Here is a 144,179-nt window from a genome sequence, read left to right on the forward strand (position 1 = left end):
GAAATATTAGAGCCAACTCTTCACTACAGAAAAGCATTAAGTAAAATGTGGTAGCTGCACAGTAGGAAATACTACACAATTCTTAGAATAACCTCCTAGAAGCACATTCAGCAGAAGTCATGTGTCAATCATAGAGTTCCTGGGATATAAAAAAACGAAGATGCCTTTTTCAAAGTCTAAGCCTTTACTAATAAGTCTCATGTGATACAAATTACCCAGATGCTTCTACTTAGGAAATAGACCACTATCACATCTGTTATTATACCAAGTCTTTATTGAGAAGTAAAGTGCTCAATATTACACATTAATGAAGTTCTCAACTGTCGAGAGACTTGCGTATGTAACATCTTAATAACACAAATACAGAGGGGAGGTTGATAGGAGAGGGATGAGAAGGGAATGCTCCATGACTAAAGAGAAAAAAATATGTAACTTACAGGTAAAAGGGATTTTGTAAAATCTTACAGGTGAAATGAGGAACAGTATAATAAGAAGTACATAAGAAGACTTTCTAGTGACCATAACTGACTTATGGCACATGGTCAATGCACATGGATACCACATAATGGCTGCACTTCAAACTGAAGTTTGTTTACATGTGACAACACGGTACACAGACATAAACACGTGCACTCAGTATCCCTGGAATGCAAACTTTAGTACCTAGTAATAAAGAAAGAACTTTGTGTAGCATATTCGAAAGAAAGCCAGGAGAAATCCTGTTAAAGAAACCCAATGTATATCACTTCTCTGGAAGCTAGCTTTAAAAGATTTGACTGACATATTCTACCCATTACATGAACAATGTGAGAATTCAAAACAAGGCACTAAAACGTGGGCCTCTCTTCTCCTGTTCTCCGAGTCGGAGTTAACTCACCAATGTTGCATTCTCTCTTGCTTGTCCCATTAGCTCACAGTCACCTCATTCAACACTTTTGAAAAATAAGATCTTTATTTTTTATTGAGAAATAGATTTCTTCTCCATTAATTTGGTGAGAGATCCTCTCTTAATGGGGGAAAAAAAACCTGCTGCAAACTCGAACTTTGGCTGATACGTTTTGTTAATGAAATTTTCAATACCAGAAAATTGATTAAACTGAGCTCCATTTAGATGAAAAATTCTAGTTCTGAGATGCAGGATCAAGAGTATTTGAGTTCTAAGGGTGCCTGGGTGGCTCAGTTGGTTAAATGTCCAACTCTCGATTTTGGCTCAGGTCATGATCTCAGGGTCAAGAGACTGAACCTTGTGTTGGGCTCTCTGCTGAGCTTGGAGCCTGCTTAAGGTTCTCTCTCTCCCTGTTGCTCTGTCCCTCCCTCTCTCTCATAAAAAAAAAAGAGCATTTGAGTTTTATATTTTCAAAACATCATAAAACTCAAACTTTAGTTTTATAATATGTATGTATGCATTTCAAAACTCCTTTAAATTTTTGTGTAAAATGAACATATCTGCTGAGCTAAAACCTTCGGTACATACTTAAAACATTTAGTAAGTTGGCCATCCCAGATTAGTTACAACATTAAAATCAGTTGCAAATAAGCTGGGCCACCTAGGAAGAGAATATATGGACAAACCTTCATATAAAACTAATTATTAGACTAAGTAAAACTCAGTTATTGGGCTCTTTCCAATTTTCCCATGTTATGGTTAGAGATGACATATTAACCCACAATCAGTCACTTTTGGCTTCCTGCAGTTCAGAGCAAAAATATTGTGAATAAGTCAAACAGTTATTCCCACAGACATCAGATACAGTAACAAAAAAAAAAATAGCACATTATTCAACATTTATCTTAACCATTCATACAAATTCTAGCATAATGACTACATATCCATTCTCTGGTTTGGAGTTCTTTTCCAGCTCATCTTTTAGAAAAGTTTACCCCAGGAAGGTAGTTGAAATAACAGGCTCCTTTCTTAAAAGAAAGTGTTATATTACGTCCATGAGCTAAGCCTGAGTGGGAAAGAATGCCCCTACTTTCCCTCCACACACTGGGCAAAAATGCCAATACTGATTTCTGTGATTGGAAGTAAAACTCCGATAGGAGTTCCAACAGGTCTCCCCTCGCTTTAAAGGCTACTTCATTGTCAACTGAGAAGACTCACTCACGGGAGCAAGTAGGCATACCACTCCAAATACTTTACAAAGACTTTTTTTCTAGACTCAATATTTACACCCAGATTTCTTACATGAAGAAAAAAAATCTTCATTGATCCATGGGCAAGGTTTATCTAAAATAAATTAAAGTGCAAAAGCATTAACAGCTGGTCACAAAGACCAGCATTGCATGGTGGGCGGGGCATATAAATAGTGTACTTGTTCTGCCAACGCAACACAGCCCCTTTCTCACCAATTAGGAACACATCCTAACACACGTCCTAGACGTGGATACTGGAATTCCCATTTGCACCTGCACCTTCTAATCCTTCTGCAGACTGGGAGGAAGAAGGGCGGGAGCTTCTGGGGCGAGGTGGACCATTCGGTCCCAGGGGTGTGCCTAAACCATGACTTATCTGGGAAGCCGCATCATCCGATTCCCAGCGTTCCAGCTCTTCCCGCACCAGCCGCTCCATCTGCTCCCTGTGGACCTCACTGTCACGACCCAGTCTTTCATCCTAATAAAGGAAAAAGAGACCACCATGTTGGGTGTAGGTCGACACATACTTTTGTGCTTAGAGGTTGCCCTAGGAAAGTAAGGAGCCAAATTATCTCTCATTAAGTGACACCAGCAATTTAGAGCATACATAGCAATTCCCTGAGCTACTGGAGTAACTTTTTTGCTTCATTCTACCATTCAGGGAAGGCAGAAGCCTTAGTGCTTGCGGTATTACGTTAACAGCTCCAGATTATCATCTGATTGCCCTGATCTGCAGTTACACAGACATCTCAAAAAACGTCTCAGATTAAAGGTTACAAGATAGGATACCCTGATATTTTACTGAATCAGTGTTTCTGTGTCACATGACCACTTACCTCTGCTACCCCATCCAGCAGCCTTCCCAACACTTCCCTTCTCTTCAGTTTGGCCCGCTCCATGATCTCCAGCTTCACGATCACGGCGTCTATCTTGGACACGATGCTGCCGATGGAGTGCTCCATGCGGTCCACTCGTCTCACCAGGCTGTGGGAAACCGCAGGGGAGCGGGTCAAAGCCACCCAGTTGGCTTTTCAGATGGACGTGCTGAGGTTTCTTTTCTTAAACAACATGATAATCTGAAACACATTCTAAGCAGTCTCAGACTTTAGTGATAAACTCACATATTGCTGATGGGAATGCTAACTGGCACAACTTTTCTGCAAGTCAACACTGTATTAGAAGTTTTAAAAATATATGCTTAACTTTTATTCCAATGTTCCATTTTTGGGAAAATTTCCGAAGGAACTATGTATATGTGTGATTTTTTTTTGGGCTATCAGCATACTCATTAGAGTTCTGCTTATTAATAGTAGTTCACTGAAAATAGTTACATTAGGGGCACCTGGGTGCCTCTTGGTTAAGTGTCTGCTTTGGAATCAGGTCATGATCTTGGGGTCCTGGGATTGAGCCCCGCATCAGGCTCTTTGTTCACTGGGGAGTTTGCTTCTCTCTCTCCCTCTGCCCCTCCCCTCTGCTTGTGTTCTCTCTCTTGCTCTCTCAAATAAATAAATAAATAAATAAAATCTTTAAAAAAAAAATGATCATAATTAACAGAGAATCATTCAAATATGTTCTTGTTCATCCATAAAATGGAATTCCAAGGAGACACCAGAAATTATATGGTGATGGAATATTTAATGAAATAATAATGTTCACAATATATTAAGTAAATAAAGTAGCTAGAAAACACTGCTCACTAATGATTTGAATAAAAAGTTATGTAAATGCTTTAAAAACACAGAAATAGGAGACAACTTCTGGAATGATGCCATGAGGGCTCTATAGGTACTCTCCCCAGAGAAACAACCATAGCTATTGAAAATTCTTTAAATTCTTTTTTCAAAATTCTGTAAATCTTCTTAAGAGTATACAGCAAATGAAGAAGCATTTATCTAAGAAAATCCACTGGATTTTAGTAAGAGGAGTGAGAGTCTATGACATGTGAACTACAGTCTGCTCCCTCTCTGTCTTCCCCAGTTCACTGTGACAGAAGTGTCACTCCAGTTTGGTTTGGCAATGGACACAGGGCCCCCACTCCCTTCAACTCCCAGTGGGGGGCTATGGGATCCCCCAGGGAGGGGCAGGCTGTTGCATTTCTCCTCTCCAAATCCAGGTTGCAGAGGATCTAATCTAAGGCAAGAGTGGCTGAGAGGAATGAGGTTCTCTTTTTCTACCCAACTGACAACTGTAGGGTGGAGTTTCCATGCCAGGACAGGAAAGCTGAGAAGACTGAAGGCTGCCATCCTAGCCCAGTGGCTTATTCATGAAACAGGGGTATCACTTTGGGAAGCAGTCCCTGCCCCTAGCTCTGAGGCTGTGGTACAGAGGTTTTGCCTGGGAGGAGAGTCAGGTCACAGAACACAGGGCTCCAAAGCTTCCTCCAAGAGAAATGCTTTATGTGGAACAAAGTGCTAAGCCTAAGAGTGTTCCTCCAAATGGAGATTGTTAAGACGAGGCTGGTCACCCCATGAGATAAAAAGGTAAATTGTTTACCAGCTAGTTTACCAGAAAGAACCAGGGAAAGAGACAGCTAAGAAGACTGCTAAAGACTGGCTTCAGTAACTACCCCTGCAAAGGGGCCTGGATTGAACTGGGTCAGAGTGTGGAACAGCTTATATCCTGAGGCATTACTGAAAACAGACCAACCAGCCAACAGTTAGTGGAAGCTAAGAGTTGGAAGTAATATCAACAGAGGTGGAAAGCTTCACAGAGAGATCGGGAACGACAATGAGAGGAGCCCTGCTAAAAGCACTGTCTTTTCAAGACGTGTCTGGTCACGTGGTCACGACTGTGCCCTCTGAGAAGCAACATCAGAAGTTTCACAGTGTGGGGTGGGGGGTACAGACTTCATTAAAAAACAAGCATGCAAACAGCAAATACAATAAGCCTGGGGGTAGGGGAGGAAAGAAAATTAGTATTCTAAACTGCTATAATATATATTTAATATCTCCAGTTTTCAATTAAAAAAAAAGGCATGCCAAAAAACAACAACAGAAAAAATGTGACCCATACATATACATAAGAAAAATGAGGCAATAGAAACTGCCTATAAGGGGGCCCAGATAGATTTAGTAGACAAAGAGCTCAAAGTAGCTATTATAAATATATTCAAAGAACTAAAGGAAATCAGGCTTAAAAACATAGACAGTATGATGTCATTGTCTCATCAAATAGAGAATATCAACAAAGAGATGCAGATTATTTCAAGGAAACTAAGAGAAATTCTCGAGTTGAAAAGTACAATAAATGAAAAAGTCACTAAAGGTTGGGTTTCAACGGCAGATTTGAGCTGGCAGAAGAAAGAATCAGCACTTCAAGACAGATGGACAGAAACTATGTAATCTGAAGAGCAGAGAGAAAAAAGAGTGAAGAAAGACGTGGGACAGCAGTACATACATAGGATAGAACTCCCAGAAGGAAAGGAGAGAAAGCAGCAAAAAAATATTTGAGGACTCGGGATGCCCAGGTGGCTCTGTTGGTTAATCGGCTGCCTTTGGCTCAGGTCATGATCCCAGCATCCTGGGATCGAGTCCCACATCGGGTTCCTTGCTCGGTGGGGAGCCTGCTTCTCCCTCTGCCTCTGCTGCCACCCTGCCTGTCTGTGCTCACTCTCTCTGGCAAATAAATAAATAAAATCTTAAAAAAAAAAATTGAGGACATAATAGTTGAAAACTTCCTAAATTTGATAAAAATATTATATATTCCAGCAGCTTAATGAACTTTAATCAGGATAACTGCAAAGAAATCCACATCCAGACAGATCATGGTGAAAATACTGAAAGACAAAGACAGACAAAATCTTAAAAGCAGCAAGGAAAAGTGACCCATCACATACAAGGGAACCTCAGTAAAATTAAGTTTTAGTCTCATCAGAAATAGTGGAGACAAGAAGAAAAGGAAGGGGAAATAAAATTATCCCTAGATAAAGAAAAACTGAGAGAATTCAAGCTGGTGGGCCTGCTTTGTTTTTTATTTTTAAAGATTTTAAAGAGAGCGAGAGAGCACAGAAGCTGTGGGGAGGGGCAGAAGGGAAGGGAGAAGCAGACTCCCTTCTGAGCTAGGAGCCCAACACAGGGCTTGATCTGAGAACACTGAGATCATGATCTGAGCCAAAGGCAGAAGCCTAACGGACTAAGTCGCCCAGGTGCCCCAGCAGGCCTGCTTTAGAAGAGATACTAAAGGAAGTTCTTCAGGCTGAAAGCAAGTGATCCAGATAATAATTAGAATCCCCATGAAAACACAAAGAACACGGGAACATGTTACTGTGTAACTGTAGAAGACAATATAGATGCATACTCCTTTTCCTTTTATTTCTCATTCACTGATTTCAAAAGGACTATGCAAGACAATATGTACACAATTGTATTGTTGGGCCTATAACACATAGAAATGTAATAAAATATTTGACAATACCAGAATGAAGGAGGTGGGTAAGATCAAAGTTGTACTGTAATACAAAATGACACCAGATGGTAACTTGAATCCACAGAAACAAATGAGGAGAACCAGAAATGTAAGTACGAAAAAGAATATGCTGAACTCTATAAATATATACTTTCTCTTCTTGTCTCAGCTCTTTTAAGGGACATAAATTTATATGAAGTGGTAATTCTAAAAATGTGATACTGGATTTCTAACATATATAGATGAATATGTATAATAATGGCATATAAAGGGGAGGAGTTAACAGAGTTAAATAGGAATTATATTTCTATATCTCCTCAGATTACGTTAATATAAATCTGAGGTAGATTCTGATAAATTGATTTGTGTAGGTTAAGTCCTAGAGCAACCACTAAAAACATAACTGAAAAATGTAATGAAAAAAAAACTATTAAAGGAATTAAAATGTTACATTAGAAAATATCCACTTTATGAAAAGAAAGCAATAAAGGAGAAAAAGAGAAACAAAAAAGACATAAGGCCTATAGGAAATGAAAAATAAAATGGTAGATGTAAGTCCAGCCATATCAATGATAACATTAAATGTAAATGAAGTAAACATTCTAATCAAAAGGCAAAGACTATCAGACTGGATAAAAAGACCAGATCCAACTAAATGCTGTCTACAGGTGACACACTTGAGATTCAAAGATACAAACAGGTTGGAAATGAAAGAATGGAAAAAAATACATCATGCAAAAAGCAACAATAAGAAAGCTGGAGTTGCTATAATAATATCAGACAAGAATGACTTTAAAACAACAAAAATATCTTACTAGAGATAAAGTAGGACATTTTATAATGAAAAGAGGGTCAATCTATTAGGAAGAGGTACCAATTGTAAACATATATACACCTAGCAGCAGAGTTCCAAAAAACACAGAGCTAAAGCTTACAGAAAAGAAAGAAGAGGCAAGTTAATAATGATAGTTGGAGATTTTTCTTTTTAAAGATTTTATTTATTCATTTGACAGAGAGAGCACAAGCAAGGGGAGCTGCATGCAGAGGGAGAGGGAGAAGTAGGTTCCCTGCTGAGCAAGGAGCCTGACGCAGGTCTCCATCCCAGGACCCTGGGATCATGATCTGAGCCAAAGGCAGACACTTTAATGATTAAGCCACTCAGGAGCCCCAATATAGTTGGAGACATTAATAACCCACTTCCAAAAGTAGATAGAACAAACGGGTGGAACAAAAGGAAATAGGAGATTTGAGTAACACTATAAACCACTAGACCTAAAATACACCTATAGAACACTCCACTTAACAAGAGCAGAACACACATTCTTCTCAAAAGCACATGGAACATCCTTTAGGATATATCATGGGCCACGGCAATAAAAACATATTAAAAAAAAAAACCCACATGTAAATAGAGATACAGACATCAAAATGTTAACTGGCATTTTGGTTTAGTGGGATTAGGAGAGATTTTAATGTTTTCTTTATTTGCTGATTTTCCTATAAGGAATTTCTTTAGTATGGAAAGGATCAAACTGAGAGATAAGAGAAGCTGCTTGGTCTCCTTTGAACTTGTCAGCCCCAATTCTGCCAATTCCTTAATACTTACACTTGAAACTCTTCATAAGAAACCCCACTGGAAATGCTTCCCCTCCTTCTGGAGCTATGCCCACTGTCTTCATCATCATCCTCCTCAGAGTCATCCAGGCTTCGTGGGAAACTTCGGCTGCTCATGGGACGTGGTAAAGAGCTATGATCCAGATCCAGGTCCTCCTGAAGAACAAGGGGTCACTGAGTGAGGAGCGAGAACAGCGAGTCCCACAGAGCTTCACTGTGGGCTCAAGCAAATGGCAAATGGGCATGTACCATTTAGCACCAGACTGTGATTGCCAGTCTTCTAAATTTCATGGACTGGCCAATTTTCAAAACAGATTTTTAATGACCAGCATGGAACTACTAACTTGTTTGGACAAGAAAGAATATTAAAAAATAAAACAACAACAAAAGTAAATGAAGAAATGTATTATCCCCTTTTCATAAAAGAGAGAACACATTTAATAGCTACAAAGTAGGGAGGATATAATCTTAAATAAAAATTTTAACTAAAAACAGCCTAGTGAAAGATGATTGTATTCACTGTCCTGTTCACATTTCACTATACCTGGTAAAGTTTCCCACCTACTGACACTGTTCTGTGGAGCAGTTTGGAAACTGCTGTTCAATACTATCTCCTTATAGAAAAGGGACTTTTGCATAGAATATTATTCACCTATATTCTCTGTACCTCAATTGCCATGGATGTTTTTGGTTTGTTTAGCCATTTTTTTTTTTTTTAGGATATTATTTATTTGACAGAGAAAGATCACAGGTAGGCAGAGAGGGAGGCAGAGAGAGGGGGAAGCAGGCTCCCCGCTGAGCAGAGAGCCTGATGCGGGGCTTGATCCCAGGACCCTGAGATCATGACCAGAGCTGAAGGCAGAGGCTTAACCCACCAAGCCACCCAGGTGCCCCTGTTTAGTCACTTATTTTTAAAGTTAATGTGAAAAGCTTTTAATTATCCTTTCTGATTATGAAAGATCATTTCATGATAAGCACTCAGATGGAAGGCAGCTGCTAGTTTTATTTTATTGTAAGTGTTAATTTATAGAGCAACTAACTTTATATCTCCTGAGCAATCTTGTTTTCCTCACTCTCATGGACACTGTGAAGTATGTAACTCCTAGGTTTCCCTTTTCAAGCTGATGACCAGAAGGCTTATTGGGGCCGAATTTGTAGCTCAGTCTTTAACAAGCATATATGTATTTAAATTTTTAGCTTCATAGTCTAGTTTTAATTTCAGTTTGTTTCACCTCATTTTTTTCATTTTGATTTTTTGCATTTATGTCAATCTAATCTAGTTTTACATATTATTACGTTATATATCCTTTTCGGAATATGCCGGGTACTACTACATAAACTGAGACAGAGAGACAGAGAAAGAGGCAGAGAGACAGAGAGACTCTCGGTAACCCGCCACGTAGCATGGTGTCTGGAACACGGTGGGGGCTGAATCAAACCCGGCTCTAAATGAGACCCACCCTCTCTCTTTCCAAGTCGTCTCTCATCTGCTGATGTTCGTGTTCGGTCAGTTCTTGATCTCCATCTTGGTCATACTTTGTGAATATTGCCTCGATCTCTGCATCAGTATGGCCCTTCCTGAAATTATTGAGAGGTTACAGATGAAATCATTCATGTACATGGTCCAATGCAAGCACAGAGACATGATGCAGAACAAAAGGGAAACTGCTGAATCAGGGCCAGCCCTCCTCTGAGGATACGTTCCAGAAAGACACCTCCTTTGAAAAAAAGAGCAATTCTCTGAGTACTCGGACCAGATAAATCTGTGTCACCAAGAACTTATGTTTATATAGGAATTTCCCAGGGCCTCAAAATGTGTGATTCTCACCCTTTGAGATCTTGTCGAAGTTCATCAAAGTTTAACTTGCCTCCCCCTTGCCTCAGACTCTCAGAAATGTCATCCACAGTATTTTTTTTCAGTTTGAGTTTGACCAAGGCTTTATGGCAGCCCTGTTGAAAAGAAACGACTGGGTTTAGTTTATTCTCTTTTTTTGCATGTGCTTTCCCACTCATTTACACTAGTAACTACTAGTGTAGATCTTGCTTTGCACGGACATGCAGGACTGTCAAAATGATCACACAAGGCGAAACTGCAAGTGATGTTAATAATCAACAGGAAAACTTGTGACTGCTCTGTGACCTTTGAAACATCTTACCGGGGCACCTGGCTGGCTCAGTCAGGAGAGCATGCGACTCTTGATCTCGAGGTCATGAGTCTAAGCCCCACGTTGGGCGTAGAGATTACTTAAATAAATAAACTTTAAAAAAAAACAAAACCTTTTATTCAAAGCGTTAAAAACTCCCTTGGCATTCGTTATAAATTTATGGGGAGATTAAAAAAAACATAAAATGAATATTTATTTAGTACACTGAAATTTAAAACACTAGAAACATTAAAAAATAAAATGTCTTATTTCTTTGTAACAATTTTACCCAGAGTAGTTTGAATAGTGCTTCCCTTCTTCCTGTGTCACAGGATATGCAGGAAGCCTCTTTTCTGTCTTGAGGAGCTCTGATAATCCCTTCTTAATATGGATCAGCTCCCAACATTTTATCCTTTGCCCTTTTAATGTTGTAAAATATCTCCAGAGTTCCTTGTATGTGACGCTGTTTGCCAGCGTCACTTCCTAGGAGACGCTTCGTCGGAACTTTCCAACACAACCACTACCCTCATTCACATTGATAAATTTGCCTTTACTAGGTTATTAGACTCCATATCATTTTTTCTACAGATATTCAAGATTTTGAAGGGTAGCAGTGTCAGCATTCCCACAGCTCCCTATTCTAGAACTCTCTTACATTTGTTTTGAACTTCACTTTCCGTGTTACCAGTCTTGGTTTCTTTGCTCTGCTTTCCTCTTTGCTGGCCCATTCTCCCTTTGAGATGTTTTTGTAAAACATCACATGGGGGTGCTCACAGGGAGAGAGAGAGAAAGAAGCAACACAAGTACATGTTTTATGCCTGCACTGAAAGGCAGGTGCTCCTTGACCTAGCCTAGACTTTGTAAGAAGGGATGTTATCGCTCACTGATTATGATACACATCTGTTATTTATGTAACGATTTGTAGACTGAAGAGCTAGCCGTGAAGTTTATGTTATGCCAGTACAGTTAATATACTGTGATAACTGAAATGTTCTGTGAAAATTGGAAGTTTGCACTTTATAGTATTATTCACAGTCAAGATACTGTGACAACTGAAATGGGGAACTGTGTAGAGAGGCTGGCCATATTTAACATGAAATAATTGAAACCTGTGCATCTCAGAACCGAAGTGCAAAGTAAGGACTGCTTGTATACACCTTGGACATTTGCTAAGATGTCATAAAATGTTTTTGAAAAAATCCGGATAACTCAAATTTTAGGTCCCATCCAAGTGTTGTTTTTTTTTTTTTTTTTTTTTTTTTGTGATCTGAAAAGATTTTCATAGTATTTATTTATTTGTTTAGTGTGTGTTATTTCTTTTTAAATTGAATTTTGTTTTTTCCAGTGTTCCAAAATTTACTGTTGAAACAAGGGGTTTTGTTTAAGAACTGGAAGTTCTCTGTTTCAACATGATTCACAGACAGCACAGTCTTAGGATCTAAACCAACAGAAAAAGATCACACAGTCCAGGAGCCACTGGTCTCTTAGCAAAATGATGTTAGGGAACAAGCTGTGTGCTTTAGATGTAGTTATTTGTTGTTGCTTAAGTTTTATACTTTAAACCAAATAAAGAAATCACATTGAGAAGAACAAAGCTACCCAACTTTCCTGTCCTGCCCTTCCATTTACTTAACAACTTCCTGAGAAGGTGCGTAAGTGAAAGTTCTCAGGCCCTTACTCTGTGGCCTTTTTCCTTTGATTATTTTAAAACTTCCCTGGAAGGTCAAGGATAAAGGGTGAATGACAAAATATTCTCTTCTAAAACTTTTTTTTCTTCTTTTTGAAAACTGTATGTGAGAAAGAGAAAGTAGAAATGTCTTTAGGTTCTTCCCTTCCAGTTGATTCTGAACTCTGGATCTGCACATGATAGCCTACCAGAGGTGTCCTCAAAACAATAAAGGTAAAACCAGCAGCTCAGCTCTCAAGAGTCAAAGGAGATTGTTGAGATTTTTAATTCTAGGGCAAGAGACTGTTGAGAATTTAATTCTAGGTCAATAAAAGATTCCCAGAATTTAAGTCCAAGCTAGCAGCATACCCATCTCTAGCTCCAAGACAGAGAACATTTAAATTATTGATGACATGTAGCAATCTACTCTTCACTTGAAACCCTTACAATGGATCAACTTTGATGTGGAAATCTGGCTGAAACAATGCTCATTTTATGTAGAAAATAAAGCAGTTGTGAGAATTAGGGCTTGTCATACCTTTCTGATAAGATCTGAAAGTTCCATTTCAGCTTTCTGCTGGGCCAAATCAGATTTAACTTCAGAGTAAGTATCATTGATGATAGCCAAAAACATATTCTGTTTGTAAATCAAAGGAAAGTTGAGATTAAAGAAGAAACTAAATATACTTTCTAAACATCAATCTGAAATTTGACATATGCATTTTTGTTTTTTAACAATCTGATTTCTTAAGAAGACATAAATTAATAGTTTTGCTACTATATACTTTGGGAAAATTATTTTTTTCACTAAGTCATGCCAAAGGAAAATGCAATGTATATTCTTATTTACAAACCATATATTGTGATATATTTTACAAAAAGAGACAAGAATGAAATACAACAAAATACTGATGTATTTACCTATGGATGATGGTATTATTTTATTATTTTTGCTTGTCTATGTTATCTACACTTTTTTCACCTGACAGAAATTAATAGAAATGGAGAACTCTACATAGCTCTTCAAATTTCAACAGTCAATACAGACAAGGGGAATTCTATGCTTCTTCCAAATACTGTTATATTTTATTATTTGAGATTTACAGAGTGCATTTTGAAGAGTTAAAAAGATCTCTGCAAATGGGAATACAGTAGGCTTCATAGAAGAAAGATAGTCAAGAGAAGCTTAGTGAAAAATACAGACTTTGGAGTCAAACACGCTTGGGTTTCAGTATTAGCCCTGCCAAGACTATATTGTTTAAATGTTCCAATCTTTAAAACTCATTTGTTCTTACATTAATAAAATGGGAGAAACAATAGTTCCTCCACTACAGATCTGTTTTAAGAATTAATGAAATAATCTATGTCAAGTGCTTAGGACAAGGCCTCACACGTGATAAGTGCTACATAATTTATAGTTGTTATTATTCAATAATGGTTAGTTCATTTTTCCTAAGTTTCCCCTCCCCAAGATAATGGTTTATATTTCCAACACCTGTTTCCCACAGTTTTTTTTTTTTTTTTTTTGAAACACCACACCCAACCGATCAGTTCCTTCTTTAATACATTCTTTCTTTACTCCTCTTTCTGGCATACTGATATGGTTTGTGACTATAGTTATTTATTTATTTTTTTAAAGATTTTTATTTATTTGAGAGACAGACAGAGAGAGAAAGCATGAGTGAGGAGGAGAGGGATGAGCAGAACCTGCCTGACACAAGGCTCCATCCTAGGACCCTGGGATCAGGACCTAAGCCAAAGGCAGACACTTAACTGATTGAGCCACCCAGGTGCCCCCAGAGTTATGTATTTGACTAGGTCTGTTGTCTCCACAAGTTTGTGGAATCTCCCTGAGGGCAGGGCTGGTCTCTTACTTTCCTTACCACCGCACCCCCAGTACCTAGCACCCTCCCTGGAATACAGTGGAGTGGCTCAGTAAATACTTATTAAATGGGGAATGAATGAAAGAGAGCTCTATTATTTTAGTGTGCTACTAAATTGCTACAAACAAAGGAGGAATACTATTTAAGATCCTGTAGCAAAAATGAGAATAAAATATAAAATGCACGTAAGTTCCTGGCTTAATGCTCAATTCCAAAGGCAGTCAGAGTAACATCTCCCACATTTTTCCTCCCAACCCAGGCAATTAGTGTTCTCTTTTTAAGTTTCCAAATGGCTGGTAGCTAACACCTGTAAATATCTTAGTTATAGGATTAAAGTGTGGGTTCTCTGAAGAGATTTAAAAAAATTAAACGTGGCTGAGAAAGGCTATTGAGGATGTGGGTAGAGAAGTTCCCCCTCCTTCTTTCCATTCTGTCTCAGAAGGTTTGCTTGATATGTAATCAGAAGGCCTTCCCTCCCTAGTGATGACGGACTTTTGCTTCCATTGGACCAGCTCACATCACAGTGGCTTCTTTCAAAGCCAGGGCAGGGCCACCTGGGTAGCTCAGTCAATTAAGCATCTGAGACTCTTAATTTTGGCTCAGGTCATGATCTTAAGAGTGATTGGGCTCTGTGTGGAGCCTGCTTGGAATTCTCTCTCCCTCTGCCCCTCCTCCAACTCATTTGCATTCTTTCTCTCTCTATCTCTCTCTATATATAAATAAATAAAATCATGAAATAAATAAGTAAATAAATAAATAAAACAATAAAAAAATAGAGTCTGGGCAATAAACTAACACCTTGCAGTCATCTCAGACAAATGGCCAACTCTGCACTTGGCTTGTCATTTCTTTAAAGAAAAATGTGAATTGACAGTAGCATCTTCCTCTCTCTCTGTGGGGTGCAGGGAGACCATTTCCTTTTTTGCAATAGCACGAAAAATTACTTTAGTATAAAGACAGAAGCTAAAAGCTTCTTTTCATGTTCTATTGATGGATTTGATGAAATGACCAGTTTTAGGGCAAAAAACCACCTTCAGACAAGTCCACATCTGACCATTTTGAATTGCTACAGGTCCGTCTCTCATGCAGCAGACAGACACACAAAGAAAACTTAGGCGACCTGCAGTTAACTAGAGGGTCTATGGTGGAGCTCTCAGTTCCTGGTTTTTGTTTTCTTAGTAGAGATTCAGGGATTCAGGAGTTCCAGAATCGAAAGTGCTACCAGTGTTAGAACTGAAAAAGGCTAACTGTTCCCTCTATGTTTCCCTTAACATATGACTGGAAAAAGAAACTAGAGAGGTTTCACTTTAAAACTAATGATATGGGGGCACCTGGGTAGCTCAGTCAGTTGAGCATCTGACTCTGGGTTTCAGCTCAGGTCATGATCTCAGGGTCATGAGACGGAGCCCTGCGTCGGACTCTGCGATCGGCAAGGAGTCTGCTTGAGAGTCTCTCTCTCGCCCTCTGCCTCTCCCCTTGCTCATGTTCTCTCCCCCTCTAAAATAAATAAATAAATCCTTTAAAAAAACTCAATAAAACTAATGATACATACATATAAGATACAAATGGACTTATTTGATATTCCTGACTCTTTCCATCCTACTAAAGTAGTTCTGATACTCAGTCTATAAATAGTGCTTAACCATATACAAAACCACTAAATTCTTGGAACAACTTTGGGGATAGTACACTGAATTACTGAACTTTACACAAAGCATCTTATAAAATCTATTGAAAATGGAGACAATTTCGTTGTTTTCTTACAATGATGACTGATGTAAGGAAAGACTTAAGTATTTTTTTAAAAGATTTTATTTATTTATTTAACAGAGATCACAAGTAGGCAGAGAGGCAGGCAGAGAGAGAGAGGGAAGCAGGCTCCCCGCAGAGCAGAGAGCCCCATGTGGGGCTCCATCCCAGGACTCTGGGATCATGACTGGAGCCGAAGGCAGAGGTTTTAATCCACTGAGCTACCCAGGCGCCCCAGGAAAGTCTTAAGTATTAGTGTTTAGATGAAAAATACCCACTGCCTAGATTAAGCTAACTTACTTGAATAATTTCTTGGTAATTTTTTGGTAGACAAATGAATGTGTAAATGTTAAGATGAAGAACAAAATGCCTCCTAAAAACTCTTAATTAACTTAGGGTCAAAGTGTTAAAAATGTTAATTTGTACAAAATCAAGAGAATGAAAAATTATTTTTGAAAGTAACTTTTAAAGCAATTTCTACTCATTGTTAGATTTAGTTTTATTTTGTATTTTCTAATTTTTAAAGATTTTTATTTATTTATTTAGAGAAAGAGCAAGAGCTGGGGGTGGGTGGGAGAGAGAGAATCTCAAGTATGTACTGAGTGTGGAGCCTGACACAGGGCTCAATCTTACAATCCTGAGATCATGACCTGAGCTAAAATCAAAGAGTCAGTTGTTTAACCAACTGAACCACCGAAGTGTCCCTACATTTAGCTTTAAATTTAAAATCTGAATGTTCTTTGCAGGCAGTCTCTAGATGTGTTAATATTATTTTAAGATTTTATTTATTTATTTGACAGGCAGAGAGGCAGGCAGAGAGAGAGGAAGGGAAGTAAGCTCCCTGCTGAGCAGAGAGCCTGATGCAGGGCTCAATCCCAGGACCTGAGATCATGACCTGAGCCGAAGGCAGAGGCTTTAACCCACTGAGTCACCCAGGCACCCTATTTTTTTTAAAAAAGATTTTATTTATTTACCTGACAGAGAGATCACAAGTAGGCAGAACAGCAATCAGAGAGAGAGGGGGAAGAGGCTCCCTGCTGAGCAGAGAGCCCAATGCAGTGCTCCATTCCAGGACCCTGAGATCATGACCTGAGCCAAAGGCAGAGGCTTAACCCACTTAGGCACCCAGGGGCCCCAGGATGTGCTAAATATTATTAAGTTAAAACAAAAATATCTTAACCTTTACAAACAATAATTCACTCGAATATTACTCTTGACATCCTGGATCTAGCTTGCTTTGTCAGTTCCTTTTTTCTTTTTAGAAAAGAGGAAAAAGATGAATGAAAGTCATGCTAGCAAGTGATCACGAAAGTGCTGACATCTGTGTTTTAAAAAAGCAGGGGCCCCTGGGTGGCTTAGCCAGTTAAAGCCTCTGCCTTCAGCTCGGGTCATGACCCCAGGGTCCTGGGATTGAGCCCCACATCAGGCTTTCTGCTCATCGGGGAACCTGTTTCCCCCTCTCCCTCTGCCTGCCTCTATGCACTTGTCATCTGTCAAATAAATAGAAATCTTAAAAAAAAAAAAAAAGCACATACACGTGTAAGCATTCTACTTTTTCGGCAAAGCACTATTTTAAGTGACTTTATAAATTTGCATGTAATCTTATTTTTTTTTACACTAAACAGACACTTATATGTAGATGAATGAAAGACCATGGAAAAGGTATTTGGTGACGACTTAAACCTGAATCAATGGGAAGTAAAATAAAAAAATGTCTTCTACAGTTATTCCTGGGTCTTTTAAAAAAAATGGTAAGGACCCTAGAGAGTGACAGAAAAAGGAAGATGGTGATTTTACGATGGTGATTTATGAAGTTAAAATCACCTCATTATAAACAAAAGTGTACATACCAAAAGAATGAAGAACATAAAGAACACAAATGTAGTGAAATAAATTGGTCCCAAAACTCGATTAGCTTCCTCAATCTCTGCGAAGTTGATATCACCCAAAATGATACGGAATTGAGTGAAACTATAAAAACAAAACAAAACAAAACAGCACAATACAAAAACAAAGAATGGCCAGCATTGACGTAACTTTCCTTAAAGATGATCTCACACTTTTGGACCTTTTATATATAGATAGATATATATGTATAGATATATATGTATAGATAGCTGCCAAATAATAGAAAATTGTCAATCCCTTTGGAAAACTCCTGCTACTTATATGACCAATTGAAGCCTCTGGAATAAAAATAATATGCTTTCATGCTAAATATGTTATTTCCATTTAATTAAAAGGAAAATAATATTATTATTAGGTGACACAAAGCAATCAGCTATAAGAACTTAACACATAATCTGGCTAAAACATGGTAACTCTAAACTTCACAACAGTTACCCTGGTTCTGAATTTAATACCTCTTTAAAAGAAGACTTGAAGGACAACCAAAATTGTGTGCATTCAAAGATCCAATATCCCCACATGTACTCAAAGTGGTACTGAGTGGCCATGGGTTGCCAATTCTGGGTCTTAATCAGCAAAATCATTTCCGTTCCTGACATCCATTAAACTGTGACATTAATTAGCTGTCCTCCAGTACAAAGCCCTATTAACTTCTATTACCATAATCCTCTTCTTTCCTAACTAACTCCTTTCTAAATGGTATGTAAATCTAATAATGTTATTTATTTATTTAGTCTTCATATCATATTTGAGAACTCTGGATGACTGAAAATTCCTGTACCGATTTGAATTGCTCTTAGAATATAGAAATACTATTTTTTTCTTTAGAAAAAAATCTCCAAATTTAAAACATATGGCAACCACATTGAGTAAGAATGAAAATATAGGCAAATGTCTCTTAAAAGCTGCCATCTGCACTCGGTGCTGAGAAGCCCTCCGTCTTTGTAACAGTACTGGTTCACCATTGCTGTTCTACTATGTCTTATTACTTTAGAGCTGCTCTCTGAAGCTTTTTGGCATTATGCACTGCCATCTCTGCATGGGTGGGCCATTGCTTCCGGGAAAGATAATAAATTCTTATTTTTAAATAACTATTTTAAAATACTTGTTGATTAAATAGCACCCATGAAGATTTCTTTAAACTTCAGAACACAGTAACATCTCTGATTAAATTTTTCTTTTTAATTTCATATATACTTACATACACTCTTGGAAAGTACTGAAGTCATCAACCTGAGTTCCAAAGACGAGGTAGGCCAACTGAGCATATGCTAAGAAAATAATGAAGAACATAATTGCAAAGCCAAAGAGGTCTTTGGCACACCGAGACATGGTTGTGGAGAGCTGACTCATTGTCCTGTTAAAGTTGATGAATTTGAAGAGCTGTAACAGAGAGAAGGTATCAATAGATGAATAGGTAAACAAAATGTGGTAGATATGCACAATGGAATGTTATCCACCCCTACCAAGGAATGAAATTTTGATATAGGCCACAACATGAATGAACCCTGAAAACACTATGCTAAGTGAAATAAGCCAGACACACACAAAAAACCCAACTATTGTATGACTACACTAACACAGAGTAGCTAGAATACGGAAATTCGTAGAGACAGACGAGGTGACCAGGGCCTGGGGTGAGGGGGGAGTTTGGAATTAGTGTTCACTGGATACAGAGTTCAGTTGGGATGATGAATAAGTTCTGGAAATGTATATGGTGATGGTTGGACAACACTGTGAATGTAATTAATGCCACTGACGTGATCAGTTTTATGTTATGTTATTTTACAACAATATTTTTGGATGAGAGAGCGCTTTTTTGACTTGCTTCCCCCGCCCCCCCCAAACCCAGCAGTTTCTATTTATTCGTTCAAAAAGTATTTGTTGAGTGCCTACCATGTGCCAGGCACTGTTCTTAGAGCTGGGAACAGCAGAGGACAGAACAAAGGCCTGCCCTGATGTTGCTAACATTTGACATGATGGTGGCAAGTAGAAACAGGTTCAAATAATAATTAAGAGGACTGGGGAACCCTCCCCTAAGAAAGATTAAAATTAAAGACGAAAAAAATCCTCAAAAAGAAAGTTAGTAAAGAAAAACAAAAACCTCCTCCAGGAAATACTTACTGCATGTTATTAACTATCATTCATTGTTTAGTGACTACGTGCCAGACATTATGGGAAGGGCTATGTATACTGACTCAAATCTTTGCAATGACATTGAAATACTGGTATCCTGTCTCTAGGAGGCAGCAAGGACTCAGAGCTAGCAGTAGAACCCAGCTCTGTTTGATGCCAAAGCCACAGTGAACATTTCTTTCTTTCTTTTTTTTTTTTTTTTTAAAGATTTTATTTATTTATTTGACAGAGAGAGATCACAAGTAGGCAGAGAGGCAGGAAGAAGCAGGCTCCCTGCTGAGCAGAGAGCCTGATGCGGGGCTTGATCCCACTACCCTGGGATCATGACCCGGGCTGAAGGCAGAGGCTTTGTCACTGAGCCACTGAGCCACCCAGGCACCCCCACAGTGAACATTTCTGTTCACTAAGGATGGCTGTTCAGGTTGCTGAGAGATAGAGGATGAGGCCTGCACCCTCTGATAAACCGCAGGCCTTCCAGGTGTGAATACCAATTCAGCGGGAAAAGTAACTGTTGGTGAGTAGCTTCTAAAACAGTGCTGTTTAATAAAACTTTCTGTCACGATGGAAATGTTCTTTATTTCCACCGTCCAGTATAGTAGCCATCAGCGACATACAGACGCTGAGATCTTAAAATGTGGCTAGAGTGCCACAGGAACTGAATGTTTAATGGTATGTGATTTTTACTAATTAAAATTTCAATTCAATTGTGGCTCGTAGCCGCTGCCTAGATAGCAGAATCCTAGATCTTCACAGGTGACATGCTGGCAGATGCCTCGTTATTACTAAAATTTCCTGCATATCCAGCACTGAGGCTCATTTGCATATGAGATGCCCTAACCTTTCACATACATGGAAATGCACATTACGTTTCAAGAAAGAAGGAAACGAGTAATTAAGGTACTACTTGGAAGAGTATGTATCTGTCCCAACCTCAATTCTAGGTAAAACTTCCGTATGGCCTCCACCCGGGAAAGAGGGTGACCCCTCTTTTACCCCACTGTAGACCATTTCCATTGCATCTTCCCCTCCCTTCCCATCTGCATTCCTCATTCTTAGTTTCTTTTCCTTCCCTTGGTCACACCACATCAGGTGAAACTCAGACCAGTCCCTGTGTTAGTGTAGCCTAGGGCCCCAGGCCAAGATGACCTTGAGAAGGGCTCTTAACCACATCTGTTAAACAAACCTGCAGGGACAGGTCTTGCAAGATAGCAGGCCAGGTCATTCACAATGAGAGGAAGGATGACATGGATTCTGCTAGTTTACTTGTAAGATATGAAGCGGCTACAGCTGGCTGTCCGAATTTGGCCACAAAAGCAAATTCAGGTCCTCCAGCATTTTGTGTTAACTCTTGTTAGTAAAAAGAAGAGAAAAACATTATCAAAAATCCAGGACATGAAATTTGTAAATTACCTTAATCCAGACAAAAAACACGATGACAGCAGCTATATTGTTGAACTGTATTTGCCAGTATGCCGGATGCTCAAAGTTGGGGAAAGTATTTTGATCTTCTAGAAACTGTAGCAGCACCTCCACATTTGATGCTCTATGTATCTTAATTCCTATAGCTACCATTGACAGCTGGAAAACAGAAGATTTATGTATCATTACAGTGTTTTAGAAACATGTAACTTACCTTCAAACAACTATTTTTCCTCACCCATGTATTAGTCCTAGGGTTCACCCATCTACTTATCCAAATCACTCATACAAGTGACAGGTGTTGACCACGGCCCAAAACAGGTATAACAATAAACCACTTACATTCCCTTAGCTAGGAAGAGAAATCCAGTGAGTGCACGTGTACGTGTGTGCACCTATGCGCGTGTGCACACACACACACACGATATGTTGCTCTATTACAAAATCAAACAGGAATGCCTTGTTTTTTTTTCTGCCACCCTCATCCAAATCACTTTCCACCCTTCTGCTTTCTCAGCCTCATCTTGCTTTGTTTTTGTTTGTTTTCAACCACCAGCCATACATTCTTTCCACTATTCAACAAATATGAGTACCTACGTACACAGTACAGTGCCAAGGCTAAGATATAAGTAAGAAAGAAGTAAGATGCACAAGCTGTTCTCAAGAAACTCATGCTCTGGTTCAAGACGAGGCACACATGCAAAAATAAGTAACACAAAGACCTAGGAAGGAACCGACATCACACTACATAAGGTGAAGGGTGAAATAAGACATATCGAAAGAGGCCCTTAAGAGGAAAGATCCTTGGTCTTGAAAGATGGTGGGGATGATGGGTGTGAGAGAACTCAAGATTTACTGTGGGAATATATGTGAGCCAAGGGTTTCCCTCCTGCTCACTTCTCTCCCTTAATTTATGACCATGCAACTTTTCACATTGGCTTTAGTTCTGGGTTCTAAAACCACATCTCAGGAGAACATTGGGCCCTACTCCCATCCATTGCCACTGGATTAATGTGTAGATGTGGAAACTGTTAGAGGTTCACCATCGCAACCTGGGCCTCCTGTGGGGCCTGAAGCCACAGCAGGTGGGCTGTCACAGGTGCTGAGACCTTTGCTGTTCATTCCCTTTCTCTCCTCATGCATGATGGTCAAAGGTCACTTCACTAGTCCTTCTGGAGATGGCTGTCCAAATCATGGCTCCGGGTGGTTATCATAGCAAAGACCTGCCTGGCTACCAACCACAGCTGAAAAAAGCCAACCTCACCACCTTTTCTTTTTCTGTGAAGGATCCCCAGAGCAAATCTTGGATTTCTGTGCTGGTGGTGGGAATATTTGGGGTTCTCTGGAATACACCGAAAATATTTTGTTATGTTAACTTAGTTGAGAGGGGAAGGGTTGACTGACTTAAACAACAATAACCCTTTATCCAACTCTCACGAGGGACAACTGCCTTGTACCCAAGATGTAGTCATTTAAACAACATTAATATCTTATCAACACACTGAATTTCCTACAAAATTCATCATCAAAATAGAGAATGAGAGAAAAGAGATGAGGGAAAGAGATTCTGTAAGCACTTGAGTTATGTCCTCCTGAGTTTTCTTTGGGATTCTCCATCCCCATCTACCAAAGAACTTCCCTTCCTTAATGTAAGCTTCCTAAGGGCAGAGGTTTGGGTTGTTTTGTTCAGTCCTATATCCCTAATGCCTAGAACAATGCCAGGCACATAGTACACACTCAGAAAATATTTGTTGAATAAATGAATTAATCATTTTCACCCCTGAGCCTACCAATCAACAAAACAATTTGAGTTTAGACCTTTTTTTTTTTTTTTTAAAGATTTTTATTTATTTGAGACCAAGACAGAGCAAGAGACAAAAAGCACAAGTTGAGATGGAGAGAGAGAGCAGGAACTTTGCTGAGCAGATAGCAGATCTATACAGGCCTGGATTCCTGAACTCTGAGATCATAACCTGAGCCAAAGGCAGACACTCAACCAACTGAGCCACAAGGGGCCCTGATTTTTAGACTCCTTAATAGTCTTCTTTTTATCAGTAACTCTGATAGAAAGACTGTTTAGGTCAAATAGGTTGACTAAAGTAAGTCCAGAGATTTCAGAGCCTTTGTTAAAGAAACAAAAGGATGAGGGTTGTGGGGGGAGTAGGGAGAGGGTGAAGGGGTTGTAGACATTGGGGAGGGTATGTGCTATGGTGAGTGCTGTGAAGTGTGTAAACCTGGAGATTCACAGACCTGTACCCCTGGGGTACAGGGGTAATAATTTAATAATACATTAAATGTTTATATAAAATTTTTAAAAATTATTTAAAAAAAAAAGAAACAAAAGGGTAACAGGGAAAATGATTTCAAAGTGATTCCAAGATGTTATATTTATATTTAGGGTAGAATTAATTTTCAAGTTTCAGGTGTGCCTTAGCCTGATAAAAATGCCTTTGCTTTTTTCATGGGATTGGAGGTCCTGTGCATAGGGCTTATTTTGGAGGGTGAGCAGAAGGCGTGCCCTTATTTCTGCTGGGTCTGAAGGTTTCAAAGGAGAAGGAGGATTCCAGTAGCCTTTCCTTATTCTTTATAAAAGCACACTGTCTGAATTGTTGTCTTGGCAGTACAGAGAGTTAAAAAAAAAAAAAAAAGAAAGAAAGAAAAAAGAACAATAGAACAATAAAGCAAGTTTTCAAAGAAATACTTGCAAAACTGAGCCAAAAAACTACCCTCAAATTCCATGATATCAACAGCTATTTTCTCTGAAGTGGGTACAAGGCTATTCCCTAGGGTGTGAAAAGAAAATATGAAAACTTCTATCCAAGTAGAAAGAAAGTGTTAAGAGTTCTATTTGTATTTTTTGAATCCAATCTTTCAAATTCTATGTTGTGTGTGTTTTCACAAATGTACCTATTATACCACACACACACGCACACACACACAAACACAGTTTATGAATAAATGGAATACATTAGGGTGTGTTATTAAAGTTTTCACTGATAGGTACATAATCGAAAAGGCGGATGGCCACCGACTGACTATTCTTTTGCTGATATTGAAGGTATTTGGCTAAAACCCAAACAAACCTGCCATTAATTAGCATAATATCACACTCACACTCACCTTTTCACCGTTATTCTCAATGACTTAACTATAAATACATCCATATAAACTAAAAAGGCAGTTAGAGTTCCGAACGTTATTTGTCTTCCAGAATAATTTTCATGTGTATGGACCCACACTCTTCCATCATGCAGTACAGAAATATTCTGAAAAATTACTTCCAGTATCCTTGCCTTCTTTGCCTCCCTAAATGGTGAAATTGCTTTGTTACAGTTATTAATATACTGAGAATTTGGGGATGAAGAGTTTACCTCCAGGAACGGCGTGATGTTACACAGCCATCATGAGAGAAGGGACGCCCTTCGGAATGCATCCGGGCCAAATGGGTTCTACCCGATATTCTATAGGAACTTTTACTTTAAGTAAAAGCTCTTTCTGAATTACATAGGCATGTAGCTTGAAAGGCAATGGCAGAGTGGCTAAGGTAACTCTGAGAACTCAGTGTACATCTGGATATGAAAAGCACTTGGAACTGTGTCTGACACACACCATTTCTAAAGCATTAGCAATTACTATTAAATTATTGCTCCAGTTAATGTTATCGTCACGCAGTACAGATCTGTATAGTTCTCTTCAATGTCTTGAGCATTCTTTTACTCACATGTAAGTAACATTTTCCTATATTTAAAACATCTCAATAATATATTTCAGAACACATTTTCTATATTTTGCCAGCTAATTCTAGTGATGATTTGATAATGGCTTGATGTAAACGCTTCACAAAGCCCAGATGAATTTTTGGTTGTTAGGGGCAGAAGAGTAATGGCCAAGAAGTAGGGTGACAGAAGACAGAAACCTGATAGGGTAATGCACCCCTTATTGAGACTTCGGGGGGCATCTCTGTCAGCGGACAGTGGGGAGGATGGACTTTGAGGCATGTGACAATTAAGCATGTCCTTATGTGCTTCAGTGTGTAAGAGGACTCAGCAAAAGATTATGCGTTCTTGGTCAAGGGAGAAAGATTGGCAAAAATGCATGTCTGCAGTGGGGACCCTGGAAGAAAGTGACGAGGATGATGCGGAAGGCAAACCATGTTGAACAAGTGTAAGATGTTATAATAAAGTCAAGGGCAGATAGCAGATCTACAAGGTGTCCTAGTCTCGGCTCTCTCCTCATTGCCTTCTGATTTCTTGTACCTGATACAGAAAACCCTGATGGTCCCTCACTGGTATTTTGTACACTGGACTATTTGCGGGAAATTTCAAACTGCAGGGAGGCGTTCTCTGCCACCCCAAATATCTTCAAGATGTTTCTTCTTACTATAACTTTACACATGTGCAGAAACATACAAAATGATTTTTGCTAGTAGTTGGAAAAAAATATCATTAACAATAACAAAAAAAGAATAAACAAAACATTCTTTTCTCCCTGTCTCCCATGGCATGCCAAAGACAAATATGAATTTCTAAGTTCTTCTTCTTTCTTTTAATGTCTTAGAACTCCTGCTGTATCAGCACATATGGATCTCTCATTTTTTAAAAAAAATAATTAGTTCATTAATTTTTAAGTAATCTCTGCATCCAACATGGAACTCAAACTCATGACCCTGAGGTCAAGAGTCACATGCACTTCCAACTGAGCCAGCCAGGTCCCCCACTAAGTTATTCTTGTTATTAGTGTGGCTAACTGACAACTTAACGTAAACAATTCTCTGCTTCTATATTCAGAAGGGTTACTCTTGTGCAAAACGCAAAAATAATTAGTAACACTGAAATTGAAACAGCAGAGCAAAACGTTCAGATTCTCCTTCAGGAATATCAGGATCCACAGTACTGAGGAGATACATCAAGGACTCTAATTAACATGTTTTTATAACAGAGGAGGGAATTCGGTGGTGTTCTCAAACCTACCACAACGATCACAACATCCAGACAATTCCAGAAACTCCTGAAATAGTGTAGCTTGTGAATGCGAATTTCCAAGATCTCTTCCACCACATAGTAAAGGATAAAAAAACAAAAGATAATCTCACAGGCTGCCAGGAAGAAATCAAAAGTTGTGACATATCGGGTCAGCTTTACAGGCTGAAATTGCCAAGATGGAATCACACCGCCTGTTGCTGGGAATTCAACCAATAACCTGCGTTGCAATAAGAACAATTAAAACAGTAACAACAACAACATGGACGCAGCCAGGAAGGGACAGCTGTCTAGTCTGTCCCTGCACTCATACGGGATTCAAACTGTAACTACAAGTCACCCCAGGCTGGTGGCAGAATATTTTTTATCACAGCTAGTAACTACACACTTGTACAATTCTGTGCCCCCAAAGGGAACAAGGCTTCCCAAATCCTCCTAAAGAGAGATTATTCCTTCTCACTCTCGCCTTTACTTTTCTGGTATTTATACTGCTCAAAATGCTCTATAGGTTTTTTTTTTCCTTAATGTAGAAGCTAATCAACAAACAAGCCTTTCTAGGACTTCTGTTAAATGCAAGTAATTCAACTAGGCAATGAAGAACATAAGAAATCTAACTCATGCATTCAAATGTGTATGGCCTATTGAGAAGCAGGATATGTGTTTGTGTGTGGATGTGTACATGTGTGTGTGGATGTACATGTATGTATGTGTATGTGTATGTGTTTCTATTACATTCATTTGGTATCACCTAACTAGCACTGAATGATTTGTCCTAGGGGATATTCTTCTTACCCTTCCCAGAGCCTTATAGTTAATAGGTGTTCAGCAAACGTCTGACAGTCTGAAACAGTAACATATTTTACATTCATTCTGATGGCACTGATGTTTAGTGTTTTAGTATAGTTGAAGTGAGGATGTTTCTTGACAAATTCCCATTTTGGAGGTGTCACAGTGAGAAAGTTAAATGATTCATTTAATGGTACAGCTTCCCTATCAAACTAGAAATAGACTACCTAGCTCCTTCACTTTAAGACTTTCAAAAGACCTTCTCTCTCTCTGCAGGACTGGTAGCCACACCTGGAGCCCGAGTGTCTAGGACCCAAGCATGAGCAATAATCAGGTCCAGGCAGAGACAAGGGCAAATTAGAATTGGTCAAGGAAGGGCAGAAAGTAGCCTCTGTGCGCCAAGTCCTCTCTCTGTCCTGCTCTGGCCCTGTGTCTGTCAGCCCCTCCAGAAACATAGCAGCATCGAGAAATGAAATAATCGCCTTGACGATATTCACTTGTAAAGTATGGGGAGGACATGGAAGACATACTCAGGGCCTTCTACAGAAATTCCCTGAAATGTCAATCACAGTTGAGTGCCTGTTTTTATCCTCTTTCTATTCAGACTGAAATCACGAAGAAAAGTTCAATAATAATTGCAATCGGTTTTCATTCACTTCTAGTAATAACTCTTATTTGACTTATGATGATACTATTTCCTTCAAAAGTTGTTAAATACATGGTCTGGAAAAATCCAACTGGCCATGTAAAGCTGACTTGCGTTTAGCCTCAAAAATAATCACAAAATAAGGGAAGTATGAGAATTTATACTTCTTTTTGGTTGGTAAATATATGTGCAAGAAATTCATGCCAGCTACGTCTGGGTGTTGCTGACACGTTCACCAGGAGGAGTCAAGGGGGATGAACTCTGGATCCCTCTGGACCTGTTCTACTTTTTTCCTTTTTTATATTACCTTATTACATATACCTTCTAATATACCACTTTATTAATTCGTTTCTTTTGCTTATTGTCTAGTATCCATCTCCTCCTGGTTGAGCACAAGCTCTGGAAGACAAGGGATCTTTACTTTGTTCACTGCGGTGTCCCCAGAGCTGAGAACTGTGCCTCGCACATACTAAGGGTCCAATAAATGTTTGCCAAATAAGTAAATAAATGAACACAAGGCTCCAGACAAGTCCGCAGGATTTTTGTCAGTTTTCTCATTGCTAACCAGAGTGATCAGGATGGCAATGTCACAGGATCTGAGAAGGAACTTTATGTGCCTTTGGTGAATCTTGTGTGTAAGCAGATACCTGGGTAATCTCCTGAACCCAGGCATAGCCCCTGACGGCTGTGCTTGTGTTCTTAAACAGTATCATCTGAGAGTGGGAAACTTGGAAAGGAGTGGAGGTTTGATGGCCAGAGCACCCATCATCTTACAAGTAAGAATAGATACAAAACATGGTGCTTTTTCTGGGAAGGTTTCAGCTTTGGGATGAACTTGGACCAGACTTACGTTTCTTCCCAACTCATAATATTCTAGGATCCTAACTCACTTGCACCAAATATATTTATCCCAGTAAGCCTTTGGTTTCCCCCTTCACTTGCTATTGGCTCTGACCCTCGGCATTCTCTTTTAGCCAAAAGCAGCAATGGTTTCCTGGTCTCTCTCAGGACTGGGATGTACCTACAAGTACACAGACATGGGAGGGATCAGTGCCCTTGGTACACACCTGATGACACAGAACAGGTTAATGTTGGCGTTGTATACCGAAAAATCAATAAAAGTGGCCCTGGTTCCTCGGTCCAGCCAGCCGTTTTTCTTGAGGCTGGCAATCTGAGCCGCTGTCTCCTCTCTTGTTCTTGACAAATCCAGGTAATAGCCAGCTCCGCTATAGGTTGCAATCATTCCCCAGTGGCTACTCCCATTCAAGTCTTTTTCACTTGTGTAGATCCAACTAATTAAAAGACAAAAGGGAAACAAAACAATCAGTGGAACACTTAACGGCAATTACAAAGACAGCTGGTTTCCCGCATAACTGAGTATGTAATAAATCAAGTTAAGTCTTATCAAGTTGGGTAACATGCTCGGTGGGGGGCTTTGTGTTTTTTATTTAACTCTCATACACTTATTATCTCCATTTTAGGAATGAGGGCTCTGAAGCTTAGTGAGGTCCACTCAATCTCACAGCTTCTGAGGTTATTGTCAGGATCCCACACCAAGACAGAGTCTCTAGAATCTGTGCTATTAGCACTCAGTCTATGTGGGTAACTATACTTAGGAGCTAGATGACTCTAGGCTCTCAGAGAAAATTGCAGACAAGTTCATCAAGTACCACTAATGGCAACTGAACCAAACAAGACTCCCCAGGGCATTTGGGAATTAATTAATTAACTAAATAACTTGAGAGGGGGAGAGAGAGTGGTGGGGAGCGGAAGGAGTGGGGGGAGACAGAGAGAAATTCTTTTTTTTTTTTTTTTTTTTTAAAGATTTTATTTATTTATTTGACAGACAGAGATTACAAGTAGGCAGAGAGGCAGGCAGAGAGAGAGAGAGAGAGAGGAGGAAGCAGGCTCTCTGCTGAGCAGAGAGCCCGATGCGGGACTCGATCCCAGGACCCTGAGATCATGACCTGAGCCGAAGGCAGCGGCTTAACCCACTGAGCCACCCAGGTGCCCCGACAGAGAGAAATTCTTAACCAGGCTCTAGGACCAGTGCAGATTCCAACATGCAGCTCGATCTCAGGACCTTGAGATCATGACTGGAGCTGAAATCAGGAGTTTGACACTAACCAACTGAGCCACCCAAGCTTTCCAGGGCATTTGGGAATTTAATCCACAAGTATTGGCAGAGGCTCTCTTGGGAACCAGATGCCTCTCTGGCATTAATGAGGATATAAAGATGAACCAAGTTCCATTCCAGCTCATTTATAGGAAGCGGGGAGAGAAAAGACATGAAAAAATTCAAATACAAGGTAGATGGATGATGTCCAAGAGAAGAAAGGGAAATTTCTCAGGCAAATCAGAGGAAAGCTGTTCTTGTCCAGGCATCCAGTGACAGGGAAGGTGCATCAGAGAAAGCTTTTGGAAGAAGCTGCAGTGGACCTGGGCTGTGAAAGGTAAACAGAATTCAGGCAGGCACCAGTGGATGGGAAGGGTGTTTTCAAGCCTGAGGCAGGGAGTAGGGGATTGGGAGAGGTGGAGGGAGGGGGGGAGTACAAGGCACCCGGCTAGTAGCTGAGGTCGGCTCACATACATGCAGGAAGAAGGCTGAAAGGTAGACAGTGATCAGACTGTGGGGGAAGGGGTTACGGAGGGAAGGTTTCTGAGAGGCACAGAACAGAGTTCCTCTGGTGGCAGCAGGAAAGACTGGAGTGGTGAGAACAGGAGGCTCACATGTCGAAAAAAAGTGGCCACAGCAGGTCTAAGACCGCTTTTCCTTAGGAAGGCCCGCTGGCAAGGCTGCACCTTGGCTGGCATCTGCAACTTGATAAAAGGCTCCCTACGCGGATACGAAACTTATCTGACCAACTTGTCTGGCCGGCTGCTTCTCCCTCTCCTCTGCCCCATCCCCCCACCCCACCCCAACCGGCTCACAGGTGTGTGCTCTCAAATAACTAAAATCTTAAAACAAACAAACAAACAAAAACAAAAACATTAAGTGACTAGGAAGAGTGATTGTGCCTAGACCATCAGCACAAACACAGTGGCTTATGCCCAACGACTGCCTGCCTTCTGGGAGTCTGGCATTCTGCCAGGCAGTGGCCGCCTATGTGACCAGCAGCCGGAGACTACCTCGGGCACCAAGTCTCTAATGAGCCTCTCTGACACACAACAGTTCATACATGTTGTCACAGCTTGTTCCTGGAGGAATTCAGCGTGTCCTATGTGACTCCGCTGGGAGAGGGCTTCTGGAAGCCTGCGTGTTGTTTCCTCCAAACCTTCCCCCATGTGCCTGGACCCTCTGCTGCTTTTGCTTTTATCCTTTCATTGCGTTGAAGCTAGCCATGAACATGACTGGATGACGAACACTGCGAATCCTTCCGGTGCTCCCCTGAGCCTGGGAGTGGTCCTGCACACTGACACAGCTCAGTTAGCAGTGGCTGCAACTACTCAGAGGAGCCGATGAGGCCTGAGCCAGCGCAATGAGAGGAGGACAGGATGACGGACAGGAAGGATGGACAGACTGTCAGCAGAACGTGGCCTCTGACTTGGAAGCTGGAGCGAGGGAGAAGGGACATCTGAAAAAATGGAGATTCTCTTTTTGGATAACGCAAAGGAGCTGGTAGGACAAAGGTAGGATATAGATTTGGCTTTTGTTTCCTGTCACTAGAACATAAGCTCTGTAAAGACGGGGAATTTGTTTCTGTTTTGTTTCCTGCTGCTTTGTTACCCCAGCCAGCACCAAGGGTGTTTCTAGAAGAGGGAGACTTCACTGAGAAAATGCTGGCACATGTTAACACTCTGTATACTTGTTGAAGAAACAATAAATTATCAAACGGGCATGAGAGAGGAAGTCACTGGAATGCCAAGGGCAAGAATGTGAAGAAAGCAAATCTAGAGATCTGAATACAGAACCCGGGAATAAGAGAGAAGTGGGAGAGTTAAGAGGGGCATTACAGAATGAAGGGAACCCCAAGTTTAGTGTCACACTCAGAAGTCAAAAAAACGAGCAATCAACATGGCCGAGTTCTGCAGAGGTTGGACGGGGTGAAGATCAAGAACTGGTCACTGGGGGGCGCCGGGGTGGCTCAGTCATTAAGCATCTGCCTTTGGCTCAGGTCATGATCCCAGGGTCCCATCCGGCTCCCTGCTCAGGGGAAAGCCTGCTTTCCCTCCCCCACTTCCACTGCTTGTGTTCCTGCTCTTGCTGTGTCTCTAATAAATAAAATAAATAATCTCTAAAAAAAGAAAAGAATTGGTCAGTGGGTTGGCAAATTCAACAAATCCACTGGTGGCTTCCAAGAGAGATGTCAGAAGCACAAATTTTAAGCTTTAAGGAGTGAATCAGTGGTAAGGGAATGGAAGTGGCAAGTAAAGGCTACTCTTTCCAGACGCTTGTGGAGTTGAACGGAAGGAGAAATGGGAGTAACTTGAGAATAGGGCAGAATCAAGGGGTGGTCTGGATCCACGGCGGTCCATCCTGTAGTGGAAATCACGCACCCATCTATGCCCCGGTGGGTATTTACGGAGCAGTGTTAGACACCAGCCAGCGGTCAAGGCTGTAAGAATACAGCAGCGAATGGAATATAGTCCCCGTGGTCCCGAAGCCCGAATACTGACGAGGAGCTGAGGGAGACCAAGAGACACCTCAACAGTGTAATTGCTATGGAAGGAGCAATGTGGTTTAGTGGAAGAATCACGGGTTTTGGAGTCAGGCTGGTTAAATCCCAGCATGGTTCCGTTTGTGAGCTGTGACGTTTTGGGTAAGTTAGCCTCAGTTTTTTCACCAACAACATAGAGATGACACGTATTTCAGGTTGTTTTGTGAAAGCAGATGAGACAATGCATGAAATCCCTTCTTAAATAGCATCTGGTAAGTGGCTGCATCTACTTCTCTTATTAATGATATGAAATAAGTAAAATATTAAACCTGGACAAAACATATTTTGGGATGATTTGATCCCTTTATGCTGAATCTTCTGACCTTTACTTAGTGTGTTCCTTAGGGACTCTGGTCCTGAATAAGATATCCACTGGATGACAGACAAAGAAATCTGATCACAGGAAGGCTGGCTGCCCCACTGTCTATGAACAAATCTGGGGTCTGGCTGTCTCAGTTCAAGAGAGGGATCTAGATGAACTGACAGAATTAATTAGTAAAGTGTAGAAGATAATTCTAACCATAGTGATTCCCCCAGGGGCAATGACCCTAAGAGGTCCACCTTGGGACAGCTTGAGCATTCTTCTTATTTCTTTATAATAACTGCAGTAATTCTAAAAATAATGACTATCCTCCCTTAATACACAAGATGTTATAGGTGTGGTTACGAAAGAACATCCAAAATCCGTGCCAATATGCACAGGAACAATACCTACTCAAAATCAGAATCCACACATTTGAGGGGACAGGCTTTCAACCAGACACAAAACTGCCTCACAAGCTTATTATACACTTTAAATACCTGTAACTTTGAACCAAAATGTATTTGCAAATGCTAGTAACATGAGAATTTCCACACCAGACCAGTTCTCAGTAACAACCCAGTGAATGTCATCCCCGGATCTAGAAAAAAAGGATTCAGGCATCTTCAAAGAAACCTCCAAAGGCCCAGGTAGCTGCCTTCTTGGGGGCCATATGGTCAACAATTTAGCCTTTTGAAAAATACGTATGCAGGAGCCAAAGGGGGTAAAAAGTAGAAAAAACCTGAGAAACCAAAGGCCAATTTGGCCATGGTCTTAAGTCTAAGCACTGAAGACTCACTTAAAGCACATTCTCCTCAGTTAAGGGGTTAGAGGATGAATGAATGAACAAAGGAGTGAATGAGAAGCCAGGGCACTGATACTTACGCAGTTCCATTTCTTGGACCGAAAGGAGCCCTGTCTTCACTACTGACAGAGTAGACATCATAGCACTCTTTAATCTCATCTCTCAAGTCCTGGGGGATAGAACAGGACCCATTTCTGACTTTGAGTTGCCGGATACGTGGCACCCCTAGCAGGAGGTTCTCGTAGTAGATGAAGCTTCGGTTGTCAGCTTCCGTTCTGTTGCTGGGCTGAGTCTTCCAGTAAAGCCCATCCAGTAAGGCACCTTCTGTGAACTGAAAGTGAAGGAAACATTGTGGAAAAGTTTTTTGAAGAGCCCCAAGCTTAATGGCTGTTTTGCTCTTTCCTGGAATGTTTGCATGACCAACAGTCTGGGAACTCTGTAAACACGGCAGAGTGACAAGTGACAGTTCTGTCACTTGCCAGCTGTGAGGCCTTGAGCAGGATCCAACTTTGAGCCAAGGTTCCTGCATCTATAATATCCATCCTCTGCATGGCTGCTAGCCTGGTCACCAGTAGGTGCTTAACAAAGGGCAACTCAGATTTTTATGCTAGGACTAAAGGTGTGTGTGTGGGGGGATTCACATAAGTCCACAAGTATGAACAATTTTACTTTCCCTTATTAAAACAGCATCCTGGGGGCACCTGGGTGGCTCAGTTGATTAAGCGTCTGCCTTCAGCTGGGGTCATTATCCCAAGGTCCTGGGATGGAACCCCGTACCGGGCTCCCAGCTCGGTGTGGAGCTTGCTTCTCCCTCTCCCTCTGCTTACCACTCTGCCTGCTTCTGATCCCTGTCTCTCTCTCTTGGATAAATACATAAAATCTTTAAAACAAAAAAAAAACAAAACACCCCACAGCGTCCTACATAATCCCGGTTCCAAACTTGTCTGGAGAGGATAACACTAGCTTTGGTTACCAGTCTGCCATCTGGTGGATCATTTAAGTGTCTGGATTATTTTTTTATTTTTATTTTTTTTTATTAACATATATTATTTGCTCCAGGGGTACAGGTTTGTGAGTCATCAGGCTTACACATCTCACAGCACTCACCATAGCACATACCCTCCCCAGTGTCCATCACCCAGCCACCCTCTCCATAACCCCCCACCCCCCAGCCCTACCCCTCAAATTCCTTGATTCAGAGAGATCATATGGTAATTGTCTTTCTCTGATTGACTTATTTCACTCAGCATACTATCCTCTAGTTACATCCATGTCATTGCAAATGACAAGATTTTGTTTCTTTTGATGGCTACATAGTATTCTAAAACACACACACACACACACACACACACACACACACACTTTTTTTTTAAATTTTTAAAGATTTTTATTTATTTATTTGACAGAGACACAGCGGGAAAGGAAACACAAGCAAGAGGAGAGGGAGAGGGAGAAGGAGATTTCCTGTGGAGCAGGGCGCCCAATGCAGGGCTTGATCCTAGGACCCTGGGATCATGACCTGAGCCGAGGACTCTTAACCACTGAGCCACTCAGGTGCTCCTACCACATCTTCTTTATCCATTCATCTGTTGATGGACATCTAGGTTCCTTCCAAGTGACTGGATTATTGTGGCCTATAGTGAACTCTGTAAGTGCCCCCCACCCCTGCCACTGCCCCTGCTTTTCGAGCTTGGCATTCATTACCATGGAACTGTACATATTGGAGAAGTCTCTCATTAGTTTGCCTTAGGGGAGAAGAAGCTGTTTCTCAGTGTCTTATCCTTATTAGATAATCAGTAGAGAAAAACTGATTTGCTTTGCTGAGGCTGGGAGAGGCGGGGTTTGGATGCCAAGTATTTTTAGGTGTCAGCATTAATGGGTTCATATGGTCCAGTTTCCTCTATCTTTACAACCACCAGCTCTGACCCCAGGGTTCAGTAAGAGCTTTAGAAAGCATCTCTGCTGGAAGAAACAAGTCTTTCCTCTCTAGTTTCCCTTTTGATTTTCTTAGGTTCTGAGCACTATACCTCCCAGATCAGTCTAACATTTCTCCTACAGTATCACTCAAAATTTACCCTTGGTTACCATGTTGGATTTTCTGACAATCTGAGAAGGGCCTGGGTTGAACTTCACATTAACGATCTCTAAAAGAACGTGCCTGCCTTGTATCAGGCGCTGTTCTAGGCTACATGCCAACATTAACAAAGAGACAAAAGACAAAACAAAAAAAAAAACACCAAAAAAACAAAAACCCAAAGCAAGACAAAACAACCAAATCTTGCCCTTAAAGGCCATACAGCCTAGGAAATACTCAACAGACACTTACTGAATCATGAATGACTGAGTGAATTACATACTAGGGAGAGGAAGTGCCTGTCAGGCTGGAAACAAGGCCATTTTTCTCCCTCGCTGATCATGTGTAAGCAAGCTGAATGACTCCTCGTCCCTCACCTACCACCAGTGTGTAATGTGAGCCCTTGCCTCGTATGGTTGCTTGGGATTAAAGGCAGGAAGGTACGAAACACACAACAGGGTGCAAGACACATACATGGTTCTCAGCCTAACACCTCGCCATAGCCTTCACCTCATACAGCATCACAAAGTAGGTCCTACAGATGGATACTGCTGACTTAAATTTATGAAACTCAATGAACAATTTTCAACAGTAAAGAGGTACGGTGAAAGCCATCTGCTAATACCTTCCAGAAGTCTTCCATCGAAGAAAGTGTTTTAAAATTTGTTTTCTCTGTTTTGGACACTGGGGTATCCAGGAAGAGCTGTGACATTGTCCGGGTATAGTAGTACGCACTGGAGCTCATCATCCCATAGGTCACTGGAACACAGAAAAAGCCATGTGAACCCTGTGGGGAAACCCGCACACTCACTTGCACACTCCCAGTGGGCAGGTGGGTAGCCACAAACATTCTGCTGTGTCCCCTGCCTTCCGTCCTTTTACCATTCTTCTAGGATCTCTCCCTAGCTCTTCTTTCTTTGTTTATAAAAAAAATAAATTCACATTGGCTTATGGGAAACAAAACTGGCTCACTACAGGGAATGAAGTTAAGATCAAGCGCCTCTACTTGACATCTGGGATGGGCCTATTTAACCTCACCCCCCACCCCCCTCTAGCCCCTCCACGCAGTGAGGCTGCTCCTGGATCAGCCCCTCCACACGGTGAGGCTGCTCCTGGATCAGCCCCTCCACATGGTGAGGCTGCTCTGCACAGGCGCCTACAGAGGCCATGCTGCACTCCTTGTCCTGCGGCTGGGCACACACTGTTACGCTCTCTACAATCGCGGGCGGCTGCTCTCTGTTCCGCATCACTTCTCCATTCTTCTCTGCTCTGCACCTTGAGGCTGACCACTACAGACTGTACCACATGAGCTCCCTTGCCCTTGGATTGCCCATGTATTTGGCCCAGAGGAGGCTGAGCGGGAAATCCGGGGACCTGAGAAGAACGAGGCTGGGTTTGCTTCCTCTACCTGTACTCTATTCTCCACCACCTGGATGCAGTTTGGCAGGGCACCCTCTAAGCTTGGCCATAGCTGCTGGAGGAAATCTCCCCTCCCGCAGCCACACTGGGTTCATGCCATGCCATTTGCTCCCTTGTCCCCTCAGGTCTGGTGGTGGTAACTGTTTCGAGGGCCTCACTCCCCTTGCAGGTTCCCAGAACCCTCCCACTAGGGGAAACAGTCCCTTCAGGAAATGTTCTTTAATTGCCACTTTGAGCTTTCCATCTCTTTCCTTCCAGAATGCTAACACAGACACATCTGCCTCCCATCTACCTATCATATCTTCTACAGAACCCTCTAAAGCCAAGCTACACCCCTGCCATGAAATTTGCTGATTACATCAGCCCATTCTGGTCCCAGAGGGAGATGGGAAGATAATTTATAGGCGTAGTAGGTTACAGGAGATCAGAGGTTGAATCTTGGCCGTGTCTGCTACTTACTATGTGGCCTGTGCAAGTTGTTTAAACTTTCTTTTCTTTTCGTTGCTTTTTATTAAGTAGGGGCTTGAACTCAACAACCCTGAGATCAAGACCTGATCTGAAATCAAGAGTAAGATGCTTAACTGACTGAGCCACCTGGGTGCTCCAAGCTGCTTAAACTTTCTGAGCTTTGGTTTCCTTTTCTGTAGGATGGGGATAACTAGCTATCCCATGGGAGTTTTGGGTGCGTACATAAGAACAGTAACTAGTAGGCGTGCCTGGGTGGCTCAGTGGGTTAAGCCTCCACCTTCAGCCTGGGTCATGATCTCAGGATCCTGAGATCAAGCCCTGCATCGGGGGCTCTCTGCCAGGCAGGGAGTCTGCTTCCCTCCCGCCCCCCGCCGCCTCTCTGCCTACTTGTGATCTCTCTCTCTCTCAGATAAATAAATAAAATTAAAACAACAACAACAACAACAAACTAGTAACTAGTAACTAAAAATTGCCCAATATAGTGGTTGAAATTTACGAGTCCAATAATGATGGCTCTTTCTCCTTAATCAGTTGCTCTAACATATCTATTAAAAATTTCAGTGCTTTTATCAGGGCTGTCTTACACTGGACGCTAACGATTGCATGTACAATATGCTATGATCCCTCTCACTGACAAAAAGCTTCAAGGGAAAATACTTCTCTCTTATACTTCTGTCGACCACAGAGGTTTTACTCTTCTTTTAACCATTGTTCTCAACATCCAGTGGGTGATTAGTACTTAGCTGACTCTGTAATAATCTTCAAGCATCATAAAATGCATTTTAAAACCTTGTATTATATGATTTGGAGATAAAGTGCTACTGGGTGAAATCTCGTCCCCACCTATGCAGCAGAGAAAATCATTTAAAAAGAGGAGTAGACAGTAGTGATTCAAACCCAAGTGTGTTTTAGAGTCTACCTTGAGCAGTCAATGGATCAAACACACAGTCATGAGGCTTCTGTGCTCTATCAGGAGGGGAAGGAATGTTTTCCTGTCCCCTTAGTTAGGCTCTCTCTCCTCCCTGTCCCTAGGACACACAAATTAGGATAAGAACATTCCTCTTCAAGTGTTACATGACCTGCTACCTCTCAAAACTAAACTGGGCCAGAGTTAGGGGCTTAGACTTGATAAAGTACTTAAGAAGATAAGCAAGGTGTGATCTCCATCAGTAAGAAGAAAAGCCAATAAGCTTCCCTGGGAACAGCACTGCTCGCTCAGCTCCCACAGAGGGATGGGCAAGGTACAATGAACTCTAGGAAAGCTTTCTGTGGATCCAGAGACAACTGAGGGAACAAAGCTGATATAATGCAAAAGAGGACAAGGGAAGGATCCCCAAAACCTAATAAATAATTACTAAGCTGATTTTTTTCAATTAACTTGAAATTAAAATTTGCTTTGGATTGATTGATTCCGAATGCTTTACCTGTGTGGTTTTTTTTATTTGTTTAAAAAAAATTATGACAAATGATTTAAAGATTTTGCTTTATAAATTATGCTAGTTCTATCTATACACAAATATAAGTATTTGAGCCACTGATTAAAAATTGTAACTCTTTTGTTTTCCTATATTTTTAGTATTGATTGCTTTTGAAATTCTCAGGACCTGTATGAAATTTCAAGCCTTCACTAAAAGGGAAGTGATGCACTCCCTTGGCTATTTAGCACCATCTGTTGGGCATCCAGAGAAACAATGTCATCTAGCTTTGAAGGGATGATTATTCTAACACATTCAATCAGTCCCTCAATATTAACTCAATCAATATTAACTCAGTCCCTCCCTTGTGCTAAGTCCTGGGTTGGTCCATGGGATATCTCTGAGTGCCAGTGCCACACATTCCAGGCATCATCTGCACCATGAGTCCAAGTAGGTTGTAGCTAAAGCACCCCCAGGATTTGGAAGCAGAATGATCTGGGTTTGAGTTTCAGCTTTGCTTTATCAAGAATGTCTGCCTCTGTGGTTGTGATAGTAGGCCTTGGTGTTTTGGGATCTCAAATACTTCTCTGAGCTTGAGTTTCACCTACAAGGAAGCGGGTATAATAATATATAGGGCAGGATGCCTGCGTGGCTCAGTCAGTTAAATGGCTGCCTTCAGCTAAGGTCATGATCCCAGGTCCTGGGATGGAGACTTGCATCCCATGGGACTCCTTACTCATCAGGGAGCCTGCTTCTGCCTCTGCCTCTGCCCTCCCCCCTGCTTATGCATGCACTCTCTCTGGCAAATAAATATCTTAAAAAAAAAAATAATGTCTAGGGCTTCTGCATAGTTTAATGGGAGAAATGTATGTGAAGACATTTTGCAGTAATACAAATACTGTTAAATTATTTTCTCTTCAGTCCCAGATGGAGAAAGCCCACTTAGAAAATAGCATTCACTCTTTAAATGATATGAATCATGAAGAAAAAAAATACAGGATGAAATAGATAACCTTAAATGAGGAATAGAAAGGAGGAAAATGTTAAAAAATATAAGCTAAAGGAGAAATATATGTCCAATGTGTATATATTTCTTCTACTATATAACCCTTGTCTTAACTTCCAAGTTCCCTTTGCCATAAAATAAGGCGAATAAAAAATATTATTACAGCATCATCAACTAATCAGTATGCACTATAAATAAAGCTGTTTTAAAAACGTGCCTCAGATCAGAGAGGCAAGATGATGGAGGAGAAGCAGACTGAAATGACATCAGATCCCAGGAGTTCAGGTAGATAGTTATCAAACCATTCTGAACACCTACAAACCCAACAAGAGATCTAAGAGAAGAAGAGCAGCAATTCTAAGAACAGAAAATTGACCACTTTCTGAAAGGTAGGATGTGCGGAGAAATGAATCCGAAGCAGCGGGAAGATAGACCATGGGGGGAGGGGGTGGCTCCTGGCAAGCGGCGGAGCAATGGAGCACTAAATCAGAACTTTTAGAAGTCTGCTCCACTGAGGGACATCGCTCCAGAGGCTAAGCAGAGCCCTCGCAGGGACAGTGTGGTCTCCGGTCCCATGGGGTCACAGAAATGTCGGGGGTGCCCAAGTGTGGTATCAGAGCAGGGAAGCTGGCTCCAGAGATGGAGCTGAGGAGTGAGCTCTCAGCTTGCAGTCACCTTAAACCGTGATCCAAGGCACAGTTGGGCCACTCACTGCTTTTTGAGCACAGACCCCACAAGTGGCAAGTTCAGGGAAACACCTTTCTGCTCTAGGAGGAGCTGTGCAGCAGGGATCTGCTGGATTTGGAGACTCCAAACAAGGCTGTGTGCCAGAGATAGAAATGCTCAGTACCAGGCCAGGTGAGCTTGGAGTGCAGACAGAGACCAGGGAGACAGGAGTGACTGACTACTTATCTCTGAGGGTGCACTGAGGAGTGGGGCCCTGAGCTCTTGGCTCCTCCAGGCCAGGGACTGGGAGACTGCCATTTTCATCCCATCCTCTAAAGCGATACAGAAAGCATTCAAGGAACAAAAGCTACCAAGAGTGAACCCAAGCAGATTACTTAGCCGGTCCCTGGTGAGGCGGTGCAATTCTGCCTTGGCCGAAAACATCTGAGAATCACTGCAACAGGCCCCTCCCTCAGAAGATCAGCAAGAACATCCTGCCAAGACCAAGTTCACCTATCAAGGAGAACAGCAGAACTCCAGAGCTAGGGGAAAGCAACGCATAGAATTCATGGCTTTTTCCCCCGTGATTCTTTAGTCTTGCAAAGTTAAATTTCTTTAAATTTTGCTTTTTTCCTTATTTTTTAACTTCTCCTCTTTTCTCTTTTAACATTTTTAAGTAGTTTATCTAAATAAGACCTTTCTAAAAAAAAAATTTTTTTTTTAAACCTTCATTGTCATACTCATATTTTATCCCTTCACTGTACTTAATCTTATTTTTTATATACATATAGGTTTTTTTTCCTAAAAAGTTTTGGGATACAATTTCTTCTAATAGATCAAAATATACCCTAATCTACCACATGGCTTTGTTCTAGTCCCCAGCCTGAGCACATTCCCTCCTCTTTTTTTTTTTTCCTCTTTTTCCAACCAACTTATCTTATCAATTTCTTTTTTAGAATTTTTAAAAAATTTTCACCTTTACAGTCATATTCCACCCCTTCATCGGGTTTACCCTTATTTTTTTTTTATTTTTTATTTATTTTTTTTTAAAGATTTTATTTATTTATTTCACAGAGATCACGAGTAGGCAGAGAGGCAGGCAGAGAGAGAGAGGAGGAAGCAGGCTCCTGCTGAGCAGACAGCCTGATGCGGGACTCGATCCCAGGACCCCGAGATCATGACCTGAGCCGAAGGCAGCGGCTTAACCCACTGAGCCACCCAGGCGCCCGTTATTTTTGTATATATGTAAGTTTTCCTTTCTTTAAAACTTTGGGAGGTAGTGTCTTCTAAGAGACCAAAATACACCCAAAATAAAGTGGATGGCTTTGTTCTATTCACCAGTCATATATATATATATATATAATTTTTAATTTTTTAAAAAGATTTTATTTATTTACTTGACAGACAGAGATCACAAGTAGGCAGAAAGGCAGGCAGAGAGAAAGGAAGGGAGGCAGGTTCCCTGCTGAGCAGAGAGCCTGATGCGGGGCTCAATCCCAGGACCCTGGGATCATGACCTGAGCCGAAGGCGGAGGATTTAACCCACTGAGCCACCCAGGCGCCCCTATAACTTTTAATTTTTTAATTTTTATTTCTTTTTCCTCCGTTCTTCTCCCCCAAGTTTTGGTTCTCTTCTGATTTGGTTAGCATACATTTTTCTGGGGTCTTTGCCACCCTTCCAGTATTTTATTCTCTGTCCATATATTCTTATCTGGATAAAATGACAAGGTGGAAAAACTCACCACAAAAAAAAGAACAAGAGGCAGTACCAATGGCTAAGGACCTAATCAATTCGTACATTGGTTATATGTCAGAACTAGAGTTTAGAATGACGATTCTCAAGGTGCTAGCTGGGCTCAAAAAAGGCATGAAAGGTATTAGAGAAACTCTTCTGGAGAAATAAAAGAACTAAAATCCAACCAAGTTGAAATAAAAAAAGCTATTAATGAGGTGCAATAAAAAAATGGAGGCTCTTACTGCTAGGATAAATGAGACAAAAGAGAGAATTAGTGATATAGAAGACCAAATGACAGAGAATAAAGAAACTGAGCCAAAGAAAGACAAACAATTACTGGACTGCAAGGGGAGAATTCGAGAGGTAAGTGATACCATAAGATGAAACAATATTAGAATAATTGGGATTCCAGAAGAAGAAAGAGAGAGAGAGAGACAGAAGGTATATTGGAGCAAATTATAGTAGAGAATTTCCCTAATATGGCAAAGGGAACAAGCATCAAAATCCAGGAGGCACAAAGAACCCTCTTCAAAAATCCATAAAAATAGGTCCACACCCCATCATTTAATAGTAAAACTTACAAGTCTTAGTGACAAAGAGAAAATCCTGAAAGCAGCTCAGGAGAAGAAATTTGTAACATACAATGGCAGAAATATTAGACTGGCAACAGACTTATCCACAGAGACCTGGAGGCCAGAAACAACTGGCAGGATATATTCAGAGCATAAAATGAGAAAAATATGCAGCCAAGAATACTATATCCAGCTAAGCTATCACTGAAAATAGAAGGAGAGGTAAGAAGCTTCCAGGACAAATAATAATTAAAGGAATTTGCAAACACCAAACCAGCCCTACAGGAAATATTGAAAGGGGTCTTCTAAGCAAATAGAGAGCCTAAAAGTAGTAGGCTAGAAAGGAACAGAGACAATATACAGTAACAGTCACCTTACAGGGAATATAATGGCACTAAATAACGCTGAATGTAAAAGGGCTAAATGCCCCAATCAAAAGACAGAGGGTAAGAGAATGAATAAAAAAAAAACCCAAACCCATCAATATGGTGTATTCAAGAAACTCATTTTAGACCCAAAGACACCTCCAGATTTAAAGTGAAGGGGTGGAAAACAATTTACCATACTAATGGACATTAAAAAGAAAGCTGGGTGGCAATCCTTACATCAGATAAATTAGATTTTAAGCCAAACACTATAATAAGAGAAGAGAAGGACACTAAATCATACTTAAAGGGTCTGCCCACAAGAAGATCTAACAATTTTAAATATCTATGCCCCTAACATGGGAGCAGCCAACTATATAAACCAATAAATAACAAAATCAAAGAAAGACATTGACAATAATACAATAATAGCATGAGACTTTTAACACCCCCCCTCACTGAAATGGTAACCCAAGTAAAAGATCAACAAGGAAATAAAGGCCTTAAGATGGACATCACAGATATATTCAGAACATTCCATCGCAAAGCAACAAAATATACATTCTTCTCGAGTGCACATGGAACATGCTCCAGAATAGATCCTGTCCTGGGTCACAAATCAGTTCTCAACCAGTACCAAAAGATTGGGAGCATTACCTGCATATTTTCAGACCACAATGCTCTGAAGCTAGAACTCAATCACAAAAGGAAAGTTGGAAAGAACTCAAATACATGAAGGCTAAAGAGCATCCTACTAAAGAATGAATAGGTTGGGGCACCTGGGTGGCTCAGTGGGTTAAAGCCTCTGCCTTTGGCTCAGGTCATGATCCCAGAATCCTGTGATCGAGCCCTGCATCAGGCTCTCTGCTCAGCAGGGAGCCTGCTCCCTCCACCCCCAACCTGCCTCTCTGCTTACTTGTGATCTCTGTCAAATAAATAAATAAAATATTAAAAAAAAAAAGAATGGGTCAACCAGGAAATTAAAAAAGAGTTGAAAAAATTCATGGAAACAAATGAAAATGAAAACACAACTGTTCAAAATCTGTGGGACACAGCAAAGGCAGTCCTGAGAGGAAAGTTTATAGCCATACAAGCCTTTCTCAAGAAACAAGGAAGGTTTCAAGTACACAACGTAACCCTACACCTAAAGGTGCCAGAGAAAGAACAGCAAAGAAAGTCTAAACCCAGCAGGAGAAGAGAAATAATAAAGATCAGAGCAGAAATCAATGAAATAGAAACCAAAAGAACAGTAGAACAGATCAATGAAACTAGGCGCTGGTTCTTTGAAAGAATTAATAAGACTGATAAACCCCTGGCCAGACTTATCAAAAAGAAAAGAGAAAAGACCCAAATAAATAAAATCACGAATGAAAGAGGAGAGATCACAACCAGCACCAAAGAAATACAAACAATTATAAGAACATACAATGAGCAACTATACGCCAGCAAATTTGACAATCTGGAAGAAATGCATGCATTCCTAGAGACATATAAACTACCACAACTGAACCAGGAAGAGATAGAAAACCTGAACAGACCCATAATCAGTAAGGGGATTGAAGCAGTCATCAAAAATCTCCCAGCAAACAAGAGCCCAGGGCCAGACAGCTTCCCAGGGGAATTCTACCAAGCATTTAAGGAAGAATATATACATATTCTCCTGAAACTGTTCCAAAAAATAGAAATCGAAGGAAAACTTCCAAACTCATTTTATGAAGCCATCATTACCTTGATCCCAAAACTAGACAAAGACCCCACCAAAAAGGAGAATTACAGACCAATATCCCTGATGAACAGAGATGCAAAAATTCTCACCAAAATACTAGCCAACTGGATCCAACAGCATTAAAAGGATTATTTACCTCGACTAAGTGGGATTATTCCTGGGCTGCAAGGTTGCAAATCAATTAATGTGATAGACTACAAACATAAAAGAAAGGACAAGAACAATATGATTCTCTCAATAGATGCAGAAAAAGCATTTGACAAAGTACAGCATCCTTTCTTGATTAACTCTTCACTGTGTAGGCGTATTGGGTACATACCTCAATATCATCAAAGCCATCTATGAAAAACCCACAGCGAATATCATTCTCAATAGGGAAAAACTGAGAGCTTTTCCCCCAAGATCAGGAACAGAGCAGGGATGTCCATTATCACCATTGCTATTCAACATGGTATTAAAAGTCCTAGCCTCAACAATCAGACAACAAAATGAAATAAAAGACATCCGAATCAGCAAAGAAGTAGTCAAACTTTCACTCTTTGCAGGTGATACAATATGATATGTGGAAAACCCAAAAGACTCCACTCCAAAACTGTTAGAACTCATATAGGAATTCAGTCAAGTGTCAGGATATAAAATCAATGCATAGAAATCGGTTGTATTTCTATACAACAAGAGCAAGACAGAAGAAAGAAATTAAGGAGTCAATCCCATTTACAACTATACCCCAAACCATAAGATACCTAGGAATAAACTTAATCAAAGAGGCAAAGAATCTGTACTCAGAAAACTATAAAGTACTCTTGAAAGAAACTGAGGAAGACACAAAGAAATGGAAAAACGTTCCATGCTCATGGATTGGAAGAACAAATATTGTGAAAATGTCTATGCTACATAAAGCAATCTATAGTTTAATGCAGTCCCTATCAAAATACCATCAATTTTTTTTAAAAAAATGGAACAAATAATCCTAAAATTTATATAGAACCAGAAAAGACCCCAAATAGCCAGAAGAATGTTGAAAAAGAAAGCCACAGTGGGTGGCATCACAAGTTCAGACTTCAAGCTCTACTACAAAGCTGTCATCATCAAGACAGCATGGTATTGGCACAAAAACAGACACACAGATCAATGGAACAGAATAGAGAGCCCAGAAATGAACCCTCAACTGTATGGTCAACTAATCTTCGACAAAGCAGGAAAGAATGTCCAATGGAAAAAAGACAGTCTCTTCAACAAATGGGTTGGGTAAATTGGACAGCCACATGCAGAAGAATAAAACTGGACCATTTCCTTACACCACAAAAAATAAAAAAAAAAAAAAGACTCAAAATGGATGAAAGATTTCAATGTGAGACAGGAATTCCATCAAAATCCTTAGGAAAACACAGGCAGCAACCTCTTTCGACCTCAGCTGCAGCAACTTCTTCCTAGAAACATCGCCAAAGGCAAGGGAAGCAAGGGTAAAAATGAACTATTGGGATTTCATCAAGATCAAAAGCTTTTGCCCAGCAAAGGACACAGTCAACAAAACCAAAAGACAACTGACAGAATGGGAGAAGATATTCGCAAAGGACATATCAGATAAAGGGCTAGTGTCCAAAATCTATAATGAACTCAGCAAACTCAACACCCAAAGAACAAATAATCCAATCAAGAAAGGGCTGAGAACATGTACAGACATTTCTGCAAAGAAGACATCCAGATGGCCAACAGACACATGAAAAAGTGCTCCATATCACTTGGCATCAGGGAAATACAAATCGAAACCCCAATGAGATACCACCTCACACCAGCCAGAATGGCCAAAATTAACAAGTCAGGAAGTGACAGATGTTGGCGAGGATGCAGAGAAAGGGGAACCCTCCTACACCATTGGTGGGAATGCAAGCTGGTGCAGCCACTTTGGAAAACAGCATGGAGGTTCCTCAAAAAGCTGAAAATAGAGCTACCCTACAACCCAGCAATAGCACTACTGGGGATTTACCCTAAATATACAAATGTAGTGAATCAAAGGGTCATGTGCACCCAAATGTTTACATCAGCAATGTCCACAAGAGCCAAACTATGGGAAAAAAAGCTAGGTGTCCATCAACACATGAATGGATAAAGAAGATGTGGTATATATACACAATGGAATACTATGTAGCCATCAAAAGAAATGAAATCTTACCAATTGCAATGACATGGATGGAACTAGAGGGTGTTATGCTTATCGAAATAAGTCAATCAGAGAAAGACAATTATCATGTGGTCTACCTGATATGAGGAATTTGAGAGGCAGAGTGGAGGGTTTGGGGGGTAGAGAAGGAAAAAATGAAACAAGATGGGATCAGGAGGGAGACAAACCATAAGAGACTCTTAATCTCACAAAACAAACTGAGGGTTGCTGGGGGAAGCAGGGTGTGGAGAGGGCGGTTGGGTTATGGACATTGGGGAGGGTATGTGCTATGGTGAATGCTGTGAAGTGTGTAAGCCTGATAATTCACAGACCTGTACCACTGGGGCAAATAATACATTATTATTTAATACAACAATAACACATTATTTTTAATTATTTATTATTATTATTATAAATATTATTATTATTTAATAATATTATTTTAATAAAAATGGTAAAAAAAAAGAAAAACAAAAATAAAAAAAAAAAGCCTCATTTCAAAATAAGCAATGGACACTATTTTATCCTTAATATTGCTGAAAAAAAATGTAGGCTCAAAGACTAAAAACAAAGAGGACTGTACTCCCCAAACTCCAGGTCATTAGAATTAAAAGAAGCAAAGCAAAGGAAAAAAAAAAAGAAGAAGGAAAGCAAAGAAGAATTTTCCAGTGTAACAAGACAAACAGAAACACGGAGAATAACAAAAAGTCCCCCACAAAAAATGAAAAAGCAGTATTTTTAAAACCACAAATGCAGAAAGTTAATTTAAAAAGGATTAAGCAAACACAGAGATAAAACCAAGCCATCTAGAAATGAAAAAAAATTTTTTTTTCTCTTCATAACTCTTGGGCCAAAGACGAAATCAAAATGCCTCCATAATTATAAATATGCCAGACGTAAAGACAGTAGAATCCAGTATTCCAAAGCCATCTGCCACAAGATGAAGCCATAATCCTGACCGGGAAGCTGATGTCCTTTGCTAGCTCTGTGCTGTCCCACATCCTCACAGAAACACGATAGAAATAAAATAAGAACACATATTTGAAGAGACTCTATAAAAAAAATGTACCAAATACAAAGCGATGCACATAATTCAAAGAACGATTAGGCTTGAACTCTTGCAGTTGTCCTATTAGGAACAGTTCCGGGATGGTGAGCAAGAAGGACTAAGAAACAGAAAACGAGAAATGTCAACATTTAGTAAGAACATCCATGTGGCATCTCTTGAGATGCACCTAACAGGACCCCTTTTTCCCTCCCGGTGCTGAAGGACACGGATGCATGAGCTAGCCTGACAATTCTGGGGGAGGAGTGTGGTTGGCTGAGGCGGATTCAGGATTTCACCACAGCTCAGGGGAGGGCCTGGTGGATAAAACTTCTCGATGGATCTGCCTCTCCAGCTCATCTTGAGGGATGAGGAAGAGCTGAGCAGACCCAAGAAAAGGGGACAACCAAGTAGGCCAAGGCCTTTCTGAGACCCAGAGTGGACTGATGGGGCTGAAGTTAACACGTATTCATTGGAAATGGCTGGTGTGAAGAAGTAAGCCAAGACGGAATAATGAAGTGCGCTTTATTATACAATGGTTTTGAACTTCATCTTGAAAGGGAGGGAATTATAGCATGTTCAATGGAAGAGTGACCTGGGTTAATCTGGTCTCAGACAGCAGTTTGGAGGCAGTGCCTGGGAACCCTACTAAAAGATCTAAAAAGATGTCAAAAAAGGTGAGGGGGGCACCTGGGTGGCTCAGTTCGCTAAGCATCTGCCTTCAGCTCAGGTCATGATCCCAGTGTCATGGGATCAAGTCCTGCATCCAGCTCCTTGCTCTGCAGGGAGCCTGCTTCTCCCTCTGCCTCTGCCTGCCACTGCCAGCCTGTACTCTCTGACAAATAAATAAATAAAATCTTTAAAAAAAGAAAAAAAGATGTCAACCAATCTGTGGTCTAATGGCACTGAGGCACTGTAGTTTTGTTCAATTTCAAAGACAGCTTTCTCGCCATAGGCAGTCTTTAAAAGTTACTTTCCATGGACTGCAAGCTGTGATCTTCAGACTAAATGTGCTTGCTGTGGGAAGCTGTTGGAATGTTTGTCACCGGAAATTGAATTAGCTTTCCATCAACGTGATGATTAACCCCCGGACTTTGACTTTCTTGACCTAGTTTATCAACAGTTCATCTGCATGAATTCTCTTGCAATTAGGGAAACTATCTTTAGATTAGACAATCATCTTCGCAAGATTTTTACAAGTAAAATAAAATATTCATTTCTTTTTCATTGCAATATAACTGACATATAGTATTGTGTAAGTTTAAGGTATACAATGTGCTGATCTGATACTATTCATTTCTTTTTTTTTTGAATACAAAACAAAGCCTCCTTTTTTCATAAATAAAAAGATGGAGACATACAGATCTCTTCTTATAAGAGCTCTTCCCGCCCTAGGACATACCATGCTGTATTATAGTATTATGACTGTGTTGTTCATTTCTCCAGTTTCATTACTTCTTTGGACACTAGTGAGTTTAAGGTTAAAGACATTCTTGCACTAATTGATTATATTTTTTACTCTGTACAATATTTACTGGGGACGTGATATTTTTTTCTCAGTGCTTTGTGGGTTATAAATGTGTTAAAATATTAATCCTTTGTAATATTTTTTTCTAAGGATTCTTTAGAGTTGTTTTCTGCCTTTTCATCTTATCTATTTCTTTGACATGTAGAAATACCACATTTCTATGATGCTAACTCAACCAACTCTTAGGATTTCCATTATTATGTCTAAACAGGAAATCTGAGAAAATTTAATGTAGAGCGCAAAAAAAAAAAAAAAAAGAAGAAGAAGAAGAGGCAAATGTATTTTTATCATAGATTCACCAAAGACTTTGTTAGGCGTTTCCAACGATCTTTAGCAATACTACTAATCCCCTTCTTTAAATTCAGCATCTAAATCACACCAAGAAATACTGTTGCTATTTTAACAGTAACCATATTTAAGTATGTACTTTGATGGTGATGGTGGATTCATGGCAGTTTATTAGGTTTCACGAAAGAATAAATTCTAAACTGTAGAGGAAGTGGGATTACCTAGTTCCCATGTTATTTCTCTCCTCTGGGTTAATCAGACTAATTTTAAAGACAAAGGGGTTTAGAACTAACACTGATAAGATTGAAAATAGGTTTTGATGGGCACTTAGTTGCTTCAAAAGAATGCCCAAACAGTTTGAACCCACAAGTTTTTAGAATCTACTGATGAAACAATTCAGCCATTGTCAACTATCTCGGGGAGGAATTCTGCTCTTACTATTCTTTATATGATAGACAGTATCCTAGGGTCTTTTGGTATATTAATCCCAATCTTCAGAAAATATTTCTTTTTGTTTTTTTTTTTTTACAGATTTTATTTATTTATTTGAGAGAGAGAGAGAAACTGAGCAAGGGAACAAAGGGGCAGAAGGAGAGGGAGAAGCAGACTCCCAGCTGAGCAGGGAGCCCGACAACTCTGGGCTTGATCCCAGGACCCTGAGATCATGATCTAAGCCGAAGGCAGACGCGTAACTGACTGAGCCACTCAGGTGCTCCACAAAATCTTTCAAAATAAGTATTTCACAGATGGGAAAATAAGGGCTCAGAAAGGTTAAATAACTTGCTCAAGCTTACCTAGCACATAAGTAGTTGAGCTGGGATCTCTGTTGATGCAAAAAAATCTCTGCTTTTCCTACTATGCCAATTGCCTTCCTGAACCTTATCTATTTTGTGTCAAGAGCATCCAATATGCAAGGCATACAACTAAGTACATTATCTCATTTACCCACAAAGTAATGGGCTTGACATTATTGGTCATTTGATATTGATACTGCTGACAAGATTTTAAAACTGGTAGTTAAAAAGATGGTTTTTGAGCAGTGGGCAAGGGCTCAACCACTAGAAGCCAGTAACGCTTTGTTAGGAATAAGTCATGTCTGCTTATCCTCACAATGTCCATTTTTAATTTGGTCAACAGCTGTGACAGCAGAGGAAGGCAGAGTTATTCTGACAAGCTTTTGAAAAGGTCTTTCTTATCATTCTGTTTCTTGAACATTCTGAGCTAGATGAGGATCGAATTCAGTGAACTCCACTCAGAGAGCTTTGACTAATTCATGATGTTCTTTGACCAATCTTTTTTTATTTATTAATCAGAATAAGGACACAGAGATAGTATTAACTCTGTTGATCCAGTGAAGCCAAGAGGAACAGATGAATGAACCTTGATCCAGAAAAATTTCAACAGATGGAATGAATGACATGAAATTTAACAGAGCTGAAAGGGAAGTCCTTCACTCTGTTCCAGGAAAAAGTGTTCATATGCTAGTTGGTGGGACACAGTACTTTACAGTTTTTGGTGAAGAGACTAAAGAATCATTTATGTGAAGACTTAGGGACTGGGAAGAGGAGAGACCCACAGCCATGTATCTGACTGAGGACACCCACCCATGGCACCACTTTTGCACTCTTTCCTCATGAGGCTCCTACTGTGCTTTCAAAGGGACCTGATAAACACAACAGGTGCTGGAGAGAGTTTCTGTGACATGGGTCCTCAAATGCATGTCTCCAATTACACAACCAACAGTTAAAGGAACTAGAAAGATTTAACTTGGAGAAGACTTAAGGGAGACTGAGTGTTGGTCTTCAAACTTCTGATGGGCTAAATTGGAGAAGAACATGGGCTAAATTGGAGAAGAACACGTACTTGGTATACGTGGGCTTGGAGGGGGGATAGTTAAGAGTGGAAATTAGACAGGATAGACTTGGCTTGATATAAAGAAGTACTTTCTGACATAGGCATGGAAAAACAAAATGAACTATTTCAAATAAGTAAGTCCCTTAACTTCGACTCTTGCTCAATCACACAGGAAGACTGACCATTTGAGAGGGATGCTGCAGGGGAATTTTACCATTCAGTGGAGGTTTGATCATATGGTTGCTAAGATCCCTTCCTAGCCAGAGATTCTACAATATCCTGAAAATGGCCTATGTAAAATATGTAGCTAATGATATAAGAAAAAAAAGTGACTAGTGTGAAAAAGAAAAGCATTAAAAATTCCAAAATAAACAAGAAAACACTAATTATATGACTTAAGGCATGTTTCCTAGAACTCTAACTATTTGGTTTATTTATCTGGCCTAGTTCCCAAACTTGTCAGTGTATGAGAACACTCACTTTCCTGGGCCACATCTGGAAGGCTCTGATTTAGCAGATCTGGGTAAACTATTTTTAAAAAGTAATTAAAAAAAAATTCTCTTGGTGATTCTGATCCTCAAGCAGTTTGGGAGGCCACTGAAACCTAAACTTACTATAGGGGTACTTATATTTTGCATAAGAAATATGTATGTATGTATGTGTCTGTGTCATGCTTGAAAAAAACTTAATAACGATTTTAACCAATCTGTTAATATTTAAAGTCACTGTAGTTTAATATTCAAGTGCCTATGCAGGGAGCAAACTCTACTTCAGTATCCTAAGCTCTAACAGCTTAGGACATAAAAATTAAAAATACCACAACTTTTAATATTATGAATAGATCTTTTGTATTTTTTTAGCATTTCTATCTGAGATAGAATGTTGTAAAAAGTAATGACATTCCTTCCTAAACAAGTAACAGAAAAAAATAAAGAAAACAGATATTATTCACTCATACATACATTCTAGTTTAAATACCTACTTTTTTTCTTAAGTTCCCACTTGGATTGGCAAAGTCTCAGAAAATGCAAGAAGTCATCACTCCCTGTTAAAGCTCGTTAAGAGCTTACTAGTATTAATAAAAAAAAACCCACAACTGTGGGTGGGATAGTAAACAAATCAATACTCAATTTCTTGAAATTATAAATATTGAAACTTAAGTGTTTCCTCAATATTTTATGTTACACTTACAAGTTTATAGAAAAAAATTTTTATAAATCTAATACATTTTTAAAATGTTTTTAAGGAAGCTTTCTTTACCTAGTCAATTAGATTCAAGGTGATCAATTTTAATGTATTATGAATAACCTTATTAAATCATCGATTAAATTTTGATTCTCTCCATAAAGAAAAAAGAGGACTCTTTTTCAGATTGGTGTTAATTTTTTAAGCATTTCTAAGTGTACACTATGCGAATGAAGTCCTTTCCCAGACGTCTGGGAAGAGGTCCTGGTTGTCATAAAGCTGCTTCCTTGTCTGTTTTCATAAAGGGCTTTAGCAAGAATGTAACAGAACTCCCATCATCCAACAACCTTTGATTCAGGACATTAATCCACTAAGACTTCCTGGACTTGGAAGTAAATGGTTTCTAAGACTTGTCCTGGCTAAGGCTTGACTCCCCTCCCCTTGCAGAGGATGCAGGGACATACCGAAAGAAGAGAGGAAGAAGAAAGAGATGAGTCTGCAGTAAGTTTCCTGTAGAGTACAAGACCGGTGATTACCGCAGATTTGGAAAACTTTAGGAATCAGAATGAAGGAACCCCCACATACGGGAACAACAAACACATCCAGATCCAAAAGAGTGGGACTTATAAGTAGGTAAGTAAATAAATAAGTTAATTAATTAATTAAATCCATAAAAGCAATATTAGGAGATAATTATTTGTATTTCCTCGGTGTTAAACTTTGAACGTCATTTTGCTAAAAATAATTCCTACATTCAACTTTATGTTGACGGATGTAAAAAATAGTGACAGTATATTTATTGGGAAAACTAATAAAAAATTCTTTTACTTGGTTTTTTGCTATCTGGCAGACTGCCTATGCATCTCATAGTGAAAAAGGGTTATGGTAACAATGAGCTAGCCAATCAGGTTAATGCTGAATTTTCATCGGTGTTTGCCAAAAGAGAGAGGAGAGCTTTATCAAATTCTCAACTGAAACTGAGAACAGAGAGCTTCTGAATGAATCCCTCTGATGCACGTACAATTCCTTTCAATTATGGTTTGGACAGGTCAAATATTTTCACATCTTTTCCTTTAGTAGAAGGAAATGTTCTACTTACAGATGCACAAGACTATGAGAAAAAGGAGGTACGTGGTCAGCTCCCGTAAAACACTTTTAAGATACTTCTCTCGGTTAGTGCTGCTTTCTTCCATGAGCCTTGTTCCCCAGAGACCTTTAAAAGAATAATGAAAAGTATGAATGTCAAAGAAGAAACATAAAATAAATATCACCTGTTAAGGGGGATTCTCCTGTATTTTTTTAAAAATACGCATTCTTCACCTTTTTTTTTTTAAAGATTTTATTTATTTACTTGAGAGAGAGCATGAGAGGGGAGAGGGTCAGAGGGAGAAGCAGACTCCCTGCTGAGCAGGGAGCCTGATGTGGGACTCGATCCCAGGACTCCAGGTCCATGATCCGAGCTGAAGGTAGTTGCTGAATCAACTGAGCACACAAGTGACCCTGTATTTTTTTTTTAAAGCAGGAGTGCCTTTTAAGAATACATCAGCGTCTACTGTCCCCCCATATGCATCAAATACAAGATGACAATATGATCATTGTCTAAACGCCCCATCCCATCAGAAAATGTCTTAGTAAAAATTTATAAAGAGAAAAGGAAATAAGGGCGCGCCAGAAGAATGTATTAAATAATTGTGCACACACACATGTGCTCTTCCTGGGTGGGGGAGGACACAACCTGTCAATTATCCTCTCCCTAAACCTAGTTAGGACATGTGTAATTCTATGACACAAGACACCTTTTGGATCACCCCTGATGAAAAGAAAGCCTGGTTGGAGCATCATTTCACTATGGAAATATCCACCAAACTTCTAGCACACTGGCCCCAAATTTTGCTACTCTGTAACCCTCTTTCTCCTTTAAGAAACTCAATGCTGACCGACTACTCTCAACCTGCATAGCTTAACAGATTTGAAAAATGCTAAGTAACATTGCATCTTTAAGTTAAAAGCAGCAATCATCTGATTTCACTCTCTTTGGAGAAAGAAGAAAATCAGCAACCATGTTTCATATTTTAGCAGATGGAAAAAGTGCTGGGCTGGCTGAGCGAGGATGACATAACCCTCTGTGAGCTTGCTGGAGGCCGTTACCGCAGTTTTGGACTCACTCAGCAGACAGACATGGTAGCCATCCAAAACCCCCATTAATGAACAGTGCGGTAAAATCACATTGCTGGCTACTTGGAAGAGCCTTAGCGTTTGCCAAAAAGGACAAACTTCTCAATCCTTTCAGTTAGATTAAGTCGGCTGTGGATGGCAGTCAGCCTGGCCCTGGCGTTCTGCCTCACACGTTTAGTCTGCAGACTTTAACACCATCCATCACTGAAACTCACATAGCTACTTAAGCTACCAACAAGCCACACAGAGGACAGGGAAAAATGGCATCAATCCTTTTACTTCCCGGAAATGACTCCATCACCAGTGTTTATGTATTTTTAAAGTCTAATAATAATACATTAATTCTCCTCCTAAATTTCAGTATTCCGTGTCCTTTTCTTTTTTTCTCCCAAATTTCCTTTAGGAAAAACAGCAACTGAAATCAAAGACACCGTGTTACGCATCACAGGTTTCAGCACACGGAAAGTGGAGCAGGACTTATGACCAGGTCTGCTTCTGCCAAGATCTGGTAGTTGTCAGGGAATTACTCACTCAGAAGAAATGCAGCAAGCAGAATGTTTGTTCGCTGAAACTCTATCATATTTAAAAATTATTACAAATTTAGACGACATGGAAAATTACAACTCAGAATAACATAGAGGCAGCCAAACATTAGGCTCAGTAGCCCTGGACACAATCACGCTATTTCTTCGGTTATATTTCTTTTGGAGAACAGGCCTAAAATATACACATAAGTGGAAATTACTAGTCTTTTTATCATCAGGAAAGATTGTTGTCTTGCCTCAGTCAGTGATTTCACTCTTTCCCATGCTTTATAAACAATTATGCACTAAGGAATGGTCATGGTTCTTAATATTTACAAATGGTACTGCTTGACCTATAAGCAGAAAAACAAACTCTCATCAAATTTTATTTAAGTAAATGTGCAATGGTCTACTGCAATTTAATTCAAGCCCTCAAATGAAACATTTCAAATAAAAAGAAACAAAGTCCCCCATTATATTTTTATGTATTATACTTCACACATTTCATTGACTTTCTAAATTAGTCTATCCACTTCCTCAAATATTTATCACTTTCAAAATTTCATCCAGTTTTTGCACTGGGTGCGTATGTAGGGTCTGTCTTAGTACATGGGGACCTCTTTACATTCTGATGAGTGAGAAGTGTTTGTTTTAACAGATAGAAAACAATTGCTGTCCTATGGCTAGCTACTTCCCATGTTTAGCAGAGCTGACAGACTGAGAACGGTTAAAGACAGAGTTCTCGTCCCAAGTGTCAGCATTCTTCAAAATCAACTGTTGTCTTTTCCCACAACTGTCCTCACCCTGGAGGGAGAACATGCCCAGCATTTAAGGCACTCACTCACACTTAGTACATAAAGTGTCCCCGGCTGTTAGGAAGAACATAGTATGAGGGGACACCAGACAATATCCAGCTTCTCTCGTGTTTAAGAAGGTGCTTGGTCAATGCCAGAGCCCAAAGTTGGAGTATGTCATCTCAACAGTGTGTATTCCCCTAGTCAGTGGTACTTACGCATATGAACACAGGGAAACTGCGAGATAGATCATCCAAAACACGAAAGATGTCTCAAATATAAATAATCGTGAAAAAACGCCATTTTTGCAACTATCTTATTCACCTACTTCCCAAAGTGTTATTTTTGCAACACACAACAAATATCACAGAGAGAATGATATAATGATGTCCTATGTATCTCCCACTCAGCTTCAACAATTATCAATTGAACACCTGCATTCATCGAAACCGTCACTCGCTTCTTCCCAATTTTGAAACTAATTCCAGCTATCGTATCATTTCATCTTGAATATTTCAGTTCCATGGTTAAAAGATTCTGTGTGGATCATTTGCCTCATACTAACCCTGTCCCTTCTGATGGACACTAAAGCCCCATGACTCCTTGATCACGACAGGGTGCAATGTGGAATTTCGGAGTCAGTTGCGTTCAACTGCGGGATCAGTCACCTATGAACTGGGGGACCTTATTGAACATCATGAGCCTCCATTTCCTCAGCTGAAGATGGGATAAAAGTATCTCCTTGTGGGGTTGCTCTGGGAATTATGTAATTGCATAAAGTACTTGAAATTATGTAAATTGCATAAAGTACTTGAAAGACGCCTGTCTATATCTCCAGAAACAGGCGCAACTCTGAAAAATATCCTACTTCTTTCTGACACCTAGTTGGCTTAAATTTCAGAACAGTGTAAACACCCTAATCCAAACGAACCTCAATTTCACTGTGAACAGCCTAACCAAATTCTCACTGCATTTCTATCATGAAAGGAGTCTGGGTTTTTGTGCCCAGACACATGGGGACCTTGTTGAGGAAGACAAACACAATCTTTCCAAGTATTTATTTGAACTGCAGGCCCAACTTTAAAAAGGGAAGTGACCTTTTCCCTACTACTGGCCCATTTAATATAGAATATTCGGTTGCTACCTTATATGTTATTGACTCCTGAATCTTCAGTTCTCAGTCAGGCCTCTCCTGAGGTACACACAGGCAGATGCCACAGCTAACAGCCAGTTCTACCTGCATATTCCACAGACAGCTCGTACTCCCAGGCCCCATACTGAGAGCTTTTTCTTTCTTTGTCTAGAAACCTACTTGCCCTTATGGGTTAATGATACCAAGTTGGAAACATGGGTTTCATCTGAGAAGAGGCCCTTTTCTTAACCCTCATATGGAGCTGGTCCACAATTCTGACGGCTTCTGTCTGTCTCCAGTCCAGCTTCCCTCTATCCCAGCACACATACCTTGGCTGCAATCGTTGTTACCCCCTGTCTCTTGGTTAGCCCTCTCCTGACCTATTCTCCCACCAACCAGCACCATGCACTTCACTCCATTCTCCACATTCTCGCTAGAATCATCTTCAGATGGGCACGTGACCCTATCAGCCCTCTTCCTGAAGCCTCTATGAGCTCTAACTTTTTAGAGGGAAAAACTTACCAATAAGCTCAAGGTTTGCCTCATCTTACTTCTACTACTTTTCCCTCCTTAAATTCCCTCCTCATCCTTCAAGATGTTAACTCGACCTCCTCCCATAGAGTTGGTCCTCTCTTCTTTGGGTCCCTCCCAACCCTGGGACCCCGCATTGCAATTATTTACTTACACCTGTTTCCCCTACTAAGCTGAGCTCCTTGAAAACTGGGACCTTGTCTTATTGATCTTTGTATCCCCAGTATCTACCACAAAGGAAACTCTCACAAATGTTTGTTGACTGAACAAATTCTGTTACTAGCATAACCTTACCACATACCCCACAGCAGCAACACTCCCTCAAAAAAATCCCCACAGCTACAGAAATACAAAATCTTGTTTGTTCAAAATTATAGTGCAAATAAAAAAAAGGAAGAAGTGATGGAGTGAGGTTTGGATTTAAAACAAAGGGAAACTCACAACAGCCAAAAGGTGGAAAGAACCCCTGTGTTCATCAACTGATGATGGATAAAGCTTGAAAAATTATGCTAAGTGAAATAAGCCAGATGGTAAAGGACAAATACTGTATGATTCCACTCATACAATGTACCTAGATTAGAAAAATTCAGACACAGAAAGTAGAATAGAGGTTGCCAGGAGCAGGGGAATGTGATAATGGGTAGAGCTTCTGTTTGACATGATGAAAAAGTTCTGGAAATGAGCAGTGATGATACAACATAGTGACTAGGAGAGGAGATATGTATTTGTTATAGCAGTTTAGCCCACCCTACCAATTCAGCTGATACTTTAGGATTTCTACAGGAAAACAAAACCCCAAGCACAGACATTTAAAATAACAGGGGATGATTTTACCAAGTTGATACATCCATAGAACATACTCAATTCTGGAAATTCAGATAATTTGATTACTCATGTAAAGTGTCAAATTTTATTTTTGCACTAAGAAGAGGGTACTAAGGAAAAAGTAAAGATTACTGGGGCTATCTTTTAAGTTTGGGTGCAGTCTTTACATCCTTTAGCCATCCTTCACTTTCTTTGGTCCAGACTGCCTACATGGTCTTCCTGCCTCTCTGCTTCTCTGCCTCTCTGCGTCTCTGCCTCTCTGCGTCTCTGCGCAAGCTTTTCTGCGTAGCACACTGCCTACTGATATCCTCTATTTCTGCATGTTTCTGGTCTTGTTAACAACTTGCAATTGCTTCCTAATATTTAGGGCTAAAATCTCGGTTCCTTGGTTGGACATAGTATTTGCCACAACCCTGCGTCCAACATTTCTTCTTTACCATCTTACTCCTGCTAAGAAGATAGATCGAATTATTGTACCAAGAGCAAAAAGGACCCTTTGTTGTCTATCTTGGATTCATGTCATTAAAGAACATCACAGAGTATGCTGAACCCAGAAAAGACTTTGGAGATGAGATTATGAGGAACGGAGGCCCAGGAAATAAGTGAGTTGTATAAAGTCAAGGAGGAAGGCAGGAGACCTCCAGGGAAGCTCCTGACCACTCCAAGCTTGAGGAATCTTTCCTACCTTTAGAAATTGCAAGTTACTTTCTGTTCCAATCCTAGGGTACTATTTACACAATGCATGTAAGATTTTTGTCATTGGTATCTCATGAGGGGAAAAAAAATCACAACTCATTGATGGTTATTTATTTTACGTTACTTGGTTTCTGTCCATAGGAAAATGGTGATGGTGCTATTTTAGTTTTTCGGGTTTTTTTGGTTTTTTTTTTGGTGGTGGGTAGAGCACCTGGTACAGTGCTACAGTGCTAATTTCATAGTAGGTGCTAATTATTCAATAAATGTCACTTATTTAATAAGTGATAAGTATATGTTTAATTTTTGATATATTTAATAAAGTAAAATTTATTCTAATATTTTCTAAGATTAACATTTTCCTGAGTGTCTTCCCCTACTAATTAGAGCATTGATAACGTTCGACTAGAAGTTCACTATGAGCTTATATGCTGTAAATTTTTTGAAAAAAAAATGTTTGAAGAACTACACTTATAAACTCATATCAAGATACAAATTTCATTTCATCACATTCAATTATTGAATTTATTCAAAAAAGGTTAAAGGATTATTATACTTATTCACTAACTTGTAAAAAACTTCTCTTACTGCAGTGAATATTTTTTAAAGGACATTTAAAACAACATAAAATAATAATTTATTTGCATAATTTTGAACCTTAAGAAGCACAAGGGTTTTTTACTAACTTATTCACATAGGTTGCTCAAAAAGGACCTTTTGTTCTCCACCATGCCATGAATCAAATTTACAGCATAAACACTTATATAAAAGAAATACAAAAGTGTACACTATTAAAAATCTATCATTTACTTTATAGTTATAAAGCACTCACATGTCAGACATGCTATGAATTTCACAGGTTTCATCTCATTTAATTCTCCCCACTCAGGAACAAAGTATCATGATTCTCTCTTTTTAAGAAAAGCAAAAATTGGGGATCAGAGAGATTAAGCAATTTGCTCAAGGTCATAGGGCCAAGGTGTGGTAGAACTGGAATTTGGGTGTAGGGCTGACTTGGTCTTAATCACATTGCTATTAAAACACCTGGCCCTTTTTTTGTACAAGATTTGCAAAACTGACGGGAAGAGTAGGGAAGGGAAATTTTCAAAAGAACTGAGAATGGAAATTCTTAAAAGTGGAGATTAAAATAATTTGAATGTGAGAGCAAATGCAACTCTTTTCCAAGGATGCCTCTGACAAAACCTTCCAACACAAGATCCTCTCTGCTCCTGGAAAATCTGTGTCCTCTGAATAGGCACTGGCAAATCTGAAAATTCCTTTCCTGCCTTTGGAAAGTTGGGTGCACCGAACTCTGACACATGCACACACAGCTGGTATCTGGTGACTTCACTGTTTTGTTGGAATTTCAAAGAAGGTTAAGTTAGCTATTTATAAACATACTACCAACGTTTAAACAATGTTACTTTTTCTTTGCAATTGTTTTAGAAAAATACCTAGATTAGAAATGGCTAAATAACTGTTTTCGAAGACATTATTTTCTTCTATTTGTGGTATTCTAAACAGCTCGCTCTCCCCAAAACAACCACACACATCACCAAAACAACATCCGTGACAACTCACTGACACTTCTCCCACAACTTGGATAACAGTACAGATACCCTTTCCAGAATGGAATGCGGGGTGAGAGGGCATCCAGACCAGCGGAAGACCCGATATACAGGTGCAACTACCTTCAGCTGTATTAGAATATTCTTCCTTTTTTCCCCTACAAGAAAAAAAAAAAAATCTTCAGAGGCACCCTTTCATTTTAATACGGCTTTCACTGAGATATGCAGAGGTAAAAATATGCTGACCCATGTTCTTCTGTTAGAAGGAGGTATCCCATAAATTTGCACAAACAAGGGCGCAGTGGAATTCCGCCACGGGTACCGGAAGTAGAGCGCAAGTAGCAGAGGTGGAGACGCGCTTCTAAGGGACGCAGGGACGCGAGGGCGATGCGAGCTGGAGCCCCGCGAAGCTGCCCACAGCGGGCGACGGCTCTGGCCGGCGCCCGCGGCTCCGGTTTGTGCATCAGCCGCTGCGGGTCGCGCTCTTACCTCGCAGCCCGCGAACCAGCCTCTCGGCCCAGGCCACTCGGGGCGGCTGCCCGTCCAGGGGGAGGTGGCGATGCAGCGGGTCCCCGCCGCCGGCCGGGCTGGGACTCGGGGGGCCCTGGTCCTCTCGCCTACCGCGCCTCCCGCTCGGGTGGCCAGGGTCGTGGTAACCCCCCAGCCCCCGGCCTCGGGCGCCCACGGAGCTCACGGCGGAGGAGGCGGCCGACCTCCGGCTGCCCGGGCGCCACTCCACGTCCATCTCCACCACCATTCCTCCTTCCTCTCCTTCCACCTCCTCCTCCTCCTCTTCCTCCTCGGCCTCGAAGCCCGGGTTGTCACGGCTCCACGCCTGCCGCGAGCACGACGAGAGCGGAGGCGAGGGGGAGGCTGAGGCTCCGGCCGGGGGGTCCCGCGCGGCCGCCTGCCGGATACGCTCCATCTCGATCTCCAGGCCCCTCTGTTCGCGGAGGCCGCCCGGAGCCGCGAGGCCGGCGCCCACGGCCGCGCCGCCCGCCATCAGCCGGCCGGGGCCTGCCGCTCGGGATGCGGGCGGCCGCTTCGGGTCCCCGGGCTGCTGCGGCTGCACGCGGCTCGAGTTCACCATCGCGGTCACTGGCGTCCGGCGCGCCTCCGCCCCGCGCCGCGGTCGGCGCAGCCCGCCGCAGGAGCCATGTTCTTTTCTTCCCGGGGCCCGCCGCCGCCTGCTCCCCGCCCCCGACTCCCCGCAGACCCGCGTCCCTCGCCCGCCCCCTCGGCCCGCCTCCCCCTCGCCTCGCCTCGCCTCGCCCAGCCGCTGGGGCGCGCTGCCTGCCGGGGGAGGTGCGAGGAAGCCGCCCCCGCGGACCGCGCGGTGGGCTAGCGGCGCCCGGGCTCGCGTTCCAAGTGGAGCCGGGGCCCGGTGCGGGCGCCCACGTTCCGTTCGGGTGCAGGGGCTCCGGCAGGAGGGGTTCGCTGCCCCGTCCGCCCGCCCGCTCGCGTGCGGGGAAGGGGCTTCTGGTGCTGTCCCTGCCTGCGGGACCCTGACATAATGGTTGGGTCCCAGTTAACCGCCAGGCTCTTCTGCCTCGACTTCCCGAAGTGCAGGGACAGCGAGAAAACCATTTTGTGGGATGGTGTGTACTAGCGAAATCCAGCCTGCGCTGGTTTGCCGCAGGGGCAGAGAAATCTTAACTTCATCTGAGAACTACCAACAGGCTGCTAAGGCTGCCTTGCTTGGCCTTTGGCGGCCCCCTTGTCCCCACTTCTGCTGCTTTTTGGATGGTTTTTTTCAACGTCTGGTCGGCTCCTCTCTCCACACACTGTGGGGACCCCAAGGATTCCGTCCCGGAGCCTTCAGATCGCGGTTGCTCTGAGCTGGAGCTCGTCCCCGGCCCCCTCCCGCTGCCGGCTCCGGCTCGGGCTGCCGAGGCACAGCCCCGGGGCCAGAACTTTATTCCCACTCTGCGGAGCGCATCCGAGCGCATCCGACTGGATGTTCTGCAGTTGTGTCACACTTAACTTGTCGCCAATTAAATCTCCGTCTCCTTCCTCTTTTAAGTCTGCCTCACCTCCTGTGCCCCCAGTTGAAATTTGAGGCAGGCTGTCGTCCTTCTCAAGCTAGGCTTCTCCGTGATACCCTCATCTGTCTGCTCCTCTCCTACGCCTCTTCTCCCCAAATCTTGTTACTTCTGCCCCACAAATCTCTCTGATAGAATCGTTGTTTCTCATGCCTGTTGTCAGCGTTTTCGTCCAAGGCCGTTGGTGTATGTTAGTTTTATTCCTCATTGGAACATCAAACCTATCAGTTCCACCTCCATTCGCCACTTTCAAGATCCCCAGCGTTCCCAAATTGTATTCAGAACCAAAACTGCTTCTGTCACATTGATGCTTGGATACTTCTGGGGGCTCCTGACAGCTTAATAGATAAAATTTAGTTTCCTTAGGTCTGGTTAGTAAATTTTCTTCATCCGCCCTTGTATTTATTGGTTTGCTACGGCTACCATAATGAAGTACTCCAGACTGGGTAGCTTAAACAACAATTCACAATTCTACAGGGTGAAAGTGTGAGATCAAGATGTTTGCAGAATTGGCTTCCCCTGAGGTCTCTCTTCTTGCCTTGTAGATGGTGGTTTTTCCACTAGTGTCTTCACATGGTGATCACTTTCAGGGGTCAGTGTCCTAATCTCATCTCATAAGGACACCAGACACATTGGATTCAGGCCTATTCTAGTTGCTTCACTTTAAGTTAATTACCCAGAAAAAAAAAAAAAAAAGATAAAAAAAAACCCCAACCCTGTCTCCAAATACAGTCACATTCTGAGTTGTTGGGGATTAGGATGTCAACCTACGAATTTTTGAGGGGGACACAATTCAGCCCATAACGGCCCCTGCTCTGCTTTTCTAGCATTGGTTCCCGTCTTGTATGTACATCAGAGCAGCATCCTTTGTTGCTTCCCTATTTTATTCAGGTAATCATGGCCACCTATCATCAGTTCTGTGGTTTATTTATTTACTTATTGGTGTCATTTGCCTAACTTTGAGCTTTTTTTTTTTTTAAAGATTTTATTTATTTTTTGACAGAGATCACAAGCAGGTAGAGCGGCAGGTAGAGAGAGAGAGAGGAGGAAACAGGCTCCCTGCTGAGGAGAGAGCCCGATGTGGGACTCGATCCCAGGACCCTGAGATCATGACCTGAGCCGAAGGCAGAGGCTTAACCCTCTGAGCCGCCCAGGCGCCCCATAACTTTGAGCTTTTTTAAAGACAGGTCTTGTTTATCCTAACCTACTACCTCAGCCCAAATTCCACTTAGAATTCTTTCTTAATTAAAGCTCTCAAACATCTGTTGTCTTTATGTCTGTCAGTTCCTTAGAAATTTACTGTCTCTTTGTCTAAAAAATATGAAAACTGCCTGCCTCGGTCATTTGTTTAGGCCCTAATTTCATTATTAGCCCTCTGTGTGCACATAATAAAATTTTAGGGTTTTTTTCCCCCTTATTAATCTGTCCCATGTAAATTTAATTCTAAGTTCAGCTGGAAGACCTTGAAGTGTAGAGGAACAACTTCCCTTCCCTACAGTACTAAATTTATATTCTCTTATCTGTTGTTATTTAGACTTAGGGTATGTATCTCGCCAATGACATAACTCCCTACAGTTATGTCCCAAGAGTGTTTTATCCTGCATATTCTATTAAAATGATAATGTTACTTACTATGCATAGCGAAAGCACAGAACTTGAACCCAATAAATAAATAGTAATTGAATTAATTCTATTATTCCTTGGTATTATTGTTTTTCCACTCAGTATTCTCTTCCCTGTATCTCTAGACTATAGACTTGCTAGCAAAAAAAAAAAAAAAAAAAAAAAAAAGTAAGAACAAAAAAGAAATGGATAAACTAGGGGAGTAATTTGCTGTGTTCTCAATCTTGAACTGTGGAAAATCAAAACATCTTTGGGAAACAAATATCACAAAACTGAAAATAGCATTTGAACAGTGACTTAAGAATGGTTTCACCTGGGGGACGTCTGGGTGGCTCAGTAGGTCAAACATCCATCTTCAGCTCAGGTCATCATCTCTGGGTCTTGGGCTCCCTGAGTTAGGTTCTCTGCTTGGCAGGTAGTCTGCTTCTTTATCTGCCTCTGCCCCTCCTCCCTGCTTGTGATCCCACTCTCTCTCTCAAATAAAAAAATCAAATCTTAAAAAAAAAAAGTTTCCTGGGGGCATAAACTGTTCCAAGGCCCCTTATACCTCAGAGGAGAAATGGTGGCATGTGAAGGTTAGAAAGGCCTCTACACAAGGGACACCTGGGGGCTCAGTGGGTTAAAGCCTCTGCCTTCAGCTCAGGTCATGATCTCAGGGTCCTGGGGTAGAGCCCCACAGCCACCTCCGGCTCCCTGCCAAGCAGAGAGCCTGCTTCCCTTCCTCTCCCTCTGCCTATTTGTGATCTCTGTTTGTCAAATGAATAAATAAAATCTAAAAAAAAAAGAAGAAGAAGAAAGAAAGAAAAAGAAAGGCCTCTATGTGAAGAATTAGGAAACCCCAGTTGTTTGTTTGTTTGTTTTTAAAGATTTTATTTATTTGACAGAGATCAAAAGTAGGCAGAGAGGCAGGCAGGGGGACTGGTAGCAGGCTCCCTGCAGAGCAGAGAGTCCAGTGCAGGACTGGATCCCAGGACCCTGAGATCAAGGGCCTGAGCTGAAGGCAGAGGCTTAACCCACTGAGCCACCCAGGCGCCCAGGAAACCCCAGTCTTAACCAAAGGTGTAATGGTGTGACTGAAAATGATGCTGCCTGACTAGGCTCACACAGTCCCTCAACAATTACACAGGGAATTCAAACTCCTTAAGGCTGGACTTTTGGCCTGCTGAACTGATTGCTTTCTTTCATAGTGTTGTGGCCCGGCACATAGCAGGTATTCAGGAACTATTTGTTTTGGATCCTCTGGGCTAGGCAGGGAGTGTCTGGCCTTAAGAAGCTCATAATCCAGTTGTGACAAAACCCAAAAGCCACAGAAGTTATTGTAATAGATGAAAATATTTACCATAATTAAGACAGAGGAGCATGGGGCACCTGGGTGGCTCAGTCAATAAAGCATCGGACTCTTCATTCCAGCTCAGGTTATGATCTCAGAGTTTTTTCTACGGGTTTCTCAGCTTTAAAGATCCTGTCTGGTGATAAGGATATCTTTGTACTTCTTAGGACAGGAAGGATGCCTTTCATACGAGAAACCGATTTCTTGCTGGAGGGGTTTGGAGGTGGTTATAAGTATACTTACACCGTAAGTAGATTTGATTTAAAATAATCAGTATGCTTAAAGTGCACTTTTTGGGGTGGCTTGCCCTTGAGCCCTATGGTATCAAGTCAGTATGAAGTCTTTCAACACAGGAAGGGGTTGAGGAGAGAGACTACTCAGGCTGGCATGGGAGGGGAAGGTAGGGCTAAATCACAGAAGGCCTGAGATGCATGTTAAAGAGTATTATAGCCTTTATTTAATAATAATAATAATAATAATAATAATGTACCTTCTTTTATAGTGTCAGTGATTTTTTTTTTTTAAAGATTTTATTTATTTATTTGACAGAGAGAAATTACAAGTAGATGGAGAGGCAGGCAGAGAGAGAGAGAGAGGGAAGCAGGCTCCCTGCTGAGCAGAGAACCCGATGCGGGACTCGATCCCAGGACCCTGAGATCATGACCTGAGCCGAAGGTAGCGGCTTAACCCGCTGAGCCACCCAGGCGCCCTAGTGTCAGTGATTTAAAACAAAATCTTAAACATTCTTTTTAAGACTACACCATTGTCTCCAAAAGAATTTGGACTCACCAAAAATGTATCCACATATACATAATTCAGAATTAAATGTATGCTTGCTCAAAATTTTAATTACAAATCTTGACAAGCCATGTGATTTTTAAAAACTTCAGAGAAGTACTTGTGTACATGGATAGTATTTAATGTACCACAGCCTAAATCTTACATTCCAAGAATTTCACTAGCACTTCCAATCTTAGTTTTCATAAACCCATCACCAGCCATGCAATGTATTTCCTGTTCAAGTACCTAGTCATTCTTTCTGGCTTCCTAATGTTCTCCCTTGTGCTTTTACCTTGGCATGTTTTCTTCCTTCGGAGCACCTCGCTTTTCCTCAAGTAGGCCTTGAAGCTGTAAATTTCTCTCCCTTCCCACAGAATTCCTTCCTTTGATATTCATCTTATTATTCCTATTTCTCATAAAAAGTATTCTCCTATTAAATAAATGAGAGGCACAAACTCATATTTTCCTTCACCTGGTTACCATAATCCTGTGACCATACTATAAATTTTGATAATCTACAGGGCTTGAAATACTGTGTGGGATAGATAACATAGCTGGATGCTATTTAGTTTTATTTCAACTGTGTGGTAAGTTTTTCTGGAACAAGCTACACAAACCCCATCGCTTTGTCTCAGTGCCATGGTGGATACTCCGACAAACCCTTCAAAAGGCAACTTAAAAACTGTCCAGTCTGATTTAAGACTTTGTATTCTCCACGCTTCTGGCTTCTGCATTATTAAACTTGACTGTTTGTTTCCTGTTTTGCTTTTATTTTCCCATGTGAACAGATGAAGCAGACACAAGCAGAAGGACCCATCAGTCCTGCAGATTCCACCTTCTAAAGGAAATTCAAAAGGACTCTCTGGCTTGTGTGGTGTTGCTTAGCAACCCACCCAAACAAACATGTTTCCCTCTCATTTTTTTCCCAGTCCTTATTTATTCAAGAACATTGTAAAATAAATTATTACCACTTGACATCTGGAATCATTAGAAAAAAATTTGGTGTTTTGGGCTTTGTAAGAACTGCTAACCGTACTAAAATTTTTACTTGTTTTTATTTCTCAATTTACTACACTAATAATGCAAGACCAGGATTTGTGATATTCTACCTTATGTCTAGAATTTGGTTTGGATGTGTCCCTGCCTCTGTGGGAATTACCCTGGCACTGTTGTTGGCTGGCACTGTGATTTTGATGACCTAACCTCTGTCTCTCAGTTTCCTTCTGTGAATAATGTGGTTAAATATCTACCTTACCAATTCCTGCAGGATTTTTGCTGAACACATAGTGAGGGAATATTAATCAAACACAGTGTCCACTAGACACCAGGTTCCATGTTGGATTCCAGTGGGGCAAGGATAAGACATAATTCCTACCTGTGAGGGGATCAATTTGAAAATGCCTGGAAACATTGTTACATCATCCCCAAGCCCTTTTCTACACCTCCTAAAGACTTGGAATCTTTCTAGACTCCAGCATCATCTTCTTTTGAAAAGTTACTTAGCCACATCCCTGGCCCCTAGCTTGAATTTACTTGCCTCTCCTCCCTGTCAAATTTTATCACAACATTTATCTTTCTTTTTAAAAGATTTATTTATTTATCTGAGAGAGGGAGTTTGAGTTAGTGGGAGGAGGGGCAGTGGGAGGGAATCTTCCAGTAGACTCCCCACTGAGCGTGGAGCCTGATGAGGGGCTCAATCTCAGGATCCATGAGATCATGACCTGAGCCAAAAACAAGAGTCAGATGCTTAACCAACTAAGCTACCCAGGCATCCCAACATTTATCATTTCATATTAAAAATATCTGTTAACAGAATTGTCCTTCTGAGTAGAATGTAAGGCAGAGAACTTGGCTTATTTGGTTTATTGTTTAACAGTTCAGTAGCCATTCTCCTTTCTTACCAACACAAAAATGAGATTTTTGTGGGGAACCACCCTCTCCTGTTCTGAGTCCCTGTGTGCCTCAGATGTGGCTGACACCACCACTAGTTCCCAAGTGATGAGTGTGGAACTCAGGGATGGCCAACCAGAGCATCACGAACACTTGGCGCCTGGGAATGGTATTTACAAACAAGCGTGGGCTCTGGTTCTGTTCAGTGGAAATCAGGACAGAACTTTTTTTCAAGTTGTGGAAAAGAAAAGTGTTTCTTCCTGCTAGATTTAGAGTCAAAGGATGTGAGTCTAGACAAGCTGGCAGCCAAAACGTTGATGCTCAGGGGTAAAATGGAGCCAACAATATATATATATACACACACACAAATGAGTATAATGTGAGGACTGGAAGAATATCAAAATTGATCTAGTGGTAATGTTTGGGTGGCCATGCTATTCATGAACATTGTGGAATACATTTTTATCATTTGACATCTCCTGGTTTTGTCAATCGCAGATAAGATATTTATCATCTATATCTTTATTCAAGTTTAAAAGAATTTTGAACAATGCAGGGCCAAGAACAGAGTGCTTTGGAATACTGCTCTTTACTAACTCAAGTTTATTCACTAATTCCATGTGGATGTAGATGTTCAAAAATTTTGAATTCAACTGTATTTTCACGAGCCCAGATTTTTCAAAAGAATGTCAGATTTCTTTTCAAATGCCTTCTGATGCTTATAGCATTAAACTTACAGCATTCCTTGATCTACCAGATTCTACAGAATATCTTTCTAATATCCACTGAGCACAATCTTAGATATGATTAGGGTGCAGAAGAAATTTTCCTTGCAGGCAAGAAGCTTATAATTAGCTTGCAAAGACAAGCTGTACACAGATAAAGCAATTAACTGATAAGGGCTTTATGGTACTCGTCTGGAAAGGGTTTTCTGTTGTTGGTTATAAGATTCTGGAGTCTGACTCCTAGGGATTCTGATTTATTAAATCTTAGGTGGGTCTTAGGAGATGAAGAAAGATCAGCTTCTGATGATATCATTTGAGTCCCTCAGCCAGCACTAATTGAAGGCAGATATACCCCTGGACTTCATTAGCTCTAACATTTCCTTTCTAGTTAATTTATTTTAGGTTAGGATTTCTGTCCCTCCAATTAAAATAGTACTAATAAATTTGAATAGAAGTGAATCTACAGAATGGCAAAAAGTTGTGTTAGTTACGTGCATAAGAAGCTATATGGCCACGGGATCAGGGCCCCTTGTCTGGGCCCATAGGGTGGCTGGTTTGGCTTCCCAGTCTCCAAGAATTAGGAGATCAGAGACTTTAGAGGATGCTGAACCTTACTTTACTTTTTTTATGTAATTAAGTTATAGCTTTGAAATCTTTGCTTTAATATTCCAGAAGTCCTTTTTAAAGTGGACTTTCTGGAGTGCCTGGGTGGCTCAGTGGGTTAAAGCCTCTGCCTTCGGCTCAGGTCGTGATCCCGGGGTCCTGGGATCCAGCCCTGCATCAGGCTCTCTGCTCACAGGGGAGCCTGCTCCCTCCTCTCTCTCTCTCTCTCTCTCTGCCTGCCTCTCTGCCTACTTGTGATCTCTGTCAAATAAATAATAAAATCTTTAAAAAAATGTTTAAAAAAATAAAGTGGACTGGGGCGCCTGGGTGGCTCAGTGGGTTAGCCTGTGGCTCGGGTCGTGATCTCAGGGTCCTGGGATCGAGTCCCGCATGGGGCTCTCTGCTCAGCAGGGAGCCTGCTTCTCTCTCTCTCTCTCTCTCTCTGCCTGCCTCTCTGCCTACTTGTGATCTCTGTCAAAAAAATAAATAAAATCTAAAAAAAAATAATTTAAGGTGGACTTTCTTAGTAATTTTTAGTAGAAGTTCTTAATTTTGACAAAGTCTAATTTATGAATTTTTTTCTTTTACAAATTATACATTTGGTGTCATATTTCTAAGACTTCTTCACCCAAGGCCATGAACATTTTCTCCTATATTTTCTTCTAGAGGTTTTATAATTTCAGGTTTTACGTTTAGGCATATAATCCATTTTGAGATAATTTTAGCATGGTGGGTGGTATGAACCAAGGTTTTTTTTTTTTCTTACCCAGTTGCTCTGACATCATAAGTTTCTCTCTGGAATTATCTTTGCACTATTTTTGAAAATCAATTGACAATGTATGTGTGAGTTTATTTCTGCATGTTGTATTCTCTTTTTTTGATTTATGTGTTTAAACTTTTATTAATACCATCCTATTTTGGTTGCAATAGCTTCCTTCATACTCTTGCTCACTGACTACATATTTTAAATTCATAAATTTTAATGGTTTAATTTTATTTAATGATTCTGTCTGGTCATAGTCCTTACTTTGGCCTAACCTACCAAGGGCTTCTCATCAGTTTATTAGAGAGGATCAGTGAGCTATGTTGAGTTTTTGTCTGAATGTTATTTAGAAATTATTTACAAATGTAAATTTTAATATCAGCATCAGTTTTCTAAATTAAGCAAGCAATTTTGTTTTGATCTGTCAATTTTTTTTGTGGGTTTTGACTCTTCTGAAAAATAAGATATTAATAAATATGTACTCCCGACCAACACTTTTAAAAATTAATAACTTTACCATTGTCAAATTCTTTAAGCTTTTATTTTCCTCTAAAATAATAAATATAATATTTCATCTTATATTTAGATATATTCAATTCTCATAGCCCATACTTTTTAAACATGAGTTCCCCTTCCCTGAGTCTTCTTGATTCAATCCTTTTTTGGGATAGATTTTTTTATTAAGTGTTCTTTTTTTTTTCTTTTTTTAAAAGAAGGACTCATTAATGCCTCATTACTCCCAGAGTCTGTACAAAATTGAGAGTGCCTTTCTGTTGCCATAAACATAAAACAAATGGGCTGAGCATAGTATTCTTGGCTCAATCTTGTCTTCCTTCTTTTCAAGATTCTGAACACATTGCCCTCACCTTCCTCTGTCATTAAATGTTGCCATGGAGAAGTAAAGTTCAGATTAAACCCACTCTTTTCTCTCAGCTATGGCAGATGACTTGATTTTTCTGTCAAAAAGTTACCTGCTTAGTAAATTTCTTATTAACCTGCTCTAGAATACATCATTGTGTTGATTATTGTGCATAATTATTTTTCTCGGAAAAATTATATGGGTTGAATCAGCAAATTCAATTTGTCATTTATTTAAGGTTTTTTCTTTTGTAATATTGAGATATTTTAAATTTTGCTTTCTTAATTCAAGAATACCAATTTTGCATACTTTGGAGCTACTGTGTTTGATTTCTGTATTATCTTCTTTCTAATTATTTCTTTTTATCATTTTCTTTTTTTTAACAGAATTTTTACAAATCCTGCCCTCCATGTTACAGTATCTTTCAATTTTTAAAAAATGTACTTGGTGGGAAAGAACTGAAATTAACAACAGATTAAGTTGATGCTAATTATCCCTGGAAATTGAACATGCTGTTTCACAAGATCGGTGTAAAAGATCTATGCATGCAGATATGGCCTTTAGAATCAGACTTTTTATTCTATAGGATGCTGCGTATATAAGGAAATGAGATTGGATTGGTGAAAAAAAAATATATATATATAAAATTTTTAATTACCTTAACTTGGGCACTCAAATGAATGTTGTCTATGAAGCAACATCCAAAGAGGGGAAAGTTTATAATAGATGGGGCACTGAGTAGAAGACTCAGGAAGATAATGCCTCAGTTGTGGGGCCAAATTAGCCTAGAATAAAAACTGGCCCATTCTATATAACTCCTAGTCAGATCAGCTGGTTGAGTATGCTATCTGTTTCCTAATTGAATCTAAGTGACCTTAGATGATATGCTACAATTTTTCACTACTATTGCGGGTTCCCTCCCCCATATTTAAAGACTGTTTTTTAAAAGCAGTTTTACATTCACACGAAATTGAGGGAAAGGTACAGAGGTTTTCCATGTACTCCCTGTCCCCTGCATGCATGGTTTTCCCCATTATCAACATTTCCCACCAGATTGGTACATTGGTTATATCTGATGAGCCCACATGAACACAACATAATCACTCAGAGTCTACAGTTTACATGAGAGTTCACTCTTGGTGTTGTACCTCCGTGGGTTTGGACAAATGCGTAATGACATATATCTGTTATTATAGTAACACTGGCCTTGTAAAATGACTTTGGAAGTGTTCCCTTCTCTTCAATATTTTGGAAGAGTTTGAGAAAGATTGGTATTAATTTTTAAGTGTTTGGTAGAACTTGGCCTTAGAGCCATAGAGCCATTTCGGCCTGGGTTTTTTTTTTTTGTTGTTGTTGTTATTGTGGTTTTTGGGAGATTTTTGATTATTAATTCAATGTCCTTACTTGTCATTGAACAGTTCACATTTTCTATTTCTTCATGATTCAGGCTTGGTAGGTTGCATGTTTCTAAGAATATATCCATTTCTTCCAGTTTATCCAATTCATTGGCGTACAGTTGTTGATAATAGTGTCTTATGATCCTTCACATTCCTGTAGTTTTAATGTCCCCCTTTTCATTTCATTTATAGTTTCACTTATAGTCTTATTTATTTGAGTCTTTTCTCTCTCCTTCTGTCGGTCTAATGAAAGGTTTGTTGATTTTATCTTTTCAAAGAACAAATACAATTTTGTTACCTTTTCTATTGTCACCTACTCATTATTTCATTCATTTCTGCTCTAACCTTTCTTATTTCTTTTATTCTGCTAATTTTGGCTTAGTTTTTTCTAGTCTCTTGAGGTGTAAAGTTAGGTTGTTTATCTGAGAGCTTTCTTTTTTCTTAATCCAAGCATTCTTGTTATAAACTCCCTACTTAAAATTGCTTTTATTGGATCCTTTAAGTTTTGCCATGTTGCCACTCCATTTCAAGATTCTTTCTGATTTTACCTTTAATTTCTTCTTTGACTCATAAATTGTTGAAGAGTGTGTTGTTTAATTTCCATATATTTGTGAATATTCCAGCTTTCCTTCTGTTACTGATCTCTAGTTTTGTACCATCATGATTAGAAAAGATTGATATCATTTCAGTCTTCCTAAATTTGTTAAGGGTTGTATTGTGGCCCAACATACAGTCTATCTGAAGAACGTGCTTGAAAAGCATATATATTCGGCTGCTGTTGAAAGTAATGTTCTATAAATGTCTGTTAGATTCATTTGTTCTATATGTTATACAAGCCCATCATTTCCTTTTTGATTTTCTGTCTGATGATGTATCCATTGTTGAATGTGGAGTATGAAATCCTCTACAGTTGTTTCACTGATGTTTATTTGTTTGTTCTTCTTTGTTCATATTTGTTTTAAATGTTTAAGTGCTCCAATGATGAGTGGATATTTACAATTGTTTTATCTTTCTGATGAATCATTAGTGATTTTGGATAAATCACTTCCTTATCCAAACTTCTCTATCCAAACTTCATTTGGCTAAATACCCAGAAGTAGAATTGCTACGTCATATGGTAACTCTATTTTTAATTTTTTGAGGAGCCTCCATCCTGTTTTCCCTAGCCACAGCACCAATTTACATTTTTACCAATAGTACCCAAGAGTTCTCTTTTCTCCATATTCTTGCCAACATTTGGTATCTCTTGTCTTTTTGATAATAGCCATTCTAACAGGTATGAGGTAATATCTCCTTGTAGTTTTGATTTACATTCTCTTGATAATTAGTGATGTTGAGCACCTTTTCACATCCTAGTTGGCTATCTGTATGTTTTCTTTGGAAGAATGTCTATTTAGTCTCCTGTCCATTTTTAATTGGATTGTTTGGGGTTTTTTTTGTTGTTGTTTTTGTTTTTTTGTTTTGTTTTGTTTTTGCTATTGCATGGGGTGAATCCCCAAGTATTTAATTGGATTGTTTGGGTTTTTTTTTTTGCTATTGCATGGTGTGAATTCCCAGGTATCTTTGTGTGTGTGTTTCTTTTTAATCACCATTTTATAACTTTTATCATACAGATCTTATACCTATTTTCTTAGATTTATACCTAAACATTTCACTTTTTTTAAGCAAGTATAAATGACATCATTTTAATTTTGGTTTTACCTTGTTCATTGTCAAATATAAGAATTCAGTTGATTTTTCTCTGCTGATCTTGAATCCCACAATGTTATTGGACTCATTGTTTAGTTCTAGGAATGTTTTGTAGGTTTCTCAGAATTCTTTACATACAGAATCATGTCTAAAAATAGTTTTATTTTTTCTTTTCTAACTTGTGTGCTTTTTACCTTTTAAAATCTAATTTAATTTATTTTTTCCTTATTGCAATGACTAGAACTTCCAGTGCTATGTTGGATAGAAGTGATGTAAAGGGACATTCAGTTTGTTTTGCTCTTGTTTGTCGGTTTTTTTGAGGTAGATTTGCTCACTGTTTTGACAGCTCCAGAGGGGCTCTGGAAGCACTGCCAAGAAGAGTCTGCTTGTGTTTTGGCGCATTTCCAAATGGTTTGAGGCTGGAAGGTAGGTGCTGTAGACTAACTCTTTGTGTGCCCCTCTCCTTGCCCAGATTCATATGTTGAAGTCCTAACCCCGATGTGATGGTATTAAGAAGCGGGGCTTTGGGACATGGTTAGATCAAGAGGGCATAGCCCAGAATAACCTTATAAAAGAAGTTCCAGAGGGATCGCCAGTCCCTTTCATCCCATGAGGACACAGCAAAAGATGACTGTCTATGAACCAGAAAGTGAGCTTTCACTAGACATCAAACCTTCTTGCACCAAGATCTTGGATTTCCCAGGCTTCAGAACTATGAAAAACAAATTTCTGTTCTTTATTAACCATCTGCTTGTGGTATTTTCGTTATAGCAGCCTGACCAGACTGAAACAATGAGGGCCTTCTTTAGAAGAACATGTCAGCATCAGCTCTTAATCCCCTTCCTCTCCATCATTAGTGTCTGGAATGAGGAAGAAGGTGATGTATGGGGAAAGTCAGGTATTTGAGCTTTACTAGGGTGAGGCCTCCCCTAGTAAGAAATTGGATGTATTATTTCCATGCAAAACTTCTGTACTTTTACTCAATAATTTCTAAATAATAACTTCACAGTAGTACCTTGATATGTTATAAACAATATTAGTAATACTTAGGGCACCTTTAGGACCCTTCTTTTGAATTTTTCTTTAGGTCTGCGCCACATTCTTTTGGTTGCCAACCTATCCTTTCAATTTGACCAGATGAGTATATTCAGCCACATAGTTCTCCCAGATTTGTTTGCATCTTGGGGGTGGGGGCATCTAGAGATTGGGATCTAATATGCAATGTGTAGCTGCACTTCAGATTAAAATAACCACACTAGTCAGACATAAGTCTTTATGGTATCTGGAATAAAAGAGGTCAAGTCAAAGAGACTGCAGGGAACAATATTGCAATTGAACATGTAACATGTTACACAGTGTGTGCTTTGGGTCTGGGTGTTGCAAGTGGAGAACATAATTCATAATACTTCAATATGGGAATTCACTAAATTGAGGAAGCATAAAAAACTGCCTCATGATGTTGTGCTGTAGAAGATAGTTCTTTCTTCCTCTGCACAAACAGCGTTTTTAAGTCCTTTTCTGCATGCTCAGTACAGATCAAGAACAGAACTGCTTATTTTAATTATTTGCTTCTCCCCTGCTGCACAGGCAACACTAACTCACAGGGAAGTTTTGTTGTTACTATTATAATTGCAATCAAACAATCTTTGGAGCCACTGTTACTAGAAGCCTGAAATATTAGGTGTGGGAGAGGGGAAGAGGCCATGCCAGCGACCAGTAAAAAAGGACTCCGAATCATGGTTAAGTTATACTACTAGCAACATGGAAAAAGGATGAAAATATTGTCAGATTGCATCTGAAGTCAGCAGCTACAGGGTCATTAGGAGATACTAGGTGACGGGTCATAATTTAAACATTATTTTTTGTTGTTGTAAAAATGTATTAATTCTTTCTTCTTGATTTTATATAAGAAGTGAACCATAAAGGAATTGCTCTGAGACTTTTATATTAATGGATGAGACATTATTTTAAGGACATTATTTATCATACATTCCTGTATTCTGCCAGCCCTTTCTTTCTACTCCCAATTTTGGGAACATTTCCAAACTTTGAGAAAAGTTGAAAGAATAATACATTTTGCCACATTAGTTTCTCTCTCCTTGTGTACCCTGTGTTTTCTGAATCATCAGAAAGCAAATTACAAAAACCATGGCACATTACTCCTAAATATTTCTGAAGAACAAGGACATTCATTTCATAAATATGATGCCATGATCACACTTAAGAAAATTAACTGTAATTCTGCAATATCATCTAACATACTGTGTATATTCCAATTGTCATAACTGTCCCCAAATGTGTTTTATAGTTTTGTTTCTTTTTCAGTCCAGGTGCCAGTCAAAGTTCATGTTTTGTCCTTGGTTATGCCTCTTTAGGCTTTTAATCTAAATAAGCTAACACCCTTTTTTTCTAGGGTTGAAAGATTTAAAAAATAAAAATACAGTTAATTTGAATATCAGATAAATAATGACTCATACTTTAGTATAATACATACCATGCTTACGCTAAAAGAAGATTTTGTTGTTTATCTGACATTCAAATATAACTGTGTCCTTTATTTCATCTGGAAACTTTTTAGAAAGTTCAGGCCAGTCGTATCATTGAGTAACTCAATGTCTGGGTTTGCTTGTTTTCCTAGGACTTGATTCTGTTAAACATCTTTTTACAAAAACGTTTCATAGGGGATGTTGTGTGTTTCTTACTGTGTAACATGAGGAAGCAAATGTCGAGTCATCCCATTTGTGAAGCTAAGTTTGATTACTGGATTAAGATGACGACCACCAAAACTCTCTAGTTAGAAGCATCTTCTTTTGGAATCACTAATTCATGGAGGTGATCTTGGACAAGGTGAATATTCTGTTGCCAATAACCTTTTGTGCAATTATTTTAACACTCATTAGTGGTCATTCCCCGAGTCAATATTATACTGTGGGTTGCAAGTTGATTTTCTAATTTTATCATTCCTTCTACATTTACTATTACCTGGCATTTATCTGTAAAGAAGACCTTTCCTTCTTTTATGCCCTCTCGTATAGTATCACTATGTAGCAGTGAAACTAAGAAAAACATTTAATTTGTTATAATTCATTATTGCCATTATTCTTTTTATTCTCACATCCCTCCAGTTTTGCTGAATGAAAATCCCCTTCAAGTTTGGTTTTGGTCCTTTGGTTATGACCCTCTTTTGTCTTTGAGGGCTTCCTTGCATTCTATCATTAAAGAGATTTCCCAAGCCCATTTTTTACTCGTTTTGCCCAAGGAGCGGGAATCAGCTTTTTTACCCACCTGTGACACCTGTCAGTTTCCTGCTGTCCTGCTTCATGGTACTGGCATCGGACCTGTGCACAGGGCCAGCTGGAATGATGGCCAGCTTTGTCAGTAGATGGCACTGGAGGGACGCTGCAGGAAATGGGCTCTTGCTGTCTGTGTCCTATCTCTCTGCTGTTTCAATGGGTCCGCCCCTAGGCCAACACAAGAACACCCAGGGTCCCTCACTCTCTGGTGAGCTTTCCCGACTCCTTCCTGACTCCTTGCTCTGCAGTCGTGGTGCATGGTTTCCTGCTTGCCAGCCTAGCCTCCCGGTGCCCCAATGGGACGTGTCCCGTTTTGACCAGCGTCCGCCCGCCAGCTATAAACCGGCTGCGGCCCAGGATAACGTGACAAACTTCTCTGCCATCCCCTGGGCTACCAGCCGTTCTCTCTCACGAAGTCTGAACCTTAGTTTTGGGGATTCATTGGACTAACCTGGTATGTCCTTGGCTTTGAGTCCAGTGTGGAGCTGCTTGCCAGGAGGAAATGGGATGCTTGTATTCTATGGCAGGCAGGGACAGCATAACTAATAAAGCTATCGCCTGTGGCTGATTGTGATGAAGTGGCAAATGAAGCAAATATAATGGGAGCCCAAGGGGCAGCCCACTAATGATGAGTTCAAGAATCGGGGTGTCTTAGCTTGTTTGAGCTACCATAACAAAAATACCAAAAAGACCTGCTGCTTTATATAAACAACAGACACTTATTTCTCACAGTTCTGGAGGCTAAGAAATTCAAGATCAAGGCCTCCATAGAGTTGGTGTCTGGTAACAGCCTGCTTCCTGGTTCATAGACAGCCATCTTCTTACTGGGACCTCCCATGGTGGAAGGGGCCAGGGAACTCTTGGGGTCTCTCTTCTAAGGACACTGATCCCATTAGTGAGAACTGCACTCTCATGACCTAGTCACTTCCCAAAGTCCCTGACACTAACACCCTTGTTTTAGGGGATTAGGTTCCAAATTACAAATTTTGGAGGGACATGAACATTCAGTTTATAGCAGGTGATGTGGGATTGAGTCTTCTCATAGTTAGGAAAGCTTCCCCACACCCAAGTTATAAAGTAACTCCCTCACGTATTTCTCTATTGTTTTTATAGTTTCCTTTTAAATTTACATCTCTGGTCTATTTGGAGATTCTTCTGTTGTGTAGTGTGAGATATGGATCCAATTTTACCTTTTTTCCAAATGAATATCCAGTCACTGAACACCATTTATTTAAAAGTCCATTTTTCCCCCCAAATTATCTTGGATGCCCTCTAGTAGTTTCCATATATATTTGGGTCTATTTTTGGAATTTCTATTCCCTTCCCACTCTATTTGTTTGCCCGTACCACAGTGTTTTTATTAGAGAGGCTTTATAGTCTGATTTAATATGTGTTAGGGCTAGTCCTCTCTTACAGCTTTTATTTTTCAGGATTTTTTCTTCCATTATTACATATTTATTTTTCCATATAAACTTTAGAATTAGCTTGCATCCCTCTAGGAAAAAGCTTACCTTTATTTTAATTGGAATCACATTTATGTATTACTTGGAGAGGATTGTCATCTTTATGGTGTTGAGTTGTTTTATATGAGAACAAATGATGTCTTTCGATTTCTTCAAGCCTTTTTTAGCTTCAAGCTTTTTTTTTAGCCTTTTCACTTACTGAAGTTTTTCTAATACAGTTTTGGCACATTTCCTTAAGTGTTTTATCCTTTTTTGTTTCTATATTGAATGACATTGTATCTTTTATTTTATTTATTTACTTTTTTTTTAAGATTTTATTTATTTATTTGACAGAGAGAGATCACAGGTAGGTAGAGAGGCTGGCAGAGAGAGAGAGAGAGAGGGAAGCAGGCTCCCTGCTGAGCAGAGAGCCCGATGCGGGACTCGATCCCAGGACCCTGAGATCATGACCTGAGCCGAAGGCAGCGGCTTAACCCACTGAGCCACCCAGGCGCCCCTGACATTGTATCTTTTATTTTTTTTTTTATTTTTTTTAATATAATTTTTTATTTTTTATAAACATATATTTTTATCCCCAGGGGTACAGGTCTGTGAATCACCAGGTTTACACACTTCACAGCACTCACCAAAACACATACCCTCCCCAATGTCCATAATACCACCCCCTTCTCCCAAACCCCCTCCCCCCAACAACCCTCAGTTTGTTTTGTGAGATTAAGAGTCACTTATGGTTTGTCTCCCTCCCAATCCCATCTTCTTTCATTTATTCTTCTCGTACCCACTTAAGCCCCCATGTTGCATCACCACTTCCTCATATCAGGGAGATCATATGATAGTTGTCTTTCTCCGCTTGACTTATTTCGCTAAGCATGATACGCTCTAGTTCCATCCATGTTGTCGCAAATGGCAAGATTTCATTTCTTTTGATGGCTGCATAGTATTCCATTGTGTATATATACCACATCTTCTTGATCCATTCATCTGTTGATGGACATCTAGGTTCTTTCCATAGTTTGGCTATTGTGGACATTGCTGCTATAAACATTCGAGTACACATGCCCCTTTGGATCACTACATTTGTATCTTTAGGGTAAATGCCCAATAGTGCAATTGCTGGGTCATAGGGCAGTTCTATTTTCAACATTTTGAGGAACCTCCATGCGACATTGTATCTTTTAAATGGTTACTGTTTGCATTTTAATGTATATGTTTCAGGTAAACTTTATATTATGGTACTTTACAGATATTGTTATCTTTAGTACTGATTCTTTGTTTTCTAAGTGTAGTATTACATGATCTACATAGAGATATAATTTATATCTCGTCTTTCTCAAGTTTTATGCATCTGAATGTTTATGGTTATTAACTTATCTCTAATACTTTGCTACATATCAAAGTCTATCAAAGGACATAGAGGACATCAGAGGACATAACTGCTTTGTCCTTGATCTTAATGAAAATGTTTTCTCCATTAAGTAGAATGCTGGTTTTTAAACTGAGGTATAAAATATTTAATTGTGTTAAGAAAGTGTATCTTAATTTTTATGTTATTTTTCTGAAATTAAGAATGAGTGTTGAAATTTGTCAAAGGCTGTGCTACATTTTACTATGTGTTCACAGTTGTTTCTTTTTTCCCTTCTTCTATCTTGATTTATTGTTGGGAGAGAATACTTCACCTGTACACTGGTTTTGGGTGTGAGCATGTGGCTTGCTTTAAATGATCAATAGTTGTAGTGTGTCAAGTTCAGAGTCTGAAACATCCTATGTTTCTGCTCACCCCTCTTGTATTTCCACCTCTACCATCTGAAAGGCCCCTGATGGTTGCTGATCTCAAATGGAGAAGCATGGGGAGCAGACCTGAGTCCATCCTGAAGCCGGAAGCATAAGCATCCCTGATAACCCACAGACTGGTGAGTGAGAACAAGAAAAGTATTCGACCCTGTAAGTCACTGAGCTGTTGGGGCTGTTAATTACTCACTATTTTCATCCTGGTAAAAGCTCATTAACGCAAAGTCCTTTTTGTCATCTCTACATCTATCTAGTTGCATAACATCTTTGTTCTTAGATCTAACTACATGATGAACTATAGGAATGAATTTACAAATATTGAAGCTTCATTGTCTGGGGATGAGCCCCTCTTGATTATGAGGCAGTCTTTAAACTTGATTTTAGATTCTGCTTGCTGACGTTTTATTTAGTATTGTTCCGTTGCTAGTCATGAGTAAGACTGCTTTATAATTTTCATGTGTGTGCGTGTGTTTGTAATCTAACCAGGTGTGGGTGTCAGAATATATTTGTTTCTTAGAGATCATTTGAGAGTTTTCCTCTGTGCTACAATTTAAATGGGATTGGGCTTTTCTGGTCTTTGAAGTTTTCATAGAATTTCCCTGTAAAATCATTTGGATCTGGTCTTTATAGTTAGTTTCTTGGTAACTTTTTCTCTTTCCTCTATGGAAATCTGTCTATTTATACTTTCTACATATAGCAAGACCAATGGTGATAAGTTGTATTTTCTTAGAAAATAATCCAACTTACTTAGGTCTTCCATTTTATTTGTATGGAGTTGTGTAAAGTAGTCTCTTTTAATATTTAAAAACTTACCAGTGTCATTGGTTATCTTCTTGCTTGTATTTCTTGTTTTTTTCTGCCTTCCTTCCTTTACTAGGTGAGTTAAAGGTTTATCTATTTTGCTGTTGTTGTTTTTACAAAAAGCTAGCATTTTCATTTATTAGTTTCTACTATTTTTCTCTTCTCTGCCTCATTACTTTTGCTTTTAAATTTATTATTTCCTTCCTTCCCTTTATTTTGTTTTACTTCTTTTTTCTACTTTTTTTTTTTACTTGTTCTTTTCTAATTTTTAAGATGGGAGCTGCTCAATTTATTTCTTTTCTTTTTAAAGATTTATTTATTTATTTGACAGACAGAAATCACCAGTAGGCAGAGAGGCAGGCAGAGAGAGAGAGAGGGAAGCAGGCTCTCGGCTGAGCAGAGAGCCAGATGCGGGTATCGATCCCAGGAGCCTGAGACCATGACCTGAGCTGAAGGCAGAGGCTTAAACCCCTGGGCCACCCAGGCGCCTCTTTATTTTCATTTTTTAATGTGCTTGTTGCTGCAGGAATTTAAGACCATGGCTTTTCTGTGATCACTGATTTAACTATAATCAATTGATTCTGTGTTTTCATTATGATTCTTTTTAAGAAAATCTGCCCCTTAATTTTTCCCTTTTTGTCCTAAAAGTTACTTAATAGAGAATTTTAAAATTTCCAAGTGAAATTTCTAGTTTTAGAAAGAGCAGAGGAGTAAGACATGGAAGTAAAGATTCTTGTCCCACTTCAGGCTTCTAGAACTTTCAGTTTTGAATGAAATTGAAAGTCTTGCTTATTACCTGAAACTGCATTTTAAAATTTTCCAATACAAGAGGACTGCTTATTATCTAAGGTTGATCAAAATAGCTAGGGAAAAAACTGCTATGGGACCTATCAAATTTTCATCCAAGGACAAAAAAGCAATAGATTTACTGAGCAAATTAATGATGAGTGATGAAAAACAATAAAATTGATTTGTGATTGCAGCTAGGATTTCGTTAGCTTTTATATCAGCTTTGTAAAAATGAGAAAAAGGTGTTTTCCTGCGTTAAAGAGTCCAGCATGGTTGGAGGATTTCTGGCTCAATATCAACTCCAACTTGAATTCTCTTTCTGTAACTAGGAACTTTAACTCAGCCAGAATCTGTACGGTTGAACCGTCAAACCCCGGATCGCTCTCTACTAAGCTTAGTCGGTTCACTAAAGTAGTAAGAGATTGCTAAGACAGTATATCTTGAATGCTCTCAGCACAAAAAAGAAATGATGGTTATGTAACAGGACTGAGAAAGTGACAAGTTAGAGGTGTTAGCTAGTGCAATGGTGGTGATCATTTTCAGTACGAGTGTATCAAATCGTCATGTGCTATACTTTACACTTACACAATGTTATAAATCATTTATATTTCAATAAAGTTGTGGGAAAATAAAAAGAGGAAAAGAAAAAGAAAAAAAGAAAAAGATACCACTAAACTCATTATATCTGAGACTAAGATTTATTCACACACACACACACAAAAATAATCACAACCAAATATATACTAATTTAAAAAAGAAATGTTATAGTGATGTAAAAGTTTTATATTCTCTTTTATAAGTGTGTAAAAGTATTTTGTTTGTTTCTACATAAATTTCTATTCATAAAAGAAGAGCAAACATTACAATGCAGTGACAGCTTGCGTTTCTTCTATGAAAAGAACATAGACCAAACCCTGAAGCTTTTAGTTTACAAGGCTGTTACCATGAAGCCACACACTAAACTAATGATCAAAACTGGTATCTCTTTCCAGATCCATATACATATACCTTCACCAACTAAGCTGAGAAATAAGCATTTCATATTGTCTCCCATCCTGCTACAGTGTATTTTTTCTTTTTACTAAAAGCAGAGTAAGAAATTTCATTTTCTCCATCTAATTGACCTCAGTAGATGCATTGTCTAGTTCATGAGAGATGTGAAATTTCAGGTGCTTATCTTCTTCCACACTCCCGGAGTCTAGGACTTGCTCATTTTCGTGGCTTTGAACAATATAGATGCTGAGTTCACTGCTGACTTCAGAATTTTCCTGACTACCAATCTCCTGGGAATGCTTACTGCTCTCATCACTTGCTCTCAGCTTATACTCCCTGGTGTGCCTGCGGTCCTTGGTTTCCATACTATGGTCATCCATCTGACTGGTTTCCTGACTGTGTCTTGCGTGGCTGTCCCTGTCAGAAGTTCCTTGCACTGTCTGGGAAAGAAGGTCAGCATTGAAGTCCTCTTCCGTACTCTCACTTTTCACAAGTGATGTCAAGTCCTCCTCTGTAGAATCAGGATACTGAATCACAGAACAAATGGAAGAAGAATTAAATGAAGAACCAAGGATGGGGACAGTCTAATTCTGCTTTCTAACTTTTAGACCAATTATACTGAAAATTGTCTAAATTTGGCTGCAGCAGAAAACAGGACTAGCGTGTTACTTTGTATTTAACCGAGTCTTTTCACATATTCATCTCCTTTAGTTTAATAGATACATCAATTATGCATATGATAAAGACTATGATGTAGGTCTCATGATCTCTGTTTTACATAAAGGGAAAGTGAAAAAAGTGAAAGAGTAAAACGATTAGTAAGTGGCAAGGCTATGTGTCAAATTCAGATCCTTCAACTATGGATTAAACAAAATTTGCAACCCTACGGTTCATCTCAGGTATTTAACTTCAAAGCATGACCATTATATTGTGAAAATAGTTGCTGTTTTCCAAAGTTGTTTTCTTTAATCTAAAAAAGTGAATAGAATAAAATGCTTTAGAGCCAGGATTTGGGAAAAGATCATTGTTATTGAGAGACAAAAGTAGGGAGAAATTGCATGAACTTAAATGTAAAATCACCAAATGAAAAAATGTTTCGTGTTCAATAGTCATAAATTAGAGGCACTTGGGTGGCTCAGTCGGTTTAGCGCCAGACTCTTGATTTTGGCTCAGGTTGTGAGCTCAGGGTGGAGTCTATGTGTCCGTCTTCCCCCCCCTTCCCCTCCTCCTGCTCTCTCTCTACAATAAATAATTTTTAAAAAACTTTAAAAAGTCATAAATTAATAATTCCTACTGAATGAATGAATGAATAAATGAATGTGAATAGACACACTCTGGTTTCCTAGAATAGGGCTCAAGTCATTGTCTGTGTCTGTTTAAGGATTTACCTGGACTTCATATGTGTGGGACATCTTCGATCTGGACCTCAGTCCATGAGCCATACTATCACCTCGGCCATCATTTGAGTCTCTTGTGGGGACAGATGGAGTGAAAAATTGGGTTGCTGGAATGTCAGTGGGAAAATCAGTGACCACTTCGTCAGACTCATCAGACTGCTTAGAGTCATCATCTACGTCATCGGAATCCACAGAATCCTGACTGTCCACATCATCTCTGTCATCGTCATCCACATCTTCATGGCTTTCATCGGACTTGCTTGAGAGGGTCTGGAAAACAAGATGGCCAGAAAAGTTGGGGTAATAGTTTTTTATTTTCCCTTAGTCTTTCCTGGTGCATTTGTCTTACAGACTAATTTGGTTCCAGAATCTTTGCATTCACAACAGTGTATTCAGTGGTTTCTAGGAGCAAAGTGAGTATCTTCCAACTTCTTTTTTAACACCAGGATGAATGGAATCATAATCTGAGGTATTTTTCTTGCTCTTCCACAAATAATTACTTTCATAGACATTTTCAAGCCATATATGTGAGTATAATGTTTCCATGGATAACATTGCTTTTCCTTATTCATATTAGATATTATTTAAATTACCAAATTCAATGATGAAATGAATACAGATACATAATTGTGATATTACTTTTTATTTGAAATGATAATTCTCAGATTGGAGCATCCATGTATTAATGCATATACTAAAACCTAAAACTACCCCCTTATCAGCATGCATAAGCAAGAGGTGACTCCATTATGCTTGTCTGTCAACTGCAACTCAAAGCTGTCAACCAAATTAATCATTGAATATCTATTAAACTTCTGATTAGCAAATAAACTGGATTATTTATCTAACTTTCCTAGTTAGAAATTCTTTGCATATTTAAACAGATGTTAAGGAGAACAAATTTAACTTATCTCTTTGTTTAGCAAATATATCAATAGTCTTAATAAAAAACAATAGCTGTCACCTAAACCATTATGTTTAGGAACAGAAATGTTCCCCTGAGATTAAAATCTTGGCTTTCCTAGGCATTATTCGATGCTTATCAGATAGTAGATAAGACATTTACAAAATACCTTAAAGAAAATGTTAAGAGGCTTACTATTTCAAATAACAGACATTAGTAAACATTTCCTGCTACACTAAACTTATCTGAAGAAACCTGGTATTTCTTTCTTTTCTTTTTTTTTTTATTAACATATAGTGTATTATTTGCTTCAGGGGCACAGGTCTGTGAATCATCAGTCTTACACAATTCACAGCGCTCCCCATAGTACATACCCTCCCCAGTGTCCCATCACCCAGCCACCCTCTCCCTCCCTCTCAACCCACCAGCAGCCTTCGGTTTGTTTCCTGAGATTAAGAGTCTCCTATGGTTTGTCTCCCTCCCAATCCCATCTTGTTTCATTTTTTCCCTCCTTACCCCCAATAGCCCCCTGCGCTGCCTCTCAAATTCCTCATATCAGCGAGATCATATGATAATGAAACCTGGTATTTCTAAAGGTTAGTAAATACATTTTTTTTGGAGCAGGTTTTAAATTGGCAATTTACTGTAACATTTGCTAATAGAATATTGTCGGAATCAAACTCAGGCCTTGTCATTAGGAGAAAGAGTGGTTTCTTTCATCTCTCTGTGGCATGGATGGCTTCTGACTCACGGTGAGGACTCACCTTTTGTTGAAAATCATCATTTTCTTGAGAGAGCACAGTGTTCTGGAGAAGGAGGGACACATATCAGTTTATATCAAACATATCTCATATTTTAATTCAAAAGTTAGCCTTTGCTATCCAAAGCAGGTCTTATTTTTCAGCCTCATAAGTGGGTGGCTTGAAGTGGGGAAAAGCTGACATAACCAGATCAATTGCTATCTTAAGCTCACATTTACTGACAGGCAGGAAGGATCCGTTTAATTGGCCTGAATGTTGTTGTTCTTTAATTGTGAGAAATTTAATTCTTAAAATTAGTTAAAATTAAAAATACCTGTAGCGCTAGGAAAGTCTGCTTTTGAGATGGGTCAGGCTTTAGCCATGTAGCTATAGCACCTGGGTATTTGTGGTAAAGCTACAAAAAATGTTGCATATTTGTCATTATTAAAGAAAGAAACATAAGGATCTCTAAGTGATAAACTGAAAAAACAACTGTACTTCACTGATCTTGATAGATAAGTGTAATATGCCTCTCTATGGTCAACCAGAGCCTGAGAAACCTCACATTTCCTTTCTCCTGCATATTCATTTCATACACTCTTATATAGTACTGCCTTAGATCAGGCATCCTTTCAAAGTGATTTACAAATATTCATTTAATCCTCTCAACCCCCTGTGAGATAGGTATCATTATTCCCATTTTACAGATCAAGAGAAACTCAGCCACAAAGAAATTAAGTGGCAGAGTCGGGGTTCAAACCTATGCAGACTAGCTCTTCTCAATGAGGCATTGTGTGCCTGCTGGACACCGGGCATTCCTGTCCTGTGCTTACTAGCTTAAATATCCCCTCAGATAAAGCATGTCTAAAGCAGAGGTGCCCTTAATTAGTGGTGATCTTCACTGTTCCCTCTATGGAACAAGGAGGAACTCTCTGAGGCTGGTTGTCTGATACAGTATCCTCCGGTCATATAGCATATGGTTGTTTAATTTAATTAAAATGGAATATAATAAAAAAGTCAGTTCCTCAGTTGCAGTAGCTACGTTGTGGGTTCAGGAGCCACATGTGTCTAGTTGCGTTCTGGGTGGACCATGCAGAACTATAATATTATTATAATATTAACATCATGGCACAGAAGTTCCATTGCTCCATGGTGTCAGAGGTGTGAGTGGAATGGTCTTTCCTTTAGCCAAGTTATTTATCTGGAAAATGACTATCCTAGGACAGAGAATGGAAATCGCTCTGAGTAAGTGTCATCTGATAGGCTGTATCACCCAGAGCCAATCCCTTCCCTTCCCTGTCCTTGAGAATGAGAGCCCTGGCCAGTTCCATGGGTCCCTTTCACAGCCAGCCACTGGGTGGGGGAGGGGCAGGGAGGCAACCAGTCAGCAGCACTTGGTCTTTTCTCCAGGGCTGGCTCCAACTGGAGCAGTGTCATAGTGGGCTTCTCTGAAAGCTTTTGCTGGAGGAAAGGGTTCCTTGCCTTAAAAGAAGTGAAACTAGAGTTCTAGAGGAGTTCCAAGTTTCCCCCCCCTCTTTTAAATTTAAAAATATATAAAGAGGATATGTAAATATGTTATAATTTATATATATTTAATATATATATTTCCTGCTGCTACATATAATATGCGCTCAGAGAGAAGGCATTTGTAAGTTAAATTTATGATTTAAAATAAGGTACCATGAGGACAATATAGGTGAACAAAACAAATAGATTAAAACCCCCTGATAGTTGTAACACTCGCAGACAACAATGCTCATCTTCAGAGGGATAGCCTTATAACTTTCACATATTTCTGACTAGCTCTAAATTTCTAGGATGCTGGAAGGTTGAGCTCTTCACTTATCTCCTCAATGGAACTGAATAATTTTATACTGTTATAGCTTTATGTGCCACATTAATTCTATGAAAAAGTCAATTCTTGCCTCATATAGTGTGAACTCTATCTTCTCTGTAAATGTTAATTTTTCTGTCCTATTGTTTTCTCAAATCAGTTGGAAAACAGACATGCCTCTACCTACCTAGTTGCACATCCAAACACATGCAGCAAAGTTCTCCTAATGACTTCATTCAGCAATCTCTTTTCAGTGACCCCAGGCAACTCTATACAGGCCTTTATTCTGTTTATCTGGGATTGAACTCTGTGTGCCTTTTAGCCTGAGCTTCTCAGAACAATGCTCATTTGTTATTTGGCTGGCACAGTTTCACCCATTTTGGAAGGACATGTACATCTATTGATTTCATCTTAGGTTTGGTTAGGAAATTGTTAAAGTCAGCTGACAAGCATAACAGATCCAAACAGCATAAAAACCTTTCTTTTTATAATGGGTTCCTTAGCCAATATCTTAGGAGATATTATGAATCATACAAACTGTCCAATGTGTGAGACAGATTTTAAACTCAGTAAGCAAAGGATGGAATTTTCTATGTCTAGTACAGTATGTTGACTCATGGAAAGAAAAAGTCACATGACTTCATAGAATTCCTTTTACATAAATGATAATGGCCCAAAGAACTAGTTTGGTGTTAAGAATGTGTATTTACTAAAGGCTATACAGATCCTCCTCAACTTGCAATGGGGGTATGTCCCAGTAAGCCCATCACATGCTGAAAATATGGTAGGTCAAAGATGGATTTATTACACCTAACCTGCTGGGCATCATAGCCCCTCTTAGGGCTTAAACATGAGCTTAAACATGCTCAAAGTGTTTACATTAGTTGGCAGTTGGGCAAAAGGCACATAACACAAAGCCCATTTTATAATAAAGTCATGAACATCTCATTGAATGTATTGAATACTAAAAGTGAAAAATGGAATTGTCGTGTGAGTACAGAATGTTTGAAAGCATATCGGTGTTTACCCTTGTGATGGCCTGGCTGATTGGGAGCTGTGACTCACTACTGTTGCCTAGCATCCCAAGAAAGTATTGTTCCATACATCGGTAGCCCAGGAAAAGGTCTAAATTCAAAATATGAAGTATGGTTTCCATTAAATGCATATGGCTCACCCACCATGATGAAGTTGAAAAATTGTAAATGGAACCGTCGTTAAGTCGGCGACCATCTGTAACTGTGCTTAGTACTGGCCTAGGTTGAAAGCCGGTAGTCAATAAATACTTATTAATTAACAGCATGACTATGAAAATAAGTAAAATGGCAACAAATATGTATGTAGTGCCTCTCGTGCAGCTGCATAAATCATCTGACTGCATGATAAACCTGAAAGATGCTTACCTGCTTTTCCTCAGAGCTCCCAGAATCGGCCTGCTTAATCTTTGAAACAGAAAAGATGAAGAGAGATTACAATGTGAATGTGTTCCTAGCACAGGGGAGCACACAATTCATTTATTTTGAGAAATATCCTTTAAGATTCAGTTGTACTCACCGGAATCGCATAGGCAATGCCTAAGAGGCAAAAGCAAATCACTGCAATTTTCATGGTGATTTTTCCTGCAAAATATTTTGTAAGGAATATTTGATTTCTTTGTAGGGTAAAATGGTGATACCTGTTTATGCTAGTACACTACAAAATTATTACAAATAAAATATATTTCCTGTAGAATATTTTCTACTTTTTGGAGAAAACATATGTTTTAATCACCATGGCCTTTTGAGTTGCTATTTGTAATGCCTCCTTTTTACTCCATCTCTCACTATTAGGCAAGGGAGAGAGGAATCTCACAAGGCTATATTCAACTTTAAGATTTAGAATTCCAGGGACACCTGGGTGGCTCAGTCAATTAAGCGCCTCAGGTCATGATCCCAGGGCCCTGGGATGGAGTCCCACATGGGGCTTCTTGCTCAGCAGGGAGCCTGCTTCTCCCTCTTCCTGCTCTGCCTGTTCCGCCTGGAGCTCTCCATGTGCTTCTGCTCTCTCTCTGACAAATAAATAAATAAAATCTTAAAAGAAAAAAAAAAAAAAGATTTAGAGTCCCAGGGATTATACCATTACTATGTGACAGCTCAGCTATCCTAACCTAAAAACAGATCATTAGTAATTGAATTAAAACAATAAGCTGCTGTTGGAATGTTTATTTCTCAGGAAAGAAAAACACAAAGAGAGAGAAAATAAAACTATAGAAAGCAACTTGCCTTCTTCACTTTTCCAGCATGTATTTTAAGTGTGATTTTTAACTTAAATTATTAAAAAGGTACTACTTGGGTAAAATGAAGCTGTCTCAATGCTCAGTTATTTAAGAAAGGCATTCTAGAAATTTGAAACAAAACCCAAAACACTGAAAAAAGTCAACAGCTTTTCTATTCATGATAATAAGTCTGCATAGTGTCATACAGGTATCTTGGTGAGGAATTTAACAGCTAAATACAGAAGTGAAATATTCAGAAAGTTTTTTTCCCTTGCAAATAGGATGGATACATTTTATCATTGAAACATAGCATAATTATTAGTTCACATTGCCACTAAAGATCCTTTTCCTTTTAAATGCTTCCACAGCCATCTACCCATTAAAAATAATATATATATAGTCATTCAAAAGGGGCATAGAATTTTTCTTTGTTTTCTTGTTTGTTTTTTAACACTTCTTTTGAGGACTCCAAGCATTTTTGAGTTATATAAATGACTGGCTTTCAAAATTCCCAGTTACCTTTCTTCTAGGAAATGACTAAAACGGCATAAGTCTGCTTAACAGCTTTACAGTTCAGCTCTCTTCCTTACAACTTGCCCTTCCCACCCTGAAATGAAGCAGAATGCCTCGGACAGCGAGGTGTGGGCTTACCTTGCTCTGTGGCTGGCTGAGAAGAGAGCCCAGTCCTGGATGATGCTGCCTTGCTCGCCTCTCCTCCTGCTGCTGACAGTCAGGATCTCCCAGAATTTAAATGCTGCTGCAGACATTCTCCACCAACACAGGGAGGCGGAGTAATGTGTCATGAGGTTTTTTTGCCACTGCCCCACCCACTTGCTCCCACACTTCCCCCTCTGGTTTTTGTGGTTAAAAAACAAAGAAGCAAACACAGAGAAACTACTCTAGAGTTCAAACATTACTGATGTACAATATCATTAACTAGGTGTTTCATTTATGGGATTAGCATTCAGCATCATGGAAGGGCATGTAGGGGTCCTGTAAAAAAGTGGGGAGGAATGACTAGTTCTTTGGGTTTATAATGTTTGAATTAGAAGGAAAAAAAAAAAAAGAACATAAATCAGTCTTAAATGAAATGGAATAGATTTTGGTTTCTTTCAGGTTAAATAACAGATAAGGTAATATATGCAACCAAATTTGCTTAATTTGCTTAATAGGTGCAAGGCTTTTGTTCAGGCGGAAGAAGAGTTTAGAGAGGCTCCCTGCATCCTTTGCTACTCCAGGCTCAGTGTTGTGATTTCAAGTATGTAGCAGTTTGTCATTTAGACAAATGACATTACTAACACTAAATTCCATGTTTATGCCCCTTAAGTTGGATTTACAATGACCGTTCAAGGACACGGATTTTTGTCGCACCATTTGAATTGTGTGGAGGTGGTGAATCGGGTAATTTGCTATATAAGACAGAAGAATGATAATTTACTCTATATGCTGCGGAAGTAAAGCAGCTTCTGACGAAGTGTTACTGGTTGAGAAGGCTGCTTCTGGGGCCAGAGTGTGGCTCTGAGTCCCACACTGACATCCATTAGCTGTTTGACCTTGAGCAAATCTCTTAGCCTGCCTGTATTTGTTTCTTCTTCTGTCAAATGAACATGATATTACGTTGCTCATGGGGTTTGTGAAAAGTTTAAATGAATCATGTGTAAAACTAACCATGCTATTACATGCATATTTTAAGCACTGTGTATGTTAACTATTCCTGAAATTTTTAGAAGAGCACGTTTTCACCATTTGTAGTATCTTTAAGTGGAATAGGTTATTAGGATGAGGTTAGATTATCAAGAGGGTAATTTGCACATCTGTATAGGAATGGATTGATTTACGAATCATCTTTTTTTCTAGTTTTTCTACCAAATATATATAAAGTTTGTTACTTAATAAATAAAATGAAAAATATTTTTCTATATCAAAAAAAGCTTTACTGGGTATTTAAAAGGTATTTAAAGGAAAGAAAATTACAGATGAATTTTGAGTATGGGACTAGAGAAACTAGGGGTAGCAAAGCTCTGAGTTCATTTTAAATATTTAATATTTTAAATATTTAATATTTGATATGTAATATTTAATACTGTTTTGAGATTACTTAACTTACTTAACTTCATCTACTTCTCTTAGTTGTGAAATGGGGGGCACACTATTCATTTACCTCACATCTCACAGTGTAAGAATTATATGAGATTAAAGATAAATGGTTTTATTTATTATTAGTTCTATCTATGGTGTCAGCTCCTGTGTACTAAACGCTGCTTTTAATAGAAATATGGATTAAATAATTTCTTGCAGTGTAATCCCATAGGTTTTGGGACATTTGGTGGTGGGGGTATGTCTAATATGGATCCATTCCAAATGAGTTGGTATTGTTAATCAGTGGGACCTAATCACACATTTTAATAATTCAGATGGGGGCACCTGGGTTGCTCAGTGGGTTTAGCCTCTGCCTTCGGCTCAGGTCATGGTCTCGGGGTCCTGGGATTGAGCCCCACATTGGGCTCTCTGCTCAGCAGGGAGCCTGCTTCTCCCTCTCTCAACTTCTCTGCCGAATTGAGATCTCTCTCTGTCAAAAAAAAGAAAAAAAATTAACTCAGATGGCAGCTATCTCTATAAAACATAAAGCATACAGGTTATAAAGTTTCAAAATAGATTTCTTAGTTTTGCTTTTAAAAAAATTGTTTTTTCCCTTTAAAGATATTACCCACATAAATTTGTCATGTTGTCCATTTAGTGTGTGGGGGGGGAGTTCACAAATTCTAAAAACAAGATTTCCACAGGACTCACTATGGTTTACTTTGTGCCCACGAGAATGACTTAATACAAATTTAGAGAGTTATAGGAATAGGTTTTGCTGCAGTGGAGCCATGTTGAGATGAACCCTATGACCCACTCCAGGACTCTTCTGGTCATAGCTCCACAGTGCCACACGATGGCAGCATTTCTGAAAGGGATTTCGGACCATAAATCTGGTTCTGTTTTCTCATTCCGGCAGCAGGATAAGACCTGTCACATATATAATGACAGAACTGTAAAACAGCTGTGGGGCCTTCCATTTCTTGGAATGCCAGGTGAGAAAATATTTCCCAACAATGCTCCACTACACAATAATAAGGAACACAGAGGCCAAGAGAATGAAAGCATTCCTGTTTTGCTATGTCATAGCTTACAGCAGTCCCAGGTAGACACTATTGTCTCCTTCCCCACTTCCCACACTCACTCAAAACGTTACTGATTCCGAGATCTCACTCAGAGGAAACACTTGCTAATTCACAGTTGAAGAATGTGTCTGGGATGCTTCAGAGATGAGAGGATAAAGTGATTTGTAATAGAGGCAGTTGTGCAAAGTATGAAATGGATAGCGTGTTCATTCTGACTTTTTAAAAGGCTCCTTCTTCTTGCTTTTTGTAATTAAACATGCCACTGACACTAATTGTTTTCTGAATAAGATTTTCCAGCTGTCAGAATTAGTGTGTTAAATGATTAAGGTCAGAAAGTCTTAATTGGGGGTGCCTGGGTGGCTCAGTGGGTTGAGCCGCTGCCTTCGGCTCAGGTCATGATCTCAGGGTCCTGGGATCGAGCCCCGCATCGGGCTCTCTGCTCAGCAGGGAGCCTGCTTCCCTCTCTGTCTCTCTGCCTGCCTCTCTGTCTACTTGTGATCTCTCCCTGTCAAATAAATAAATAACATATTAATAAAAAAAGTCTTAATTGGGAGGTTTGATCTATTTCCATTCTTGTTAAGGCTAATGAATGCTTGGTTGTTAAAGTCAAAATGTCAAATCCATCAAATTCCTTGTAAATCTTGTACGGGGAAAGGAAAAAGTTTAGTTGTTAAGCCGCAATACAAAGAGGGATTTATGATTGTAAAATATAAACACTAAAAGAAGACATGTGGGACATATAAAAAAGTGTTTTTTTCTTGAATGACATAAAAATTCTCAAGTGGAAAAATTGAGGTTCCAGATGTCACTGTTTTGTGGAGATTTGTGTGTGTGTGTTTGTTTTGTTTGTTTTTCTTTTTTAAAGATTTTATTTATTTATTTATTTGACAGAGAGACAGAGAGAGATGCAACACAAGCGGGGGGAGTGGGAGAGGGAGAAGCAGGCTTCCCGCGAGCAGGGAGGCTGATGTGGGGTTCAATCCCAGGACCCTGGGATCGTGATCTGAGCCGAAGGCAGACAGACACTCAATGACTGAGCCACCCAGGCACCCCGTTGTGGAGTTTTTAAAATACCGACTTCCAGTTTATTTGGGTATTTCTAATCACATTCTTGGTAAGGTATAATCAACTACTTAAACTTTTTCAGCTCTGCAAATAATGATTTTTTTCATCTGAAACAATGTTCAGGTAAAAATCCAGTGTCTTGGGTACCATCACTAATCTGGCAGAGAGAAGTAAGGAACTGTAAGTAGCTAAGCAGAAACCTCTCACAATATTCATCATTTGTTGTCTAAGGAAGAGGGTCATTATTTATTAGAGGAAAGGAAACAAGGGAGGAAGAAAAGAGGGTGCTACTTTTAAGTTCAGATACTAAATTAGAACATTTCAGAAATAGAAAAAACACCATAAAACTTTTATCTTATTGTTCAATAACTTAAATAATGTTCAGCTCCTGAAGAAAGTGGCCTTACTATTGGTAAAAATTACTTTCGTTTAAAACAAAAGAGAAAAGTTTCATTTTAGGCACATAGAATGGTTATAGAGTAAATATTCAACAAGTTGTTAGAGCTTAACCACTCAATTCTGCTTCCTTAAAAAATTTTGAGCACATAGTTTGTGCTTATCAATCCCATGTACTGGGCTTGAATTCAGTATATCATATGTGGTTATCTAATATTTGCTGGTACTCAAGAATCAGATAGTGTTTTTCTATTAAAGTATTATTACCAACTCTGAGAGCATTCTAACACTCTTTAAGTGGTAGATTCTTTGAAGTGGACTTAACTTATTAATTTTTTTTAAAGATTTTATTTATTTATGACAGACAGAGATCACAAGTAGGCAGAGAGGCAGGTGGAAAGAGAGAGGAGGGAGCAGGCTTCCTGCAGAGCAGAGAGCCTGATGTGGGGCTCGATCCCAGGACCCTGGGATCATGACCTGAGCTGAAGACAGAGGCTTTAACCCACTGAGCCACCCAGGTGCCCATAATTTTTTCTCTTAAAAGGACATCATTCTTACCTTCATGGAGTCTCATGGAGACTTTTATTCATGAAAATCAACTAAGAAATTTGGAACTTGTATAGCCAGTGAGGTTTAGGGAATGCATTAAATAGTAAACTCAGTGGGACTGTAGATAGGGAAAGGCATATGGTGGAGCCACTGTGTCTACACTGGAGTAGGGTGGGTATTTTGGGATTGAGCTCAGACAGGAATTCTCTCTTTCCACCCAACATCAATCACAGCAGCATAGAGGCCTATACCTATAGCAACATGAAGCTCATCATCAGACAGGACCCAAAATGTGTTGCGGGGGGGGGCAAAGCTGCAGAATTGTACAAATACAAAGTCTAGCAGCTCAGGCCCCTATTAGTACAGAAACAGCATTTAGCCACAATAAGCAATCAGTGATCAGCATTCTGTGAATGTATTTGAGGGGAGAAAAGCATTCTTTGGAATTCATTGATCAGAATTCTTAAAATCTGATGTTTGAGGGTGCCTGGGTGGCTCAGTTGGTTGAGTGACTGCCTTTGGCTTGGGTCATGATCCCAGGGTCCTGGGATCAAGTCCCACATTGGGCTCTCTGCTCAGTGGGGAATCTGTTTCTCTCTCTTACTCTCCCTCTGTGTTCTCTCTCTCTCAAATAAATAAATAAATAAATAAAATCTTTTAAAAAAATCTGATGTTTGAATAATTTTTGGTAGAAAATCCATTGTAAGGTTAATATGAAAAAGTAACCACATTATATGTTAATAAAAAGATAAAAAAATTATTTAAAAAAAAGCGACCACTTCAATATAGAACAGAAGAAAATCTGAAGAGGACAAAACTAGACAACAAAAGAAGTGGCTAACTCGGTTCTTTTTCTAGCCACATTTGACTGAGTTTTTTGTTTTGTTTGCTTTGCCAGTTCCTATTAAGGAAGAACTCACATTAATGTCTCTAGTCTTTGAAACAGCATTTATGATTTTAAAAATATAGTAAAAAAAATTAGTACTTAAAATTTGAGTCCTTTAATGTTTGAATTTTTTAATAAAATGAAAACCCATGATATGCTTATCCCATAGTTTATGTGTCAACAAATATTTAAAAATGAAGAAAAAATTAACTCTATTGCAAAATATAAATAATTTTTATGTAAGCTGATTCATTCATGATTTTTTCTGATGCTTCCTTCAAGTCCCAAATTGAACATCTCCTCTGGTACCTATTAGAAGTCACTATTAGGCAGAACGGATTACACCTGAGAACTTTAGGCAAGATTCCAATGTCCAAGGAGGGCAGGCCAGGTGAATGCTTTTTTTTTTTTTACAGAATATGAGGTCCTCTGAGGTCTAGCATTCTCCTGTCTCTACAGCCTTATCTTTCACTGACTCTCTCATAGTCTGTGCATCAAGCACATGGAGCCAGTTGGCGCTCCCCCAAGTGCCATGCTAGTTTAGGTCTCCACGCCTTTGTTCACACTGTGCCTGGGATATCCCTCCAGTCCCATCCACACCTGCATGTGAAATATTTTCTTTCCAGACTTAATTCACATTAAGCAACAAGGCATCCCCTATAAAACCCTTTTTGACCTTAATAGAAATAGCCACTTCCACTTTTTGTAGGCACCTTGCCCAGGATCTAGCACAGCACCTATGGGAACTTTATTGCCATTACATGCTTGTCTCCTTACACTAAAGTAATCTCCCTCCAGGCAGGGCCTCCCTCTTACTCATGTTCATATCCACCACTTCCTGTGAGCAAATCAGTGTCTGAGGAAGACGTGAGTGAAGGGACACACCTTTTATTAAGGCTGAGTCCTATGGATGCTCCATATAACGCTAACATTTAGCATCGGTTTCAGGGAATGAGAACAACTAACTGCTGGGGTCTCCGAATAATTTGAACAGGAATCTCCCGCTTATCTGCAGTTTCGCTCCACGGTTTCAGTTATGGCTAACAACTGGGCTAACAACTGCGTCTGAAAGCAGATAATCCTCCTCCTGTCGAATCGTCAGAAGGTCAATAGTAGCCTAACTGCGTCATTCCCCTCACTTCATCTCATCATGTAGGCGTTTTATCGTCTCACATCATCACAAGAAGGGTGAGTACAGTACACGATGTTTTGAGAAAGAGACCCATTCACGTAGCTTTTCTTTGTTATAATTGTTCTATTATTATTACGGTTACTACTTTCCTACAGTGCCTAATTCATAAATTAAACTTTGTCATAGGTATGTAAGTATAGGAAAAAAAATAGTATGTATATAAGGTTCAGTACTATCTGTAGTTTTAGGCATCCACTTGGGATCTTGGGGTGTACTCCTTCAGGTAAGGGAGGGACTGTATATAACATTTTATTTTTTAGATTTTATTTTATTATTATGTATTTATTTGACAGAGAGAGAGAGAAGGACAGCGAGAGAGGGAACACAAGCATGTTGGAGTAGGAGAGGGAGAAGCAGGCTTCCTACCTAGCAGAAAGCCCAATGCAGGGCTTGATCCCAAGACCCTGGGATTATGACCTGAGTCGAAGGCTGACGCTTAACGACTGAGCCACACAGACAACCCTGTATATATGTTTTAAAAATGCCATTCCAGAATCTGAAGAACCAGGATCTTTCCCCCTTATCTATGGGGTTCTGACAAGCCGTTTAGCTTGCCTGGGTCTCATGTTTCTTAATCGAGTTAATCTGGATTATTTTTAAGGTCAATTTTGGTTCAAAGTCTGTGATTTTATGTTTCCTTTTAAAATTCATGGGGAATGAGGTATCGATATTACAACACGAAGAGCAAGCAAGTTATAGAAATAGAGATGGCATTCAGACTGTAAGAGAAAGGAGAAGTTCAGATTAAAAAACAGAAAGACTTTGACACAAACATTCTCTAATGGGCTGGGAGTCAGGTGAGAGTTGAAGAGTCTTCAGGATGTTTTAAAGCAAACTGTCATGTTTTTTTTTTCTTTTTTTATATTTTAAATCATAGATAAAAAATAATGAATATTATAATAATATTAGCAAAAATAAAATATATTTTAAGAGGCCAATCACTTCCAACATATAACTCTGATGAGTCAATCTTTAAGGTTCTGAGAATTTTTTTTAATCCTTACTTCCCCAAATAAGGGTGTTCTAAAGGTGTTTTCTCAATGCGGGTCACATGAATTTCTTTTGGATTCTGTTACACCAAGAGTGGGAGATTGTAGAGAAAGTGACTGAAGAAGTTGGCTTGTTTCTTTCCTGGAAAATGCTGCTTGTGGTTTTTAGGAGGCAATTTCATTGCCAAAGAGATCAAGAATATCAGGCTTCTCCATAATCTGGAGATGTTTTTAGATTTTTCTTTCCCGCATTCACATCCTCTTCATTTCCAAGCATCTGCAGATGTTACTGGTCTACACAACCTATTAATTTCACTTTGTATGAGATGAAATAATTCAAGAGTTATCTAAAATCAAAGTTTGTGATAAAATTCTATTCTCTTTGTACCCATTCATATATAACAAATTTCTACTGCTTGTTTTTTCCCTAAGAAACACTTCTTCATAACTATTATGACCTCAGCATTTACTTTTTCTATGGTAATAAAGAGTGAGCCCAGAACTTTTGCTTTTACTGTTAAAAAGAGAGATATTCAAAATAATAATAATAATAATAATAATAGTTACTATGTTTATTATGTAGTTATTATATATGTTTTCATGGAAGACCTATAATATTCTAGATTTTAAAATGTACATTGTGTCTAATATTCTTAACAACTACATGAATTCAGTATTAGGATCTCCAATTTTCAGGTCATTAAATGGAAGCCATTTACTGTGTGTGCAGTCATGTCTATATAGATAGTTTTATTCACTCCTTGCAAAATTCTTTAAGTATATATTTACAGGGTCAATAGAGGTGCAGAGAAGGGAGTGACTAGTTCCTCCTGTCTAGGTTGGAAAAACTCCCTAAAGAATGCTGGGATGCAATACAGAGGAGGAACTGGTTTTAGAGACTAACCTCTAAGATGTGAATCAAAAGAATAAGCATCCAACTTTGACCAAACTTGACTGAAAACAAGCAAGCATACAAAAAAAGCTGTAAGTGACAATAATATTGGTGAGAAATTTTGTTGAGAGTGAGTAGTTTTGTTTCTCATAGGCTCAAATCTCATCAAAATGCAGAGCTTTATTTATCCACAGGCCACACAGCTAATGTCATGCTATGATTAAGAGCCACCCAGGGTCAGAGAGTGTTAATACATCCCTGCCAATCTTATGCTGCTATGAATCACTAACTCAATACACAGATTAGTGGTTGTGGGTTAATAACATTAGCATCGTGCTTAATACATACAACGACCTAAAATATTAGTTGTCTTGATTAGCTGAGCTTGGAGTGAATTGCTTGTCGTATTTTAATGGTCGTCGTATACCTAGACAAAGGAACAATGCAAAGGCACAAATTCATAGTTAGTCTTATGTCTGGCTACATTTGGATTCATTATAGCATCTACCATAATAATTGTGACAGGCATTGCTAAATGCACACCCAAAAATTCTTCTTCAGTGTAATTGCTGGAAAGCAGCTACCCAGATGAAACTACATTTTCCAGCTTTTTCTTTCCTTCTTTCTTTCTTTTTTTTTTTTTCATCTGGGCATGGCTGTGTGACTAGTTCGTGCCAACAGAATATAAACAAAGTGATGTGTTTTTTTACCTCTAGGCTATAGTGCCTAAAAGGTTAATGGTGCCTCCTCCATAGCTTTCTTTCTTATCCATTGGCTGAATGAAGAGGACTGTGAAGGATTTCTGGAGGGTAAAGACCCAAGGGGGAGATAGTTTGAGCTGTCTGCTGACTAGGGACCCTGGTATTTTAAAATCATATGAACCAGAGATAGGCTCTATGGCTTCAGCTTCCTGATAGCTCTTATAATACCAGCTCTTACCTTAATTAATGCAACCCCTGACATTACATGTTCAATCCTTTTTTTTAAATTTAATTTAATTTCTTTTCAGTGTAACAGAATTCATTGTTTATGCACCACACCCAGTGCTCCAAGCAATCCGTGCCCTCCATAATACCCTCCACTGGGCTCCCCCAACCTCCTACCCCCAACCCCTTCAAAAAACTCTGTTTTTCAGAGTCCATAGTCTCTCATGGCTCACCTCCCCTTCCAATTTCCCTCAACTCCATTCTCCTCTCCATCTCCCCATGTCCTCTGTGTTATCTCTTATGCTCCACAAATAAGTGAAACCATATAATAATTGACTCTCTCTAATTTTTGAAGGTTAGCAAGTAGGCTCCAGATTCTAAACTCATGAGACCAGATTTACATTATGGTGCCATAACTTTATATATGTAATTTCTGTATTATAATTTCTACCTAGATAGTGAATTTTCTATTCATTTTTGCTTCCTCATTCCTAAAACCCTGAATTAGTCCATGTGAAATAACTAACAAAATTAAATTAATTAAAATTATGAGATAACTTAGTTAAATCAAAACTTAGTTAGTGAGATAATGAATAAAATTAAATTAATTACAATTGGAGTTGATTATTTTATACACTGAGTATGTGACTCCTTCAGCTCCGAAAGGAGATGGTGTGTCATTCATTTGATTCCAAAAGGTAGCAGTAGATATTTTAAATAATCAGGATAGCAGGTTACTCTTGGTCCTTTGTTTTTTTTTGTTTTTCTCACATTTACCAGAAGAGAATTAGCCTTGGTACAGGTTTTTGTGGATAGTGTCTAATGTTGGAAATCGGGAGCCTGACTTTGTCTTGACTATACTACAAACTCCACTAAATATTGTTAAATTAGCTTGCCTCTGAGAAGAGAGAGGCTAGCTGTCTCCCAATAAATAATAAACTCATCTTGCAACTTCTCATTATTCACACAGCATCATTTACTTTATCTCTTAATTAGGCCACTTATTTTTCAGAGCTTTTTGCTTTTCACCAGGGAAGGTAGAGATGAAGTTAAAATCAACCTACCTGGTTATATTAGAAAACTTAAAGTCATGTTCTCTGCAGGTTTTGGTTGATTTCTGTTTCTTGGAAGGAATGTGTTTATTGATTAATTTTAATCTTAGGTGACTTTTACCAGATCAAATACTGAGGGTGGTGAATTCCAAGGCACTTGAAGAATTTTTAAGCACTTTACCATGGTTCCTAATATGGAGATAACTATCAGGTAGATTACATTAGAAACTGTTTATGGTGGGGGAGCTGGAGTTTTGACCCTGTCCTGCATATTTCACTATCAGTGAAATCCTATATATTTCACTTTCTCCAACCCGTGGTGGTCTTTTTGTTTGGGGATCAGAGCTTGGCAAGGCAGTTAGCCAGGGCTCTTCATGAAGTAAAGAGGTCATGTTTGACATATCAGCAGAGCTGGTACGCCCACTCGTCTGGGTTGGGGAGGAAGTGGAGGCTGGGTTCAAGCAAGAGACCTTTTTCTGCTTTTAGACCGTGGCAAAGCATCTCAGACTGGGGTTTCATTTTATTTTTGTTTATGTGGCGTTGGTTCAGACACAAGTGAAATTGTGGTGTCTTAACCTCCAGTGATTTCAAGCACATCTTGCTTCACCAAGGTTGGTCTCTTAAGAATGCATTTTAAATCTCAGTGATGATGGTGTTCTGAATTTAGAAGGAAAAAAAGTGATACACTTTCATTTCAATCTCACAATCTGACTGTTTGGGAATGGAAATTACTAAAAAAAATTTTATTTTTCTTTTTAAGAAGATAGATAAGAATCCCATACACAGGCAATTAATTTTCCTAAGACATTTTATTTTCATAGTGTTTGTATAAAATTGGGAAACTGATTTATTTCTTGTGGTTCTAGCTTCTATCCCAAGTTTTATCCATGGGGGCCAGAAGATAAGAACTGGGAAATAAAATCAGTTAAACTTTTATTCCATTGTGACATGTGTATGTGAACACATGACTACACATGTAGATCTTTTTCTCATACAAAGGATTTGAGGTTTGTTTGTTTTGTTTTAACAAAAATCTATGAAGCACATGAATTTCTGTTACACTGAAAAGAAATAAAAATCTATGAAGCACAAAGGCATATAATAAATAATTGAGAAATTGGGGAAGAATGCTTAGAAATCAAGAAAATTTATAAGCATTGGGATAAATTTAGTATAAAATATAAAATGCCTGTTTCTATACATTGGCTTAAAAATATTAATTTAGTTGTTTGAAACACCATAATTTAGTATCAAATGCTTAAAAACACTAGTTTCAGTCAATATAATTAAAAGCATAGATTATATTTATCTGGTTGGCTATTAAGGATGACATGTCCCAATTTGGGACATGTTTAAGTTCTAGAATGTCCCAAGAACCTGGAGGAGAGACGGTAAGAAGGCAGGCATGGAGAAAATAAGGGGTGTTTTTGACTTGGGTTTTATTTTGGCTCTAAGGCAACTCAGATTATAGGTGGAAAGAAACTCACAAAGAGATCAAAGCAGAAGTTTTGCTTCAAATAAAAATCCATGTCTTCAATAGGAGTCAAATCAGTGTATTCAGAAAACAGCACTGGAATTGAGCTAGGGGATTTCTTTAACAGTATTCATTGTTTTTGCCCCACACCCAGTGCTCCATGCAATCCGTGCCCTCTCTAATACCCACCACCTGGTTCCTCCAACGACACCCCCCTGCCCCTTCAAAATCCTCAGATTGTTTTTCAGAGTCCATAGTCTCTCATGGTTCACCTCCCCTTCCAATTTCCCTCAACCCCCTTCTCCTCTCCATCTCCCCTTGTCCTCCATGCTATTTGTTATGCTCCACAAATAAGTGAAACCATATGATAATTGACTCTCTCTGCTTGACTTATTTCACTCAGCATAATCTTTTCCAGTCCTGTCCATGTTGCTACGAAAGTTGGGTATTCATCCTTTCTGATGGAGGCATAATACTCCATAGTGTATATGGACCACATCTTCCTTATCCATTCGTCCGTTGAAGGGCATCTTGGTTCTTTCCACAGTTTGTCGACCGTGGCCATTGCTGCTATAAACATTGGGGTACAGATGGCCCTTCTTTTCACTACATCGGTATCTTTGGGGTAAATACCCAGTAGTGCAATGGCAGGGTCATAGGGAAGCTCTATTTTTAATTTCTTGAGGAATCTCCACACTGTTTTCCAAAGTGGCTGCACCAACTTGCATTCCCACCAACAGTGTAAGAGGGTTTCCCTTTTCTCTTCATCCTCTCCAACACATGTTGTTTCCTGTCTTGCTAATTTTGGCCATTCTAACTGGTATAGGGTGGTATCTCAATGTGGTTTTAATTTGAATCTCCCTGATGGCTAGTGATGATGAACATTTTTTCATGTGTCTGATAATCAGGTGCCAACTGCTGTCTTGGATATCCTTTGTTTTAATTTTCTAGATAAGGGGTCAGTAAGCTCTTGGACCAATCCAATGGAAGTTTATTTTTGTTTTTGTTTTTTAAATATTTTATTTATTTGACAGAGATCACAGGTAGTCAGAGAGGCAGGCAAAGAAAGAGGAGGAAGCAGGCTTCCCCCGGAGCAGAGAGCCCGATGTGGGGCTTGATCCCAGGATACTGGGATCATGACTTGAGCCGAAGGCAGAGGCTTTAACCCACTGAGCCACCCAGGCGCCCCGGAAGTTTATTTTTGTAAATAAAATCTTATTGGAACATGGCCTTGCCCATTTATTTATATAGTGCTACAACAGTAGAGTTGAATTGTTAAGTCGGAGACCATATAGCTTGCAAAGCCTAGAATATTTATCATTTGGCCCTTTTATAGAAAAGGGCCCAACCTCTTCCAGATGAAAGGTCTTTCTTATTTTAGTCTATTTAACTCAAGTATATGAGTCAGACTCTCACCCTAGTTCCCACTCTGTCATATCTGGTTACATCAAGTCATTTTTGTGGTTTGATGAACAGTATTCCATGTATGGACCTGGCTTTGAACCATGCAATACAATGCTTTCTGTTTTGTTTCATTCAACCCAATAATGCTCTGCTTTATAGTCAACATAGGACACTGAATCAGTGATATTAAGGATAAGTAGTTAATGACTCAGGGATCTCTTTCTGGTTATAAGCAATAGCTCATTAGATAAGTTTTGTAAATGTAGTTAGAAATTCTGCCGGATATAAATATCCTTTTTTATCTGGGCTATTCTGACATTTATCTGTGTTTCCAGTTAGTCCCATGTGAGAGAATTGTTTAATTATTCCTGTTGTTCTTACCTTCCTCAAGGATCTTAGTATCATTTGCAAATCTGGGAATTTTAGTATGAATAGCGATATTAATACCTTTAATTTGTTTATTTTCTTTTAAGCATTTAAAGTGCTTTGAGATTGATGATCTCAGTTGATACTTGTAACAGTGTTTGCTTCTGGGAAATGGATCTGATTAGCTAGAGATAAGAATGGGAAGGAGACTCAAATTTATTGGCTTTTAAATTTTGCATCATGTATGCATTTGTTATCTATTACTGTATAGCAGCCTTATGCAAAACTTAGCAGCCTGAAACAACACACATTTGTTGACTCAGAGTTTCTGTGGGTCAGGGATCCAGGTGTGGTTGGCTGGGTCCTCTGCATCGGTCTTCATATGGCTGTAAGTGAGGTGTTGGCTCAGACTGGCGTCTCCTCTAAAGGCTTAATTGGGGAAGACTCTCCTTCCAAGCTGTGTGGTTGTTGTCAGGATTCCCAATGGTTCCTTGAGGGCCGTTGGGCTGAGAGCCTCAGTTCCTAGTTGTTTGTTGGTTGGAGACCTCCCCAATTTCCTCTCCAACATGACAGCTAGCTTCATCAAAGCCAGAAAACTGAAAAGGCAGTAATAGTCTGCTAGCAAAATGAAAATCAAATTTTATGTAACCTCATCATGAAAGTGACATCACATCATCTTTGTCCTATTCTGTTTGTCAGAACAAGTCTTTAGGCCATCCCACAGTTCAAGGGAGGGTATTACACAAGGGCGTGAGTTGGGGATCATAGGGGATACATTTTAGAGTCTGCCTGCCACAAAGTGCATGTATATTACCTATTTAGTAAAATTAAATAAATAAAAGTGTTTGTAGACCTCCAAGACTAAATGAAAATGAAAATTGCAGTGTAATAGCTGGTTCATTTTTGTAAATAAGAAATAGCATGTGCATATATGCATATATATCTGTGTATAAATGGATACAAAATGATAGCAATGGTATAAATCAAATGGTTAGTGTCTTTACTCATACAGGCTGCTGTAATAGAATATCATAGACTGGATGGATGGTTTATGAATAATAAATATTTTTTTAAAGTTTTTATTTAAATTCCAGTTTGTCAACATACAGTGTAATATTAGTTTTGGGTGTTCAATTTGTGGTTCAACACTTACACACAACACCCAGTGCTCATTGCAACAAGCACATTCCAGGAAAAACAAATACTTGTATCTCACAGTTCTGGATGCTGGGAAGTCCAAGATGAAGGCATTGGCGAATTTGAAGTCTGGTGAGCACCCACTTCCTATTTCACAGACAGCCATTTTCTTGCTATGTCCTCATGTGGTGACAGGGGTGAGGGAGCTTTCTGGGATCTCTTACAAAGGCACTAATACCACTCATGAGGGCTCCATCCTTAAGACCTAAGTACCTCCCCAAAGACCATAACTCCTAATGCCATAATTTTGGGGATTATGTTTCAACACATGAATTTCAAAGAGATACAAACATTCAAACTATAACAGTTACAATGATTAGTTCCATGAAGAAATGAAAAAAAAAGGATATAAAGGAACTTTTGTAGTTTGATCAAGTTCTTTGTTTTCTTCTCAACATGACAGGAAAGTAATTAGAATCATTTGGTAAAGTTGAGGTGGATAACTGGCTTTCCAATGGCATGTAGTAACTTAATGCAGGAGCAGGATTCAAAATAATTCTGAACATCAAAGTTTATTTTCCTATTTATTTATTGGATTATTTATTTACTTCAAAACTAATTATTTTTTTGGTCAGAAAAATTATTTAAAAATTTAAAAACTACTTATAAGAATTATGAATATTTGTTCCTGTGGTGATGCCTGGCTAACTGCATCTAATAAATATTTCTGGCAATTAAGCTATTTTTAAACCATGATAAAATAGAAATTCGTATTTAATCCTATGGTAGGGTTGCCAGATCTAGCAAATAAAAATATAGGATGGCCAATTAAATTTGAATTTCAGATACATAATGAAGAGTGTTTTTAGTATAAGTATGTCTCAAATATGCACACATTTTTATATGTACAATATTTGGACAGGAACTACAAAATTGCTCATGTTTATCTGAAATTCACATTCAGCTAGGTGTCCTGTATTCTATCTGGAACTCTATCCTGGGCAATGGATAAAGCAGTGTAGGTTCTTGAGCATAAGGATTACATATTAAAATAGAATTTTAACAGGATCACTCCCTACTTCATTAGTGCCTATGATACACCAAGATCCTTATTCTTTTCTTTCTGAACCAAAGACTAATCCATTGAACAAACACTAATGAACTCCTGCTAGGTATGAGACACTGCACCTGCTATTGGGGACACAAAATCAAACAAGCTTCCATCCTCACTCTCAAGAAACTCGGAGCCTTTTTTAGCTCATACTTCTTACAGGATATTTTCTGGGAGTGAGGTGGGGGGAGGTTACTAAAGGTAAGAATATACCAAATCTGATAAAAACAGATCAATATGTTGTGAGTGTCTCTTAACTCTCAAAATTTAGTATTTTTTGGATGGTTTTAATATACCTTAAGGCTTTTAAAATTCTATGATATAATGAATGTTTATGACAAGAATATTTTTGAAAATTGAGAAATTAAAAAAATAGTTTATAGAGTTTTATTTTCTTTGAGTCCTCATCATCCTTTCTATTCTTCTGAAATATCTCTGTGGAAGTATAAAGAAGTAATGTAATTTTGCAGAATGTGATTTACCAATGTAAGTTTGCTAAATTTGACTTTATGACTATATTCCAGGAAAATAGAAAAGCAAAACTCAATAAGGAAATAATGCACAACTAAATTTTAATAAACGTCCCAGAGATAGAGCTTTGTGTCAAGTCCTTTGTACATTGACTTAGATTCATTTATTTTCTTTCTTCCTTCCTTCCTTTCTCTCTCTTTCTTTCTTTCTTTCTTTCCTTCTTTCTTTCTTTCTTTCTCTTTCTTCTTTCTTTCTTTCTTTCTTTCTTTCTTTCTTTCTCTCTCTCTCTCTCTCTCTCTCTCTGTTTTAAGCACATTATTCCCTGAAGTTTATCCCTGTGATGTAACACAGTTGGATGACTGACTAGTTAGTTACTACATAAATTCTAAAGTTCCATATTTTTTGATTGAGTAACAGTCCTCCGGTGTGGGGAAAGGATGACTGTGTAGCCACAGAAAAATGGAAGAGAGAATTGGAGTGTGCCATCCAAGCCTGACTGCTGTCAGATCCAGTTCTCACGTCCTCCTTGTTGGCTGTGGATCAGAGGGAATGGCCTGTGGTCAGCTCACCTTTGGCTAGTTTAAATCAATGGATAGAAATGACGGAGAGAGGCAGGCAGGAAGAATGGAGAAGCCAGGGTTTTTTGTTTTGTTTTGTTTTTCTCCCCATTCTCTCTCTTTCTGTATCCAGCAGCCTCTCTGACCAGTAATTCTCTGCCTTTTCCAGGGCCCCAGCTTTCCCCTGGTCCTCACCCCGGCCCTGTGCTCTGCCATTCCCTTGCCCTTCCCTGATCCAGGGAGGGCAGTGGCTAGCTGATGTTGTTGACTCATGGAGCCTATTTGGTTTCTCAAGTCCTCCATCTTCCATGGTACCAATTCCCTGAGTTAAACTTTGTTATATGTACTTTAAATGGTTTCTAGTTTTCCAGATAGATTCCGGGGACATGGGAGTTTTTAGGAGAATATCCAGACATCAAGGATCCATATTTCTCACTCTTTGACATCATCTTCAGGGAGTTTCAATTAACCAAATGAACAGCTGTTTCTTTACCACTAATGCTCTCTGTGTTTAAAGGATGAGAGACTGACTGCTCAGGGTCTTCGGAGCAGGGTTCCTCGGGCGAGGATTCCCGAGAGCTTTTAGCTAGTAGAGCATGAATCTGTGCTTTGCCTCCAACCAAGTTCTTCTTTATTTTGTGAACACATACAGTTTCCTCTTTTTTTTTTTTTTTTAAATAGACAGACATTGGTATCATTTCTAGATCAGTAATTCTTAAAATGAATATGTAAGGGAAAAGGGGAATAAAGGAAGGCAGAATGAAATGGGGAAAAAAAAGGAGTTTTAAGGTGAGGGAAGCCAATAGGGAAGATGATAAGGAATCAGGTCATAAGACTGTTTTCTTGGAGAGGGGCAATACCTTTGATTAAAAGGGGACTAAGGAGGGGCGCCTGGGTGGCTCAGTGGGTTAAGCCTCTGCCTTGGGCTCAGGTCATGATCCCAGGGTCCTGGGATCGAGTCCCACATCGGGCTCTCTGCTCAGCGGGGAGCCTGCTTCCTCCTCTCTCTCTGCCTACTTGTGATTTCTCTTTCTCTGTTTCAAATAAATAAAAATCTTTAAAAAAGGGGGGGGGTTAAGGAATCTGTTTTCTCAAAAAGGTTACTCTGAACCCTGAAATTCATTAAACACTTTGCAGATTTCATACAAATGTGAAATCATAAGCCATGGTAAATATAGGAAATGATGTTTACTATCTACATGGTAAATAGTAGTAATCACGGTCTCTCAGTGAACTTTGCAGCAAAGGAAAGGAAAATATTTCATAGTTAAAGCAGTGGGCTTGACAAATGGGCAGCAGTAGCAGAAACACAAAAGAGGGGAGAGGCCATCACATGTCCTTGCTTTGTTACATAGGTGTAAATGCCTTACTCCAGAACACTTGTAATCTGGTGAGCAAAGAGCCTTGTTAGTTGACTTGTTGAAAAAGATCTGACCCTGAAGTAGGATTTGTATAAATCATAGGTCTCACTGCTTTCTTGCATCAACTATAAAAAGACAAGGTGTTTCTTAAATGTCCGAAGGCATTACTGCTGTACAATAGTGTAATATCACTCTTCAGAGCAAGGGCTTTGCAGTCAGGCTGCCTCAGTTCAAACGCAGCTTTGCTGGTTTTTTATCGGAGGCATCTTGCGCTAGTTAACCTCTCTGGGCCTCTTTTGTAAAGTAGGGTCAGAAACAGCACCTCCTACATAATGTTGTGAGGATTCCACATACTTGTAAAACTTAGCCCAGTACCTGGAACTTAGGAAGCCTCTGATAAAGGTGAAATATTATTGTTATTATTATTATTTTAAGATTTTATTTATTTATTTGACACAGAGAGACACAGCGAGAGAGGAAGCACAAGCCGGAGGAGTGGGAGAGGGAGAAGCAGGCTTCCTGCTGAGCAAGGAGTCTGATGGGGGACTCAATCCCAGGACCCAGGGATCATGACCTGAGCCAAACGCAAATGCTTAATGACTGAGACACCCAGGAACCCCAATAATGAAATATTATTATTGTCAAAGGTGGTACCTGTGATTTTGGAGCTTGTGTTAAATTCAAACTATGGGAAATACATTTAGAAAAATGCATAAACTTATATACCATATTAAATGTAAGAAATCCTGTTGATTTATAACTTGCTGCATCTTACAAGAAGACAAAAAAGAAAAATAAACTCCACAGTGACAGCAGGGAGATTTGACAAACAAGAAGCAATAGTAAAACATTAAACATTGAAACTCCTTTCTTCAGGCACATTCTGCACATACACGTTGAAGAGATAGTGACCGTATGTTATAAAAGCAAAAAAGCAGAATAGTTGGGATTGGGAAATCTGCAGCAGAATAAAGTCACTGTACTTAGATGGACAATACATTACGAAATAGGTCTGAAAATGTAACCATTCAGCTTATGAACCCTTTGTTTCCTAACAATTTTTAGCTTAGTGAAGTTAAATGACATTTTTTTTGACAGATGGAAATTTATGAGCTGTTTAGGGAAGTAAGCACGTCTTAATGGGCAACATCACCTTTCCCATAAATGTAAATGGAACTTTAAAAAATAGGTTAGATTGAAAACAATTGATAGAAACTTTCTTTCTCTCCCACTCTCTCCTGCTCCGTTTTTCCCTTCCTCTCTCTCTCCCTCTTCCTTCCTTCTGATGGATAGTGGTCCCAGTCTTCATATTAACAAATATCAAACCAGCAATAAAGACTGGCAGTTGCAGTTTTGAATGGACATCCATTTTGTCACGTTCACTGTTGGGACACCAGTTTTGTGACAGGTTCTGACCAAGTCCTACTATAATGACTTTGATGATTGATGGGGTCCATGTAGGATTTTCCACATGAGAACTCTGGAAACAAAAGACTTAAATAGCATTATTTGTAAGTGCAGTCAGGTTTAGGAAAGTGTAAATGATCATGCATATACTTCCAGGGAACTTATGATCATACTCTTCCCCTCCAGAACAAAGTAACACTTGTCGACTCAGATAAGTTAGTAGTCCATCTCACCCAATTCATTTGGCTGGAACAAGCTTACATGCTGGTGTGGGGAAGGCCACATGATTCTTCTTGGAAATGATAGGAGTATATCGTGTGATTTTGAGTTCATCAGGATCAAGTAATGTTGCTTCATAGTGAGTCCATTGATCTACCTGTGGCAGTTTGTGCCAAACATATGCTGTGTTTTGACACCAATCCTTCCTCTTTAGAATTTGGAAACATCTATGGGTTTTGAATAGTTTAATGCCCTCACCTACTCATGTGTGAAAGGTAGCTCAGAACATTTATTAAAGATGACCTTATAGCAACATTTACAGAACTAGAAATAAGAGCACATGGTTGTGAGTAAGAAAATGGTCACTCTGTGCCCAGTCCTGAAGGACGATGAGTGGGAGGCTCCAAAGCCCAGTTTGCAGTCTCTCTCCTGGTTTTATTTGTATATTCTGTGAAATTGCGACCACGTCACCGCCCCTGGACTCCCTCCTACCATGAGACTCTCTATCATTTTGCAAATACTCAGAAGGATGAAGGGCCCAGAGCAGCTGAGGCAAAGTTAACCACAGCTTCTTGGTCACTAGTTTATGGGGACACCTGGCTGGTTAAGTTGGTGGAGCATGTGACTCTTGATCTCAGGGCTGTGAATTTGAGCCCCACATTGGGTGTAGAGATTACTTAAAAGTAAAATCTTTTTTAAAAAATTGCTAGTTTATGAGCAGAGGAGAGGCAAAATGAACATAGTAAAAGCAATCAAGTTTGACAAATGGGTGGCAAATAGTACAAAGCTTATAGAGGTTAGGAAGCTGGAATCAAATGGGACAACTATTCCTTTTTTCCTGAATGTTCTGCTTGTATGAGCCACCTATACAAGAAGGAATGCTATCTCTTCTACTATATTGGGAGGAACAGCATCTCTTCTGCAAAGTTTTCCCAGGTCACCCCAAAAGAAACACAACCTCTCTTTTGCAGATTGCCTTAGAACTTTAAATGTGCTCCTTTGCATGGTAATTAACATCTCATCTCCCCTGGGTTGGGTGAGACTGGAAGAAAAGGAAACAAAATAATACAAAAATGAATTTAGGTAAACAGATTTGATGATAACAAATAAGTTATTTTGATAGTGTGGTCATGGAAAGGATCTTTGAGGAGGTGGTAGATAAGCTGACACCTAAAGAATGAGCAGGATCTGGCTATAACAGCAGGGAAAAGAATATTCCAGAGAGACAGAACAACATGGGCAAAGGCCCCAAGAAGGGAAAGGACCTGGGGTGTGTACTGAGGGAGCTGAATGTAGTAGGCCAGTTTGACTAGAACTTGGGGAACATTCTGTTGCAGAAGAGAGCCTTAGAGAAGGCAAATCTACGTACAGAATATGTGTCTGTTCCAGTAAGGACAAAACACGGCACCTTCCATGGTAGAAGGGGTATCAAATATAATAAACTTCCCACCACGTAACCAGCCAATCACCTGGGGAATGGTGCCATATGGGAGCTCAGTATTGGTCTCTGCTGCTGGCAGATCAGGCACTCAACATTGGCTAGAGTCACATTGGCCTTGCTGAGCCCATGCATAACCTCCCTCCCTGCCACCATGGTCATTTTGTTCATGAGTCCATTGGGCAATGATAAGTGTGGTTGGGGAATGAAGCTGACTGGTATCCACAAAACAGGTCACACTTAATTATTAGGATTCTCCTCATCTGGCATTGCCCTTTGGTGAGCATTCACATGAGACAGAAACATCTTCACAGTTTTTGCCCATTTAGATAGGTCTATCCACAAACCGCTTCCCCAAATATCTTTGTCTTCAATTTTCCAGTTGTCTTTCTTCTAAGTCTCTGACTATCCAACAACACCATTGGCCACCGCTCCCCCCTCCTTCAAAAAAAGAAAAGAAAAAAGAGAACCTGACTAGTACATCTAATTTCATTGGAAAAATTGGTTTTTAAGAATCATTTCTTTGTGGAATATATTGCTTGATCAGACATAGTAAATTTACCCATATAATTTAGCATACTCTGTCCAATGGACAAAATGCAGTATTATTTTTTACTTAATTACTGGAAAGCTTGAATCATAAAAAGTAGTTGTCAGCTAAAAATATTTGTACTTAAACTTTGGTTTTGCTCATAATATGTATGAAAATTTATGAGTGCATTTACATTTAAAAACATACTTAAAGCCGGATACAGGGTCATCACTTCTTTTTGAAAAATGCATATGTTTGTTATCCCTTGAGGGATTTCCCCTTGAGGGAAATATGATCTTGCTAAGTATCTTTATTACTATGCCTTCCATATTCCACTCTTGTACCTGAAAATCATGGAAATCATGAAAATCATGGAAAATCAAAGCTAGAGACAAAAGAAGTAAGTAATATACTACCCAAAGCAGTCATAAAATATTTTTTTATTAACTCTGTTGAGGTTTTCAATTATGAAGTGGCAGAAATATTTAATTTGTATCTTGACATCATGGTGCAATTAATTTAATTATTTTTCTGAACAAAACAAATATGATACAAAAGCATGTGCTGGTAACTATCAGGAATTTATTCAGTTAACAAAATTGCAGTGAACCAAACAAAGCCCCTGGCTTCAAGGAGTTTGAATTCCAGTGGCAAGGCTAACTGTAAATAAATTAACAAATAAATATATAACATCATGTAATGAAAAGTATATTAAAATAATGGATTGTGTTCATAGCATTGATTACCAAAATGCTTATATTCAAATTTGGCTATAATGAAATCTTTTATTTTTGCCTCTTCAGAAAATCATGGAAAGCATGCTCCTTTGTAAATACAATCAACAGAGTTTGCTTCCTGTTATAAAGAAAAACTTGGAAGGTAACTTGGAGCTAAAGAAGAATGTATTGAGCAGTTATTTTTGGTTTTAGTTTCTGTAATTTCTTTCCAATATGCAAAGTTAGGTTTGTGAAGAAAGCTCTCGTCTCTTTTACTTCCTGTTTTAGTAGTAAAACAGAAGTCTAGGAAAGTCAACTATGACCAAGCGATAATGACAGTTTATTCACTGGAGAACTTTGTTTTTCTCCTGCCCATAAGCATAGCCTTAGGAAGATGAAACCCTCACCACAGCACATGTGTACATTTTGCTGAATTGACCAAAAATTGCACAATCCAAATCCCAGTCTAAAAGTTGGGAATTACACTGGAAAACCTAACTGAAACTGACAAAAGATGATAATTATAAAAAAGATTAGTATTTGAGACCCCAAAAGTCAGTTGTTCAGAATAGTAATTACTAGAAACAAAATTCGATAATATTTTTGAAATTTATTCTTCAAAAGCCAGTCACTAGATGGACCAGTAGAAATCCTTCCTTAGCTGGCTGGAAAAGTAAAGTACTAAAATAAGTAGGCCTGTTCCATAGTAGTTTGTTTTGTATGTTAGGTAAGTACCTTTAGAGGTACTGAGGTATTTAGGATACCCAAGAGGAAACTTTTCAGTCTACTTTCATTCTTTCCAGTATCTTTCACATTAACTTCCCAAGGCATTTATTCTTGGTTATGTACCAGGGTGTTTATTCTTGGTTGTATGGTGATCTATCAAGACAAAGATGAGTACTGAGACACTAGTCTAATCAGGATTACCTGCCATTAAATTTAGAAGCAGGTGGAACACATACCACCCAAGCTCCTGTTTTCTGCTCATGTTAAATCAGCACAATATTGACTATTTTCTTCACTGGACCTTTTCACAAGGAATCTATGCTCAGTCTTGGTGGGTCTCTACAATTGTCTTGCCTTAATGTGAGATTCAGTGTAAACTAATAGGTCAAGTGATAACTATCTATTAAAAATATTCCTTTCTTCTATCTACTTAAGATTCACTTTCCAGGAACTTCAGAAGCCTTAAGGGCAGAAACTACACTAAGCATTTGTTTAAGACTGTCTGCTTATACTAGGTGCATCTGTTTGGGTTTCTTCAAGTCCCCGAAGTCGCCTCCTGAGCTGTATCTGTATCTGGTGAATTTTTAGCTTTTACCTCCCTCTTGATTCTTGAAGCCACTGTCCTTTTTCTAAATCACTCTGCTTTCCTGTGAACACTGCCTTGACTCATCTTCATTGACCAACAACACAAGGCATTTGTATTGAACAGACTCTGCTGAAGTTTGGAGTTTTACAGTGGCGTTCCATGCAGTATTATTGACAAGCCAAAAGTTAAATTTTTAATAGTAGTTATCATGGTTGTACCATGGCCTCCATTGGCCATCCATCCTGGTTTTCCTTTTTTTTTTTGGTTGTCTCTCCTTAGGCTTTTTGTCCTCACTTGTGGTTAGAGTGCCATCCTCTCTCCTGCCCTTTCCTTGGAACCTGTTGGATTAGTTTACTTGGGCTGCCATAACAAAATACCACAGACCAGAGAGCTTAAACAATGGAAATGTATTGTCTCCCAGCTCTGGAGGCTCGAAGTCCAGGACTAAAGTGCTGGCTGGTTTGATTTTTCCGGAGGCCTCTTTCAGCTTGCAGTTGGCTGTGTTCTCTCTGTCGCTGCATGGCCTTTCCTCTGAGCATGTATTGCAGCCCTGATACCTCTCCTGTGTCTGAATTTCCTCTATTTTTTAAAGAAAGATTTTATTTATTTATTTGACAGACAGAGGTCACAAGTAGGCAGAGAGGCTGGCAGAGAGAGAGAGGGGGAAGCAGGCTCCCTGCTGAGCAGAGAGCTTGATGCAAGGCTCGATCCAGGACCCTGAGACAATGACCAGAGCGGAAGGCAGAGGCTTAACCTGCTGAGCCACACAGGCACCCCTGAATTTCAGAACAGATTAAGGCCCACCCTAATAGCTTTACTTTAACTTAATTACCTCTTCAAAGGTCCTATCTTGACTATAATCACATTCCAAGGTACTAGGGTTTAAGGCTTTGACACAGGAATTTTATTGAGGACACAATCCAGTGCATAACATCTCCCAAGTACTTTTCTTTCTTCTGTTTCATTGCCAGCCTCCAATCCTCAAATTTCAGTTTCATTTCTTTCTTTCTTTCTTGAGAGAGAGAAGGGAGGGGGAGGGGGCAGCGGAAGAGGGAGAGGGAGAGAATCTTAAGCAGATTCCATGCCCAGTGCAGAGCCCAACATAGGTCTTGATCTCATGACCCTGAGATCATGACCTGAGCAAAAATCAAGAGTCAGACACTTAACTGACTGAGCTGCCCCGGTGCTCCTCAGTTCCATTTCTAAAGCAGAGCAACCTTGTTTTCTATTAAATACTCCGTATGTTCCAAACAAAATGTTATCTACTTTTGGACTTCATTTTTGTTTTTTTCTTGAAGCAATATAGCTCAGGTGGAAGTTTTAAAATTACAGTTTCTCCTACAATATAGGTAAATTCCATGGTCTGATTCCATCAGTATTTGTGCATAAGGAGGAAAAATACCATGAGTTATTCTCCTTGTCCTGAAGTTCCCTAAGGGCCACTAGATGGGTGGAATTGGCTGAGATGCCTGGTTTTCCTTTTAAAACTCATGGATTTTCTCTTGAATTTACTCACCTGACTTATGATAAGAACTTGTAGAGACATTAATTCAGAGGAACCATTTTGTCAGCTGCTAGTATCAACCTCAAGACTTTTTTCAAACAAAAGGTATCTAGTGCATAACTCTTAACCTTACATTAATAAGCCAAAGGAATAGACCTGAGTCTCCATACCTCTCCTTCCCCAGTCTCTCCCGTCCTGACAGCCCCTCCTCCAATTCCATTCTTTTGGTAACTACTTTTTCAATTCAAGCACACTCACAGCACTCATTCATTCCAAGAAATCTTTAAAAGCAGTTGGTCTATATTGTCTTTAATCTTTTAGATATTTTGCAAGGTAGCCATTATTAAACATATTAGATACATGAAAGGTCATAGGTCAAGGCCTCATGCAGCATCTTAATTTCATGCTATTTATTAACAGAATATGAATTTGACCTATGTCTACCAAGTCCGAATGTCCCTGCTCTTTTCACTGCACAAGACTAGCAGATATAAGAAACTTCTGTTTTTGAAACTGCCATAAGATGTTGGAATTCTCAACATTCATAGTCCCGTCTTCAAATATTTGGATACTGTAAGGTCTATCCCTATTTATATTCCTCTTCCTCTCTTTTAAAAGTTAAAGAAATTTGTGGGGGAGATTTTTCCCTAATCCCATAGTCCTCTAAGATTACTCTCATTGATTTTACATTTTACCTTCCCATCCTGGTTAAAATTAGTTAACATTCTGACTAGTCTCCTCAGCCAGCCAGCCCTGGTTGAGGCAAGGAGAGAATTGAGTCATGCCTGTCAAGGTCATATACAGCAGTAGATGGGAGGCACTGAAGAGAAGAAGTCCTGGGTCAATGCCAAAATGGAGTAAATTATTGAGACATCATTCTAGGAAGCAGAAAGCTGGTGAAAGTTTTGGGAAATAAATGCAACTTCATGAACCAGGAAGTTGTTCAAAAGGTGAATCATGAAGAAAAACCCCGAAGAAGCAACAGACTAAAACAATGTGGCCAAGGACACATAATAAACATAGGTTGAAGGTTAGTTCAGGAACAAAACCTTTGATTATGTTGATATTATCCTTTATGCATTTCTTAGCTATATCATTAAGGCCCAGTTAAAATGCCACTAGGACTGGAATTTTAGATCTACCTCTCTATAATAAATTATCATAAAAAAATTATCGTGTTATAGATATTTAAGTTAACTGCTTGGTGAGTATTATGTGGTTCTTCTGAATTCCTTTTCTTTCTAAAGTCATCATGATGGGGAAGAGAGACACAAACATGATCAGTAATAAATTTTTATTGCATGCTTAAATCATCGTAACACCTTTATGACAGAAACATATTTTCATTGCACAGATGAGACAATGGAGGTACAAGAATGCTGAGTAACTTTCTCATGTTTACACAATGAATAAGTGGCATAGCAAGGATTTGAACTGATTACTATGCAGTGAGGCTAGAGATAAAATAATGATATAGTATAAACAAGTGAGAATCTAATGATTTCTTCTTGGATGAAAATCAGAGAGTTCTGCTAATGGGATGCCATATATTCTATGAGTCATCCCATGACTTGGTGCCCATGTAAATATTACCTCTGTGCTCTCACATTAATATTACCCTTGATACTGTTCTCATTACCCAAATGCTAAAAGTAATACATGAGAAAGGATTCATCCTGATTTTTCTTTTACCAAACCCCTCCAAGTTTTATTTATTTTTATTTTCTTTAAGATTTTATTTACCCATCTGACAGAGATCACAAGTAGGCAGAGAGGCAGGCAGAGGTGGCGGGTGGGGGGGATTCAGGCTCCCTGCTGAGCAGAGAGCCCAATGCAGGGCTCAATCCCAGGACCCTGGGATCATGACCTGAGCTGAAGGCAGAGGCTTTAACCCACTGAGCCACCCAGGCACCCCTCCAAGTTTTAAAGACTTTCTCACTCTACAGAGCTGGGGGTGTTCTATTCAAGTTAATTTTTTTAAGCCTGTATTTAAATTCTAGTTAGTTAACATATAGTGTAATATTTGTTTCAGGAGTAGAACTTAGTGATTCATCACTCACATATAACACACAGTGCTCATCACAATAAGAGCTTTCCTTAATGCCCAACACCCAGTTAGTCCATCCCTCACCCACCTCCTCTCCAGCAACCCTCCATTTATTCTTTATAGTTTAGAGTCTTTTATGGTTTGCCTCCCTTTCTTCCCCCTTCCCCTATGTTCATGTTTTGTTTCTTAAATTCTACATATGAGTGAAATCATATGGTATTTGTCTTTCTCTGACTGACCTATTTTGCTTAGTATAATATACTTTAGCTCCATCCACATTGTTGCAAGTGGCAAGATTTCATTCTTTTCGATGGCCAAATAATATTCCATTATATGTATAAACCACAGCTTCTTCATCCATTCATCAGCCAATGGACATTTGGGCTCTTTCCATCATTTGGTTATTGTTGATAATGCTGCTATAAATATTGGGGTGCATGTGCCCCTCTGAGTAAGTATTTTTTTATAGTTTTGGTAAATATTTAGCAGTGCAATTGCTGGGTCATAGGGTGGTTCTATTTTTAATTTAGTTTTATTGATTGTTTCCTTCACTGTGAAGATTTTTATCTTGATGAAGTTCCAATGGTTCATTTCTGCTTTTGTTTCTCTTGCATTCAGAGATGTATTTAGTAAGAAGTTGCTATGGCCAAGATCAAAGAGATTACCACCTGTGTTCTCCTATAGGATTTTGATGGTTTTGAGTCTGATATTTAGGTCTTTCACCCATTTTGAATTTATTTTTGTGTCTAGTGTAAGAAAGTGGTCCAGTTTGATTCTTTTGCATGTAGCTGTCCAGTTTTCCCAACACCATTTGTTGAAGAAGCTGTCTTTTTCCATTGGATAGTCTTTTCTGCTTTGTTGATTAGTTGACCATATAGTTGTGGGTCCATTTCAGGGTTTTCTACTGTGTTCCATTGATCTGTGTGTCTGTTTTTGTGCCAGTACCATACTGTCTTGATGACTACAGCTTTGTAATATAACTTGTAAATCCGGAATTGTAATGCCTCAGAAATAGTGGTGTTTTTCTTTTTCAGGATTGCTTTGGCTTTTTGAGATCTTTTGTGGTTCCACAGAGATTTTAGGATTGTTTGTTCTAGTTCTGTGAAAAATGTTGGTAGTATTTTGATAGAGGTTGCATTAAACATATGGATTGCTTTGGGTAATAGAGACATTTTAACAATATTTGTTCTTCTAATCCATGAACATGGAATGTTTTTCCATTTCTTTCTGTCCTCTTCAATTTCTTTCATCAGCATTCTATAGTTTTTAGAGTATAGATCTTTTACCTCTTTGGTTAGGTTTATTCCTAGGTATCTTATGGTTCTTGGTGCAGTTGTAAATGGGATCAATTCCTTGATTTCTCTTAATGCTGCTTCATTACTGGTGTATAGAAATGCAACAGATTTCTATATGTTGATTTTGTATCCTGTGGCTTTCCTAAATTCATGTATCAGTACTCAAAGTTTTGGATGGAGTCTTTCGGGTTTTCTACATAGAATACCATGGCATCTGTGAACTGTGGAAGTTTGACTTCTTCCTTGCTGATTTGGATGCCTTTTATTTCTTTTTGTTGTCTGATTGCTGAGGCTAGTGCTTCCAGTACTACATTGAATAACAATGGTGAAAGTGGACATCCCTGTCTTGTTCCTGACCTAAAGGGGGAAAGCTCTCAGTTTTTCCCCACTGAGAATTATATTAGCTATGGGTCTTTTGTATATGGCCTTTATGATATTGAGGTATGTTCCTTCTATCCCTACTTTGTTGAGGGTGTTTTTTTTTTTTTTAATTTTTTATTTTTGATAAACATATATTTTTATCCCCAGGGGAGGGTGTTTTTTTTTAAAATCAAGAATAGATGCTGTATTTTATCGAATGCTTTTTTTGCATCTATTAAGAGGATCATATGGTTCTTACCCTTTCTTTCATTAATGTGGTATATCACGTTGATTGATTTGCAAATACTGAATTACCTTGCAGCCCAGGAATAAATCCCACTTGACCATGGTGAATAATTCTTTAAATGTACTGTTGGATTTGATTTCCTGGTATTTTATTGAGAATTTTTACACCCATGTTCATCAGGGATACTGGCCCATGGTTTTCTCCCTTTTAGTGGGTTCTTTGTCTGGTTTTGGAATTAGGGCAATGTTGGCCTAGTAGAATGAGTTTGGAAGTTTTCCTTCCATTTCTATTTCTTGGGAACACTTTGAGAGGAGTAGGTATTAACTTTTCTTATATGTTTTGTAGAATTCCCCTCAGGAGCCATCTAGCTCTGGACTTCTGTTTGTTGGGAGATTTTTGATTACTGATTCAATTTCTTTGTTGTTATGAGTCTGTTCAACTTTCATATTTCTTCATATTCAGTTTTGGTAGTTCATATGTTTCTAGGAATTTACCCATTTCTTCCAAATTGTCCAATTTGTTAGCATATAATTTTTCATAATGTTCTCTTATAATTGTTTGTATTTCTGTGGTGTTGGTTGTTATTTCTTCTCTCTCATTTTTGATTTCATTTATTAGGATCCTTTTTTTTTTTTTTAAAGATTTTATTTATTTATTTGACAGAGAGACAGATCACAAGTAGGCAGAGAGGCAGGCAGAGAGAGAGAGGGAAGCAGGTTCCCTGCTGAGCAGACAGACTGATGCGGGACTCGATCCAAAGACTCTGAGATCATGAACTGAGCCGAAGGCAGAGGCTTTAACCCACTGAGCCACCCAGTGCCCAAGGATCCTTTTTTTTTCTTTTTGATATTCTTGGCTAGGCATTTATCAATTTTATGATTTCTTTCAAAGAACCAACTCCTGGTTTCATTGATTGGTCTTACTGTTTTTGTTTGTTTGTTTGTTTTCTATATCAGTTATTTCTGTTCTAATCTTTATTATTTCCCTTCTTCTGCTGGCTTTAGGCTTCATTTGCTCTTCCTTTTCTAGCTCTTTTAGGGGTAAGGTGAGGTTGTGTATTTGAGACTTTTCTTGCTTCTTGAGGTAGGCCTGTACTACTCTCTTATGACCACTTTTGCTGTGTCTCAAAGATTTTGGACTGTCATGTTTTCATTTTCATTTGCTTCTATGTATTATTTCTTCCTTAATTTCCTGGTTATCACACTCAGTCTTTTGTGGGATGTTTTTTAGCCTCCATGTATTTGTGGTCTTTCCAAATTTTTTCTTGTGATTGACTTCAAGTTTCATAGTTTTATGATGTGAAAATATGCACAATATGATCTCAGTCTTTTTGTACTTGTTGAGGGCTGATTTTTGACCCAGTATGTGATTTATTTTGGAGCATGTTCCATGTGCACTCAAAAAGAATGTGTATTTTGCTCCTTTAGGATGAAGTGTTCTGAATATATCTATGAAGTCCTTCTGGTCTAGTGCATCATTCAAAGCCATTGCTTCCTTGTTGATTTTCTGCTTAAATGATCTGTTCATTGCTGTAGCAGGTGTTTGATTACTACTATTATACTACTATACTACTATTATCATATTATTACCAATGAATTCCTTTATGTTTGTTATTATTTGATTTATATACCCAGGTTCCCCAAAGTTGGAGGCATAAATATTTGCTTATTAGATCTTCTTGTTGGACAAACCTTTTAATTAAGATGTAATACCCTTCTTCATCTCTTGTTGCAGTCTTTTCTCTAAAATCCAGTTTTTCTGATATAAGTATGACTATTCTTTCTTTTGAAATCCATTAACAGATAAATGGTTCTCTATCCCCTCACTTTCAATTTGCAGGTGTCTTTAAGTCTAAAATGAGTCTCTTATAGGCAGTGTATGGATGGGCCTTGTTTGGTTGTTTTTTTTTTTTTTAATCCATTCTGATACCCTATGTCTTTTGATTGAAGTGTTTAGTCCATTTACATTCACAGTGATTATTGATAGATATGAATTTAGTGCCATTGTATTAACTGTAAATCTGGTGTTTGTGGAGATTTTCTCTGTTCCTTTCTAGCCTTTGTTGTTTTTGGTCATTCTTTCTCACTCAGAGTCCCTTTTAATATTTCTTGTAGGGATGGTTTGATGGTCACAAACTCCTTTAGTTTTTGTTTGTCTTAGGAACTCTTTATCTCTCTTATTCTGAATGAGAGCCTTGCTGGATGAAGTGTTCTTGACTACATATTTTCCCCATTCATCACATGGAATGTATCATGCCACTCCCTCTGGCCTGTTGAGTGTCTATGGAGAGATCTGCTGCTACCTTATTTGTCTTCTCTTGTAGGTTAGGGTTTTCTTTTTCTTTGCTGCTTTAGGGACTCTTTCCTTATCTCTGTATTTTGCCAATTTTACTATGATATGTTTTCATGTTGATCTGCTTTTATTCATTTTGATGGGAGTTCTCTGTGCCTCCTGGATTTGGATGTCTGTTTCCTTCCCAGGTTAGGGAAGTTTTCAGCTATAATTTGCTCAGATAAACCTTCTGCCCCTTTTTCCCTCTCTTCTTCTTCTGGGACTCCTATGATATAAATGCTATTTTGCTTTACGGAGTTCCTGAATTCCCTACATCTATATTTGTGACCCAATATTTTTCTTTCCCTCTTCTTTTCAGCTTCATTATTTTCCATATATATTTTTTAAGATTTTATTTATTTATTTGACAGAGAGAGATCACAAGCAGGCAGAGAGGCAGGCAGAGAGAGAGGGGGAAACAGGCTCCCCACCAAGCAGAGAGCCCGATGTGGGGCTTGATCCCAGGATTCTGGGATCACCACCTGAGCCAAAGGCAGAGGTTTTAACCCTCTGAGCCACCCAGGCACTCCCATTATTTTCCATGATTTTATCTTCTATCTCACTAATTCGTTCCTCTTCTTCTTCCATCCTATGGTCATTACATCCAGTTGGTTTTGCACCTTGGTTATAACATTTTTAAATTTCAGCCTGACTAGTTTTTAGGTCTTTTATCTCTGTGGTAAGGGAGTCCCCGATGTTTTTTAGACTTTTCTCAAGCCCAGCTAGTATCCTTAGTATCTTTATGATTGTTGTTTTAAATTCTCATTCAGGCATATTACCTATATCTGTTTTGATTATATCTCTGGACATGACCTCTTCTTGCTCTTTCTTTTGGGATAAATTCCTCAACCTTGGCAATCTTGGCATTTTTATCCAGGTCTCTGTCTTCTCTGTGTAATGAAAGCCTGTTATGTTTCCTGCTCCTGACAATGATGGCTATATTAAGAAGAGGTTCTATATGGTCCAGGGCCTGGGTCTTCAGGAACTGTTTCTGGTGTATGCTGTGTACATGCTGTGGTTGTGTTTTGGCTGCTCTTTTCCTCAGGTCAGACCTCTGCAGAATTTCTTCTTGCCTGCAGTAAGGAATGTATGGGCCTTGTCAACAGTGTGTAGCAAGTTTCAACTAGGTGTATTTTGATCTGCTTATTAAAAGAGGCTTGATCCTCTTTCCATAAATCTTATGCTTACAGCACTCTATGGTCAGTAGACTTGGGGGGTGCAGGGCAGGGGGATTGTTTGTGCTCATCTTCTAGGGGAGGGACCTACTGCTGCTCTGCCTCTCAGGCACATCTGCCCTAGTTCAGAAGCACCTGCAGAGTACAAGGTGGTGAGGCTTGATCTAAGCGGCTCAAGCTTCCATTGTGGGGTGCTGTGCTGCTCACTGGAGGCAGAAAGTGGTGATGGGTCAGGCGGGGCAAGGAATGGCATCAGCCTGCTTTCTCATTCCTAGGGAGGGGTGTTCATGCCCACCACTTCAGTAAGCCCTCACAGAAGAGTGAATAATTTCTCCTTATTTGTCCCAGACATCCCTCAGATCCCTGCCTTCACCCTGTCTATGTCTGACAAATAGCAGTGCAGTGTTCCTGTGTTTTATCTCAGGCGTGCCAGCTGGGTTTCAAAACCCTGAACTTTGGGACCCAGCGTGGTGTGGGCCCACACTGATTCTTTGGGGAAGGGTCTCGCTTCACTGTGGCTAGTGCCGGTTTTTCCCAGAAGGGCAGTCACACGAATATGCAGGGGCTTAGAGTTCATGGTAAAGCACAGAATAAAGCAGTTATCCAGGTTAGCTGCCTTCAGCAGGCATCTCTGCTTATATGCTAATGAATGGGACACCTTAATGGTGTCCACTGGCACTTTTGTCCCTGGAAAGGCAGTGCTACCTCTCCCAAATGCAACCAAGAAGGAGAACTGTCTCTTCCAGTGTGATTCAGGGGGTCCTTAGGCCATACTGTCTGCCCCTGGGCCTCTGCCCTCCTTCTTCCCAGGAGCACCTCTATGTCCAGCAGGCTCCACCGGGTGAGGGTGTGGACTTCTAAAACTTCAGACTTTAAGATCTGTTGCTCGTAAAAACTTACAATAATCAACCCCATCACTGTTTTCCCCATCAATGGTTTTGGGGAAGTGTGTGTGTGTGTGTGTGTGTGTGTGTGCAATGCCCTGTGCTCTTTTCTCTCTCTCTCTCTCTCTCCTCTGTCCCTGGTCAGGGATTCCTTTGCTCTGCATCACTGGTGATTCTGTTCTTCCCCAAATCATTTCTCTGTATCTCCTGCCTTCTAAAAGGTGTCCTCTTTTCTCCTTCTAATTGTGCAGTCTGTTTTCTCACTCCTCAGATCAATTTCCTAAGTGTTCAGACTGATCTAGCTGTCTTAGAGGGATGAGGCAACCATGGAGTGCTCCTTCTACTCTGCCATCTTAACTCCTCTCCTCAAGTTAATTTCAGAAATTCTAGATATCAAGTGCTATAATTATTCATTGCTTGCGCTGAATATTTGGTAAAAAATAGAGTCAAGTAACATGATAAAATCCACATGACAATTTTTGTGCTTCAAGAAGTTTGGATATAAGAAATTACTTTCTGAACAAAATGTTCTCTCGTGAATAGTTCTTTCTGTAATTATTATCCCAAGCATAGGAGGAGACTGGCCTAGAAATATTAGTTAAATTTCCTTTTCATTGTCATGATTCTTTAATAGAAGTTCCCATAAGAAAAGTTCAACAGATTAAGGAAAACTATTTCCCAAACATTTTAAATGATTATTTATTTATTTATTTGACAGACAGAGATCACAAGCAGGAAGAAAGGCAGGCAGGGGCGGGGGTGGGGGGAAGCAGGCTCCTCGCTGAGCAGAGAGCCCGATGTGGGGCTCAATCCCAAGACCCTGGGATCATGACCCGAGCTGAAGGCAGAAGCTTTAACCCACTGAGCCACCTAGGCACCCTATTTCCCAAACATTTATCAGTTAATGTGAAAAGTCTAGTTTCTCCATATTTTCCATTTATTTTTAGGTTGTATGATCATAGGAGTAAAAAATATCTCTAATAATGCCCACAACTAATGAAGTTAAGGGGAAACCATAGCTAATTCTAGTGCTTAGGAAACGGAGGTTTTTGAAAAATGATTTTGCCATTTGAATAATTCTGTAATTATCATTAACCTGCCTATAGTTGTAGAAAATAATGACATTGAAAGGATTAATTAATAATACATCATATTTCTGGACTGGATTCTATTAAAACAAAACAGAATAAATATATAAAAAATAGATTTCTGGGGCAGATGGCAGAGTAAGAGATTCCTAAACTCACCTCATCCCATAGATATGCATAGATAGCACCCACATCATATGAACACCCACCACTGTAAATAATCCAGAAAATGACCAAAGATTGGCAAAACAGACTCCATAGCTACATGTAGAGAAGAGACAACACTGAGATGGTAAAAAGGGTAGAGACATGGTGGGAAACCAAAGTGACCCTTGAGACTGTCCACTGGAGGGAGAGACACCATAAGTACCAAGAAGGGGGAGGAGCAGACTGCACACTAGGCACCCTGGGTATGGGGGACCTGCACTGGGAAGATGGATCCCCATAACATTCGACTTTGAAAACTACAGGGCTTAACTTTGTAAGGTTTACACTTTTTTTTCATGTAAGGACAAGAGTGCTTATACAGATTTTCTAGCTAAATACATTTATTAAATATTATTAATCATATGAAGAACAGCATCTTTAATGCTGTTTTAGAACCCTTTTGGTGAAGATTCAAATAGTGATTATTTGAAGCACTTGCTGAAACAACTCTGGAATGTGGACTCCTGATTATGGTCTTCCAAATACTTAAAGTACATGAGTGTGAATTACTGCTCAGAGTATTATAAATATTAACTAACTGCCCTCAGGGTGTGGACTAAAGTTAAAACACACACACACACACATGCAGACACACACACTCTGTTTAGGTGACTATTTTAAAGTGTATTTCTGACAACTGAATGGCATCATATGCACAATGTAATACCAAATTCTTTCGTTGTCCTTATATCACCTATTTTATATTATCTCATCTATATTATCCTCTAGGTCATTAAAGTCCAGGCATACTTATTTCTGTGCCATTTCTCCATCATGCTCTGCCTAATTTTGCACAGCACCTTTGCATCTGTAGTTTTTTTGCTTGGAATATTTCCTCAGATAGTCATATGGCTAGCTCCTTCACTTTACTCAAGTACCTTGAACAGATGTTACTTTCTCAAGAGAGCTTTGCTGATCACCTTAGTACTTCTCACTCTTTATCCTCTTCCCCTTCTTTCCTTTCCATAGAACTTACCCTCACTTGAAAACTTGTTATACATTAATTAATTAATTTGGTTGTCATCTGTTTCCCTCACCTGAAATAAGGTCTACGAGAGCAGGACATTTCCTCTTTGGTTCATTATTTTATCAATAGTGCCTGAAAGATGGTAGTGCTTAGAAATCTTCACCAAATTAATGGGCGACTCTATATTCATTCAAACTGTAATATCTTTACCTATATTCTATCATGGTATAATAGATTTCTTAACTCATTGAAAATCTGTTGGATGATGCTTAACTGATTCTTTGAAATGGGATCCAAATCACACTGCAGGCTAAGTGGCAGCTGGAGTGAAAGTGGCCCAGCGTGGAACTTGTGGTATTCATTTCTCCATTTTGTTTTTTTATACAACACACATTTCTGGAGCATTATGTGGCAGACACCATGATAGCTCACCAGCAGGTTAGGAGTCGGTCTTTATCAGGTTGAAAGTCTATGAGGGAAGACAGACAATGAATTAAGCAATTAAAATCAACAATGGTAGGTGCTATTATAAGATAAACCAGGACTCTATGTTCTTATCTGTTTGGAAAAGCTGATCACTAAATTTCTAGGGACTTTGCAAGCTGTTATTAAATTTAGCCTTTATTAAAAATTAAAATATGTAAACTTGCAATTACATGAACTATGTTAAAAGCAAAGCAAGATCAAAGATTACATATAAAGCAAAGCATTAAAATAAATGCTTAAAATTCATCATTTCCTAATTATCTGGCTCTTGAAGTTATTTACTTCTATTGTATCTGTTTGGTGGAATTGTCATATTATGATGGTTACTATGCATCTTTCCCTAACTCTGAATTCAGTGATAATCACTATGGTATGAGTATCTATACCAATGAAATTTCTGTAAGACCAATTTTTCCCCTCAGAGAGCCAGCTATAAACATTTATTAGTACACTGTTGCTATAAGGGCACCTAACCTTGCTTGGTGACATCAGGTAAGGGACCTGAAAAGGAAAGCAGGAGTTAACCAGTGCAAAGTTGCAAGAGTGCTGGAGAGCATTCCTACCAATATCAAGGACAAATAGGTGAAATAGTTCTTATCCTCATTATTATACTCCGTGCCTCTCTAGAATCACAACTTCTTCCTAACTTAAAAAATAGGTATACAATGCATAGTTATAGGAAGTCCACTGTGTGTTATAGAAAGACTGTCTCTTGCATCTTGCTTTCTTTCTCTGTCCTCTCCCTGTTTGTGTCTTTCTTTGTTATTGGATGATCTTCTGAAATGGTTGCTTCCTGCTACCTGATTAACATTTCCTGGTGTTTAATAAGAGCTAGTTTGCAGACTTCTCATTTGCTTGGCTTAGCCTGCAGGAGTCAGGGGCAACTGTGCAGTCAGGCAAGGTCCTATGCCTGGAAGGGCACTGCCACATTTGGTTTAATGTTCTACTGGTATTGCTTCTCAGCCTTTTGGCTAAGACCAAGTGTTCTACTGTTGTTGTATTGAAATTCTTGATACTCTTCCTACAGGGGACCCCATATAACTATTCTATATATAACATGTATATAACAAAATACTGAACTTTGCTAATCATATGGCCAGTCCTCTAGAGTTCAAATAGGGATGACGCCTAGGTTTCTAACAATAACAAAATCCTTACTAGCAACTTGGTATGTTGTGCATGAACTGACAAAATAGAATTTCTTTAAAATTTTTAATGAAGGGCGCATGTGTGGCTCAGTCAGTTAGGTTCTGCCTTCAGCACTGGTCATGATCTCAGGGTCCTGGGATCTAGCCCAGCATCAGGCTCTGTGCTTGGTGGGCAGCCTTCTTCCCCCCTCTCTCTGCCTACTTGTGATCTCTTTCTCTGTCAAATAAATGAATAAAATAAAATCTTTAAAAAAATAAAATTTTAATGAGTGTACAATTTAGTCATGAACTACAATAAAATTGATATGATAAAAGAACACATTAAAACAATTATTTATTACTTTGAAAGAGACAGAGAGTACACAAGCAGAGGGAGCAGCAGGCAGAGGGAGTGGGAGAAACAGGCTTCCTACTGAGTAGGGAACCTGATGCTGATGTGGGGCTGTATTCCACATCATGACCATAGCTGAAGGTACTTAACTGCCTGAGCCACCCAGTTGCCGCAATAAAAGAACACTTTAAACAAATCAGGTTTGAAGGTTTAATTGGAATTTTTGTTTCATAAGATTAACAAGACTAGGGGCACCTCGGTGACTCAGATGGTTAAGCGTCTGCCTTCACCTCAGGTCATGATCTCCAGGTCCTGGCATGGAGCCCCATATTGGGCTCCTAGCTCAGTGGGGAGCCTGCTTTTCCCTCTCCCTCTGCCTCTCCCCCTGCTTGTGCTCTCTCTGTCTCTGTCTCTCTCTCAAGTGAAATCTTAAAAAAAAAAAAAAAGATTAACAAGACTGTGCCCATTTCAACATATTTCATGAATCAGTTATGATGTGAAATTAAAGTGTTTCTTTTGACAAGAAAAGTTTTGGTAATATTAGGTTGACCAAAAACATCATCAAAATAGAAACGACAAAGCTTTTTCAAACACAAAATGCCTTATACTACAAAAATCTAAATTCATAGGTGATGCAACACCAATCTTAAGCGTCATTAAGATAAATGTCAAAGGAGTCATGTGCAATGGCATTATGTGACCTAGTAGCGTCTAGTAATTTTCACAACTTTGTATTAACTGAATTCTTATTCCTTCAGAATTGTATTATATATTTTTCTTTGATTTCAGATTCTTGAAACAAATCCAAAGCAACATCTAACATGACTGAAAAATTTTTAACAATCTGAAAATTACTTTATTTGTTTTGCTATTAAGCCCTCCTCTGGGAGAGCTTCTGGTAATATCGGGGACTAAGCTGAGAAGAGACCCCTCTCACTACAGACACAGAAATGTTGGTTAAAACCTAACAACTAAAGCAAACAATAAAACAGAGCTACTTGAGATCAAGAAAGGAAAATCTGTGATAACTAGAAAACAAGAAGGAACTCAAACACACAGTGGTAAACAATAGATACTGCAAAATACCTCTTCAGTACTTTCTGAGGTAAACTGTTAAATAAAAATTTATAAATCTTTATAATCATAAAGCTTATGAGAAAAATTTACAATAAATTTATAAATCATGTGAGGAAATGATATACATAGAATGAAAACATTCAATAGTTAAGAGAATTAACCCTCCAAATCTGAGAAAATAAAACAATAAGATAACAAAATGCATATACTAAAACTATAAAGATGAAAAATTATGTTTTGCATGAGTGAAGAGATAAAACAAAGACTAGACATCTGTGGTGAATGCAGCAGTGTGCTGCCCAGAATAACCCCTTCCTCCCCTCGTCATGCCCACTTTGGAACTGAAGTGCTCAATCCCCTGCTGCTTAAAATGTTGGCAGTTGGTAGCTCTCCACTGGGCCCCTCTCTCAGCACTGGCTCAGCACAGCCCTCTCTCTGACTGGGAATAGCTGCCACACCCAAGGTCATTTCTCCTTCCTGGGGCCAGCCCACAGCCAATAACAATCTGTGTGACATTTTAAAGGCCCAACTCTAGGGACACCTGGGTGGCTCAGTTGGTTAAGCAGCTGCCTTCGGCTCAGGTCATGATCCCAGCGTCCTGGGATCGAGTCCCATATCGGGCTCCTTGCTCTGCGGGGAGCCTGCTTCTCCCTCTGCCTCTGTCTGCCTGTGCTCACTCTCTCTCTCTCCCTATATCTCTGACAAATAAATTAAAAAAAAAAAAAAAAATCTTTAAAGGCCCAACTCAGTCCAATTCAGGAGAGTTCTGAGGGGCCAGCCCAGTCTGACCTGCCAGTGGGAGTGAAGTGAAATGTTGGAGTCTGGGAGCAAATGGTCAAGAAAGAATTCTTGAGACGTCTTGGGTGCAAAAAAGGTGATTTTATTAAAGAACAGGGACAGGAACTGTGGGCAGAGAGAGCTGCACTGGGGTTGTGAGAAGTGACTGATTATATACTTTCAAGTTGGGAGAGGTTTGGGGATAGCATAAGTGTCTAAGGAATTTGGAAGCAAGGTTTTCAGGACCTTGAGGGGCTAGCTGCTGTTAAGATAAGGTCATTTACCACTGTCTAGTAAAACCCTAGTCATGAGACCCTTTAGATGTATATCAGTGGACTATATGCTTGAATGATTGCTAACATATATCTTAGGAGGTAGAGATAAAGGAACTTCCCAAAGGGATTTTCATATGTCAAAGAAGACAGAGATCAGGCTAATTCAAGCTAAGGTTGCCTTTGCCTTTAGCAAAGTATTAAGATTAAGGCAGTTGAGTTCCTGGAGAAAGGTTACCTTGTCTTAAGTACTAATCAATGGGTTATAAGTTATAAGGAAGTTTAATTTTTTTTTCCTTTGCAGTTGTTCTCCACATCAGTATCAGCTGGGTCTTTATTGTCACTTCCCTATAGTTCAACTTCTCTCTCTGCCAATCCTGCTTCTTTCCCTCCCCTCAAAGATGCTGAGCCCATGAGAACTTTTCCAAAAACCTCCTGCAAGAACACCTTCATCTGTTGGTTTGATCCTCTGATTTTCTTGTCTTTTCTTCATATTGTCCATTACTTTAGACTAGTCTTTTCTTGTTAACTGCAATACCTTCTCTAATTCCTCTAACAATGTTTATTATATTTTCTTTGACCTTTTCTTCTCTGAGCTGTCTCAGTTTATTCTAAATTCTCTCTTTTAAAAAATATTTTTTGGTCTTAGTCTTTTAAGTTAGAGGCCCCACTGAGACTGCAAGGTGATTTTTGACCATCAGTTCCTATTTAGGAGTGAGGCGTCAAAAGGATATTAGATAGCACTTACTGTGTATTAAACATTGTCCCAAGCCCTTTGCATAATTAACAAATTTAATCTTATCAGCTGAATTGTGTCCCCTCAAAATTCATACGTTGAAGTTCTATTTCCTAGTACCTCAGAATGTAACCTCCCTGGTGGTCTAGTGGTTAGGATTCGTCACTCTCACCCAGTATCTCAGAATGTGAATATATTTGGAGCTAGGATTTTTAAAAAGGTAATTAGGTTAAAATGAAAAAATATGGGTGGGCCCTAATCCAATATGACTGGTATAAGAAGAGGAGATTAGAAACGGACACAGAAGAAAAACCATGTGAAGATACAGAGTGAAGGCAGCCATCTACAGGCCAAGGAAAAAGGCCTCAGAGGGACTAAATCCTGCTGACTGCTTTATTTTGGACTTCGAGTCTCCAGAACTGAAAGAATACATTTCTAGTGTTTAAGACGTCCAATGTGTGGTACTTTGTTATGGCAGCCCTAGCAAACTAATATATATCCCAACAATAGCCCCAATGAAGAAACTGTTACTATCCCCATTTTATTCAAACATGAAATATTAGCCCAAGGCCAAAGGGAGGCATGGGTAAAGCCTGGATTTGAACCTAGGCAGTTGTCTTCAGAGTCTGAGCTCTTAACCAAGGCCTCCCCTGACTCTCTGGTTGAACACTCCGTCTTTGGGTGGGTCTTGTTTTCTAATGGATGTTATCACTGTAAATTGGCCCAGGGTTGAGCTTGCTTTTTTCTTTGGGACATCCCTCAGGGTCTGTGTCTCTAGCTCTTCTCTTTACGGCCAGTTAATTTCTCCAGAGAGGAGTCCTTCAGTCTCTTGTATGTGATGGTAAGGGGAGAAAGAAATAAGCCCTACAGTTCACCATACATACTTCACTTAATCTCATTTTCAGCCTCAAGTTTCCCAATATTCCTTCCAGCCAATGTTTCCAAATCTGGAGCCTTTCTGACTGAGTGCCTTCAGGAGCTATATCTGTGGTCCCCACAGTGGCTGCATGGGTGGTGAGGAGAATGAGGGTTAGTTGCCCTAATCAACAAAGTGGAAGACATTACCTGATTTCTTCAGTCTAGGCTTTTGTCTAGCCTGTTGGATTCAGCCTCACACGTTGATCCCACCGCAGAAATACCTAATGCTTCAAATCATGGGCCCTTCTAATCTTCTGCAGGAGCATCACATTTCTTCCTCTGTGCCCTGGGGTTTCTATTTCCTATATCAACCATCTCAGTTACTATCATTCCTTCTATTTCCCACCTTCCAATGTGCTGACATATTTGGTCCACTGTTGTTTCCTTTTCTATTTTCTCTCCTTGAGTTAACAGGCTTTGGTATTGTTCTATGGTCATGTTACTGAGTTTGGGAAGAGAAAGAAGATAAACTTTCAATCTGAACTATTTTCCCAGATCTTCTCATACCACCTGTTCCATGAAGCTGCTCAAGTGCTGGTTTTTGTACTTCTTTCTGTTATTGGCTTGATTAAAATGGTTATGTAGATGGGAAGAACACAGTAAGTGGATGTTTTGATTAAATTTAGACTTGCTTTGCCAATATTGAAAGTAGGATGGATCATATGTGCTGTTCTTAGAACCACACAGACATGATTCTGAGAAATGCTCTTCTATTTGAAGTAGATTGCTTATACACACCAGGCTTCCCCAATCAATAATATTATTTGACTTTGGAAAAATATCTTATTTTTCTTTTAGTAAGTCTTTTAAAGTAAACTAAACAATCCAACCAGTCAACCAATCAACTGACACTTTCCAGGTTTGGCTTCAGACTGGTAGGATGAAGCACACCCTTAACTCACCCTCCTTTTCCCAACCAGACAGACATACTTTTGAGTTTGATTACTTAATTTCTTCATTAATTAACAACAGGAATGAGAAACTTAATAGTAGTGATGTGGCTAGAGATGGAGCAAGTTATCATTCCTTAAGGCAGTAACAGCTGGTTTGTACAATCCCTTTTGTTGGGGAGGAGATCAGGGATTGCAGGCTGTTGTCAGTGATGCTGTAGTAGGGTATGGTTGTGCTGCCATTGAGAAACTGGAATTCTATGTCTGCTCTTTTTTTCCTCCAGAGGATTACATCACCCATGCAGAAAAAAATAAAATTTGTGTGATTTCATTTAAATCATAAAATATTTGCTAACTTGGGGTTATTTGTGTGTCTTACCTCAACTTGAATCAACATTGTTATTCATGGAGAGAAAACAGAAAACTCCCTAAAACAGTAATCAGCTGCTACTGTCATCACTAAAGTTTTTTTTCTTTTCAAAGACACTGTATAAAAACCTGCAACATACTATATTTACTAACAAGGGTACTACAGAGAAAGAAAGCATTTAAAAGAAGGAAGTAGTCTGTATCCATCTACCAAAGGTACATTTTATATTGTTAGCACCAAAGTAAACTTTGAGGATCTCATTTTTTGGCTAATAAGCCAGGGGTAATGATGTATCTGGTGTTGGTTCTACTACATTTCACTAACTTAAGTTGATTTGGGATGATTTTTATTTTTAAAAAATTCACAGAAGTTCCTTAACAGGTCATATTTTACCTGTTCACTCAGTTTCCTTATTGGTAGTAGATTCAAGCTCCTCTACCATTGATTTCCATTGTACTATTTTTAGGGGTAATTTTTCTTTTATAACATTTAAGGGCTATAAAATCCTTCAAATTTTGGCTGAAAGAAAGAAAAAAAAAATTTTAAACACTGATTCTGGATCCTGGGAGAAATAATACATAGACCTGCTTATGTGTAGCTCTAATGCACTGGTGTCTGGATGACAAGCCTTGACTATTTACTGAGTGCTTGAAAAAGCTGTAAATGTATTAAAAGACAAACCCCTCTTAGAGGTATTCAGGACTGGAACTCTTGAGTTTTTGGAAAACATCCTAGAACATTTGTGATCTACAGAAGTAACCAGAGTATAATATTCTAAGAGTTTAATTTTTTTCCTTAATTTTTGAAAATCCTAAAACTTGGAAAAACTTTCATTTGTCACTTTGATGAATGATGTATCCAGATTCTATTACATCATTATTAGGCCACAAGTGGAAAAGTAAAAACAAATGGGAGTAAATTAAAGAAACTGTGTTTACAGAGGTTATTTTGGCATTTCCAGTCTCTCCTTTTTCTTTTTCCTTTAAACCTCTGAAACTTCCAGCATGTGCTATGTAATGACAATGATGCTAGGTTTTCAAATGTTTGTGGAAGGCATGGCTCTTGAATAGTTTGTGCCCATGGCTTAAATGTTCTTGGAGTCCCATGAATATCTTGCAGTATGATTAAAAAAATACTTTGTATAGAATTGTTTTTTGGACAGTTCTGCATTTTTTTAGTATGCTTGTGCTAAGTGTTCATTGGCCTAGAACAAGAAAATTTCTCTAGGGATTTGTTTCATTTCAACTTCCTAAGACAAGAGTGTGGACAGGCAAATGGATTTCCAGTGTTAACATTTATTGAGTTAAATAAGGTGCCATTTCAAGGTAATCAGTCAGATTTGAAGGAGAGATAAAGAGTTTCCCAGATAAAAGATGAAGGAGTTTATCATCACTAAATCAGCCTTACAAGAAATGTTAAAAAAAGAAATCTTTAAGTAGAAAAGATATGCTATAATTAGACATAAGAAAAAATATGAATAAAAGATGTAAAATATGACAACATACACATAAAAGGCGGAGAAGGGAGCAAAAGGGAAGAGGTGAGGGAAAAGAAGATAAAAAAAGATTTTTTTCTTTTTCTTTCTTTTTTTAGAATGAGCTTGACCTTCAATGACCATCAAATTAATATGGACTTCTATTTATGTAGGATAAACCCAAAATTTATGATAAATCCACAAAAAATAAAGAAAAATAAAGCCAAATGAAAAATTATAGATACTCATTAATCACAAAGAAAGAGAACAAGAGAAGAAGGAGCAAAGAACTACAAAAACAACCAGAAAACGAATTTTAAAAATGGCAAAAGCAATACATAGCTATCAATTATTGCATTAAATGTAAATGGCCAACCAAAAGACATAGAATGGCAGAATGGATAAAAAGACCAGTCTATAAGCTGCCTATAAGAGACTCACCTCAGACTTAAAGACACATATGGACTGAATGTGAAAGGATGGGAAAACATTCACTAAGTGAATGGAATTGAAAAAGAAGCCAGGAAAGCAATACTTCTATCAAAATGACTTTAAAACAAAGATTGTGAAGAATCAATGAAACAAGATGGGATTGGGAGGGAGACAAGCCATAAGTGACTCTTAATCTCACAAAACAAACTGAGGGTTGCTGCGGGGAGGGGGGTTGGGAGATGGGGGGTGGGGTTATGGACATTGGGGAGGGTATGTGCTTTGGTGAGTGCTGTGAAGTGTGTAAACCTGGTGATTCACAGACCTGTACCCCTGGGGATAAAAATATATGTTTATAAAAAATAAAAAGTTAAAAAAAAATAAAATAAAACAAAGATTGTAACAAGAGACAAGAAGGGTATTACATAATGATAAAAGATCAATCCAACAAGAGAATACAACAATTATAAATATTTACTCACCCAACACCCAACACTGTAGCACTTAAATACCTAAAGCAAATATTAATAGGCATAAAGAGAAAACCTGACGGTAATACAGTAATAGGGGACTTTGACACTGTAATTACATGGATAGATCATCCAAAAGAAAATCAATAAGGAAATAATGTCTTTGATTGCCACATTTGACCAAATGAACATAACAGATATATACAGAATATTCCATCCAAAAACAACAGAATACACATTCTTTTCAAGTGTACATGGAACATTCTCCAAAACAGATCACATATTAGGCCATGAAACAAGTCCCAATAAATGTAAAAAGATTGAAATCATATCATGCATCTTTCCAACCACAATGGTATGAAACTAGAAATAAATCACAAGAAAAAACTGGGGGAAACTTCACAAACATGTGGAGACTAAACAACATGATACTAAACAACCAGCGGGTTAATTAACCAATCAAAGAAGCAAGAAAAAAATACATGGAGCCAAATGAAAATGAAAACACAATGGTCCAAAATCTCTGGCACACAGTGAAAGCAGTTCTAAGAGGGAAGTATATAGCAATACAGGCTATCACAAAAACAAAAAATTCAAATAAACAATCTAACTTTATGCTTGAAGAAACTAGAAGAAGAGGAACAAAGAACAAGGTGAATAGAAGAAAGGAAGTAATAAAGATCACAGCAGAAATAAATGACACAGATAGAAGAAGAAGGAGAAGGAGAGGGAGAAAGAGAAGGGGAGAGAAGGAGGAGGGAAAAGGGAAAAAAGAAATTAAAATAAATGAAACCAAGAGCTGGTTCTTCAAGAAGTTAAATGAAATTGACAAATCTTTAGCCAGTGTCATCAAGAAAAAAGATAAAAGACCCAAATAAATAAAATCAGAAATGAGATATAAGTAACAATACCACAGAAATACAAAGGATTATAAGAGAATACAATAAAAAATTATATGCCAACAAACTGGATAGAAGAAATGGCAAATTCCTAAAACATGTAATCTTCCAAAACTGAACCAGGAGGAAATAAAAAACATGAATAGACTGATTATAAGTAAACAGATTAAACTGGCAATTTAAAAATTACCAAAAAATAAAAGTCCAGGATCAGAAAGATTCACAAATGAATTCTACCAGTCATTTAAAGAAGAGTTGGGGTGCCTGAGTGGCTGACTCAGTTAAGCCACAGCTAACAACATCCTCAAGGTGAAAAACTGAGAAGTTTTCCTCTAGGGTCAGGAGCAACATTTTTCTAGGTATGTCTCCTAAGGCAAGAAACAAAAGCAAAAATAAACTATTGGGACTACATCAAAATAAAAAAGGTTTTGCATAGCAAAAGAAACCATCAACAAACAAAAGACAACCTAATGAATGGGGGATATTTGCAAATGATATATCCAATGAGGGTTAATATCTGAAACACATAAAGAACTCATACACCACCACCAAACAACACTACTGTTTTTAAAAAATATTCAGATCAGAGCCTCTGAATAGACATTTTTCATTAAGATTTATTTATTTGGGGGCGCCTGGGTGGCTCAGTGGGTTAAAGCCTCTGCCTTCGGTTTGGGTCATGATCATGGGGTCCTGGGATTGAGTCCTGCATCAGGCTCTCTGCTCAGCAGGGTGCCTGCTTCCTTCTCTCTTTCTGCCTGCTTCTCTGCCTAGTTGTGATCTCTGTCTCTCAAATAAATAAATAAAATCTTAAAAAAAAAAAGATTTATTTATTCATTTGTTTGTTACTGTTTATCAAGGACTGTGGATGTTCACAGACCTAACAAATGGTAGCGCATGTCCTAGTTGAGGTTCTGGGTGTGGCATCTTCACCAAATCAGCAAATAAGCATAGCCCTCATCCTGGTGTATGACTCTTCATCTAGTAAATGGTTTTTTGACATCTCTACCAGCTAAACAACAAGATGTAGTTTGCTTTCAAGGGTTAAGGATAGCAGAATACTGAGCCACCCACTGTCTATGTCAACTTACTTCGTCTCTGTTATAATGTGGTTTAGAGGAAACTCAAACATCTTGATACTCCAGAGCACTTTATTCTACTGCATTCCTTTAATGCAATTACACTAAGGGACCTGGTGAGCAGGAACTCACAAGTACCCACGTGGCTTCCTAAGACGTATATGTGCTGAAGGGTAAGAGATCTCAAGGATCTGTCACTGGTGAAGTTTGTGGGTATCCAGGCATCTTAGGTATATCGGGAATATCCCTTCTAAACGGAGAAATAAGTTTCTGCATCTTGTGTGCCCACCACAAAGAATGAGCACAACATGTCACGAGTCTTTGGACATGGGAGGCTGCATATATAACATATGGGGGTATTGGGGTTACCATTTGTTCCAGATCTTGTATAAGGCTGCTGGATTTGGAGCTTGGAGCAAGAAAATCAGCAAAGGCTAAAGGCTCTTGGCAAGTCTCCACTGTTCACACTAATGACCTATTAGATCCAATGGTATTAAGCATTTGTTTCAGAGATACTGTATGGAGCTTTGGGCAAACTCACAGTATAGGCCCTTAGGTGTTTAGAAACCCTTGAATACCTATTCTCTACTTGAAAAACACCTTTTAGCTTGTTATTTGGCCTGGCAAAAACTGCATGTCCAACCTTTGAATATAAGTGAATATGTGACCCAGACTGCTCATTATGAACTGGGTGTTACAGTTTGCACCATAAATTGAGACATGTGCACACCATTCCGGTATAAAGTAAAAATGGTGTATGTGAGATAGGGTCCAGGAGAGTCAGAAGGCAAAATAAATCACATGAACAAGTGGCTGAATCCATGCACAGACTCCCATGGCAGCTGCTCTTACTGCTTTCCTGCGTTTTCTGCAGACTACACCTACAGTCTCATGGGGGAATTCTCTATGACCAGCTGACGGGAGAGGAGAAGGAATGCACCTGGTTTATGAGCAGAGAGCATGTGGGCATTAAACATACATGGAGAGCTGTAATGTATTAGAACCTCACTTAAGGGTAGCAGTAAAAGACAATGATGAGAGAAAATTTTCTCAGTGGGCAGAACTTTGGGCATTCATCTGGTTATCTACTTCAGGTAGAAGGAGAAATCATCTGAAGAATTAATTTACATAAACTGTGTAGGTCAGTAGTTAAGGCTTTGTAACAGAAAAATAGGAAGATTGATGGCAAGGTCTAGGGGTGAGGTATGTGGATGGGCCCCGGGATGGACACAGGGTGGAAAGATATGTGTGTTCCATGTAGATGCCCATTAGAGAGTATCCCAATGGTGAAGAAATGCTTTCAACAACTAAATGGACAAGATTATTCCTTCTAAGGATGTCTGCCAGCCTCTTCTCCTAGCCGTTCATATGACTGGCCAATGGAAGTATATATCAAGTGGGCATGGTGGCAGTAATGGATGCTATACATGGACTCACCACCACGGCACACTCTCACCAAGGCTGATTCATCCACACTATGCAGTCCACGTGTAGCAGAGGCCATTGCTGAGTTCTATGACACCATTCATGATATTCAGGTCAGTCTCTTAGAACTGTGAAATGGCATCTGAAGGCTCACTTTTTTTTTTTTTTAATTTCTTTTCAGCTTAACAGTATTCATTGTTTTTGCACCACACCCAGTGCTCCATGCAATATGTGCTCTCCTTAATACCCACCACCTTGTTCCCCCAACTTCCCGCCCCCCGCCCCTTCAAAACCCTCAGATTGTTTTTCAGAGTCCATAGTCTCTCATGGTTCACCTCCCCTTCCAATTTCCCTCAATTCCCTTCTCCTCACCATCTCCCCTTGTCCTCCATGCTATTTGTTATGCTCCACAAATAAGTGAAACCATATGATAATTGACTCTCTCTGCTTGACTTATTTCACTCAGCATAATCTCTTCCAGTCCTGTCCATGTTGCTACGAAAGTTAGGTATTCATCCTTTCTGATAGAGGCATAATACTCCTTAGTGTATATGAACCACATCTTCCTTATCCATTCATCCGTTGAAGGGCATCTTGGTTGTTTCCACAGTTTGGCGTCTGTGGCCATTGCTGCTATAAACATTGGGGTACAGATGGCCTTTCTTTTCACTACATCTGTATCTTTGGGGTAAATACCCAGTAGTGCAATGGCAAGGTCATAGGGAAGCTCTATTTTTAATTTCTTGAGGAATCTCTACACTGTTCTCCAAAGTGGCTGCACCAACCTGCACTCCCGAGGGTTCCCCTTTCTCCACATCCTCTCCAACACTTGTTTCCTGTCTTGCTAATTTTGGTCATTCTGACTGGTGTAAGGTGGTATCTCAATGTGGTTTTAATTTGAATCTCTCTGATGGCTAGTGATGATGAATATTTTTTAATGTGTCTGATAGCCATTTGTATGTCTTCATTGGAGAAGTGTCTGTTCATATCTTCTGCCCATTTTTTGATATGATTATCTCTGTGTGTATTGAGTTTGAGGAGTTCTTTATAGATGCTGGATATCAACCTTTTGTCTGTACTGTCATTTGTAAATATCTTCTCCCATTCTGTGGGTTGGAAGGCTCACTTTTGACACCATCAAGAGATAAATCCTATGAGGACAGAGTGTTATCTGCAGAATGGAGCGCCAATATAAGAAATAGATCTTCCCTAGTACTGAAATCACTTATGCAGGAGCCAAGGGCTAGAAGTAAAAATGGACTTTCCAATTATTATACCAAGTATTTGGGGCTTTTTTTTTTCTATCTATGTGACCTTGGTCTTACTGAACTTATAGTACTGGAGGGTGGAAATCATCCATTAGGGAATTAAATAAGAGTTCCATTGCATTAGAAATAGAAACTGCCAACTGGCAGTTTTAAGCTAATGAAGCAATAGACAGAGAAGAAGTTATTGTACTAGCTGGGATAATGATCTTGATTACCCAGGGGAAATGGAGTTACTGCTGTACAGAACATAGGTGGGGCTCCTAGCTACTTAGGATTTTATTACTCCAAAACCCTGGCAACACAATAAAGATAAGGCCACCAAAGGACTCAGCTCCTATAAGACCTACAGATTTGACTCAGATAACTAGGTTGAGAAGCTATCCACCTAATGTGCTTTGGGAAAACAAGGAAAATATGGAATGAGAATTGGAAGAAAGTCACTAGGGTGACAACTTGGGCCTACTAACCACCTACAGAAGCAGAGATTGGAGCAGCTTTGTCTTATAACAATTCTGTCTTTTCCCCATATCTCCTCTCACTCCTTTTATGAAGAATACTGCTGGTGGTTAACAATTTAGGTTATGAATGGTGATATGACCAAACTGACTGTGATGATATGGTAGCTGATTGGAACAGAAATTTTTCTCCTAGGCAAAGAATGAGAATGGATGCTGAGAAGCAAAAGATTGAAGTTTGCTGGACCCTTTCTGCTGCTCCTCTGGCTCCTTTCTCCACTATTCCTGTTACTCTCTGCGCACATCTTCGTTAGTGGACTTCTTCGCCTCCTGGTTGGGTTCTGTCAATGGGGGTGCAGAGGAGAGTGACGTTGTCCCTCCCCACCTTCACAAGGCTGCAGGTTGTCTTTATTGATTTCCTGAATTTCATTTGGCATTCTACACCTAATTACTTCCCGAGATTGGACGGTTACTCCATTAGACTGTAATGGAGTCCCTCTTTTAGTAGTCCATGGGTACTAAACTGCTTCTGGTTTGTTTCCTAAAACCTGTGGTTCAGTCGGTTAAACATCTGACTTTGGCTCAGGTCATGATCCCAAGGTCCTGGGATCAAGTCCATATCTGGCTCCTTGTTCAGTGGGGAGACTGCTTTTCTCTCTGCCTCCTGCCCCCCCCCCCCCACTTTGTGCTGTCTCTCCCTCTGTGTCAAAGAAGTAAATAAAATATTTTTTAAAAACTATTTATGGCAAATGGTTTCTTTTCTTTCTTTCTTTTTCTTCTTCTTCTTCTTCTCTTTTTTTTTTTTTGCAAAGACTTTATTGAGAGAGAATACAAGCTAGGAAGAGGAGCAGAGAAAGAGAGAAAGAGGGAGAAGCAGGCTTCCCACTGAACAGGGAGCCTGACATGGGCTCCATCCAGGACCCTGGAATCATGACCTGAACCAAAGGCCGACGCTTAACTGACTGAGTTACCCAGGCAACCTGGCAAATAGTTTATTTAAAAAATTCTCCTTAAATTTCCTCTCTGAGTGCGGTCAGATTCACATACATTTCATTTGATCTTTACAATTATTCTGTGATATAGATCAGGTAGATCCTGTTGCTTCCATGTTTGGAATGTTCCAGTGGCTTTTCATTAGACTTGGAATAAAACCCAAATAGCATGGTTTGAAAAGCCATACTTGATCTGGTTTTTGCTCCTTCTCCAAGCTGATCTCTTACCTCTACCCAGAATCCCCACCCATTGCATTCAGCCAGTTTAAGACCTCTCACTGCTCTTTCTCCTGAGATCCCATCATAAAGATCTGCCTGTCTATAATTCAAATTTCAGCTTATATAACACCTCTTCAGAGAGTCTCTCCCTTGCCTTTCTCATTCAATACAAGTAGTCATCCCAATACTATCACATCATCCTATATTAATTATTTTCACATAACTTATCACTTACTGATATTTCCTTGTTTATTTTTATACCTATAAAATCTTTCTTTCCCTACTTCCGTCCCTCCTTCCCTCCCTCCTAGAATGTAAATTTTCTGATAATTGGCTTTTAATATTTGTTGATATTGAATAAAAAGCAGGATTAACTCCATTGTTATCAATAAAGAAGCTCAGAGGTTTTAAGTTCCTCAAGATCTCACAATAATTAAGGGCAGAATGAGCATCTGTGACCTCTGATATCCATATACTGGGGACCATTCTCCATCTGGTTTACTGAATATTAATAGGGCACCTGGCTGGCTCAGTCAGTAGAGCATGTGACTTAGTCTTGGGGTTGTGAGTTTGAGCTCCTCATGGGGTATAGAGATTACTTAAAAATGAAATCTGAAAAACAAACAAAATATCGTGGGAGATAGAATGGCATGAGGGAAGGGGTAGTGAGTACAGCTTGAATTTTTGTCAGACACAAAACTCATGGAAAAATAATGTTGGGTCTCCTAACTTCTTAACCCATTTCCGGTTTGGAAATCAATTATTTCCTGATATTACATTACCATTCCCCAACTCCCAGCCCCCAG

At 39.3% G+C, this 144,179-nt stretch overlaps 2 protein-coding genes across 2 annotated transcripts; both read right to left on the minus strand.

The window, feature by feature from the left end:
- Positions 1 to 254: 254 nt before the first annotated feature.
- PKD2 (polycystin 2, transient receptor potential cation channel) lies at positions 255 to 62,181 on the minus strand. Its single transcript, XM_004756104.3, has 15 exons — positions 61,473 to 62,181; positions 53,841 to 53,954; positions 35,934 to 36,067; positions 33,315 to 33,565; positions 28,538 to 28,762; positions 26,030 to 26,258; positions 21,051 to 21,218; positions 18,706 to 18,887; positions 17,447 to 17,567; positions 12,503 to 12,601; positions 9,983 to 10,104; positions 9,615 to 9,732; positions 8,147 to 8,310; positions 2,973 to 3,120; positions 255 to 2,614 (listed from the first exon to the last, which is right to left on the minus strand). The coding sequence occupies exons 1-15, from the start codon at positions 62,071 to 62,073 to the stop codon at positions 2,378 to 2,380; spliced, it is 2,913 nt and encodes a 970-aa protein (XP_004756161.3). The 5' UTR covers positions 62,074 to 62,181; the 3' UTR covers positions 255 to 2,377.
- A 21,397-nt stretch (positions 62,182 to 83,578) lies between these two features.
- On the minus strand, positions 83,579 to 91,667 carry SPP1 (secreted phosphoprotein 1). The gene is made up of 6 exons (XM_004756106.3): positions 91,589 to 91,667; positions 90,238 to 90,302; positions 90,087 to 90,125; positions 86,877 to 86,918; positions 85,200 to 85,478; positions 83,579 to 84,338 (listed from the first exon to the last, which is right to left on the minus strand). The coding sequence occupies exons 2-6, from the start codon at positions 90,289 to 90,291 to the stop codon at positions 83,934 to 83,936; spliced, it is 819 nt and encodes a 272-aa protein (XP_004756163.1). The 5' UTR covers positions 90,292 to 90,302; positions 91,589 to 91,667; the 3' UTR covers positions 83,579 to 83,933.
- Positions 91,668 to 144,179: the final 52,512 nt, after the last annotated feature.

The sequence above is a fragment of the Mustela putorius genome, unplaced genomic scaffold (genome assembly GCF_011764305.1).
Source record: "Mustela putorius furo isolate JIRA1106 unplaced genomic scaffold, ASM1176430v1.1 tig00000382_pilon_pilon_pilon, whole genome shotgun sequence".
Lineage (NCBI taxonomy): Eukaryota > Metazoa > Chordata > Mammalia > Carnivora > Mustelidae > Mustela > Mustela putorius.

Coding starts and splice junctions, on each gene's coding strand:
- PKD2 (XM_004756104.3), bottom strand. CDS start 62,073: ATGGTGAACTCGAGCCGCGTGCAGCCGCAGCAGCCCGGGGACCCGAAG. Junction 53,955..61,472: donor GCTGGTTCGCGGGCTGCGAG/GTAAGAGCGCGA, acceptor ATTCTTTTAAAG/GTCTCTGGGGAACAAGGCTC. Junction 33,566..35,933: donor CGATGGAAGACTTCTGGAAG/GTATTAGCAGAT, acceptor CTTCACTTTCAG/TTCACAGAAGGTGCCTTACT.
- SPP1 (XM_004756106.3), bottom strand. CDS start 90,291: ATGAAAATTGCAGTGATTTGCTTTTGCCTCTTAGGCATTGCCTATGCG. Junction 90,126..90,237: donor GCATTGCCTATGCGATTCCG/GTGAGTACAACT, acceptor TCTGTTTCAAAG/ATTAAGCAGGCCGATTCTGG. Junction 84,339..85,199: donor CCCACACATATGAAGTCCAG/GTAAATCCTTAA, acceptor TCTGTGATTCAG/TATCCTGATTCTACAGAGGA.